Below are 144179 nucleotides of genomic sequence, written 5' to 3' on the forward strand. Positions count from 1 at the left end.
CAGTCAACAAAACTAAAAGACAACCTACAGAATGGGAGAAGATTTGCAAATGACGTATCAGATAAAGGGCTAGTTTCCAAGATCTATAAAGAACTTCTTAAACTCAACACCAAAGAGAGAAACAATCCAATCATGAAATGGGCAAAAGACATGAAGAGAAATCTCACAGAGGAAGACATAGACATGGCCAACATGCACATGAGAAAATGCTCTGCATCACTTGCCATCAGGGAAATACAAGTCTAAACCACAATGAGATACCACCTCACACCAGTGAGAATGGGGAAAATTAACAAGGCAGGAAGCCACCAATGTTGGAGAGGAAGCGGAGAAAAGGGAACCCTCTTACACTGTTGGTGGGTATGCGAACTGGTGCAGCCACTCTGGAAAATTGTGTGGAGGATCCTCAAAGAGTTAAAAATAGATCTGCCCCACGACCCAGCAATTGCACTGTTTGGGATCTACCCCAAAGATTCAGATGCAATGAAACGCCAAGACACCTGCACCCCGATGTTTCTAGCAGCAATGTCCACAATAGCCAAAGTGTGGAAGGAGCCTCGGTGTCCATCGAAAGATGAATGGATAAAGAAGATGTGGTTTATTCATACAATGGAATATTACTTAACCATTTGAAACGACAAATACCCACCATTTTCTTCAACGTTAATGGAACTGGAGGGTATTATGCTGAGTGAAGTAAGTCAATCGGAGAAGGACAAACATTGTATGTTCTCATTCATTTGGAGAATATAAATAATAGTGAAAGGGAATATAAGGGAAGGGAGAAGAAATGTGTGGGAAATATCAGAAAGGGAGATAGTACATCAAGACTCCTAACTCTGGGAAACGAACTAGGGGTGGTGAAGGGGAGGAGGTGAATGGGTGCCGGGCACTGAGGGGGCATTTGATGGGTTGAGCACTGGGTGTTATTCTGTATGTTGGTAAATTGAACACCAATAAAAATTAATTTATTATAAAAAAAGAAAAAAAATAAAACCTTCAGTTTGTAAATAAAGAATTTTTTAAAAAACAATATCTGCAAAGTGCAATAAAGGAAGTTTAATAAGAAAAAAAATAAAAAAATGTATTTCACTCAGCATAATACCCTCCAGTTCCATCCATGTCGAAGCAAATGGTGGGTATTTGTCGTTACTAATGGCTGAGTAATATTCCATTGTATACATAAACCACATCTTCTTTATCCATTCATCTTTCGATGGACATCGAGGCTCCTTCCACAGTTTGGCTATTGTGGACATTGTTGTTATAAACATAGGGGTGCAGGTGTCCCAGCGTTTCATTGCATCTGTATCTTTGGCGTAGATCCCCAACAGTGTAATTGCTGGGTCGTAGGGCCGGTGTATTTTTAACTCTTTGAGGAACCTCCACACAGTTTTCCAGAGTGGCTGCACCAGTTCACATTCCCACCAACAGTGCAGGAGGGTTCCCCTTTCTCCACATCCTCTCCAACATTTCTGGTTTCCTGCCTTGTTAATTTTCCCCATTCTCACTGGTGTGAGGTGGTATCTCATTGCGGTTTTGATTTGTATTTCCCTGATGGCAAGTGATGCAGAGAATTTTCTCATATGCATACATTATATGGTCTCATTGACTTGGGGAATATAAATAATAGTGAAAGGGAATAAAGGGGAAAGGAGAAAAAATAGGTGGGAAATTTCAGAATGGGAGACAGAACATGGAAGACTCCTAACTCTGGGAAACGGAACTAGGGTTGGTGGAAGGGGAGGAGGGCGGTGGGTGGGGTGATTGGGTGGTGGGCACTGATGTGGGCTTGATGGGATGAGCACTGGGTGTTATTCTGTATGTTGGCAAATTGAACAGCAATAAAAAATAAATTTATTATTAAAAATATAAAAAAATAAAAAATATATATTTTTTGTGATGACTTCCAGAAAAAAAATTTCCTTATTCTACCATATAAGTATATACAAACACATAGATGTGTGTGAATGATGTATGCATGTGTGTATGTATAAAGCAAATGTGAGGGATGACCTAGGTGGCTCAATCATAAGTGTCTGACTCTTGCCTGGCTCAGGTCATGATCCCAGGGTTGTGAGATAGAGCCCTGAGTCAGGCTCCACCCTAGTTGTAGAACCTGCTTAAGATTCTTTTCCCCCCTTTTCCCCTCCCTACTCTAAAATAAAGCAAACACAAGATGTTCCCTCTTTTCTACCTTGCATTTTACTTAATGGTATATCTTGTGAATATTTCCATATGTGCCTTCACATATACATATACACACACATTTTACCAGTTTGAATATCACCCTTACCTAGCGGTCCTATCTGCTCTCTATATTCCAATTTCAGTCAATACAGCAAACACTGCTGGAGGGTGTTAAGTAAGGCGGAAATATAATCACTTCTGTGATTTGGGGAAATAGTTTTGGCTGTTATTTGAAGAGCAGAATGTGCAGGGCAGGAATTAAGGCAAATAGAACAGTGAGGAGGTTATTACAGTGATCCAATTAAGAGATGAGCATGGCTCATGCTCAAGCCCATGACAGTGGAGAAATAGAGAAGTAATTAGATTCAAAAGATATTTAGGGGACACCTGGGTAGCTCAGTCAGTTAAGCATCCAACTCTCAATTTTGCCTCAGGCCATGATCTCAGGGTCATGAAATTGAGCTCTGCATTGGGCTCCATGCTGGGTGTGGAGCCTGTTGAAGATTCTGTCTCTCCCTCTAACCCTCACCCCTTTCTCTCTCTCTCTCTCATAAAAAATATGTTTAGAATATAAATATGACAGGATTTGTCAATGGAATGTGTGTGGAGAATGAGAGAGAAACGAAGAATCTTGGATGACATTCAGGTTTCTAGCTGGAGAAATAGGAGTGGGAGGGAAAATGCTATCATCTTCCTGAAGCTTAATCTGATTCCCATCTATTGAAAATGACCTCTCCTTTCTCTTAAATGATATGTTACTTTGTGTGGGCCTCCCTTCTCTCACTTACCATGTTCTTTTATACTAATGAAACACTTTATTCCTGCATTATTCAATCCTTATTTACTGCTCTCTTCTTAGTAGAGGGGGATGGATAGGATAAGGAAAGTAGAAGGAGTAAAGCAAAAGAGACTAGTATTAACTGATAGCTTATTTTGTGATAGATGCTGTACTGGTCCTTTTTTTATTGTTAATTCTTTTATTTTATTCTCCACATTTTAAATTCCAGATGGTTACATACAGTGAAATATTATTATTTTTTATAATAAATATATTTTTTATTGTACTGGTCCTTTTTATAGACATTTTTCCATTTTTTTTACAACCTGGTTTTACAGATGACAAATTGAGGCTCAGAGAATTCAAGTGACTTCCTCAAGATCATACACACTTTAGGAAGAGGCAGAAACAAAATTCAAACCAGAGTAGTCCACACCCAAAACCCATGATCAGGAAACCATATGATAATGTAAAAAATAGTAAAGTAGGAGTTGATGCCATTCATAGAGCTGTTCAAGGAAAGCAGCCAGAAAATAAGACATGTTCACTGAACATGAAGGGAAAAGAGAGGTTCACCAAGGCAGGCAGGAAGGATCTGGGATAAAGGGAATGGGCAAGTAAGTGTTGAGAGGATGCTCAGGGAAACTCTACATGAATAAGCTATGAAGAAGCTAAAGGAAATATACCTTTGGTCTGGGGACATAGATGGGTATTGAAGACCAGGAGTGTCAAGAGCCTAAGAATCAGTCTGCATATTCAAGTTAGCTGGACTGGGGCGAATTTCAAACCAAGAGTCCCTTATATTTGAGCAGTGGTTCTCAAAAAGGGGTCCTCAGTCCAGTAACATCAGCATCACCTGGCAACTTGTGGAAAATGCAGATTATCAGGCCTCATCTGATATTATTTACTGAAGTAAACACTCCTTAACAAACTCTCCAAGGAAATCTGGTGCATACTCAAGTGTGAGACCCATTGCTTTGGAGGACTGATACAGCAGCATGTAGAATTCAAGAACCAGAGCTCAAGGACCAGACAGTGCTCCCTGAGAGAGCCCAGGAGAGTTACATCTAGATCAATCCTTTCAAAGCATGATGAAGCCTGTTGGACAGAAGTGGTGGGGAGGAATATAAAGGGACGACAGTGGCTTCAGAGATGTGGTCTCTTCCTAACTCCGGGAAATGAACAAGGGATAGTGGAAGGAGAGGTGGGTGGGGGAATGAGGTGACTGGATGACAGGCACTGAGTGGGGCACTTGACGGGATGAGCACTGGGTGTTATACTATATGTTGGCAAATCGAACTCCAATAAAAAAATATACAAAAAAGAAGAGATGTGGTCTCTAGGGGAGAGCTCCTTCCTCCTTGCACCTCTCCACTTTCCCCCATAGGTCTTAAAAAGAAAGAATAAGGGCAAACTCATCAAATGACCCTGGGATAAAGCAAGCAGTCTGGCTATGCCAGGGTGCTGCCCATGGATTTTATTTTCACTAAGTACCTTATGTTGTCATTAAATTTCATTGTAAGGAAGATGGGAAGGAAAATTAAAACATCTATTGAAGGTTCCTAAGGTATTGAGCACCGTGCTCAAGGTTCATGCCAATACAAGCTTATTTAACCCTCAAAATATTTCAGTCATGGAAGTTTTATTGTTCCAATTTCATCCGCTGGATGAGAAACCAGTGGATCAGAAAGCTTAAGTAATAACATAGTTCAGAAAAAGCTGGACATGATAAAATAGTCTTTCTGACTTCAAACAATATACTTCCCACACTAGATAGTGAGGAACTCTGTGAATCTCTCATCTAGCCATCCCAGGGCCATGCCCTTGTGGTTGTCCATACACAGTTATAACCTGGAAATATTGATTAGGTGAATTAATAAAGGAATAAATTAGTGACAGAATTTGAAACAAGGAGGATTTTTGTTTTTTGTTTTTGTTGTTTTTGTGTTTTGTTGTTTTTTGTTTTTTGTTGTTGTTATTGAAGTGTAATTAACATACAGTGTTATAGGGCAGCCCTGGTGGTGCGGTGGTTTAGCGCTGCCTGCAGCTCAGGGTGTAATCCTGGAGACCTGGGATCGAGTCCCGCGTTGGGCTCCCTGCATGGAGCCTGCTTTCTCTCTCTCTCTCTCTCTCTCTCTCCCTCTCTCTCTCTTCGTGTGTGTGTTTCTCATGAATAAATAAATAAAATCTTTTTGAAAAAACATACAGTGTTATATTAGTTTCAAATATGTACTGTAATGATTCAACAATTCTATGCATTGCTCATCAAGATAAGTGTACTTTTGATCTCCTTTATCTATTTCATCCTTCCCTCCACTCACCTCCTCTCTGACAGCCACCACTTTCTTTTCTGTATTTAAGAGCCTATTTTTCTTTTAATTTTTTTTTTATTTTTGATAGTCACATAGAGAGAGAGAGAGAGAGAGGCAGAGACACAGGCAGAGGGAGAAGCAGGCTCCATGCACCGGGAGCCCGACGTGGGATTCGATCCCGGGTCTCCAGGATCGCGCCCTGGGCCAAAGGCAGGCGCTAAACCGCTGCGCCACCCAGGGATCCCAAGAACCTATTTTTAAAAATCATTTTCCTTTGTTTTGTTTCTTAAATTCCACGTAAGAAAGAAATCATGTGGTATTTATCTTTCTCTGGCTGACTTACTTTACTTAGCATTATAGTCTTTAGGTTCATCCATGTTACTGCAAATGGCAAGATTTCGTTGTCTTATGGCTGAATAATATTCCATTGTATATACATAACACATTTTTCTAACCCATTCTTCTATTGATGGACACTTAGGTTGTTTTCATATCTAGGCTATTGTAAATAATGCTGCAATAAACATAGGAATGAATATATCTTTTCAAATTAGTGTTTTCATTTTCTTTTTAAAAAGATTTTATTTATTTATTTATTCATGAGAGAGAGAGAGAGAGAGCGCCTGATGCAGGACTCGATCCTGGGACTCCAGGATCATGCCCTGGGCCAAAGGCAGGCACTAAACCGCTGAGCCACCCAAGGATCCCCAGTGTTTTCATTTTCTTTGGGTAAATACCCAGTAGTGAAATTACTGGATCATACAGTGTTTTTATTTTTATTAGGAACCTCCATACTGTTTTCCATAGTGGTTGCACCAAATTTTATTCCCACCAACAGTGCATGAAGGTTCTTTTTCCTACACATCCTCCCCAACACTTGTTTCTTGTGTTTTTTTTATCTCAACTATTCAGATAGGTGTGATGTGGTATCTCATTGTGGTTTTGATTTGCATTTTCCTGATGGTTAGTGATGTTGAGTATATTTTCATGTGTCTTTGGCCATCTATATGTCTTCTTTTAAAAAATATCTATTCAGGTGCTCTGCCTATTTTTTAATTACATTATTTGTTTGATTTTGGGTTTTGGTTTTGAGTTCTATAAATTTTTTTAAGGTTCACTTATTTATTTTACAGAGAGAGAGAGAGAGAGAAAAGAAGAAGAAGAAGAAGAAGAAGAAGAAGAAGAAGAAGAAGAAGAAGAAGACAAAGAAGAAGAAGAAAAAGAAGAAGAAGAAGGAGGAGGAGGAGGAGGAGGAGCAGGAGGAGGGGCAAAGGGAAGGGAGAAACAGAATCTCCAAGATACTCCCTGCTGAGCACAGAGCCCCATACAAGGCTCAATCTCAGAACACTGAGGTCATAACCTGAGCCAAAATCAAGAGTTGGACACCTAACTGACTGAGCCACCCAGGTACCCCATGAGTTGTATAAATTCTTTATATTTTGGATATTAACCCATTATTGAGCATATCATTTGTAAATATCTTTTCCCAGTCAGGAGGTTGCCTTTTTGTTTTGAGACTTAAAGTACTTACAAATACATTCTGGTCTTGTGTTTCTCCAAAGTGCTTTTAGAGCCATCAAAATTCTTTGCTGGTGTTCCAGGGTTAACCATATTGCCTGGGTGGGCAGCCATACAAGTGGACAGGTTCGTGGGTGCCCTTAACCCTGCACAGTTTCTCTCTCTCTCTCCTAGCCTTACCAGAAAAGCTCCACCTTCATCTTCCATAGATAGTGAGGGTTTATCATAAGATTCCTTTTGGGAAACAGTTTTGCTGCCAAAAATAATTTTGAAAAATTATAAATGTAGATCACCTTATTAATTTTACTATTGAAGTAATTGAGTCTCATAAAGGCAAAATGGCTTTCCCAATATTATCTGTGCTTACTTTAGTAATATAAGTAGAACTTAAAACCAAGATTCTGGAAATATTCTTTTTTTTAAACATGAATTATTACAACTTGTTTTCTAAGAATGAGAAAGGAGAAATTAGATTAATTTCTTTATTGAAAAATTTGAAATAATAACTTATTTTTGGAATTTTACAGTGGTAAAACTGAGGTTTAGAAGGATTTAATGATTTCTCCAAGGTCATAGACTCAGGAAGTCATAAAGTTGAAATTTGTATCCATGATGTCTGATTCTAGTTTCTCTGCTCTTGATAAGTTGCCATTTTGCCAGCATTTATATTGCAAAACAATCTACAGCAGGGGTGTTTGAACTATAGCTTGTGGGGCAAATATGTCTTGCTTCTTGTTTTTTAAATTAACTTTCATTTGTTCATAGATACACCTAATGTTCTGCAATGGCGTATTTTAATAGATATGACAGAGAGAGGCTATATGTTCCCAAATAAAATATTTACTAACTGGCTTTTTACTGAAATAGTTTACCAACTACTGTTATATAGGTATTGACTTAAACATTTCTTAGGTGACTCCTGAGGAAGGGCACCAGAAATATGTCCAGGATTTGTAGAAGAAGTAGGCATTGCATGCTCTCTTAAAATTGCTGAATTAATAATACAAGCTAAGAAACCTAGCCTCACTGGCCTCCTGAAGCCTTCATTGTGTTGACTTAAGTGACTATATGACTTGTTTCCTGTTGTCTTTTATGAGTCAGAACAGAGACCTTATCCCCTCCACTCCCTGTCATAAATGCCTTAGAGCCTGGACTTGGATCTCAGCTTAATGGATTTTATCCCCACCTACCCCCTTTAACTTCAAGGTCTACTTCTGTGCCAAGTAGGGGAAGAGGGAGATAACTCCAAGGGCTGCTGTGGCCTGATCCAGCTTCCTTTGATCACTAAGCATTTCTGAGGAAACTGTAGCTTGTGGCTCCTCCCTTCTCCCTGTTGGTTGCTTCTACTTGGCTAAGCCTGGGGTGCAGTCTGTGGGGGAAGCTCCTGTGTCTAGGCACCCTTAAGTACTTACACTGGTTTATAACCCAGACTTTGCCCCACCAGCTCAGTCTTTGAAGGTTCTCCTCTCTGGACCCTGCTCCAGACACTTTAAATCCAGGAAAGAAAAATGTATCAAGCCTGCCTAGAGAAGAGCATTCGCTTCTAGCCAAGATCTCATCACAAAGTAAGGATATTAGGTGGTGGAACCACTATCATACCTGTCTCCTTCCTATACCTGGGTCTGGTGGGTAGATGTAGTCCTTTCCAAAGAAGTATAGAGTTCTATACCTTTCCTCCAAAATTAGTCTGTACCCATTTTTTACTTATATTTTGGTATAAGTTTTGAAACCTCTTTCTCTTCTACTCTTCATGTAAAGAATATGCTGTTTCCATGGAATACCAGTTATGTAAATTTATAGATCTGAGAAGGTCAATATCTAGTTCAAGGCCCTCATTGTACAAATGGAGAAACTGAAGACAGGAAAAAAGAAGAGCCTGGGTCAAGGGCACATGGTTGGTTACTGCCAGAGCAAACCAGGGCTGGCATCTAGGTCATTTGACTCAGACTAGTCATTTTTCACTATCTTCTCTTTCAGCAGGAATAAGGAAAAACATTGGTTTTAAAAAATCCAGACTCCAGTTTTACTCAGAAATTTTAGGGCTCATTTGCCTTTTTTTCAGTTTATTTTTTAATTTAATATTTCCAATTCTTCTGGGTCTTCTTAGGTTTTAGGATACTGACCTATGTTAATCCAGGCTATCTTTTAGCTACATCTGGTCTCCTTGATGGAAAATGCTGGTAATACAGTCCTGGGTTTTCACTCTAGGAGTTGCTATAAATGGCAGAGTTAGAGTTAATGTACATTAAACAAAATCTAGCAGCGACTGGCACACAATAGGCACATAATTTTGAAGTCATTTTCCTTATCTCAAAAAGTTTCTCTATTTCTCACTATAGCACAGTATGGGAATGTGGTGGCTAAAAGTCTAGATGGATCCAGTAAAATGCCCCCTCCCCTTTACTTCCTAACAATGTGACCTTGAATAAGTTTCCTTCTGTCTCAGAGCCTGCTTTTTTTAGGTGTAAAATAAGCAGAATTAGAATAATTGTTTCACAGGATGGTCATGAGACTTAAAGAATGTATGTAAAGTTTATAGCATAGGGCCTGGTATGTAGAAAGCGTTTCATTTTTTAAAGATTTTATTTATTTATTCGAGAGAGAGAGAGAGAGAGAGAGGCAGAAACACAGGCAGAGGGAGAAGCAGGCTCCATGCAGGGAAGCCCAACATGGGACTCGATCCTGGGATCTCCAGGATCATGCCCTGTGCTGAAGGTGGCACTAAACCACTGAGCCATCCTGGCTGCCTGAAAGCTCTTCATTTTATTGCCAGTTTCATCCTTCTCTATTACCAAGAAACCATGGCCTTAGAATAACAGGAAGGACTGATAACTGTGCTTCACAGCAAAAGGAAAAAAAATTGATGGGGGTGAGGGCCCTTCCCACATCTAATAACTCTTGCAAAGGGCCCCATTTCTTAAACAGAGCTGCTGGAATCTGTCTGTGAGCTTTGGCTGATCATACTGACAGTACATTCTCCTTCCCCTTTCAGCAAAGACCAACTATCAAGCTTTGATAAGCAAAAATGTAGCCCACCCCCCTGTAATTCCTCCTGAGATCGTAACAGGGATTTGAAAAATACCTGGATATGGTAAAAGAACCATCCCAGATTTTGTACCAAACCAGGCCAAACAAGGTATTCCAATAGTTTGGTTTGGGGGAAAAAAGGCACCCAGTACCACCCTCTTCTATTCACTCCACTGCAGTAACACCAATCAGATTAGAACGTTGGGCTTTATGAGAAAGACTCTGCAACTCAGGATACTGACTGAGCAGGGTTGGCTGACTCATGCTGTGGTCTGCAGACAAGCATCACTAGGCTGCTGACATAAATAGGAAGTGTTTACTCTAGCAAAGTTAACCTTGCTTTCCAAACCCTACTTTGCTTTCATTTCTTTTTTTTTCTTTTCAAAGAAAACCTGTATATGGCTGGGCTTAGGGGAGTCCTAGGCCACTGAGAAAGTGAGTGTCAGAGAGGGTGGAGGAAGCTTGGCTGGGTGTGCAGGGAAGTTAAAGTGAACAGAACAATAGGCTCCTTTCATTCCTCTCACCAAAATGCCCAGGACCACACTGGTTTAACTGCTTCAGATACTTATGGAGTTGTGTACAGTAGTTAATTTTCTTATTGAAATAATGTGCTCATTTTCTGCCTCACAAATTGAAGAATTTATTGAGATTATGGATCTGAGGACTACATAAAAGAGAACCTCAAACACTTAGAAACAACTACTTGGCTTCATGTTTTAAGATCCAAACTGTCATAGAATAAGCCAATAAATGATAGCTGAACCAAACTATCAGCTTAGAATCTAAATTATTTTTCATGCTTAATGTCCAAATAGCAGATATATTTTAGAAAACATGGGTTCATATTCTGGCTTTGCCAGTAACTGGCTGATTGACTTTGAGCAAATCCTTTTACCTCTCTGCCTCACTTTTCTATATGTCACATCAAGGAGTTGAAAAAAGATGATTTCTAAAAGTCTTTATGGATGTATGAATCTATAACACTTTTGATCTTTACACTAAGCATCTATTGTATTCCAAGGTCTTTGCTATGGGCTCAAATCTGTCATTTTGTTTGAACTTCAAACAATCCTGTGAGATAAATATTTGCATTTTTAGATGAGAAAACTGAGGCTCACGTAGGTAAAAGTGATTTATTGAAAGATCACATAGCTATTACAGGCAAGAAGAAGGATTTAAGTCCAGGTATTCTAATCTGAAATCAGTTTGCTTTCATTGATACCACAATTGGGGTATGAGAAAATAAAGCATTCTTATTACTACAAATACCAATATATAGTGGAATCATATTGTCTCAGGAATGGTATGGTGGTGTTATGCTGAACATTATTGCCAAGCCAAGGGATCAGGAATCTTAGGTTCTAGTACTAGCTCTCAGGACCTCAGGTGAGCCCCTTCCCCTCTGGGCCTCAATTTTCTCACCTCTGGCATGCTAGGACACAGTAATAATGATTAAATAATAATATAAATTGTACTTGTACTATCTAGAACCCTTTGGGGCTTTTAACACTCTCCATTTTCCCTCCCAGAAAAGAAAGGCTTATACCTACTGAAGGTGAGAAAATCCCTATATGGAATCTATTTTCTAAAGTTTTTATTTAAATTCCAGTTCGTTAACATACATTATATTAGTTTCAGGTTTATAATATAATGATTCAACACTTCCATACAACACCTGGTGCTCATCACAAATGCACTCCTTAATCCCTATCATCCATTTAATTCATCCATCCACCCACCCCGCCTCTGGTAACCACTAGTTTGTTCTCTATAGTTAAGAGTCTATATCATGGTTTGCTATTCTCTCTCTCTCTCTCTCTCTCTCTCTCTCTTTCCTCTTTGCTTATTTTGTTTTGAGTCAGAGCATAAAATCATTAAGAAAACAGAGAACCAAAAGGTCAATCTTGATGAAGAGTTCTATTAGAAAGGCTGCCAGAATTAGATACTGGATCCCAAGATTAGCTCAGCATTCTTATGTTCAGTTGAGGGATCCTTTGTCTAGAATGAGCCTGTTTAGCCCAGTGTAGCTCAATGCAGAAAGAGAGATGGAAGGAGAGAAAAGAGCATTGTTCCATTAAAGGAACAACTTGCAAATTCTAGGGAAAACAGCAAATGCAAATTGTTATGGGTAATGGAGGCCAGGCTAAAGTGATATTTTGATGAGAGGAAGATGAGGTAAAGGAAGGAGAGGCTTGACTGGCTGCTAACTGACCTTCTTGCTAAGGTTATTTTCAAGTATAATTAAACTATGTCTTATTTCAAGTAGCCCATAAATTCATTCACCCTTTCTTTCTCCCTTTCTCATCTCCATCTCTCCCTCTCTATCTCTATCTCCTCCTCTCCTCCTTTGGGCACCTTTTCATTCTGCCTTTCTTTTCTTTTTCTTTTTTTTTTCTTTTCTTCCTTTTTTTTTACGTTCCTCTAGGACTCTTGCTTACCTTACCTACTTTGTTTATTTTATTATTTTTTATCTTTCCCATTTCAGTCTGCCTTTTAAGAATTCCTCCTATAGACTCAGCTGAAAGAAAATAGCCCTGCCCAAATGAAAAGTTTACATAAGGATTTACATCCTTTAGCTCATCAAATTTTCATAGCAAACTAATGAGAGACCCAAAGCAGAGATTACACCATTTAAGAGATCATCTCCATGTATATAGCTCAGGCTATTAGCTGATGTGCTCAATGACATGCAACTAATACATGATGATTCCAGAACTAGAACCCATTTTTTCCTATGGTCTGAAAATTTTCAGTTTACCATTAAATACCCAAGTGATCATTAAGGAATTTTATGGGCTTTCCTTTTCTTCTGTTCTTATAGTGTATTGTAAAATCAAATTAAAAATGACAATAACAACAATAATAGCAACAACAAATTCAGATTTAGGAAGAAAAAGAGGAAGTCAGTAATTAGAAACAAAGAAAACTAATATTTATCAGGGGACTATTAAATCCTCAATGCTATCTCATTAAAATACAACTGAAAACAGTGCTCAAAATCTAAGTTTATCTGACTTAAAAGTTATGATTTTTTTCATTATATCATGTTGCTTCCAAAGAGACTAAACTCAGCTATATACATGTACCTGTATGCTTAGTATGCGTTACTGTATATAGGAACTTGTGAGTGTGTACATGTGGCTATCTATAAAATGTTAAAGCTTTGTATTCCTGTCAAGTTTCATTTCTAAATCTTTTTCCCATCTGTTATAATAATAGCCACTAATACTTTTTGATCGCTCACTCGGGCACTTGGGCACTTATTTGTGTCCTATGCACTTATAGATTTATATTCATTTAATGCTCAAAACTACTCTGAAATATAGCTAATAGTATTAATTTGATTTCAAAGATGAAAACACTATGTCTAGAGAAATGAAGCAGTTTATCAAGTCACACAAGAATAGTGGGGCCAGGACTGGTTTAAGTAGTCTGATTTCAAACCCTGTGCCCTGGATGCAAAAAGGAGAAGACAATCCTTATCTCCCAAAGGTTTAAGAATTAAAAAGATGGCAGAATCATACTGTATAGTGGGAAGTACTAGGAAAATGCTAGGTAGTATTTTTTCCCAGGTTTTATTGTCTAGCTCTTCTGGTCATTACTCACTGCTTTTGAATGCTTGTTCATTGTATGCTAAAGGTCCATACTGGTTTATTTATACAATATTTTCGCATGTATTATGAGCTTCTCTAATAACGAAACTCTTACCTGGGACAGATTTTTCTCTAATTGAGTTTAAGGCACAATGGCTTTTCTGGCATCTTTCTGAAAGGGAAGCTTAAACAAGGTCTATGTTATATCCAGACTTCTATTGAATCAAGGACATCCCTTTCCTGTCGAGGGTTCCAAGGCATTTGTGTTACTTTATGTGGGACTCTATGGAGATGCATGTAAATAAATGCACCTGTGTTTCATCATTGAATGTGAATATTGACAGGTTTTGTTTCTTTCTTTTTTTTTTAAAGCTTTTTTTTTAAATTTTTATTTATTTACGATAGTCACGCAGAGAGAAAGAGAGGCAGAGACACAGGCAGAAGGAGAGGCAGAGACACAGGCAGAAGGAGAAGCAGGCTCCATGCACCGGGAGCCTGACGTGGGATTCGATCCCGGGTCTCCAGGATCGCGCCCTGGGCCAAAGGCAGGCGCTAAACCGCTGCGCCACCCAGGGATCCCAATATTGACAGGTTTTGAAACTCAAATGGATTCTTTGAGAGCCCTTTATATAAAACATTTTTTGTAGTTCTGCATTCTTGAATTTCATTATATTCTCAAACATTCATAACCCCCCAAAAGTAAGAACTCTATAGGGCAGCTCTATTATTTTATAGGTAGGGAAACTCAGGCTCACTAAAGTGAATGCCTAAAGTCACTCTTTGAATCAGTGACAAACTTGAACCAGAGTCAAATGGTGAGAAAATGTATGTTTATGTCACTTTATGGCATTCCAAGCAGTAGCTGTTTATGATATACCTACAGAGCCCATGGTGACCATTTTTGGCATTAGATACACAGAGACTGTTAAGACATACAACTTCAAAGAGTTTATAGTCCAATCTGGGAAATAAAGACAGTTCATAAGACAGCTCACAGAAAGGTAACAAAAATACAAAATCTGACTTAATGTAATTGGGTGTTATAGAAAGTGAGTAGTCTTTCAGAGGATACTGGTATGGAGGACCTACAAGGGCTTTTCTGAGGCATTTAGGATTTAAGTTAGCTCTTAGAGTAGAAATATAGAACATACAATGCGGGGAGACAGTAAAGATAAATAAACTCTAGCCAGGTAGGAGAAGGAGAAGGAAATCAACAGTTATTTTCTGTTATGTTCTAAACACTAATTGTACTGGGATCCTTTCATGTAAGTTTTCTAATTTACTTCTCCAAGATTGACATAATTATATGTATTTTATAAGTAAGAAAACAAGTTTAGAGTGGTTAAGTATTACCCAAGGCTGCACATCTGGTCAATTGGAGATCCAGGTTTGGAAAGAAAAACCCTGGAACGGGTCCTCCTCTATACCAAGGGCTTTCTACCAAATGTCATGTGGAGACAGGGGATTAGTACTTGGGCCACTGCTGTGTGTGTAGAAAGGCCTGAGACTTTGTAGGGAAGTCTATTTATTCACCAAGGTAAATATCTAGATCTAGCCAGGATAAATATCCGGGAATTTCTTATCCATATGTGAGTCTATGCATATTTTTGACTTTCTATTTTTGATTAATAGTCTCTTATCTCATGTGTTTAGGACTGGGATTTAGTGAAATAAGTTGTATAAATTACTGAACATGGTATTTGGTATATAATGATCTATCAATGAACGGTAGCTTCCATAATTATTATCACCATCATGGATAATATCAATTTGGTGTATCTCTTCCTATATAAGTATGTATGTCTGTTTCTAGAAGTGATTATAACTACATGTGATTGCATGTTTCAGAGTGTATGTGGATTTCCCAGATATAGCTATGGTTATGCATATGCATGTTCTCTGTGTATATATGTATGTGAGTGTGCAAGTTTATTTTGTGGAAGGTGGCGTAGTACTGTGATCAAGAACATAGACATTGAAGTTATACCTTCTGGGCAACAACCCAATTCTACTGATTGTTAATGTGGTCACCTTAGAAAAATTACTTTACACTTCTGTTCTGTAGTTTCTTCTTCTGTAATATAGGGATAATAATGGCTGTTTCATAGCGTGGTTATGAGGATTAAGTGATTTAATCTATATAAAACACATAGAATAGTGTCTGGCTTCCATGCACACACAGTAATATTGATTTGTCATTACAATGATGATGACTAAAGTAATAAGGCTCTGTGTGACAGTGTGTTTTTATGTGTGGATGCGGGTGTGTGCATTTCTGCTTTTAAATAAGACTACATGAACTTATGTCTGCTTTTAGATAAGACTACATGCACTTATGTATATGTGTATTTATATAATAGTCCATGTTTCTGGGTTTGACTCTAACTGTGTATGATTGACTGAATACTTCATCCCATCCCCAACAGATCTAACCTTTTGGGTGATGTACTGGAGTGAGAGGCTAGAGACTTAATTCTGACTCTGACTCAGGATTGGCCTAATAAAATGGGTTTGTGCATAGCAGAGAGCCGGCAGAGAATATTTCTTCTGAGAAGTTAATATTTCCCTCACATATTCTCACTTTTTTTGTTTCATTATTCATTTTTTGAAGCATAAAATACATAAAGAAAATTGCACAAATGCTAAGTTCATAGCCCAATACATTTCCACAAACTGAATACAACATGTAACCAGTATGTAGATCAAGAAACATAACATTACCTAAAAGCCATTATCCTCTTCTTTTCTCAGTCACTAATCCCTTCCTAAAGGGCAAACACTATCCTGGCTTCTAATAGCATAGATTAGTTTTGCCTGATTTTGTCCTCTACTCAAATGAAATCATACAGTATGTATTCTTTTGTATGTTTCTTTCTGCAATATTACATTTGTGAGAGACATATGTTTATTTGTAGTTGTACTTTGTTCATCATCATTGATATATAGCATTCCATTGTATGAATAAAATACATTTTAGTCATTCATCCTAGTGTTCATGAACATTTTGGCTATTTCCATTTTAGGTCTATGAACAGTCTGATAAATATGTTTCGGTGAGCTCTCATTTGTTTTTAATTCATAGAGCATGGAAAGTGACAACAAAGGAAAAAGAGGCACTGGAAGAGTTGGTGACTTGATTTAGGTACCGCGTGAGTCAGTGGCCTTATCAGGTTTCTGGTACCTGTTTCCTGATTCTTGGGTCAGAGTACATTCTTCCTTTAAAAGGAAAATATTTTATTTATTTATTTGAGAGAGAGAGAGAGAGAGAGAGCAATTATGAGCAGGAGCAGAGGCAGAGGCAGAAGCAGACTACCCTGATGAGCAGGGAGCTCAACCTGGGGCTTTATCCCAGGATCCTGGGATCATGATCTGAGTTGAAGGCAGACACTTAACTGACTGAGCCACCCAAGTGCTCCCAGAATACATTCTTCCTTTTACAATGCTGAAGGAACTATATCCACACTTCTAATCTGAAAGAAATGATGCATAATTATAAGTGATTTTTTAACATTGCTCTCCGAAGTCCAATGTACAGATAATTGAATGTTTCTTGAACTGAAAGGGGTCAGGTAAGAGAAAGATTCTGGGCTAATTGTTTTTTTCTTTCTCAGGCACTTGGTTTGGCTCTTGCTTCTTTAGTTTTCCAGACATATGCAAAGCCCTTTTGTTTTCTTTCTTTCATATCAGCCCCTATTCATTTCCCTGTTTCCAAGGGTAATGTGGGCCATGGAACCAGGCCATCTCTTCTGGGCTCTTTTGTTGATGCAACCTTTGTGGCCCCAATGGACAGACGGGGCCACTCGAGTCTACTACTTGGGCATCCAGGATGTGCAGTGGAACTATGCTCCCAAGGGAAGAAATGTCATCATGGACAAGCCTCTGGACAACGACACGTATGTTTAATCATTTGTAGAACTATAACCGGAGTTGGAGGGGGCACTCTTGAGGTCAGAGGGTAGCCTTTTAAAGACCTTTTTTCAGCCTGTGTTAGCAGCCAGCTCTTGATCTCCATGGCCATTTACCCAATGGCACACTTGCTGGTAAGAGGGATAGTCAACTCAGGAGACAGCAACTTTTCCTGGAGTCCACTTTTCCAACTGAGGTGCCTTAGCATCTTTAGAGTCCTAAAGGTAATTCCATATTATCTTGATTCTAAAATGTTATCTACAATGCTTTCAAAAAAGAAAGAAATGTGAAATATATACAGTATTTATAAGATGTGTGTGATGGAACCATGCTCTCATAGTTGAGTGGAACTACATTGATTTTGGATATGTGAAAATGTGAAAAAATATGGTAAGCCTCAGAATCAAGGAAGTAACAGTAATAGCCATCACTTACATAATATTATCTCCGTGACAGTCACCATATTAGAAATTTGTATATTTTGGCTTGCCTAATTCTCACAAAAGCTCTAGGAGGTGAGTATGATATCCTCATCTTATAGATGAGAAAACAGATTCAGGGAGATCAAATGACCTGCCCAAGTCCTACAGCTAGTAAATAGAAAAGCTGGAATTTAAACCTGGGTAATGTTGATAAGGGTACTGTCCTCACCATTCTGCCTTTCACAGATTCCATAAGTTCAACCTTTCTTAATCTCAGAGCCTTCCTGGTGCTCCACAAATGTCTGTTGAAAACAAAAATAATGTATTAAAGGATCTTTTGAGATCTTGAATTACTTTGGTCCCTAAAGCCTCAGAATTTTCCAAAGTTGACTATAGTATCTCAGAGCTCTCTAGGAAGAATTAGAGTAGGAAAGCAGCTATCTTTTATTGACAAATTACCTTCCTATCCATCTATTTTGGAGTAACAGAGTCTTTTTATTAAAGGTGTCCTTGAGGAATAACTTAATTATCTTCCATCTCTAATACTTTGAAATAATAGTTAACATTTTTAAGCTTTTACTATTTTCCAGGCACTGTCCTAAGCTCCTTATGTATTTTAATTTTTTTAAATCACCAGTATCAATTATCTGAACTTGGTGCCATGATTATGTCCATTTTGCAGATGGGGAAATTGTGCATAAAGAAGTTAAGTAACTTGCTTCAAGTCCCACAGATTTGGAAGTGACAATATGGGCATTTAATCAAGTCTGCCTGGCTCCAGAACTTGTGATCTCAACCACTATGCTATAAGATCTCTCATATATAGCAAGATGATGCAAGGTCAGGCTATATGGGTTGGAAGTTGATCACTTAAAAAGAGTCAGTCCATATTTGGTTTTCTCCCCGTTACTATATATTAGGTTGAACTGTGTAAAATTGTCTTTTTTGTAGGTGAAAAGTGGTCAAATATCAGCAAATTTATATGCCTTAATTTAATTCTTCTCATTTTCTAATAGCCTCTAAACTTCTGTGTTTTGATCAGTACAATTTCATTTTCCTTTGTTTTGCCCTAAACAAAAATATATATTTTTTGTCAGCTTCTAGAAAAATAGCTCTCCAAAGGTTTGAAGACTGAGAAAATTGTCAGTCTTTCTTTTCTTCCTTCCTAGAGTAGCTTCCAGCTTCCTAAAATCTGACAAGAATCGGATAGGAAGCAACTACAAGAAGACCATTTACAAGGAATACAGAGATGGCTCATACATGGATGAAATGGTCCAGCCTGCTTGGTTGGGCTTCTTGGGGCCAGTGTTGCAGGCTGAGGTGGGAGATGTCATCCTTATCCACCTGAAGAATTTTGCCACTCGTCCCTATACCATCCATCCCCATGGTGTTTTCTATGAAAAGGACTCAGAAGGTAAATCAGATCAGGCTTTTTTCTTCCTGTCCACAACAAATATTTACATTTCTTTTACTATAATTTGAGAGAGAGGAGCTGGGAATGAGAATAGTCTTTTTTTCTCCTTATTGATCTGAGGTGGCAGGGGCACTCCTAGAAAAACGGGTAACTAATGTTATCACTTCTGCTATTCATCCACTGTGACTTTGGGCAAGCCACTTCCCCCTCTCTGGGCCTCATATTCTTCAATAGGTATATGGAGATTTAATCTGCCTTTTATCACAAAGAATTACTTGAATGACATTTCCATAAAATATTTGATTGTGCTTTGGAAAGAGAAGAGTGTGCTATGAATGCAAGGAAATATTATTCTAGTGTCACAGTCTTCTGACACTCCATTTCTTTCCTTAAGAGGAAATTCAGTTTACTAATTTGTATCTCCCATCCAATGGCCTATAATAATGACACAACAGTGAGTGACAGGATTAGAAAGGGAATCCAGGTTTTGACTGGGCCACTAATTCCCTGTATAGCCCTGGAAAAGTTATTTTTTCCTCAGTTTTATCCTCCATAAAATGGATACATGGACCAATTGATCATTAAGTTGGTTTCATTTTTTTCAATTTTAATTCTAATATAGTTAACATACAATGTTATATTAGTTTCAGATATACAATATAGTGATTCAACAATTCCATACCTCACACGGTGCTCATCATAAGTGCCCTCCTTAATTTTCACCACTTATTTCACTCATCTTCCTACCCACCTGCCCTCTGGTAACCATCAGTTTGTTCTCTATAGCTAAGAGTCTGTTTCTTGTTTGTCACTTTTTCCCCCTTTGCTCATTTGTTTTATTTCTTAAATTCTATATGTGAGTGAAATTATATGGTATTTGTCTTTCTCTGACTGACTTAGTTTGCTTAGCATAGTACTCTGTAGCTCCACTCATGTCATTGCAAATGGCAAGATTTAATTCTTTTTTATGGCTGAATAATGTGTGTATATATATATATACACATACATATACATTATTATACACATTTTATATACATATGTATATATACATTATTATAAACATTATATATGTGTGTGTACATAATAATAATGTACACACACACACATATAATGGAAGCAGCCCAAGTATCCATTCATTGATGGATCACATCTCCTTATCCATTGATCAAAGAATGGACACTTGGACTGCTTCCATAATTTGGCTATTGTAAATAATGTTGCTATAACATAGGACTGTATGTATCCTTTGAATTAGTATTTTTGTATTCTTTGGCATAGATACCCAGGGATATGATTACTGAATCACAGGGTAGTTGTATTTTTACTGTTCAGAGGAACTAAGTTGGCTTTAGTTTGGAATTCTATAATTGTCTGTTTTCTGTTTTCCAAAGTTAGTGCTTGAAGGGGGGAATTCTGTTTTCTTTCTCACTTCTATGCCACTGGTTTTGTACTAGCATACTATTAGATCGGGCTATTGACGCATTTTCCATGGCCACAGCTCCTTCTCCAAAGGCTGTCACCTCTCCACCCATTATTGATGTGAGTCTGGGGTTCTTTGGCTGGATATTACCTGACTGCACTGTCTTCAGATTGTGAGGAACACTATGCCACATGTCAGCCTCCTCTTGGCTTCTCTGTCTGCCAGACTCCCTCTCACTCAGACTGAGCATGTGCAATTTCATTTTCTAGGCTCCCTATACCCAGATGGCTCCTCTGGTCAACTAAAAGCTGATGACTCTGTTCCCCCGGGAGGCAGCCACATTTACAACTGGACCATTCCAGAAGGCCATGCACCCACTGATGCTGACCCAGCATGCCTCACCTGGATCTACCATTCTCATGTAGATGCTCCACGAGACATTGCGACTGGCCTCATTGGACCCCTTATCACGTGTAAAAGAGGTACAGGCCCCATGAGTGAGCTATTGAGATGCAGGGTGGGATATCTACAGGAAAAAGTGATATAATTCAATCACCTACATATTAAGCAACAGCCTTAAGAGGTGTTCATTCAGCTCCCTTGTTTATTAGGAGGAATAAACCCTGCTAAACTTTTTTCCACTATTTTTTTATTTCATTATCTTTTAAAACTTTAATATTTTCTTATTTTAAAATCTTGAATTAATAATGATGGGAGTCAAATCACATAAAAATAAGGTATATAATTAGAGTTTAAGTGTGGTTAGGATCAAAAGTGTACCCATCAGGATTTGGGGAGAATTGGGGACTTTGTTGGAAATATGGTATGTTTAAGTATTGTCAGACCTGGAAGACCTGGGTGTTACAAGAGTGTGGTCCGATTAAAGCTCTGGGTTGATAACACAAGCAAAGATGGGGGGAGGGAATTATTCTAGATCCCGTATGTCCAATCTTCTAGTCCTAGGCTCAACTGAATTGGGTTTAGCTGGGGAAATAAACATTTGGAAATAGAAATTAGGAGCATAAGGCCTTATTTGCTTTGCTGTTGCCAACAGACTCTTAAGGAATCCTCTCTTCCTATTTATTTTTTATGAGTACACCTTGCAGGTTACTGTTGTTAAGGAGAGAAGGCTCTCAAGGGCACCTTTCTTATTTACTCTAGGAACTCTGGATGGAAATTCCCCTCCTCAGCGGAAGGATGTGGATAATGATTTCTTCCTGCTCTTCAGTGTAGTAGATGAGAACCTTAGCTGGCATATTGATGAGAACATTGCCACTTACTGCTCAGATCCTACCTCAGTAGACAAAGAAGATGAGGCCTTTCAGGAAAGCAATAGGATGCATGGTAAGCTGGGGGAGGGTGGCCACACCATGACAGTAAAGAGTGATGAAGGGTTTCCATTGGGCTTAGCATTTGGTGGGTAATTTCATGTATCTCAGAAGAACTAAGAGTAGTAGATACCTTTTCTCTGTTTTACCTATGAGGGAAGTGAGGCTTCCGGATTACATAACAGATAAACTGCACAGGCTGTGCTCTTGCCATTAGGTACTTTGCCTCCTAATGTGTAATAGTCTAGGTTATTGATTCTAAAGTCACATACTTTATGCTCAGTCTCTCAGGGTGAGGATCGCCCACTGATATATTTAGTCAACATTTCTTTGTCCTAAAAAGGATGGGAAAACTACCCACTTTGTGAGGAAACATGGTTGGCTATAAGGAAGTTGATCATCTTAATTAAATTAAAAAAAAACCTAAGAACATAAAAGCCCTGAGGCATGAGCAGATAACTGATTTCAGTAATAAAATCAAGTAGATTTTATTTTTGCTTAATTAAGAAAAGGATTTAATGCCCTTTGGTGCTAGTGATGGTCTCAAAGCCAGGCAGTTCCAAGGGAATGTGGAAACTCAGAAGGAAGATGTAGGGATGGCTTGGACAGTTAAAATTCCTCTTAGGTTTTACACCAATTACTTTTGATAACCATGGTAATTAGCTAACTTGAAAATTGTCCTGTGGAAATTTCAGAAGGAACTTGGCCTGGAAGTAAAGAATTGCTTGCAAAATAGACCCCATTCATTAGAAAGCTTCCTCAGATTACTGGGTTGGAATCTTGATTCTTCTACTTAACAGCTCTGTGGGCTTAGGAGAGAAGTAACTTCACGTTTCTGAGCCTTGGTCTTCTCATTGTTTGCTTGATATAAATGACATCTGCTTATTTTCCAGGGCTGTTTATGGCATCTTAAATAAAATAAGGTATATGATCAGCACAGTGTGCTTTTAAAAAATTCATCTAAATGTCACCTATTAATATTGCCAGATGGCAAATCTTCTCTCATCACACTTTACTTTTCTAATTCTGTTATTTTCTTTGGATTTTTTTTGCAGCAATCAATGGCTTTGTGTTTGGGAACTTACCAGATCTAAGCATGTGTGCACAGAAGCGTGTGGCCTGGCACTTGTTTGGCATGGGCAATGAAGTAGATGTCCACACAGCTTTCTTCCATGGACAGATCCTAACTATCCGGGGCCACCGCACTGATGTGGCTCACATCTTTCCAGCCACTTTTGTGACAGCTGAGATGGTGCCCCGGGAACCTGGCACCTGGTTGATTAGCTGTCAAGTGAATAGTCACTTTCGAGGTGAGATCCAATATCTTTGACCCTTGAGGTAGAGAAGGGAGATGACATTAATGATCATCAGGAGCCTGGAGCCGTAAGATATGTCTTTCAGATGAGACAGCTAGGTATAAGGTATCAAATACTAGTTTGGAATTCTGGGACCTAGCCAGATTTTTCCCAGCTGAGCTGTTAATTTTCAGGGTGACCTCAGGGACATCTCCCTGGGTTTTATCTTCCCCATCTCTAACATAAGATGTTATAGAGATGGATAAGCAGACTTTTAAGTTGTCCTTCTTTGCTCCAAATTCTAAGGAATTAAGACCTGGAGGTATTTGCAGCTTATCGAACAGGACGTAAAGGAGATATTAAAGTATAAAGCTTATTTGGGAGATCATAGAGTATTGTGGGCAAGTAGTGACACTCCAGTTGGGACCCAATAGTAACTGAGGTAGAAAGTTTGGTTTTTAGAGGGAAAATTATTGCAGTAATAGCATAGTGTATTGAGGAGCAGCAGAAGAGAGGAGGAATATATGAGGCAATGAAGAGAGTACTAGACAAGTGATTAGAAGATTTGAGTTATTGTCTCAGCTCTGTGAAAAAATAGGGCTTTGAAAAAGTCCCTTCCCATGTATAGACCTAATTTGCCACATCCATAAATTGAGGGGTTTAGTCTAAATAGTCTCTAAGGTCCTTGTCAGCTCTTAACTTTCTAGAATTATTTGATATATGATAAATTAGGTAGATATCAGGAAAGTATTATGAGTATATGAAAGTATATTTGAGTTATAGACTAATAGGATAATGAGTCTGTGGTGATAGGTTTGACCAATAGAGGCCACTTACCCATGTTCCATCATCCAGGGCTTGCCCTTGGTCCCAAAGTTACCTGAATAAGAGAGTACGAATGAATATGGATGGAAGTTATGGATGCAGCATAAGAATGAAATAAGTATGGGCATTAGGGCCAACCAGATAAGCCTGAATTCAAATTTTGGTTCTACCAATTATTTAACTTTGATAATTCATATAACTTCCCTGAAAGAATAAAACGAACATTCAAATTTATAGTTAAAAGATAGATTAAGTCTTATCTTCACCCCTGACTAGCTGTGCAATCTTGAGGAAGTTACTTAACCTCTCTGATCTTTAGTTTTTTCATGTGCAAAGGGGACATTAAAAGTCTGTTTCACATGGTGGTTATGAAGATTGAAGGATGTAACATATTTAAAGCACCTGGCACAAAGCTTGGATATAATACATATTAAAATTAATATTATTTCTCCCCCTTTTTCTTACTTCAAATTTCTAATTTACAAATTTCAAATTTCCTTGGGATGATGTGAGACTCAAATGTGATAGTATACCCGAATGACCTCTATAAGTTGTCAAGCAAATATAAAGCAGTATCATCCATTATTACTATGCCTCAGTGTAAATTCTTCCACATTTGGGGATACTATTTAGAATTTAAATTTTCCGGACATTCCCAAGTCTGAAGCTTCATCTCCACATATAGATGTTCCATTATTTTGGAAGCTTCCCACATTACACATAACTTGCTCCTCCTTTTTTTCTTACTCTTAATTTTTGTATATTTTTTATCGGAGTTTGATTTGCCAACATATAGTATAACACCCAGTGCTTACTCTTCTTATTAAAAATGTGATGCTAGATACCCCTATTCTCATTTACAAAACAGGGGTTACAGTTCAGATCTAGGAAATGACTGGCCAAAAAGCCCTACAGAAAGTGATAAGGATTAGACAGGAACTCAAGTATTCTGACTTCAAACTCTGTGATGTTGCTATAATGTAAGCCTTTTGCAGAAGCAGGAATGAGGATCTAGTAAATGATTCAGTTGCAGTTAACAGGTGAAGGTACTTGAATTCTCACATAGGATCCCTTTCTTCCAGCCAGGTTATTGAGGAGTGAGAGAAAGTGGCCTAGTGAAAGGTGGCAGGGAAAAACATTAGAAGGGAGGAAGGTGGGTCATCTGCCTACAAGACCTGTTGAGTGGAATGAAGTCAGCTATGATGTTCTTCCTCTAGATGGCATGCAAGCACTCTACAAGGTCAAGTCTTGCTCTATGACCCCTCCTATGAACCAACTCACAGGCAAAGTTCGGCAGTACTTCATTGAGGCCCATGAGATTCTATGGGACTATGGCCCGATGGGGCATGATGGAAGTACTGGGAAGAATTTGAGGGAACCAGGCAGGTAAGAGGCGGTGAGCTCCCCCCCCCCCGCAGCTTCTGGGATCAGGCTAACACCTATAACTCTCTCTTTCTCCCCCCTCCTTAGAAATCTCTCACTTCACTTGGGGGTTACGATCATTATCTAGCTAAAATTACATGACACAATTGTTAGTCAAATTCTTGTGGTCCCCTGGAGAACTCACTCTTGGGAAGCCACAAAGCTTTTTGTTGAGTTGTGTCACATACTCAGCAAAGGGTCCAAGCAGAGTTTGAGATTGCTTCTGCTATGATCCCAGTCTGTGTTCAGAAAATGAAACCCAAAAAAAACCCAGAACATTTGAAATGACATTTATCCAACTCTTCTTTATTTTACTCATTGTTTACCTCATTGTCCCTTCCTTTCTCTTCTATAGTCTGAAGGAGGCATTTGAGCAAGAGTGTAAAAAGCACTCAGAGAAATATAGAAGAGTGGGGGCAACTTACCTTGTAGCCATTCCATTCTTATCCCTTTGGAAGAATTTCTCAAAGTTCTCTTGCCTCATTCATATCTCAGATATAGGCAAAATAGAGCAGAAGGTTAGTTCCCTATTCAGATTCTAGGTCTTTAGTTATATTGACTCACTGGTCTATCATGATTCCAGGTCTTTTACAGAAGAGATACTTAGTAAATGACTAGGAGAGTTTTGAGTTCTAGGGCACCTGTCATGTTTACTCTTCTAGTAATAAATAATGGAATTAATCTGCAGAAACCATAAGAAAATAGGAATTTGAATCTCCAACTATGCTTGCTAAATTAGTGGGCTTTCATTTTGAAATGAAGTATATTTTTAAAAATATTTTATTTATTTATTTATTTATTTATTTATTTATTTAAGAGAGAGAGAGAGAGAGAGAGAGAGAGAACAAACAGGAGGAGAGACAGAGGGAGAAGGAGAATCAAACTCCCTGCTGAGTGTGGAGCCTGACATAGGGCTCAGTTCCAGGACCCTGAGATCATGACCTGAGCCAAAGTCAGTTGCTTAACTGACTGAGCCACTCAGGTTCCCCAAAATAAAGAATATTTTTGATTAAGGTTAGAATGAGTCTTAAGTACCTGAGAATGATTAGGAAAGATGTAAGTCTATGTAATGTCAGAGGGCATAACTAGTCCCATTGTCTGAAACTTACAAGAGAAGATTTTAGCCTACTATATAGAGGAACTCCAACCATTAAAACTATCCAACAGTAAGAGGAATTGTTTTCTCTTAAAGTAAGTCCCCTGACCTTTGAAAGACTCAAGCAGGCAGAAGCTGTATTTAATTTATTAGTACTGTCATCAAAGGAGATACCTTCACTGGGTGGAATTTAACCTGAATGATCTCTGAGATTCTTCCTAAATATAAGTATCCATAACTTGATGAGACCAAGGGTGAGATGGGGATCTATTTGATACACAATTAAATCATGTGACGTTTGCCTTTTTATATGCCAGTGGCTCAGATAAATTCTTCCAGAAGGGCTCCAGTCGGATTGGGGGCACTTACTGGAAAGTCCGATATGAAGCCTTCCAAGATGAGACATTCCAGGAAAAGGTGCAGCTGGAAGAAAATAAGCATCTTGGAATACTGGGTGAGGAATCCTTAACTTATGAAATTCATTGACTGGAACCTGAGAACTGGGGAGGACTTAGAAAATGGAGGCTGGGGGTGCCTCAGAGGTACTCAAAACAAGCATCTCTCAAACTGAGTCCCACTTTGGTGAAAAAGTGGTCATGAGTCTGAATGTGTTTGCAAAACACTAGGTTAAACATGGTCAAATAGTATTCTTTGCTGCAGAGCTTCTCAGAGCCTTGTATTTCTTTTTGTTTACCAAAAATGTCCAAGATGGGAATAGAGTATGTAGAATATATCATGCTTAATTACTGAACCTTTTATTAGTGAACATCTTTTGGTAGCACTGTTATATAGATCACACTTTTAGAAGTGCTTCTAAAGATGTATTTCTGAAGGGCTATATAGGGCAGTAAGACTGTCTAGGTTCTTGGTAATATGAGGCCAGGAACAGATTGATATTACACATGGACATGCTTGCTACGGTGAAGGATTCAGTACAAGGCTTAAAGCCTGATCTTGGATAAAGTATCTGGAAGCACAAATTTGTGTAAAGCACAGTATTGAAATGATATAGCAAAGTTCAGTGTGGGTTAGCCACTTGGTAGAGCCAGGAAACAAAATAGGTTAGATTTTAGGAAGAAAATTTTGGTAATGAAAGTAATGCAATTGACCATGTTCTGGGGATAAGTGTGTGAAGTTGATTCTAGGAGATCTGCATATGGGTAATAGGCCTTACATCTGCTGGACAGGAAGATATAAAGAGCAGAAACCACTTTCAGAAAGACAACACGCACTGAGTATTAAAGAAGCTATCATTAGCTGTTGTTCAGTATGAGTATCAGTCTTTTCTGTTCTTCAATATTTTTATTGGAGTAAAATACACATAACATAAAATTTGCCATCTTAATCATTTTACGTGTACACTTCAGTGGTATTAAATACATTCATAATACTCTGTAACTATCACCATCATCCACCTTCATAACTCCATCTTATAAAGCTGAAACTCTATACCCATTAAATAATAACTTATCATCCTTCCTTTATCCTAGCCCCTGACAAAAACCATTCAACTTTCTGTCTATGATTTTGACTACTCTAAGTATCTCATATAAGAGTAATCATTCAATGTTTGTCTTTCTGTGACCAGCTGATTTCACTTAGCATAATGTTTTCAAGTTTCATCATATTGCAGCCTACACAGAATTTCCTTCTTTTTTTCCTGATATCTCTCATTCCCATGCCTTTCTTTTTTATTAAGTTTAAAAATTTTAATTCCAATATAGTTAACATACAGTGTTATATTAGGTTCAGATGTACAATAGTGATTCAACATCATCCGGTACTCATCAAGGTAACTCCTTAATCCCCATCACCTATTTACCCATCCACTGAATCCTTCCCCTCTGGTAACCATCAGTTCTCTATAGGTAAGAGTCTGTTTCTCTCTCTCTATCTTCCCTTTTTCCTTTGTTCCTTTGTTTTGTTTCTTAAATTCCGCATATGAGGGAAATCATAAGGTATTTGTCTTTCTCTGATTGACTTATTTCATTTTGCATTATACCCTCTAGTTCCATCTATGTTGGTGCAAATCACAAGACTTAATTCTTTTTCATGGCTCAATAATATTCCATTTTATGTATATATTATATTTTGTTTATCCAAGAATCCATCAGTGGACACTTGGGTTGCTTCCACACTTTAGCTATGGGGAATAATGCTGCTATGAATATAGGCATGCAATATGTCTTTGACACATGCCTTGGATACTTTTCAGTATATGCACAGAAGTGGAAATTCTGGATCATAGGGTAACTCTATTTTGATTTTCTAAGGAACATCATACTGTTTACCACAGTAGCTGTCCCATTTTATATTTCCACCAAAAGTGCAGAAAAGTTCCAATTTCTCCACATACCTGCCAATTCTTGTTTTCTGTCATTCATTCATTCATTCATTCATTCTTGAGAGATACACAGAGAGAGGCAGAGACATAGGCAGAGGGAGAGGCAGGCTCCATGCAGGGAGCCCGATGTGGGACTCAGTCCCGGGACCCCAGGACCACACCCTGGGCCAAAGGCAGGCACTAAACTGCTGAGCTACCCAGGCATCCCATTGTTTTCTGTTTTGTTTTGTTTCTGTTTGATAGTAGCCATCCTAATAGGGGCGAGGGGGTATCTTATTGTATTTTTTATTTGCATTTCCTTAATAATTAGTGATGTTGAACACCCTCCCATGTACCTACTGGTCATTTGTTTATTCTTTGGAGGAATGTCTATTTAAGTCATTTGCACATCTTTAAATGTGTTGTTTAATTTTTGTTGTTGAGTTGTATGAATTCTCTATATATTTGGGATATTAATCCCTTATCAAACCTATGAATTGCAAATATTTTCTCCCATTCTGTGGGTGGTCCTTTAACTCCCTTTATAGTGTATTTTGATACACAATTAAAAATAATGAACTTCATTATGTCTATATTTTTATATTATCACCTGTGTGTCTAGAGTCATATCCAAGAAATCACTGCCAAAGCAAATGTTGGAAAGATTTTGCCATATATGTTCTTACCAGAGTTGTATAGTTTTAGGTCTTAAGTGTAGGTATTTAATATATTATTAATTTAAATTCAGTTTAATTAACATATATACTGTGTTATTAGTTTAAGAGATAGAATCTAATGATTCATAAATTGCATACAACACCCAATGCTTGTTACTTCAAGTGCCTCCCCTGATGCCTATCACCCAATTATCCCATTCTCCCACCCACCTCCCCTCCAGCAAACCTGTTTCTTTCCTAAAGTTAAGAGTCTCTTTTTTTTTAATTTATTTTTTATTGGTGTTCAATTTACTAACATACAGAATAACCCCCAGTGCCCGTCACCCATTCACTCCCACCCCCCGCCCTCCTCCCCTTCCACCACCCCTAGTTCGTTTCCCAGAGTTAGCAGTCTTTACGTTCTGTCTCCCTTTCTGATATTTCCCACACATTTCTTCCCCCTTCCCTTATGTTCCCTTTCACTATTATTTATATTCCCCAAATGAATGAGAACATATAATGTTTGTCCTTCTCCGACTGGCTTACTTCACTCAGCATAATACCCGCCAGTTCCATCCACGTTGAAGCAAATGGTGGGTATTTGTCATTTCTAATAGCTGAGTAATATTCCATTGTATACATAAACCACATCTTCTTTATCCATTCATCTTTCGTTGGACACCGAGGCTCCTTCCACAGCTTGGCTATCGTGGCCATTGCTGCTATAAACATCGGGGTGCAGGTGTCCCGGCGTTTCATTGCATTTGTATCTTTGGGGTAAATCCCCAACAGTGCAATTGCTGGGTCGTAGGGCAGGTATATTTTTAACTGTTTGAGGAACCTCCACACAGTTTTCCAGAGTGGCTGCACCAGTTCACATTCCCACCAACAGTGTATGAGGGTTGCCTTTTCTCCGCATCCTCTCCAACATTTGTTGTTTCCTGCCTTGTTAATTTTCCCCATTCTCGCTGGTGTGAGGTGGTATCTCATTGTGGTTTTGATTTGTATTTCCCTGATGGCAAGTGATGCAGAGCATTTTCTCATGTGCATGTTGGCCATGTCTATATCTTCCTCTGTGAGATTTCTATTCATGTCTTTTGCCCATTTCATGATTGGATTGTTTGTTTCTTTGGTGTTGAGTTTAAGAAGTTCTTTATAGATCTTGGAAACTAGCCCTTTATCTGATAGGTCATTTGCAAATATCTTCTCCCATTCTGTAGGTTGTCTTTGAGTTTTGTTGACTGTATCCTTTGCTGTGCAAAAGCTTCTTATCTTGATGAAGTCCCAATAGTTCATTTTTGCTTTTGTTTCTTTTGCCTTCGTGGATGTATCTTGCAAGAAGTTACTATGGCCGAGTTCAAAAAGGGTGTTGCCTGTGTTCTTCTCTAGGATTTTGATGGAATCTTGTCTCACATTTAGATCTTTCATCCATTTTGAGTTTATCTTTGTGTATGGTGAAAGAGAGTGGTCTAGTTTCATTCTTCTGCATGTGGATGTCCAATTGTCCCAGCACCATTTATTGAAGAGACTGTCTTTCTTCCAATGGATAGTCTTTCCTCCTTTATCGAATATTAGTTGCCCATAAAGTCTGTCTTTCTTCCAATGGATAGTCTTTCCTCCTTTATCGAATATTAGTTGCCCATAAAGTTCAGGGTCCACTTCTGGATTCTCTATTCTGTTCCACTGATCTATGCGTCTGTTTTTGTGCCAGTACCACACTGTCTTGATGACCACAGCTTTGTAGTACAACCTCAAATCTGGCATTGTGATGCCCCCAGATATGGTTTTCTTTTTTAAAATTCCCCTGGCTATTCGGGGTCTTTTCTGATTCCACACAAATCTTAAAATAATTTGTTCTAACTCTCTGAAGAAAGTCCATGGTATTTTGATAGGGATTGCATTAAACGTGTATATTGCCCTGGGTAACATTGACATTTTCACAATATTAATTCTGCCAATCCATGAGCATGGAATATTTTTCCATCTCTTTGTGTCTTCCTCCATTTCTTTCAGAAGTGTTCTATAGTTTTGAGGGTATACATCCTTTACCTCTTTGGTTAGGTTTATTCCTAGGTATCTTATGCTTTTGGGTGCAATTGTAAATGGGATTGACTCCTTAATTTCTCTTTCTTCAGTCTCATTGTTAGTGTATAGAAATGCCACTGACTTCTGGGCATTGATTTTGTATCCTGCCACGCTACCGAATTGCTGTATGAGTTCTAGCAATCTTGGGGTGGAGACTTTTGGGTTTTCTATGTAGAGTATCATGTCATCGGCGAAGAGGGAGAGTTTGACTTCTTCTTTGCCAATTTGAATGCCTTTAATGTCTTTTTGTTGTCTGATTGCTGAGGCTAGGACTTCCAGTACTATGTTGAACAGCAGTGGTGAGAGTGGACATCCCTGTCTTGTTCCTGATCTTAGGGGAAAGGCTCCCAGTGCTTCCCCATTGAGAATGATATTTGCTGTGGGCTTTTCATAGATGGCTTTTAAGATGTCGAGGAATGTTCCCTCTATCCCTACACTCTGAAGAGTTTTGATCAGGAATGGATGCTGTATTTTGTCAAATGCTTTCTCTGCATCCAATGAGAGGATCATATGGTTCTTGGTTTTTCTCTTGCTGATATGATGAATCACATTGATTGTTTTACGGGTGTTGAACCAGCCTTGTGTCCCAGGGATAAATCCTACTTGGTCATGGTGAATAATTTTTTTAATGTACTGTTGGATCCTATTGGCCAGTATCTTGTTGAGAATTTTTGCATCCATGTTCATCAGGGATATTGGTCTGTAATTCTCCTTTTTGGTGGGGTCTTTGTCTGGTTTTGGAATTAAGGTGATGCTGGCCTCATAGAACGAATTTGGAAGTACTCCATCTCTTTCTATCTTTCCAAACAGCTTTAGGAGAATAGGTATGGTTTCTCCTTTAAACGTTTGATAAAATTCCCCTGGGAAGCCATCTGGCCCTGGACTCTTGTGTCTTGGGAGATTTTTGATGACTGCTTCAATTTCCTCCCTGGTTATTGGCCTGTTCAGGTTTTCTATTTCTTCCTGTTCCAGTTTTGGTAGTTTGTGGCTTTCCAGGGATGCGTCCATTTCTTCTAGATTGCCTAATTTATTGGCGTATAGCTGTTCATAATATGTTTTTAAAATCGTTTGTATTTCCTTGGTGTTGGTAGTGATCTCTCCTTTCTCATTCATGATTTTATTAATTTGAGTCTTCTCTCTCTTCTTTTTAATAAGGCTGGCTAATGGTTTATCTATCTTGTTAATTCTTTCAAAGAACCAACTCCTGGTTTTGTTGATCTGTTCCACAGTTCTTCTGGTCTCGATTTCGTTGAGTTCTGCTCGAATCTTTATTAACTCCCTTCTTCTCTTGGGTGTAGGATCTATTTGCTGTTTTTTCTCTAGCTCCTTTATGTGTAAGGTTAGCTTTTGTATTTGAGTTCTTTCCAGTTTTTGAATGGATGCTTGTATTGCGATGTATTTCCCCCTTAGGACTGCTTTTGCTGCATCCCAAAGATTTTGAACGGTTGTATCTTCATTCTCATTAGTTTCCATGAATCTTTTTAATTCTTCCTTAATTTCCTGGTTGACCCTTTTATCTTTTAGCAGGATGGTCCTTAACCTCCACGTGTTTGAGGTCCTTCCAAACTTCTTGTTGTGATTTAGTTCTAATTTCAAGGCATCATGGTCTGAGAATATGCAGGGGACAATCCCAATCTTTTGGTATCGGTTCAGACCCGATTTGTGACCCAATATGTGGTCTATTCTGGAGAAAGTTCCATGTGCGCTTGAGAAGAATGTGTATTCAGTTGAGTTTGGATGTAAAGTTCTGTAGATATCTGTGAAATCCATGTGGTCCAGTGTATCATTTAAAGCTCTCGTTTCTTTGGAGATGTTGTGCTTAGAAGACCTATCGAGTATAGAAAGAGCTAGATTGAAGTCACCAAGTATAACTGTATTATTATCTAAGTATTTCTTCACTTTGGTTAATAATTGATTGATATATTTGGCAGCTCCCACATTCGGGGCATATATATTGAAGATTGTTAAGTCCTCTTGTTGAATAGATCCTTTAAGTATGATATAGTGTCCCTCTTCATCTCTCACTACAGTCTTTGGGGTAAATTTTAGTTTATCTGATATAAGGATGGCTACCCCTGCTTTCTTTTGAGGACCATTCGAATGGTGAATGGTTCTCCAGCCTTTTATTTTCAGGCTGTAGGTGTCCTTCTGTCTCAAATGAGTCTCTTGTAGACAGCAAATAGATGGGTCCTGCTTTTTTATCCAGTCTGAAACCCTGCGCCTTTTGATGGGGTCATTAAGCCCGTTCACATTCAGAGTTACTATTGAGAGATATGAGTTTAGTGTCATCATGATATCTATTCAGTCCTTGTTTTTGTGGACTGTTCCACTGAACTTCCTCTTAAAGGGGAATTTTAAGAGTCCCCCTTAAAATTTCTTGCAGAGCTGGTTTGGAGGTCACATATTCTTTTAGTTGCTGCCTGTCTTGGAAGCTCTTTATCTCTCCTTCCATTTTGAATGAGAGCCTTGCTGGATAAAGTATTCTTGGTTGCATGTTCTTTTCATTTAGGACCCTGAATATATCCTGCCAGCCCTTTCTGGCCTGCCAGGTCTCTGTGGAGAGGTCTGCTGTTACCCTAATACTCCTCCCCATAGAAGTCAGGGATTTCTTGTCTCTTGCTGCTCTAAGGATCTTCTCTTTATCTTTGGAATTTGCAAGCTTCACTATTAAATGTCGAGGTGTTGAACGGTTTTTATTGATTTTAGGGGGGGATCTCTCTATTTCCTGGATCTGAATGCCTGTTTCCCTTCCCAGATTAGGAAAGTTTTCAGCTAGAATTTGTTCAAATACATATTCTGGCCCTCTGTCCCTTTCGGCGCCCTCGGGAACCCCAATTAAACGTAGGTTTTTCTTCCTCAGGCTGTCGTTTATTTCCCTTAATCTATCCTCGTCTTTTAATTGTTTGTCTCTTTTTTCCTCAGTTTCCCTCTTTGCTATCAACTTGTCTTCTATGTCACTCTCTCGTTCTTCCACCTCGTTAACCCTCGTCGTTAGGACTTCTAGTTTGGATTGCATCTCATTCAATTGATTTTTAATTTCTGCCTGTTTAGCTCTAAATTCTGCAGTCATGAAGTCTCTTGAGTCCTTTATACTTTTTTTCTAGAGCCACCAGTAGCTGTATAATAGTGCTTCTGAATTGGCTTTCTGACATTGAATTGTAATCCAGATTTTGTAACTCTGTGGGAGAGAGGACTGTTTCTGATTCTTTCTTTTGAAGTGAGGTTTTCCTTCTAGTCATTTTGCTCAGTGCAGAGTGGCCAAAAGCAAGTTGTATTGGGAAAAAGAGAAAAAGGAGAGAAAGAAGGAAAGAAAAGAGAAAGAGAAAAAAAGGGAAGAAAAAAAACGAAAAAAAAGAGAGAAGAAAAAGAGAAAGAAAAAGAAAGGAGAAAAAAAGGGGGGTGGGGGAAGGAAACAAATCAAAAAGCCAAACAAAACAAAACAAAACAAAACAAAACAAAAACAAAAAAAAGAACCACCGGGGAGTATCTTCTGATTCTGTGTACTTTAAGTCCCTTGGCTTCTCCTGTAAGTTGTCAGTCTAGCTGGTCTTCTGGGGGAGGGGCCTGTGTGCTGATTTTCAGGTGTTAGCAGTTGGGGGAGCTGCTGTGCCCCTGCCTGGTGCAGGGCTCAGTGGGGGTTGTTTACCCCGTGAGGCCGCAGGAGGAACAGCCCCAGTGGCGGGGCAGCTCTGGAAACCTGGATTCAGCTCCGGCAGGAACTCCGTCTGCAGGGCCTGGAGGCTCCTGGGCGGGGCCGCTGATCTGCTCAGCTGGGGGCAGGAGCGTCCTTGCTGTCCTGGGCCCTCCCGGCCTCTGCCTGTCCCGGGGGAGGCCGGATCCTGGGCTGTGTCCCGGCGCCCTGTGCTCCGGAGCCTGGGCTGTTGGATTCGCGCTCCCGGGCCGCGCAACCCCCTCCGCGGAGCTGCCGCCCGAGCCCCTCCGAGCTGCTCCTGGAACCGCGCAGCCCCCTCCGCACGGAGCCTCTTCCTCTGCCCGAGCCCCTCCGAGCTGCTCCCGGGGCCGCGCAGCCCCCTCCGCACGGAGCTTCTTCCTCTGCCCGAGCCCCTCTGAGCTGCTCCCAGGGCCGTGCAGCCCCCTCCGCGGAGCCGCCCCCGAGCCCCCCCCGAGCTGCTCCGGGTCCCGCCGTGCGCGCTGCAGCCCTTAGGGAGCTCGGCGCACTCTCTTGGGGGCGCAGTTGCTCTGTTACTGTCCCGGAGAACCCGGGGGCACCCCCTCCCTCCTGGGTCCTGCTCCAACTCCCCACGAGCCCCTTTCCGCCCGGGAAGGTCGGTGCAGCTCCTGCTCCTCCGGGACGGGGCTCTCCTGTCCTGGGGACACTCGCCCCGGCCTCAGCCCGGCTCCTCGCGGGGCCCCTCCCCCTGGATGCCTTTGTTTCTTTACTTCTTTTTCCCCGTCTTCCTACCTTGATAGAAGCGCGAACTCTCCTCACTGTTGCATTCCAGCTGGTCTCTCTTTAATTCTCAGGCCGAATTCATAGATTTTCAGGATGATTGGAAGGTTTTCTAGGTAATTTGGTGGAGACAGGTGATTTGGAGACCCTACTCTTCCGCCATCTTGCTCCTCCTCCAAGTTAAGAGTCTCTTATGGTTTGCCTCCCTCTCTGCTTTCCTTTTATTTTTCCAGAAGGAAAAATTCCTTCCAAATATGAGTGAAATCATATGCTATTTGTCTTGCTCTGACTGACTTATTTCACTTAGCGTAATACCCTCTATTTCCAAACATAATGTTACAAATAGCAAGATTTCATTCCTTAGATAGATGAGCAATATTCCATTGTTTACATACCGCTTTTTCTTTATCCATTCATCCATCGATGAACATCTGGGCTTTTACATATTTTGGCTATTCTGGATATTGCTGCTATGAATATTGGGCTGCATGGTGCCCCTTCAAACTACTAGGTCTATATCCATTGGATAAATACCTAGTAGTGTAGTTGATAAATTGTAGGGTAGCTCTATTTTTAACTTCTTGAGGAATCTCCACAGTTTTCCAGAATGGCTGCACAAGTTTGAATTCAGTGTAAGAGGTTTTTTTCTCCACATCCTCACCAATAGATGTTGTTTCCTGAGTTGTTCATTTTAGGAAATCTGGCTGGTATGAGGTGGTACCTCATTGTGGTTTTGATTTATATTTCCTTGATGCCAAGTGGTATTAAACCCTTTTTCACGTGTCTGTTGGCCAGTTGTATGTCTTCTTTGGAGAAATATCTATATGTCTTCTGCCTATTTCTTGACAGGATTTTTTTAGGGTGTTGAGTTTAATAAGTTCTCTATAGATTTTTGGATGCTAACCCTTTATCTGATATGTCATTTGAAAATGTCTTCTCCTATTCCATAGGTTACCTTTTAGTTTTGTTGTTTCCTTCACTGTGAAAAAACTTTTTATCTTGATTAAGTCCCAATAGCTTATTTTAGTTTTTATTTCCCTTGTCTCAGGAAACACATCAAATAAGTTTCTATAGCTATTGTCAAAGAGGTTACTGCCTGTGTTCTCATCTAGAATTTTGATGGTTTCCTCATGCACATTTAGATCTTTCATCTATTTTGAATTTGTTTTTGTGTATGGTTTAGGAAAGTGATCCGGTTTCACTCTTTTTTATGTTGCTGTCCAGTTTTCAAACACCATTAGTTGAAGAGAGTGTCTTTTTTTTTCCATTGGATATTCTTTCTTGCTTTGTTAAAGATTAGTTGACCTTATAGTTGTGAGTCCATTTCTGGATTTTTTATTCTGTTGATCCATGTGTCTATTTTTGTGCCAGCATCATACTGTCTTGACTGCTATAGCTTTGTATTATAATGTGAAGTCCAGAACTGTGATGCCTTTAACTCTTCTTTTCTTTTTTTTAAGATTATTTATTTACTTATGAGACAGAGACAGAGACAGAGAGGCAGAGAGAGAAGCAGGCTCCATGCAAGGAGCCCGATGTGGGACTCGATCCCAGGACTCTGGGATCATGCCCTGAGCCAAAGATGGATGCTCAACCTCTGAGCCACCCAGGAGTCCCCAGCTTTGCTTTTCTTTTTCAATATTGCTTTGACTCTGTGGGGTCTGTCGTGGTTCCATGCAAATTTTAGAACTGTTTGCCCCAGATCTATGAAAAATGCTGAGTATTTTGAAAGAGATTGCATTGAATGTGTAGATTGCTTTGGGTGGCATAGATATTTTCATAGTATTTGTTCTTCCAGTCAATGGGCATGGAATATTTTTCCATTTCTTTGTGTCTTCCTCAAAATATTTCATAATTTTTCTGTAGTTTTCAGGGTACAGATCATTTACGTTTTTGGTTGGGTTTCTTGCTAGGTATCTTATGGATTTTGTTGTAATTGTAAGTGGGATCCATTCCTTAATTTTTCCTTCTTCAGCCTCATTGTTACTGTATAGAGATGCATCTGGCTTCTGTGCCCTGATTTTATATCCTGTGATTTGCTGAATTCCTGTATCAGTTCTAGAAATTTTTGGGTAGAGTTTTTTGGGTTTTCTATAGAGTATCATATTGAAGAGTGAAGAGTGAAAGTTTGACTTCTTCTTTGCCAGTCTAGATGTCTTTTACTTTTTTGTTGTCTGATTGCTAAGCCTAGGACTTCCAGTACCATGTTGAATAAGAATGGTGAGAGTGGACATCCTTGTCGTTTTCCTGACATCAGGGGAAATGTTCTCAATTTTTCCCCATTGAAAATGATATTCACTGCAGGCTTTTCATATATGGCTTTTATGTTATTGAGGTATGTTTCTTCTATCCCTGCGCTGCAGAGAGTTTTTTTTATCAAGAAAGGAAATTGTAGGGATGCCTGGGTGGCTCAGGTTTGGGCATCTGCCTTTGGCTCAGGGTGTGATCCTGAGGTCCTAGGATCGAGTACTGTATCAGGCCCCCTGTGTGGAGCTTGATTCTCCCTCTGTCTCTGCCTCTCTCTCTCTCTCTCTCATGAATAAATACATTTTTAAAAAAGAAAGGATTATGTATTTTGTCAAGTGTTTTTTCTGCATCTGTTGAAAGGATCGTGTTTCCATCCTTTCTTTTAGTAATGTAGTGAATCACAATGACTTGTGGATGTTGAACCAACCTTACAGCCCAGGAATAAATCCTTGGTCATGGTGAATAGTCCTTTTAATGTACTGTTGGATGCTATTAGCCAGTATCTTGTTGAGAATTTTTGCATCCATGTTCATAAGGGATGTGGACATAGGATATCTCATTTTTGGTGGGGATATTTGGGATCAAGTAGAATGAGTCTGGAATGAGTTCCATTCTTACTTTTTAAAAACTCTTCAGAAAAATATATATTAATTCTTCTTTAAGTGTTTGGTAGAATTCCCCTGGGAAACCATCCAACCCTGGACTTTCATTTGCTGGGAGATTTTTGATTACTAATTCAATTTAATTGCTGGTTATGGGTCTGTTCAGATTTTCTATTTCTTTCTGTTTCAGCTTTCATAGTTTATATGTTTCTAGGAATGAATCAATTTCTTCCATATTTGATTTGTTGGTACATAATAACTCATAATATTCTCCTATATTATCTGTATTTCTGCAGTGTTGGTTATGATCTCTCTTCTTTCATTCATGATTTTATTTAGGCCCTTTCTATTTTCTTTTTGATAGGCTCATTAGAGTTTTATCTATCTTATTAATTCTTTCAAAGCACCAGCTCCTAGTTTCTTTGATCTGTTCTACTTTTTAAAAAAATTATATATCTAAGATTTCTGCCTTAATCTTTATTATTTCCCTTCTCCTGCTGGGTTTAGACTTTATTTGTTGTTCTATTACCAGTTCCTTTAGGTGTAAGGTTAGGTTGTATATTTCAGACTTTTCTTGTTTCTTGAGAAAGGCCTATATTGCTATATACTTGCTTCTTAGGACTGCCTTTGCTGCATCTCAAAAGATCTGAACTACCAGATTTTCATTTTTATTTGCTTCCATGTATATTTTAAATTCTTCTTTAATTTCCTGCTTTAGTCATTCATTTTTTAGTAGGATGCTCTTTAATTTCCATATATTTGTGTTCCTTCCAATTTTTTTTTGGTGATTGACTTCAAATTTTAAAGCATTGTGTTCTGAAATTTATGCATGGTATAATCTGTTTTTTGTACTGGTTAAGACCTGATTTGTGACCCAGTATGTGATGTTTTCTGGAGAATGTTCCATGGCACTCAAGAAGAATATATATTCTGTATATTCTGTACTTTGAATATATCTGTTAAGTCCATCTGGTCCAGTGTGTCATTCAAAGCCCTTGTTTTCTTGGTTATCTTCTGTTAAGATGATCTGTCCATTGCTGTGAGTGGGGTGCTAGTGCCCCCTACTATCACTGTGTTATTAATGTGTTTCTTTAATTTTCTTATTAATTTGTTTGTATATTTGGCTGATCCCATGTTGGGGGCATAAATATTTACAACTGTTAGATGTTCTTGTTGGACAGATCCTTTTGTTATGATATAGTGTACTCTTTCATCTCTTATTACAGTCTTTGGCTTAAAATCTAGTTTTTCTGATATAAGCATTTCAAATACAGCTTTCTTTTGATGTCCATGTCCATTAGCATGATAAGTGTTTCTCTACCACATCACTTTCAATCTAGTGGTGTCTTTGGATCTAAAACGTGTCTCTTGTAGCCAGCATATTGATGGGGCTGCTGCTGCTGCTGCTTCTTTTCTTCTTCTTCTTCTTCTTCTTCTTCTTCTTCTTCTTCTTCTTCTTCTTCTTCTTCTTCTTCTTCTTCTTCCCCTCCTCCTCCTCCTCCTCCTCCTCCTCCTCTTCCTCCTCCTTCTCCTTCTCCTTCTCCTTTTTTCTTCTTCTTTTAAAATCCAGTCTGAAATTGTATGTCTTTTGATTGGACATTCAGTCCATTTACATTCAAAGTGATTATTGAAAGATATGAATGCAGTGCCATTTTATTACCTGTAAAGTCACTTTTTCTGTAGATTGTCTCTGTTCTTTGTTATTTTTGGGCTCTCTCTTTACTCAAAGGATCCCCTTTAATATTTCTTGCAGGGCTGATTTAGTGTTCAGAAATTCCTTTAGTTTAGTTATTGTTTTTGTTTTGTTTTGTCCTGGAAACTCTTTACCTCTTCTATTCTGAATTACAGCCTTGCTGGATAAAGTATTCTTGGCCATATATTTTTTCCCATTTACCATGCTGAATATATCATACTAGTCTTTCTGACCTGTCAGGTCTCCCTGGACAGATCTGCTTCAAGTCTTATGTGCCTACCCTTGTAGGTTAAGGATCTCTTGTCCCGAGCTGCTTTCAGGATTTTTTCTTTATCTCTGAAGTTTGCAAGCTTCACTATTATACGTCGAAGTGTTGACCTATATTTACTGATTTTTGAGAGAGGTTGTCTGTGCCCCCTGGATTTGAAGGCCTGTTTCTTTTCCTAGTTTAGGGAACTTTTCAGCTATATTTTGTTCAAGTAAACCTTCTGCCCTCCTGCTCATCCTCTGAGACCCCTATTAACTGGATATTCTTCACTTTATAGAATTACTGAGTTCTCTAAGTCTCTCTTTGTGATACAGTAATTGTCTTTCTCTCTTCTTCTCAGCTTCTTAATTTGTCATCATTTTATCTTCTATATCACTGACTATCTCTTCTTCCTCATTTATCCTTGCTTTTAGTGCCTCCATTTGTGACTTCATCACAGTAATAGAATTTTAAATTTCAGCTTGATTAGATTTTAGTTCTTTGATTTCTACAGTAAAGGATTCTTACTCGTGTTCTATGCATTTTCAAGCCCAGCTAGTATATTTATAATCATTTTTATAGAATTGAAAAAAATAAGACAATAGATCAAAAATAAAACTGAAAGACTAAAGATTTTTTTTAATGCTATATACTACTTTCCCAAGAATTGGTGTTTTTAGCTATGTTCTGTAAATTTGGTGCAGCCACTTGTTCCTGCTGGTCTTCTGAGGGAGGCACCTGTTGAGGTTATCCTCAGATATGCTTGCAGCTGTGGAAATGTGCCTCCAGTGCTGGGGGACTGGGGTCCCTATAAGTGGCTCTGGATTCCACCATGTGCTGCTGTTTTGCTCCCTTCTGAAGGCTTTCAGCACTGATGGGCAGGATGAAAATGGCAGCACCCCACTCTCTAGGCCTAGAGCTGAAAGTTTGTGCATCCTACTCTTCAGTCAGTACTCACAGAGAAGCATCCCAATGTCTCCCTGGCTTCCCTGAGAATTCTGTTCACATAGCCTTTTTCTTTTAAAGATTTTATTTATTCATGACACACACACACACACACACACACACACACACAGAGAGAGAGAGAGAGAGAGGCAAAGACACAGGCAGAGGGAGAAGCAGCCTCCATGTTGGGAGACTGATGTGGGATTCAATCCAGGGACTCCAGGATCACGATGTGGGACCAGATCCCGGGACCCAAGGATCACGCCCTGGGTTGAAGGCAGACACTAAACTGCTGAGCCACCCACAGATCCCCTTCACTTAGCCTAAAAACTGAGTGTTTTTATCTGAGGCATGCAACTGAGTTTCAAGTCTCCCAATTTTATGGACTCTTGCTGTGCAGGTCCCTGCTGATCCCCCCTGGGGTGGGAGGCAGGTCTCTCTGTACATCTGCCTTTTCCTGGGCCCATGCCAAGAGAGCAGTTGTTCCACCATGCAGTAATTCATAGTCTATGGCATCACTGAGCAGAAAGCCATTGCTTAGACTCCCTGTTTTTGGCCAGCTTTCCCACTCTAATGCCTGGGAACTCTGCCACACTCAGGAATAACCGTTATTCTTGTGACCTTGGGGATCCACAGACCTTGCTATCCCACCTGGGATTCCACCCCTCTTTGTCACCTGAGCACCTTTAAGGGATGTCCCAGATGTAGCAGACTTCTGAAATTCTGATTTTGCATTCTGCTGCTTATAATACTTTGGTTTATTTTTGTTAAGCCAGCTATCTCCCTGATGCTGTATCCTTCAATATATCTCTCTATATTCATGTCTCTGTACCTCCTCCCTTCCAAAAAGTGGTTGCTTTTCTATTAGTAGAATTGCAGCATTTCTTTTCTCAGATCTCTGATTGATTTTATAGGTGTTCAGAATGATTTGATAATTTTCTAGCTAAATTTCAGGAATGAGGTAGAGGTCCCCTACTCATCTGCCATCGTAACTAATCCTCTCCCCAGGTTTTTAATCTATTTTTTAATCTATTTTTTTAAATTTTATTTATTTTTTATTGGAGTTCAAATTGTCAACAGATAGCATAACACCCAGTGCTCATCCTGTCAAGTGCCCACCTCAGTGCCCATCACCCAGTCACCCCAACCCCCTGCCCACCACCCTTTCCACCAACCCTTGTTCATTTCCCAGAGTTAGGTGCCTCATGTTCTGTCACCCTCACTGATATTTACCACTCATTTTCTCTCCTTTCCCCTTTATTCCCTTTCACTATTTTTTATATTCCCCAAATGAATGAGAACATATAATTTTTGTCCTTCTCTGATTGACTTACTTAATTCAGCATAATATCCTCCAGTGCCATCCACGTTGAAGCAAATGGTGGGTATTTGTTTTTTCTAGTAGCTGAGGAATATTCCATTGTATGCATAGACCACATCTTTATCCATTCATCTTTCGATGGACACTGAAAGCTCCTTCAACAGTTTGGCTAAAGTGGACATTGCTGCTATAAACATTGGGATGCAGGTGTCCCAGCGTTTGACCGCATCTGTATCATTGGGGTAAATCCCCAGCAGTGCAATTGCTGGGTCATAGAGTAGTTATATTTTTCACTCTTTGAGGAACCTCCACACAGTTTTCCAGAGTGGCTGCACCAGTTCACATTCCCAACAACAGTGCAAGACGGTTCCCCTTTCTCCACATCCTCTCCAACATTTGTTCTTTCCTGGCTTGTTAATTTCAAACATTCTCACTGGTGTGAAGTGGTATCTCATTGTGGTTTTGACTTGTGTTTCCCTGATGGCCAGTGATGCAGAGCATTTTGTTATGTGCTTGTTGGCCATGTCTATGTCTTCCTCTGTGAGATTTCTGTTCATGTCTTTTGCCCATTTCATGATTGGATTGTTTGTTTCTTTGCTGTTGAGTTGAATAAGTTCTTTATAGATCTTGGATACTAGCTCTTTATTTCATAGTCATTTGCAAATATCTTCTCCTATTCTGTAGGCTGTCTTTTAGTTTTGTTGACTGTTTCTTTGGCTACGGAGAAGCTTTTTATCTTGATTAAGTCCCAGTAATTCATTTTTACTTTTGTTTCCCTTGCCTTCATAGAAGTATCTTGCAAGAAGTTGCTGTGGCCAACTTCACAAAGGGTGTTACCTGTGTTTTCCTCTAGAGTTTAGTTGGGCTCTTGTCTCACATTTAGATCTTTCATCCATTTTGAGTTTCTCTTTGGGTATGGTGTAAAAGAATGGTCTCGTTTCATTCTTCTGCACATGTCTGTCCAATTTTCCCAGCACCATTTATTGAAGAAACTATCCTTTTTCCAGTGGATAGTCTTTCCTACTTTGTTGTCTGTCTTCATCAGAGCTTTGTAGTACAACCTGGAATCTGGCATTGGGATGCCCCCAGCTATGGTTTTCTTTTTCAATATTTTTCTGGCTATTCGGGGTCTTTTCTGATTCCACACAAATCTTAAGTTTATTTGTTTCAACTCAGTGAAGAAACTCCATGGTATTTTGATAGGGATTACATTCGATGTGTAATTGCCCTGGGTAGCATTGACATTTTCACAATATGAATTCTGCCAATCCATGAGCATGGAATATTTTTCCATCTCTTTGTGTCTTCCTCAATTTCTTTCAGAAGTGTTCTATAGTTTTTAGGGTAGAGATCCTTTACATCTTTGGTTAGGTTTATTCCTAGGTATCTTATGCTTTTGGGTGCAATTGTAAATGGGATTGACCCCTTAATTTCTCTTTCTTCAGTCTCATTGTTAGTGTATAGAAATGCCACTGATTTCTTGGCATTGATTTTGTATCCTGCGACACTGCCAAATTGCTGTAGGAGATCTAGCAATCTTGGGGTGGAGTCTTTGGGTTTTCTATGTACAGAATCATGTCATCTGCAAAGAGGGAGAGTTTGACTTCTTTGCCAATTTGAATGCATTTTATTTCTTATTTGTTGCCTGATTGCTGAGGCTAGGACTTCTAGTACTATGTTGAATAGGAGAGGTGAGAGTGGACATCCCTGTCATATTCCTGATCTTAGGGGAAAGGCAACAAGTGTTACTCCATTGAATATGATATTTGCTGTGGGCTTTTCGTAGATGGCTTTTTAGATGCTGAGGAATGTTCTCTCTATCCTTACACTCTGAAGAGTTTTGATCAGGAATGGATGCTGTATTTTGTCAAAAGCTTTCTCTGCCCTCTACTGAGAGTATTTTATGGCTCTTGTTTTTTTCTCTTGTTGATAGGATCTATCACCTTGATTGCTTTATGTGTGTTGAACCAGCCCTGCATCCCAGGGATAAATCCCACTTGGTCATGGTGAATAACTTCTTAATGTACAGTTGGATCCTATTGGCTAGTATCTTATTGAGAAGTTTTGCATCTGTGTTCATCAGGCATAGTGGTCTATAATTCTCCTTTTTGGTTGGGTCTTTGTCTGCTTTTGGAATTAAGGTGATGCTGGCCTCATAGAACGAGTTTGGAAGTATTCCATCTCTTTCTATCTTTCCGAACAGCTTTCGTAGAATAGGTATGGTTTCTTCTTTAAACTTTTGATAGAATTCCCCTGGGAAGCCATCTGACCCTGGACTTTTGTGTCTTGGGAGGTTTTTGATGACTGCTTCCATTTCCTCCCTGGTTATTGGCCTGTTCAAGTTTTCTATTTCTTCCTGTTCCAGTTTTGGTAGTTTGTGGTTTTCCTGAAATGCGTCCTTTTCTTCTAGATTGCCGAATTTATTGGCATATAGCTGCATATAGTATGGTTTTTATTTTTTAATTTAATTTAATTTTTTTATTTTTATACATATTTTTAATTGGAGTTCAATTTCCTAACATATAGCATAACACCCAGTGCTCATCTCATCAAGTGCCCCCCCTCAGTATGGTTTTTAAATCATTTGTATTTCCTTGGTATTGGTGATGATCCTTCCTTTTTCATTTGTGATTTTATTAATTAGAGCCTTTCTCTTTTGTTTTTAATAAGGCTGGCCAATGTTTTATCTATATTGTTAATTGTTTCAAAGAACCAACTCCTGGTTTTCTTGATCTGTTCCACAGTTCTTCTGGTCTCTATTTCATTGAGTTCTGCTTGAATCTTTATTATCTCTCTTCTCCTTGATGTAGGTTTATTTGCTGTTCTTTCTCCCATTACTTTAGGGGCAAGGTTAGCTTGTGTATTTCAGTTGTTTCCAGTTTTTTGAGGGATGCTTGTATTGTGATATATATATATATATATATATATACCTCTGAGGACTGCTTTTGTTGTATCCCAAAGATTTTGAAGGGTTGTATCTTCATTCTCATTAGTTTCCATGAATCTTTTTAATTCTTCTCTAATTTCCCTTTAGGAAAAGGGTTGACCCTTTCATTTTTAGCAGGATGGCCTTTAACCTCCATGAGTTTGAATTTCTTCCATATTTCTTCTTGTAACTGAGTTCAGGTTTCAAAGCATTATGATCTGAAAATATGCAAGAGAGAATCCCAATCTTTTGGTATCAGTTAAGACCTGATTTGTGACTCAGTCTGTGGTCTAATTCTGGAGAAAGTACCATGTGCTCTTGAGAAGACTGTGTTTTCAGTTGCATTTCGATGTAAATTTCTGTAAATATCTGTGAAATCCATCTGGTCCAGTGTATCATTTAAAGCTCTTGTTTTTTGGAGATGTTTCCTTAGAAGATCTGTCATTTGCAGAAAGTGCCGTATTGAAGTCTCCTAGCATCAATGTATTATTATCTAAGTATCTCTTTACTTTGGTTATTAATTTCTTGATATACTTGGCAGCTCCCACATTAGGGACATGAATATTGATGATTGTTAGGTCCTCTTGTTGGATAGATCCTTTAAGTATGATATAATGTCCCTCTTCATCTCTTACTACAGTCTTTGGGATAAACTAATTTTTCTGATCTGAGGATTGCTACCCCTCCTTTCTTTTTAGGACCATTTGAATGGTAAATGGTTCTCCAACCTTTCACTTTCAAGCTATATGTGTCCTTAGGTCTAAAAGGAATCTCTTGTAGACAGCAAATAGGTGGCTCTTGCTTTTTTATCCAGCCTGAAACCCTGCATCTTTTGATGGGATCGTTAAACCCATTCACGTTCAGAGTTATTATTGAAAGATATGAATTTAGTGTCATCATAATACCTATTCAGGTCCCTGTTTTGTAGATTATTTCTTTGTACTTCCTCTGTATTTTAGAGTTCTCCTTAATATTTCTTTTTTAAAGATTTATTTTTTTATTTATTCAGGATAGACATAGAGAGAGAGAGATAGGCAGAGACACAGGAGGAGGGAGAAGCAGGCTCCACACCGGTAGCCCCACGGGGAACTCGATCCCAGGACTCCAGGATCGCGCCCAGGCCAAAGGCAGGTGCTAAACCGCTGAGCCACCCAGAGATCCCCCCCCTTAATATTTCTTGCAGAACTGTTTTGGTGGTCACATATTCTTTCAGTTTCTGCCTATCTTGGAAGCTCTTTATATCTCCTTCTATTATGAATGAGACCCTTGCTGGATAAAGTATTCTTGGCTTCATGTCCTTCTCATTTAGACCCTGACTATATCCTGACAGCCCTTTCTAGCCTGCCAGGTCTCTTTGGAGAGGTCTGCTGTTAGTCATATTTCTCCCCATATAAGTTAGGGATCTCTTGTCTCTTGCTGCTTTAAGGATTTTCTTTTTATATTTGGAATTTGAAAGTTTCACTATTAAATGTCGAGGTGTTGAATGGTTTTTTATTGATTTTAGTGGGGAATATCTCTATCCCCTGGATGTGAATGCCTGTTTTCCTGCCCAAGTTAGGGAAATTCTCAGCTATGTTTTGTTCAGGTATGCTTTCTGGTCCTCTGTCCCTTTTGGCGCCCTCTGCAACCACAGTTAAATGTAGATTTTTCCTTCTGAGGCTGTCATTTATTTCCCTTAACCTTTCCTCATGGTCTTTAATTTGTTTTTCTCTTTTTTCCTCACCTTCATTCTTTGCCATCAACTTGTCTTCTATTCACTCACCCTTTCTTTTACCTCATAAACCCTTGTCGTTAGGACCTCAGTTTGGATTGCATCTCATTGAATTGATTTTTAATTTTAGCCTGATCAGATCTAAATTCTGCAGTCATGAAGTCTCTTGATTCCTTTATGCTTTTTTCCAGAGCCACAAGTAGCTTTATAATTGTTCTTCTGAATTGGATTTCTGACATCAAATTGTAATCCAAATTCTGTAACTGTAATTGTACTGTTTCTGATTCTTTCTTTTATGGTGAGTTCTTTCTAGTCAGGTCTTAATATTTTTTAAGTTAAATTTTTATGTGGTATTAAATTAGAGTCCAGCTTTATTTATTTATTTTTTTGCATGTAGTAGCCCAGTTTTCCCTGCACCATTTGCTTAAAGGACTGTCCCCGTTTAAAAAGACCATCTCTTCAGCAAATGGTATTAGCAAAGCTGGTCAGCTACATGCAAAAGAATGGAACCAGACAAGTTTCTAACACCATATACAAAAATAAATTCAAAGTGGATTAAAGACCTAAATGTGAGACCTAGATCCATAAAAATCCTAGAAGCACACAGGAAGTAACCTTTTTGACATTTCCAGTAGCAACTTCTTTCTACATATGTTTCCTCAGGCAAGGGAGAAAAAAGCAAAATAAACAATTGGGACTACATCAAAATAAAAAGGTTCTGCACAATGAAGCAAACAGTCAAGAAAACTGAAAGGAAACTCATAGAATGATAGAAGATATTTGCAAATGATTTATCCAATAAAGGATTAGTATCCAAAATATATAAAGAACTTATACAACTCAAAACTCAAAAAACAAAGATGCCAATTAAAAATGGGCATAATAGGGGTACCTGGATTGGTCAGTTAAGCATCTGCTTTCAGTTCAGGTCATGATCCTGGAGTTCCAGGATTGAGTGCCACATTGTGCTCCCTGCATGGAGCCTGCTTCTCCCTCTGGCTATGTCTGCCTCTGTCTCTGTGTCTCTCATGAATAAATAAATAAAATCTTTTAAAAAACTACAGTGATATAATGAACACTAGGAATTATATGAAAGACTGATGAATCATTGAACTGTACATCTGAAACTAATAATACATTATATGTTAATTGAATTTAAATTTATTTATGAATTTAAATTTAAAACTAAAAAATTAAAGTAAAAAGGCAAAACAGTAACAAAAAGAACTACAATATGGTAGCAACTCATACCTGTCAGAATGGCTGAAATTTACAGCACAAGAAACAAGTGTTGGCGAGGATTTGGAGAGAAGGTACCCCTTTTTCACTGTTGGTGGAAATGCAAAGTGGTGCAGATACTGTGGAAGATACTATTGAGTTTCCTCAAAAAGTTGAAAATAGAACTACCCCACAATCCAGTAAACACACTACGCAGTATCTATCCCCAAAATACAAGACTGATTCAAAGGACTACACACACTTCTAAGTTTATAGAAGCATTATTATAGCCAAATTAAAGAAGAAGCCCAGGTGTCCATCAAGGGAAGAAGAGGTGGTATATATACACAATGGAATGTTACTCATCCAGAAAAAAGAATGAAATCTTGCCATTTGCACCAACATGGTTGGAGCTAGAGAAAATAATACTAAATGAAAAATGTTCAGTCAGAGAAAGATAAATACCATATTATTTCCCTCATCTGGAATTTAAGAAATAAAACAAAGGAGCAAAGGAAAAGTAAAAGAGAAAGAGAAAGGCAAACCACAAGACAGACTCTTTACTGTAGACAACAAACTGATGCTTACCATAGGGGAGGTTGGGGGGGAATGGGTGAAATAAGTGATGGGATTAAGGAGGACACTTATTGTGATAAGTTCTAGATGTAGGAAAGTGTTGAATCATTATATTGTACCCCTGAAACTATTATAACTCTGTATGTTACCTACACTGTTATGAAGTAAATATTAAAATAAAGAAAAAATCTCCTTGCTAGTTATAATTTGATTCAGATTTTCTGTTTCTTTATTCTTTAGTCTTGGTAGGTTTTCTACTCTGGGACTCTGTTCATCTAGGTTATCCAATTTGTTGGTGTATAATTTTTCAAACTATCTTATTTTTTATTCCTGTAGAATTGGTAGTACTGTCCTCCTTTTCATTTCTGATTTCAGTAATATGAATCTTCTCTCTTTTCTCATAGTCCATCTCACTGAGAGTTCATCAATTTTGTTGATCTTTTCAGAGAACCGACTTTTGGTTTTATTGATTTTCTTTATTGTTTTTCTATTCTGTATTTTATTTATCTCTGTGCTAGTCTTTATTATTTCCTTCCATCTACAGGTTTACTTTGTATTTCTTTTCCTAATTCCTCAAGTACTAAAGTTAGGTTATTGATTGAGATCTTTTTTAATGTGAATATTAATAGCTATAAATTTCACCCTTAACACATTTTCTATGACATCTCATGTTTTGCTATGCAATGTTTTCTTTTTCATTTGCTTTTTGGATCAGAGGTGAAGCATTAGGTATGGAAATTGAGTAGAAAACAAGCCAAAAAAACTGAAGTAGGATTTGGGCCAGCATAAATGCTCAGGGTATTGTATTGTCTTAATATTTCTGGTTAATTTCAAAGGTGACCCAAAATAGGTCAGAAGTGCTGAGTTGTGGAACAAAGATAACTCCAGGAATCATGGCTCAACTACCGAGTTCAGGTAGTTATTATAGACATAATAACTTTATGTGTTCAGAATTGATTTAAGATTGAGGCAAGATCAGATATTTAGGTGGATCCTATCAGAAAATGTAGCTATGGGGAGAGGAGAAATAAATGTAGGGGAAATAGGATTGAACCTGAGAGTGAGGTGGGAGAAAGCCCTGTATTTATGTCCTGATTCTGTTCCCAACCAGCTATTTGAATTTGGAAAAATCAGTTCCACTTCTCTGAGCTGCAGTTTCCTTATTTGTAAAATGAAAATATCTCCTGCCCTGTGTATGATGTTTGAAGATCAAAACGAGATGATGGATTTTAAGGTGCTTTTTATAAACATAAATTGTAATACACTTGGAAGGGATTATTATGATTGCAAAGAGAGGGTTTCTTTATCTTTTTATCTTCCCCTTTCTTCCCCTCCTTCCTATTTTGTTTCCATCCTCCCTGGTGATCCCTGTTTTTATTTCCATTGTCTCTCCTTCCTATCTTGCAGGGCCAGTGATCCGGGCTGAGGTGGGTGACACCATCCAGGTGATCTTTTACAACCGCGCTTCCCAACCATTCAGCATACAGCCTCATGGAGTCTTCTATGAAAAAGACTACGAGGGAACTGTGTACAATGATGGTGAGCAAGCAGGGTTTCCAACTAATATGAGCTGCAGGTAATAACAGGTAGCTCTAGAGGAAAAATATATAAGGGAGGAATGAGAGAGGAAACAGAATTGATTGTCCTGCATGGATGTTATTAAATGAATGCATGATATAATGAAGCAGAACTGTGCTCAATAAGAGACACATTCTTTAAATATATTTAAATATATGATGATTGACATTTTATGTTATTTTTTTAAGTTGTACCATTTAAAAAATTTTATTTATTTATTTGAAAGAAAGAGATATCATGAGTGGGGGAGGAGCAGAGGGACAAGAAGACTCCCCACTGAGCAAGGAGCCTGGCATGGGGCTCAATCCCAAGACCCTGAGATCATGCCCTGAGCCAAAGTCAGATGTTTAGCCAGCTGAGCCACCCAGGTGCAGTCCTGATTGACTTTTAATGATATTTGTTCTTCCAATCTATGAGCATGGAATGTCTTTCCATTTTTTTTTGTGTCATCTTCAATTTCTTTCATTTGTGTTTTATAGTTTTTGGAGAACAGTTTTTTCACCTCTTTGGTTAGGTTTATTTCTAGGTTCTTATTATTTTTGGTGCAATTATGAATGGGATTATTTTCTTAATTTCTGTTTCTGCTGCTTCATTATTAGTGTATAAAGATGCATTAGAATTCTTCACATTGATTTTGCATCCTATGATTACTGAATTAATTGATCAGTTCCTGTAGATTTTGGTGTTATATGTATTGCAATATAAATATAAATATAAATATAAATATAAATATTGCTATAGTATGTCATCTGCAATAGAAAAAGTTTTACTTCTTCTTTACCAACTTGCATACTTTTTATTTCCTTTTGCAGTCTAGTTGCTGTGACTAGAACTTCCAGTACTATGTTAAATAAAAGTACTGAGAATGGATATGTTTATCTTGTTTCTGACTTTGTGTGTAAAGCTTTCAGTTTTTCCCCATGGAGTATGATGTTCACTGTGGGGTTTTTTCATATATAGCCTTTAGGGTTAGTATCCCAAATATATACAGTTTACATAACTCAACACCAAAAAAATAAATAATCCAGTTAAGAAATGGGCAATAAACACGAACAGATATTTCTCCAAATAAGACATCTGGACAGCCAACAGAGACATGAAAAGATGCTCATCATCACTCTTCATCAGAGAAATACAAATCAAACTACAATGAGATATCATTGCATACCTGTCAGAATGGCTAAAATTAGCAACCAAGAAACAACAGGTGTTGGCAAGAATATGGAGAATGTGGAATGCTCTTTCCCTCTAGTGTGAATGAAAACTGCTGTAGGCACTATGGAAAATAGTATGAGGTTCCTCAAAAAGTGAAAGAAGGAATTACCTTATGACCCAGAAATCTTACGACTAGGTTTAAATTTTTTAAATATAATTTCTATGCATCTCTTGACCATAGCTTGTGTCCATTTAAGGAATTTCAAACTTAGTGCTTGTGTTTTTCTTTTTTTTAAGAGGGAGAGAGGCAGAGACACAGGCAGAGGGAGAAGCAGGCTCCATGCAGGGATCCTGACGTGGGACTTGATCCCAGGTCTGCAGGATCAGGCCCTGGGCTGAAGGCAGTGCTAAAATGCTGAGCCACCTGATTGCCCCTTCTGTACATTTTAAACAGTAATCAGGAATATGTTTTCAAGTGAGAAGTAATACAAATAAGTTTTTTTTAATAATAAATTTATTTTTTATTGGTGTTCAATTTGCCAACATACAGAATAACACCCAGTGCCCGCCACCCAGTCACCCACACCCCCCGCCCGCCTCCCGTTCCACCACCCTTAGGTCGTTTCCCAGAGTTAGCAGTCTTCCATGTTCTGTCTCCCTTTCTGATATTTCCTACCCAAGTCTTCTCCCTTTCCTTCTATTCCCTTTAACCAACATTTATATTTGCCAAATGAATGAGACCATATAATGTTTGTCCTTCTCCAATTGACTTATTTCACTCAGCATAATACCCTCCAGTTCCATCCACGTTGAAGAAAATGGTGGGTATTTGTCATTTCTAATGGCTGAGTAATATTCCATTGTATACATAAACCACATCTTCTTTATCCATTCATCTTTCGATGGACACCGAGGCTCCTTCCACAGTTTAGCTATTGTGGACATTGCTGCTAGAAACATCGGGGTGCAGGTGTCCCGGCGTTTCATTGCATCTTTATCTTTGGGGTAAATCCCCAGCAGTGCAATTGCTGAGTCGTAGGGCAGGTCTCCATTTAACTCTTTGAGAGACCTCCACACAGTATTCTCAGAGTAGCTGCACCAGTTCACATTCCCACCAACAGTGTATGAGGGTTCCCTTTTTTCCACATCCTCTGGTTTCCTGCCTTGTGGTTTCCTGCCTTGTTAATTTTCCCCATTCTCACTGGTGTGAGGTGGTATCTCATTGTGGTTTTGATTTGTATTTCCCTGATGGCAAGTGATGCAGAGCATTTTCTCATGTGTGTGTTAGCCATGTCTATGTCATCCTCTGTGAGATTACTGTTCATGTCTTTTGCCCATTTCATGATTGGATTGTTTGTTTCTTTGGTGTTGAGTTTAATAAGTTCTTTATACATCTTGGATACTAGCCCTTTATCTGATATGTCATTTGGAAATATCTTCTCCCATTCTGTAGGTTGTCTTTTAGTTTTGTTGACTGTACCCTTTGCTGTGCAAAAGCTTCTTATCTTGATGAAGTCCCAATAGTTCATTTTTGCTTTTGTTTCTTTTGCCTTCGTGGATGTATCTTGCAAGAAGTTACTGTGGCTGAGTTCAAAAAGGGTGTTGCCTGTGTTCTCCTCTAGGACTTTGATGGTATCTTGTCTCACATTTAGATCTTTCATCCATTTTGAGTTTATCCTTGTGTATGGTGAAAGAGAGTGGTCTAGTTTCATTCTTCTGCATGTGGATGTCCAATTTTCCCAGCACCATTTATTGAAGAGACTGTTTCTTCCAGTGGATAGTCTTTCCTCTTTTATCGAATATTAGTTGACCATAAAGTTGAGGGTCCACTTCTGGATTCTCTATTCTGTTCCACTGATCTAGGTGTCTGTTTTGTGCCAGTACCATGCTGTCTTGATGACCACAGCTTTGTAGTACAACCTGAAATCTGGCATTGTGATGCCCCCAGGTATGGTTTTCTTTTTAAAATTCCTCTGGCTATTCAGGGTCTTTTCTGATTCCACACAAATCTTAAAATAATTTGTTGCAACGCTCTGAAGAAAGTCCATTGTATTTTGATAGAGATTACATTAAACGTGTAAATTGCCCTGGGTAACATTGACATTTTCACAACATTAATTCTGCCAATCCATGAGCATGGAATATTTTTCCATCTCTTTCTGTCTTCCTCAATTTCTTTCAGAAGTGTTCTATAGTTTTGAGGGTATAGATCCTTTACCTCTTTGGTTAGGTTTATTCCTAGGTATCTTATGCTTTTGGGTGCAATTGTAAATGTAAATTCTCTTTCTTCAGTCTCATTGTTAGTGTAGAGAAATGCCACTGCCTTCTGGGCATTGATTTTGTATCCTGCCACACTGCCAAATTGCTGTATGAGTTCTAGCAATCTTGGGGTGGAGTCTTTTGGGTTTTCTATGTAGAGTATCATGTCATCGGCGAAGAGGGAGAGTTTGACTTCTTTAGGAATTTGAATGCCTTTAATTTTTTTTGTGGTCTGATTGCTGAGGCTAGGACTTCTAGTACTCTGTTGAGTACTAGAGCTGGTTTGGAGGTCACATATTCTTTCATCAGTGGTGAGTGTGGACATCCCTGTCTTGTTCCTGATCTTAGGGGAAAGGCTCCCAGTGCTTCCCCATTGAGAATGATATTTCCTATGGGCTTTTCGTAGATGACTTTTAAGATGTTGAGGAATGTTACCTCTATCCCTACACTCTGAAGAGTTTTGATCAGGAATGGATGCTGTATTTTGTCAAATGCTTTCTCTGCATCTATTGAGAGGTTCATATGGTTCTTGGTTTTTCTCCCGCTGATATAATTAATCACATTTATTGTTTTTACGAGTGTTGAACCAGACTTGTGTCCCAGGAATAAATCCTACTTGGTCATGGTGAATAATTTTCTTAATGTATTGTTGGATCCTATTGGCTAGTATCTTGTTGAGAATTTTTCAACCATGTTCATCAGGGACTGGTCTATAAGTCTTTTTGGTGGGGTCTTTCTCTGGTTTTGGAATTAAGGTGATGCTGGCCTCATAGAACGAATTTGGAAGTACTCCATCTCTTTCTATCTTTCCAAACAGCTTTAGTAGAATAGGTATGGTTTCTTCTTTAAACGTTTGATACAATTCCCCTGGGAAGCCATCTGGCCCTGGACTTTTGTGTCTTGGAAGGTTTTTGATGACTGCTTCAATTTCCTCCCTGGTTATTGGCCTGTTCAGGTTCTCTATTTCTTCCTGTTCCAGTTTTGGTAGTTTGTGGCTTTCCAGAACTGCGTCCATTTCTTATAGATTGCCTAACTTATTGGCATATAGCTGTTCATAATATGTTTTTAAAATCGTTTGTATTTCCTTGCTGTTGGTAGTGATCTCTCCTTTCTCATTCATGATTTTATTAATTTGAGTCTTGTCTCTCTTCTTTTTAATAAGGCTGGCTAATGGTTGATCTATCTTATTAATTCTTTCAAAGAACCAACTCCTGTTTTTTTTTTTATCTGTTCCACAGTTCTTCTGGCCTCTTTTTCATTGAGTTCTGATCGAATCTTTATTAACTCTCTTCTTCTGTTGGGTGTAGGATCTATTTGCTGTTTATTGTCTAGCTCCTTTAGGTATAAGTTTAGCTTTTATATTTGAGTTCTTTCCAGTTTTTGGATGGATGCTTGTATTACGATGTGTTTCTCTCAGGACTGCTTTTGCTGTATCCCAAAGTTTTTTTTTTTTTTTTTTTGACGAATCTCAAGCTTTTTTTTAATAGTAGGTTGAATATTGTACATAGTCATATCTTAATTTAGAATCACCAATCTAAACAAATTATTGAATCACACATTTTAAATTAGAGATACAGGCCATCATTCTTTTTTTTTATTGGTGTTCAATTTATTAACATACAGAATAACCCCCAGTGCCCGTCACCCATTCACTCCCACCCCCTGCCCTCCTCCCCTTCCAACACCCCTAGTTCGTTTCCCAGAGTTAGCAGTCTTTACGTTCTGCCTTTCTGATATTTCCCACACATTTCTTCCCCCTTCCCTTATATTCCCTTTCACTATTATTTATATTCCCCAAATTAATGAGAACATATAATGTTTGTCCTTCTCCGACTGGCTTACTTCACTCAGCATAATACCCTCCAGTTCCATCCACGGTGAAGCAAATGGTGGGTATTTGTCATTTCTAATAGCTGAGTAATATTCCATTGTATACATAAACCACATCTTCTTTATCCATTCATCTTTCATTGGACACCGAGGCTCCTTCCACAGTTTGGCTATCGTGGCCATTGCTGCTAGAAACATCGGGGTGCAGGTGTCCCGGCGTTTCACTGCATCTGTATCTTTGGGGTAAATCCCCAGCAGTGCAATTGCTGGGTCGTAGGGCAGGTCTATTTTTAACTGTTTGAGGAACCTCCACACAGTTTTCCAGAGTGGCTGCACCAGTTCACATTCCCACCAACAGTGTATGAGGGTTCCCTTTTCTCCACATCCTCTCCAACATTTGTTGTTTCCTGCCTTGTTAATTTTCCCCATTCTCACTGGTGTGAGGTGGTATCTCATTGTGGCTTTGATTTGTATTTCCCTGATGGCAAGTGATGCAGAGCATTTTCTCATGTGCATGTTGGCCATGTCTATGTCTTCCTCTCTGAGATTTCTGTTCATGTCTTTTGCCCATTTCATGATTGGATTGTTTGTTTCTTGGGTGTTGAGTTTAATAAGTTCTTTATAGATCTTGGAAACTAGCCCTTTATCTGATATGTCATTTGCAAATATCTTCTCCCATTCTGTAGGTTGTCTTTGAGTTTTGTTGACTGTATCCTTTGCTGTGCAAAAGCTTCTTATCTTGATGAAGTCCCAATAGTTCATTTTTGCTTTTGTTTCTTTTGCCTTCGTGGATGTATCTTGCAAGAAGTTACTATGGCCGAGTTCAAAAAGGGTGTTGCCTGTGTTCTTCTCTAGGATTTTGATGGAATCTTGTCTCACATTTAGATCTTTCATCCATTTTGAGTTTATCCTTGTGTATGGTGAAAGAGAGTGGTCTAGTTTCATTCTTCTGCATGTGGATGTCCAATTTTCCCAGCACCATTTATTGAAGAGACTGTCTTTCTTCCAATGGATAGTCTTTCCTCCTTTATCGAATATTAGTTGCCCATAAAGTTCAGGGTCCACTTCTGGATTCTCTATTCTGTTCCACTGATCTATGCGTCTGTTTTTGTGCCAGTACCACACTGTCTTGATGACCACAGCTTTGTAGTACAACCTCAAATCTGGCATTGTGATGCCCCCAGATATGGTTTTCTTTTTTAAAATTCCCCTGGCTATTCGGGGTCTTTTCTGATTCCACACAAATCTTAAAATAATTTGTTCTAACTCTCTGAAGAAAGTCCATGGTATTTTGATAGGGATTGCATTAAACGTGTATATTGCCCTGGGTAACATTGACATTTTCACAATATTAATTCTGCCAATCCATGAGCATGGAATATTTTTCCATCTCTTTGTGTCTTCCTCCATTTCTTTCAGAAGTGTTCTATAGTTTTGAGGGTATACATCCTTTACCTCTTTGGTTAGGTTTATTCCTAGGTATCTTATGCTTTTGGGTGCAATTGTAAATGGGATTGACTCCTTAATTTCTCTTTCTTCAGTCTCATTGTTAGTGTATAGAAATGCCACTGACTTCTGGGCATTGATTTTGTATCCTGCCACGCTACCGAATTGCTGTATGAGTTCTAGCAATCTTGGGGTGGAGACTTTTGGGTTTTCTATGTAGAGTATCATGTCATCGGCGAAGAGGGAGAGTTTGACTTCTTCTTTGCCAATTTGAATGCCTTTAATGTCTTTTTGTTGTCTGATTGCTGAGGCTAGGACTTCCAGTACTATGTTGAACAGCAGTGGTGAGAGTGGACATCCCTGTCATATTCCTGATCTTAGGGGAAAGGCTCCCAGTGCTTCCCCAATGAGAATGATATTTGCTGTGGGCTTTTCATAGATGGCTTTTAAGATGTCGAGGAATGTTCCCTCTATCCCTACACTCTGAAGAGTTTTGATCAGGAATGGATGCTGTATTTTGTCAAATGCTTTCTCTGCATCCAATGAGAGGATCATATGGTTCTTGGTTTTTCTCTTGCTTCTATGATGAATCACATTGATTGTTTTACAGGTGTTGAACCAGCCTTGTGTCCCAGGGATAAATCCTACTTGGTCATGGTGAATAATTTTTTTAATGTACTGTTGGATCCTATTGGCCAGTATCTTGTTGAGAATTTTTGCATCCATGTTCATCAGGGATATTGGTCTGTAATTCTCCTTTTTGGTGGGGTCCTTGTCTGGTTTTGGAATTAAGGTGATGCTGGCCTCACAGAACGAATTTGGAAGTACTCCATCTCTTTCTATCTTTCCAAACAGCTTTAGGAGAATAGGTATGGTTTCTTCTTTAAACGTTTGATAAAATTCCCCTGGGAAGCCATCTGGCCCTGGACTCTTGTGTCTTGGGAGGTTTTTGATGACTGCTTCAATTTCCTCCCTGGTTATTGGCCTGTTCAGGTTTTCTATTTCTTCCTGTTCCAGTTTTGGTAGTTTGTGGCTTTCCAGGGATGCGTCCATTTCTTCTAGATTGCCTAATTTATTGGCGTATAGCTGTTCATAATATGTTTTTAAAATCGTTTGTATTTCCTTGGTATTGGTAGTGATTCTCCTTTCTCATTCATGATTTTATTAATTTGAGTCTTGTCTCTCTTCTTTTTAATAAGGCTGGCTAATGGTTTATCTATCTTGTTAATTCTTTCAAAGAACCAACTCCTGGTTTTGTTGATCTGTTCCACAGTTCTTCTGGTCTCGATTTCGTTGAGTTCTGCTCGAATCTTTATTAACTCCCTTCTTCTCTTGGGTGTAGGATCTATTTGCTGTTTTTTCTCTAGCTCCTTTATGTGTAAGGTTAGCTTTTGTACTTGAGTTCTTTCCAGTTTTTGAATGGATGCTTGTATTGCGATGTATTTCCCCCTTAGGACTGCTTTTGCTGCATCCCAAAGATTTTGAACGGTTGTATCTTCATTCTCATTAGTTTCCATGAATCTTTTTAATTCTTCCTTAATTTCCTGGTTGACCCTTTCATCTTTTAGCAGGATGGTCCTTAACCTCCACATGTTTGAGGTCCTTCCAAACTTCTTGTTGTGATTTAGTTCTAATTTCAAGGCATTATGGTCTGAGAATACTCAGGGGACGATCCCAATCTTTTGGTATCGGTTGAGACCTGATTTTTGACCCCGTGTGTGGTCTATTCTGGAGAAAGTTCCATGTGCACTTGAGAACAATGTATATTCAGTGAGTTTGGATGTAAAGTTCTGTAGATATCTGTGAAATCCATCTGGTCCACTGTATCATTTAAAGCTTTCGTTTCTTTGGAGATGTTGTGATTATAAGACCTATCGAGTGTACAAAGCGCTAGATTGAAGTCAACAAGTATAAGTGTATTATTATCTAAGTATTTCTTAACTTTGGTTATTAATTTATTGATATATTTGGCAGCTCCCGCATTCGGGGCATATATATTGAGGATTGTTAAGTCTTCTTGTTGGATAGATCCTTTAAGTATGATATAGTGTCCCTCTTCATCTCTCACTACAGTCTTCGGGGTAAATTTTAGTTTATCTGATATAAGGATGGCTACCCCTGCTTTCTTTTGAGGACCATTTGAATGGTAAATGGTTCTCCAACCTTTTATTTTCATGCTGGAGGTGTCCTTCTGTCTAAGATGAGTCTCTTGTAGATATCAAATAGATGGGTCCTGCTTTTTTATCCAGTCTGACACCCTGTGCTTTTTGATGGGTCATTAAGCCCATTCATGTTCAGTGTTACTATTGAAAGATATGAGTTTAGTGTCATCACGATATCTATTCAGTCCGTGTTTTTGTGGATTGTCCCATTGGAGTTCTTCTTAAAGGGGATTTTAAGAGTTCCCCTCAAAATTTCTTGCAGAGCTGGTTTGGAGGTCACATATTCTTTCAGTTCCCACGTGTTTGGAAGCCCTTTATCTCTCCTTCCATTCTGAATGAGAGCCTTGCTGGTTAAAGTATTCTTGGTTGTATGTTTTTCTCATTTAGGACCCTGAATATATCCTGCCAGCCCTTTGTGGCCTGCCAGGTCTCTGTGGAGAGTCTGCTGTTAATCTGTTATTTCTCCCCATATAAGTTAGCGATCTCTTGTCTCTTGCTGCTTTAAGGATCTTCTCTTTATCTTTGGAATTTGCAAGTTTCACTATTAAATGTCGAGGTGTTGAACGGTTTTTATTGATTTTAGCGGGGGAAATCTCTCTATTTCCTGGATCTGAATGCCTGTTTCCCTTCCCAGATTAGGAAAGTTTTCAGCTTTGATTTGTTCAAATACATATTCTGGACCTCTGTCTCATTCGGCACCCTCAGGAACCCTGATTAAACGTAGGTTTTTCTTCCTCAGTCTGTCACTTATTTCCCTTAATCTATCCTCATGATCTTTTGTCTTTTTTCCTCAGTTTCCCTCTTTGCCATCAACTAGTCTTCTATGTCACTCACTCGTTCTTCCACCTCATTAACCCTCGTTCTTAGGACTTCTAGTTTGGATTGCATTTCATTCAATTGATTTTTAATTTCTGCCTGATTAACTCTAAATTCTGCAGTCATGAAGTCTCTTGAGTCCTTTTGCTTTTTTTCTAGAGCCACCATTAGCTTTATAATAGTACTTCTGACTTGGTTTAATGACATTGAATTTTAATCCAGATTTTGTAACTCTGTGGGAGAGAGAACTGTTTCTTATTCTTTCTTTTGAGGTGAGTTTTCCTTCTAGTCATTTTGCTCAGTGCAGAGTGGCCAAAAACAAGTTGTATTGGGAAAAGATGAAAAAGAGAGAAGAGAAAGAAGGAAAGGAAAAGTAAAAAGATAAAAGGAAAAAAGGAAGAATAAAGAGAAAAAGAGAAAAAAAAGAAGAAAAAGAGAAAAAAGAAAAAGAAAAAAAGGGGGGGGAAGCAAACAGAAATGAAAAAGAAAAAAAAAAAAAACAAGGTGGAGTATCCTCTGATTCTGTATACTGTAAGTTCCTTGACTTCCCCTGGAACTTTCCAGTGTTGGTTGGTCAATAATTTGTTTTTCCCCTGTCCGTTTAGCTGGTCTTCTGGGAGAGCTGCCTGTTGTGCTGATTTTCAGGTGTTAGCACTTGGGGGAGCTGCTCAGCCCCCTGCCTAGTGCAGGGCTCAGTGAGTGATGTTTAAGCTGCTTATCTGGTGAGGCCACTGTGAGGCTCAGTGGGCTTACCGTGAGGCCCCAGGAGGAACAACCACAGTGGAGGCGGTCAGCCCTGGAGCCCTGGATTCAGCTCCTGCAGCAACTAGGGAGCTCTCAGTCTGCAGGGGCCTGGATGCTCCGGGGGTGGGTCCGCTGATCTGCTCACCTGGGGCAGGAATGTCCTTGCTGTTCTGTGCCCTCTTGGCTTCTGCCTGTCCCGGGGGAAGACCGGATCCAGGGCTGTGTCCCTGGCGTCCTGTGCTCCCGGCGTGTGCTGTTGGATTCATACTCCCAGCAGTGCAGCCCCCTCTCTGCCGAGCTGCCGCCTGAGCCCCACCAAGCTGCTACGGTGGCCGCGCGGCCCCCTCCGCACTGAGCCTCCGCCTGAGCCCCTTCCGAGCTGCTCCCGGGGTCGCAAAGCCCCTCCCGCGTGGAGCCGCTGCCCGAGCCCCTCTGAGCTGCTCCCGGGTCCAGCCGTGCAGGTGCTGCTGCCCTTTAGGGAGCTCGGGGCACTCTCCCTGGGGCGGGCAGGTGTCTGTTAGTGTCCCAGGGAGCCTGAAGGCATCCCCGCCCTCCTGGGGTCCTGCTCTAACTCCCTGCGGGCGCCTTTCCACCTGGGAAGGTTGGTGCAGCTCCTGCTTCTCCGGGACGGGGCTCTCCTGTCCTGGGGACACTCGCCCCGGCCTCAGCCCGGCTCCTCACGGGGCCCCTCCCCCTTGGATGCCTTTTGTTTATTTCTTTTTCCCCCCGTCTTCCTACCTTGATAGAAGCATGAACTCTTGTCACTGTAGCATTCCAGCTGTTCTCTCTTTAAATCTCAGGCTGAATTCGTAGATTTTCAGGATGATTTGAAGGTTATCTAGGTACTTTGGTGGGGACAATTGACTTGGGGACCCTACTCTTCCGCCATCTTGCCCCCCCTCTACAAATAAGTTTTAAAGGCCCTTTTAATCCTTAGGTGCTATGAGCTTAGAAAACTGAAACCTGGGAAGTTTACGTTTTTAAAGACTTTATTTATTTGTTCATGAGAGACGCATAGAGACAGGCAGAGTTGTAGGAAAAGTTGGAGAAGCAGGCTTCCCGTGTGGAGCCCAATGGAGGCCTTGATCTCAGGACCCCGGAATCACAACCAAGTCAAAGGCAGATGCTCAACCCCTGAACCACCTAGATGTCTTCACTCCTATTCTGGGATACTTTTTAATATTCTGTATTGCATACTGCTGCTGCTCCAAATGCCTTGTAGTTTAACAATGTACCTCACAGTTAGGAACTGATGATTCTCATTCTAGCTAATGTGACGAGTCCTATTTTTTCCCCCTGCAGGCTCATCCTACACTGGCTTGGTGGCTAGGCCCTTTGAGAAAGTAACATACCGCTGGACAGTCCCCTCCCATGCTGGCCCTGCTGCTCAGGATCCAGCGTGTCTCACCTGGATGTACTTCTCTGCTGCAGATCCCATAAGAGATACAAATTCGGGTCTGGTGGGCCCCCTGTTGGTGTGCAGGGCGGGTGCCTTGGATGCAGATGGCAAACAGGTTATTACAAAGGTTTTTAGCTGGAAAGCCTGCTGGGAGGAAGAGAAGGCTATGTTACTAAATAGGAGTTGAAAATGGAACTAGGTTCAAGAGATGTGGGAACAGAAAAAAATAACCAAGGTATTTAATCAGAAATTAACAGTTGGTGATCTCATGCTATTTTGCATACTATTCTTTCACTCATAAATATCTTAGTCTCCATTCCTTTCTATTTTGTATCTTCTCATCATCTCTTAAAAAAAACCCTCAATGCCCCCTAACACTTGAGATTATATTCTTAAATCTCTTTTAATATTGGTCTGTATTCTTTCATGTACAGCTCACCATTTCTAGCTGTATAACCCTGGGCAAGTTGCTTAAGCTCTCTTTGCCTCAGTTTCTTCGTCTGTAGTAAAGGGTTAACAATGAAAGAAGTATCTTGGGTTTCTATGATGATTAATTAAAATAATCCATATGAAGTGTTTATCATAGTGTCTAGATTGCATAGTAAACACTCAGTAAAAGTTAGAAGTAATAATAATAATGAAAATAATAAATAATAATAAAATAATATATTAATAGCAATTACATAATATATCAGTAGCAATTACACATCCTTTCTTTTATTTTCTAATCCCCTCCATATAGAGTCCTTTCCTGATCTGCTAGCCACATTTCCCCACTCCTTTCCCCAGCTAACTCTAAGGTCTCTTCTATCACTCTCTGTACTTCTCCATAATCCCCACCTTGTGCTTCTTCTCTGTCCCCTTTCATGCATTCCTCCTCTCTCATCTTGTCACATAGTTCTGACCTCTTTCACCTACCTTCAATTTGAAATCAGCTGAGGAAAAACTGCCTAGCAACAACTACAACTCTAGGAAGGAGGTATGGGCTTGTTTCTGTGTCTGGAAAAATAAATAGGAAAGAATCAGAGCTCATTGGGTCTGGATTTGCACAGCCCACAACTGCTGAAACCATTGTCATTCTTTCCTATGTTCTCTTCCATGGATCTACAGAAAGGAGTGGATAAGGAATTTTTTCTCCTTTTTACTGTGTTGGATGAGAACAAGAGCTGGTACAGCAATGCCAATCAAGCAGCTGCTATGTTGGATTCTCGACTGCTCTCAGAGGATGTCAAGGGTTTCCAAGATTCCAATCAGATGCATGGTATGGGAAGGCTTTTGCCCCCAGCTGCAGTTGGGAGGTTACATGTAAAAATCTAACCTAACATTAATCATGTTCCATCCTTGAAAGAACTGATCCAATTGGTCAGCTCTACCCAAGACATGAGCTAGATTGAAGAATTAAATCTAAGGCAACAGATCTTATATTTAACACCTGGTTGTGCTGTGTCCTGTGTTACACAGAATGGGGGACACTGGAAAAATGTGCTGCGAAATGATTGCAGACAAGGAATCCACTAGAAAGTGAGGAGAGAAAGCTGGAATGATACCTTTCCTGTCTTATCTCCTTCTTCCTTATTGACTACTACCCTTGCTCCTCAACTCCATACTCCATCCAAATGGGGCTATTTTTCTCTTATATAGATATATCTTGTACTTTTCTGACTTCATGCCTTTACAATGTTTTGCCCTTTAGTTGAAATGCCTCTCCTCATGTGATGTGATGAGCACTGGGTGTTATACTATATTTTGGCAACTTGAATTAAAATAATATTTTTAAAATTTAAAAAACATAAGTAAATAAAATAAAAAGAAAGGCCTCTCCTTACATTTTCGCCCTTAGCCTGTTGAAATTCTTTTCATTCTCTAACATCCTACTCAAAAGCTACTTCATCCATGTAACCATTCTTTGTCACCCAACCCCAGGATGATGACACCCTCATCTGAACCACTGTTGCAATTTATCAGACTATTTTAATTGTATGTTCTATATATTTATTTGTTGCATGGTTTTTTACTTCTGCTAGAGTGTAGTCTCCTTAAAGGTGAGTACTGTTTATTGCTTATTTCTGTATTGTCTACACTTTCTAATACATAGCAAATGTTTATTGAACAAGTGAACTAACAAATTAATGAGTAGACATGTAGGTGGATGGGTGAGTGAGTGAATGGGAAGACATGGTCCCCAGTTTGCAAAGAGCTCCCAGCATTTTGCCATGAAATGAGACTATTAACACACATGAAATAATTATAGAACAATCCAAGATCAACTATAATTAAATGCTTAATTGTGTGAAACAGCTTTCAAGTGATATGGAGTTCATAGGAGGAGAACATTAATGAGGAACAATCGAATTAAAGGATTCCTGGAAGAGAGAGCTTGAGCTAGGGTTCAAAGGCTAAATAGGTTTGCAATTAAACATTACAGGCAAAGGAAGCAGAATCAGATTAGCAATGTTCTCATAAGCATTTTGGGGAATTACCAAACAGGGCTACTTATTAAAGATAGTTCTAGTGGGTGTGGGGACATTGAAAAGGGGTCAGCTTTAATCAGTTCTCCCTGTATTTTCAAGAGGAGTGTGGAGGATGGGAGGGAGTCATGAATGTGTTGTCTTATGACTCCATCTCTTGGTTCTCATCACCAGTAAGTTATATCAGCTGGGAAACCAATCCTGCGAACCAAGTTCATTTCAGTTTTGAACTTAATGGAGCACCTGAGTAGTACAAGCATACATGCCAGGTGATTTGGCAGTCATACTGATACATAAAAAAATATAATGTCCTTCCTGCTAGGGCAATCTAGTGTGGGAGATGGACTTTTAAGTAAATCATTTGACTCTGTGGTAAGTGATATGGAAGAATTTTGTGTATGTGTGGGGGATGTTTCATGGAAATGAGAGAGAGAGAAAGAGAAAGAGAGGGAGGAGAGGGAGGAGAGAAAGGGGGAGAGAGAGAGAGAGAGAAAGAGAGATAACGGCACATGGGAGGTGACATTTGAGCTGGAGCATGATGGATGAGTAGTAGTTTTCTGTATAAAGACTGGAGGAAAAATGTATTCTAGGCAGAAAGAACAGCATGTGAAAACTCAACATATGTTTTATAAACATCTAGCATGTTTAAGGCTATGGGGATACAGAAACAAATAGAACTCACAACAATGTTGTGTACCTGTGTGTGAGGAGGCATGGGAGGATAGACTGCAAGCAGGGGTGCCAGAGTGAGGGTTTTTGCAGAAGTTCAGACCAGAAATGGTGAGGGCCAGAACCTAGGCAGTAACAGTGAAGTGAAGAAAAAGAGACAGATTGAAAGATGAATATGGAAATTTGGGGGGACCCCAGTAATTTATGGAGGAATGGAGAAAAAGAACAAGATGAAGGAGGAACAATCAGAGAGAATGTAAGAGAACCAAGAAAGTGTGGTGCTATAGAAGCTAAGGGAGGAGAGTTTCAGGAGAGTGGAATTAGTAGAGGCTGATATCCTTGTGTATGTGTATATGTGAAGGAGTTGTGGTAGTGGAAAGTACTTCAGTTTTACAAGAATTTGAAGTGTGGTAGAGGAGGGGCAGGAGGGGAGGTCAGAAAGACAAGTTGGACCATCATTCCAAAGAGGCATATCTTCATAAGGACAACTAAATTGGCTTAGAGAAGAAGGCATAAGAGTTTAATGTAACCCAGAAATTTCAAGTTGTTGGAAACCATCATCTCTATGATGCTATGCTTCTGGTCAGTGCCTGAGTAGTCTGATCTCATCTTCCTGTTCTGTCTTGTGTTTTTGTTTTCCAGCCATTAATGGGTTTCTGTTCTCTAACCTGCCCAGCCTGGACATGTGCAAGGGTGATACAGTGGCCTGGCATTTGCTTGGTTTGGGCACAGAGACTGACGTGCATGGAGTCATATTCCAGGGCAACACAGTGAAGCTTCAGGGCATGAGGAAGAGTGCAGCCATGCTCTTTCCTCATACCTTTGTCATGGCCATCATGCAGCCTGACAATGCTGGTAAGTGCCTTAATGGCTGGCCCTAGGCTTAGAGCTCTATTGGGCATGGCACTGGGTGCGGGGGGCTAGTGAAAAGAAAAGAAGACATATTGAGGGTACATGGAAGTTTTCAAAACACTCTTCTCTCTCCTCAATGTGTACTCCTATGTTCTGGTTATTTGGGTTTTTTTTTTTTAGCTGCAGATATAAAGTTAAGATCTGGAGAAGATCTTTTCTGGAGCAACAGGAAAGAAGCAAGGATGCTGCCCAGCGTCAGGGCAATTCTTATATAGGTAGAGGGTGGACTTGGATGTGTAGTCCCATGGCTATGTAGAGATTTTATAGATATAGTCCTTACATTGGAGGGAGGTTCATAAGATACACCTATAAGTGCTTTCAACTCTAATATTTTGTGAGGATTTCTGCAAACTGCTGGTGGGAATAGTGTGGGGGTGTACTGTGATAGTTTCAGCCCAGGAATCGAGCATAAAAGCTTTTAGTTTAAGTTCTTTCATTAATTTGCTATTTAATTTTGGTCTAACCAACCCCAACTCTATGGCTAGATTTCTTCCTTCTTTTATTTCTCTGTCCCACCCCCCACCCCCCTCCCTCTCCTTCCTTTCCTATCTTTCCCCTTTCTTCCCTCCTTCCTTTCCTTTCTCTCCCTCTGTCTCTCCTTTCCTTTCTCTCCCTCTGTCTCTCTCTCTCTCTCCCTCTACTCCCACCCCGTCCCCTCATCCCTTTCTGTCTCCCTTCCTCTAATTTCCCTATTTTTATTTCATGAAAAAAATTGACTAGAACATTTCTTTAGATTCCATTAATGTCTGACATTTTATCACTTAGCAGTATTTTTTTTTTTTGCAATCGCTAGGATGCATTATTATTTCAGGCAGTAGGTGGCAATAGTATTTGTCAGAAAAATCTGGCAGTTCCATGCAGTCTCCACTAAGCTTTTATTTTAGTTCTTTAAATTCCATTCATATTTAGAAATAAATCTGTAAACCAAACAAGTCTCTTTGACAACTTAATAATTACATCTTGGCACTAGATTTGAAAAATATTTGACATAAAGTTGGTCTCAATAGACTTCTTGGGACTTCATTTCTGTCCATCTACTTGGGATACTTTCTTGGTTAGACAGAGTTATTGTTAGCAAATTAGGAACAGCAGTTTATGGAGATTAAAATAACAACAGACACAAGCGGGATCCCTGTGTGGCGCAGCGGTTTGGCGCCCGCCTTTGGCCCAGGGCGTGATTCTGGAGACCCGGGATCGAATCCCACATCGGGCTCCCGGTGCATGGAGCCTGCTTCTCCCTCTGCCTGTGTCTCTGCCTCTCTCTCTCTCTCTCTGTGACTATCATAAATAAATAAAAATTTAAATAAAATAAAAAAAAAAAACAACAGACACAAGCTCTTGGGCATAAGGTAGGGAACTTCTAGATGAGAAAGTCTTGAAATAAAGAAAGGAAAAAGAAGAAAGAAAGAAGGAAAGAAGAAGAAAGAAAGAAAGAAAGAAAGAAAGAAAGAAAGCAAGCAGAGGATGGTGGTAAGGGAGGGAGGGATGGAGAGAAGGAGAAAGAGGAGGAGGAGAAGGGGTAGGGGAAGAGGAGGAAGTAAGAGGAAGAAAAAAAGACACTCTTCTCTAGCCTTGGTCACAAAAATACCCCTAGGTTTACTCTTCTTCCTGCAAAATTAGTCAGCCTCCTCAGTCAAGTTTATATGCCTCCACATACTCACTCTTACTCTGGATAAATGAAATTATTTTTGTGCCACTCAAAAGGAGGCCCAAGGAGGGTTGCTGTAGATGGCTTAAAAACATTCTGATTGGTGATATGGGGAAAGCGGGAGTGATGGGTTTATTAGAGTAAAGATTTGAAAGGTTACTCTTGGTCAAGATTGATGAAGTTTTGGAATATAAGTGAGGTTTGGTGGGGTGAGGTCCGGAGCCAACAACCAAGAAAGAATTCTTGAGATGTCTTTGATGCAAGATGGTGATTTTATTAAAGCAGAAAGAGCTGCTGCCCTGGGCCTGTGAGCAGTGGCTGATTATACACATGGGATTTAGGGGAGGGGTTGAGGATAGTGTAGTCTCTAAGGAATTTTGGAAGCAAGGTTTCCAGGACCTTGAGGGGGCTAGCTATTGTTGGGAAAAGGTCACTTATTACCGTCTAATAAAACCTGAGTAATGAGACCCTTCAGATGTATGGTGGGCTATGTGCTTGGAGAATGATTGCCAACGCATATCTTTGGGGTTTAGAGATAAAGGAAATTTCTAAAGGAATTTTTGTGTATTAAAGTAGACTTACAGGATCCTGGGGGTTGGGATAAAATTGCCTTTTGCCCTTAGCAAAGTATTACGATCAAAGCAGTTGAGTCTGTAGAGGAATGTCCCTCTGCCTGTTTCAAGGACTTGTGAATGTACTTTGCTGGGATCCTGCTTTGTCCTCAACTAATCCTCTGTTCCCCCAACACTTCCCCTCTGAACAATTTTTTCAAATATTTTATTTATTTATTCATGAGAGACCCACAGAGAGAGAGGCAGAGACACAGGCAGAGGGAGAAGCAGGCTCCTCGCAGGGAGCCTGATGTGGGACTCGATCCCAGAACCCCAGGATCATGCCCTGAGCCAAAGACAGACGCTCAACCGCTGAGCCGCACAGGCATTCCCTCCCCCTCAACAATTTTGACCCTTAAATCTTTAAGGTTGTTGAAGGTGGAAGGTGTCATCTTCTGTAACTTCCTCCTGCTGAGTAGGGGCGTAGAGATGTCCATACCAATGGGTCAATGTTGGTCAGTTGGGGAACATATTGGGGAATTATAAAAAGGAGAAGGCAGCTGAATCCAATGAGGACAACACATGAACCTTCTTGAGTAGACAGGATCATCTTTCAGCTGAAAATTATGGCAATGAAGTGTCTCAGTAGGCAGGGAGACACCAGAAATGAGAAAATTAAGGTTAACATTATAATGAGAAAGTGAAGACCTTTGATAGCTGAACTTTGGTAATTTTCTTTTAGTCCAGGAGTTCAAAGCAATCGCTAGAGAGAGGTCCTTTAAAGCACCAATTTGAGTATTTATGTTAGATAGAAACCCAGAAATATTTTTGTGGTCATCTGGAATGTATATACAGCATTTTTAAATGATAACATACGTTTTATCTTGTGTAACAGTTAAAACATCTAATGTCATTCCGTTTTGTAAAAATGCTTCAACACATTTGTGTTGCTTTAGTATTTAATAGAGACATTCTACATTGAGTGTCATTTAGGGCTTTGACCATGTACTTATTAAGAAGTTCCATGTTCCAAACAACATCATCTGGTCTCAAAGAGGGAAGAAAAGTGGATGCTAGGCAATCATAACAATGAAACATAAAACATGTCCACTGTTTTAAATGTGGAAGGTTGGCTGGGTTGGTAATGGTAATGATATATATGTGCATCCAGGCAAAGCCCAGATTACAGTGACTTATCCAGCCATGGCCTATCAAAGCCGTGACCATGAATCAGAGTGGCATAGCCATTGGGATCACATTAGGAGACAGTCATACAATGTTGGGCATCCCTAAATGTATCATCCAATCCAATCATAAAGTGTGGTCATCTCCGTTAAGTCCATATTTAACCCCATGTGGTAGGGTATGCTCTGGCTCTAAAGGAGCAATTTTGGGGGATCCGTGGGTGGCTTAGTGGTTTAGCGCCTGCCTTCAGCTCAGGGCATCATCCTGGAGTCCCAGGATCGAGTCCCACATTGGGCTCCCTGCATGAAGCCTGCTTCTCCCTCTGCCTGTGTCTCTGCCTCTCTCTGTATCTCTCATGAATAAATAAATAAAATATCTTTCTTTAAAAAGGGGAACAATTTTGACATCCCAGCCATACAGAATTTTCAAAGTGCTAGTTGTATATGCAATTGCTGGGGAATTCCATTCTTTGGTTGTTTAAATAATCATATACTTATGGGCTCTTGTTATCCCCACAGAATAACAAGAAGATTGTCTATACATGAGCTATTGTGGCAATTTCTCTGAGGGTTACCTCAAGTTGTCTAGCTTAGGCAAGCAATATTATTTTAAAGATGATCAGAGGGATGCCTGGGTGGCTCAGCAGTTTGAGTATGTGTCTTTGGCTCAGGGCATGATCCCAGAGTCCCAGGATCAAGTATCAAATCGGGCTTCCTGTATGGAGCCTGCTTCTCCCTCTGCCTGTGTCTTTGCCTCTCTGTTTCTCTCTCTCTCTCTCTCTCTCTCTCTCTGTGTGTGTGTGTGTGTGTGTGTGTGTCTCATGAATGAATAAAATATTGGAAAAAAATAAAGTAGACTGACAGGATCCTGGGGTTGGGCTAAGATTGCCTTTTGCCCTTAGCAAAGTATTACCATCGAGGCTGTTGAGTCTGTAGAGGAATGTCCTGCCTGTTTCAAGGACTTGTCAATGTGCTGCCCTGGGATTGTGCTTTGTCCTCAGCTAGTCTTCTGTTCCCCCATTAAAGATTCCTGGGGATCCCTGGGTGGCTCAGCGGTTTGGCACCTGCCTTTGGCCCAGGGAGTGATCCTGGAGGCCCGGGATCGAGTCCTACGTGGGGCTCCCTGCGTGGAGCCTGCTTCTCCCTCTGCCTGTGTCTCTGCCTCCCTCTCTGTCTATCATGAATAAATAAATCTTAAATGTTAAGAATGTTTGAGTCCTATGGGTTTATTGGTTATTTGTTTTAATATTCTTTTCCTTTGTTTTAGATTTTAATAAGTTTATTTCACACTTAATAGAAATAAACAATTGTATTTAAAAATATTATCTTACATACCTCAGTTCTTCCAGTAGAACTAATGATTCTAGAGCTTTAATGGATAGGAAAAGCGACAGAAAAAAACTAGGGCTTGTAATGTGTTATTTTCCATGAAACTCATGTTAGAGTTCTCAACAAGCAAAGAGAGCATTTATTATTTATTATTTCCCTAGTCTCTCAGGGTTTCTTTCTTTTTTTTCACTATTGGAGCTTTCTTTATTCATTATTCCCCTCTCCCCACACCTTTTAATCTTATTTTCTTTCCACCACTCCTTTTTCCTGTCCTCTCTCATTTTTCTTCTTCCTTTTCTTCTTATCTCCTTTAATCTCTCATTTATTCTTTATTCATTCATTCTTTCCTTCTTTTACTTCCATCTATTTTTTCTCCATCTTATTTTTGTCCTTTCTTCTTTTTAATTTTCTTCTTTCATTCTTTTATCTCTCTTCTTTTTATCTTCCTTCTTTTCTCTTTCTCCTTTTCCTTCTCTCCCCTCTCTTTTCTCCTTTTTTTCCTTTTATTTCTTCCTTTAATTTTTCCCTCTTCTTTGGTTTCCCTTTTCCCCATTTCTTCCATCACTTCTTTAATTTTCTTTCTTTGTATTCCTTTCTCTTTTCAGAATTTTTTTCCTTTTCCCTACCTCTTGTTTTCTTTTACTTTTTCCTTCAATCTGTATCTTTTCTTTTTTTTTTTTTTTTGGCTTCCCAGGGGAAATTTATTTTTTATTTTTTTATTTTTTTAATTTATTTTTTATTGGTGTTCAATTTACTAACATACAGAATAACCCCCAGTGCCTGTCACCCATTCACTCCCACCCCCCGCCCTCCTCCCCTTCTACCACCCTTAGTTCGTTTCCCAGAGTTAGCAGTCTTTACGTTCTGTCTCCCTTTCTGATATTTCCCACACATTTCTTCCCCCTTTCCTTATATTCCCTTTCACTATTATTTATATTCCCCAAATGAATGAGAACATATAATGATTGTCCTTCTCCGACTGGCTTACTTCACTCAGCATAATACCCTCCAGTTCCATCCACGTTGAAGCAAATGGTGGGTATTTGTCATTTCTAATAGCTGAGTAATATTCCATTGTATACATAAACCACATCTTCTTTATCCATTCATCTTTCGTTGGACACCGAGGCTCCTTCCACAGTTTGGCTATCGTGGCCATTGCTGCTATAAACATCGGGGTGCAGGTGTCCCGGCGTTTCATTGCATTTGTATCTTTGGGGTAAATCCCCAACAGTGCAATTGCTGGGTCGTAGGGCAGGTCTATTTTTAACTGTTTGAGGAACCTCCACACAGTTTTCCAGAGTGGCTGCACCAGTTCACATTCCCACCAACAGTGTATGAGGGTTCCCTTTTCTCCACATCCTCTCCAACATTTGTTGTTTCCTGCCTTGTTAATTTTCCCCATTCTCACTGGTGTGAGGTGGTATCTCATTGTAGCTTTGATTTGTATTTCCCTGATGGCAAGTGATGCAGAGCATTTTCTCATGTGCATGTTGGCCATGTCTATGTCTTCCTCTCTGAGATTTCTGTTCATGTCTTTTGCCCATTTCATGATTGGATTGTTTGTTTCTTTGGTGTTGAGTTTAAGAAGTTCTTTATAGATCTTGGAAACTAGCCCTTTATCTGATATGTCATTTGCAAATATCTTCTCCCATTCTGTAGGTTGTCTTTGAGTTTTGTTGACTGTATCCTTTGCTATGCAAAAGCTTCTTATCTTGATGAAGTCCCAATAGTTCATTTTTGCTTTTGTTTCTTTTGCCTTCGTGGATGTATCTTGCAAGAAGTTACTATGGCCGAGTTCAAAAAGGGTGTTGCCTGTGTTCTTCTCTAGGATTTTGATGGAATCTTGTCTCACATTTAGATCTTTCATCCATTTTGAGTTTATCTTTGTGTATGGTGAAAGAGAGTGGTCTAGTTTCATTCTTCTGCATGTGGATGTCCAATTGTCCCAGCACCATTTGTTGAAGAGACTGTCTTTCTTCCAATGGATAGTCTTTCCTCCTTTATCGAATATTAGTTGCCCATAAAGTTCAGGGTCCACTTCTGGATTCTCTATTCTGTTCCACTGATTTATGTGTCTGTTTTTGTGCCAGTACCACACTGTCTTGATGACCACAGCTTTGTAGTACAACCTCAAATCTGGCATTGTGATGCCCCCAGCTATGGTTTTCTTTTTTAAAATTCCCCTGGCTATTCGGGGTCTTTTCTGATTCCACACAAATCTTAAAATAATTTGTTCTAACTCTCTGAAGAAAGTCCATGGTATTTTGATAGGGATTGCATTAAACGTGTATATTGCCCTGGGTAACATTGACATTTTCACAATATTAATTCTGCCAATCCATGAGCATGGAATATTTTTCCATCTCTTTGTGTCTTCCTCAATTTCTTTCAGAAGTGTTCTATAGTTTTGAGGGTATAGATCCTTTACCTCTTTGGTTAGGTTTATTCCTAGGTATCTTATGCTTTTGGGTGCAATTGTAAATGGGATTGACTCCTTAATTTCTCTTTCTTCAGTCTCATTGTTAGTGTATAGAAATGGAGTACTTCCAAATTCGTTCTATGAGGCCAGCATCACCTTAATTCCAAAACCAGACAAAGACCCCACCAAAAAGGAGAATTACAGACCAATATCCCTGATGAACATGGATGCAAAAATTCTCAACAAGATACTGGCCAATAGGATCCAACAGTACATTAAAAAAATTATTCACCATGACCAAGTAGGATTTATCCCTGGGACACAAGGCTGGTTCAACACCCGTAAAACAATCAATGTGATTCATCATATCAGCAAGAGAAAAACCAAGAACCATATGATCCTGTCATTGGATGCAGAGAAAGCATTTGACAAAATACAGCATCCATTCCTGATCAAAACTCTTCAGAGTGTAGGGATAGAGGGAACATTCCTCGACATCTTAAAAGCCATCTATGAAAAGCCCACAGCAAATATCATTCTCAATGGGGAAGCACTGGGAGCCTTTCCCCTAAGATCAGGAACAAGACAGGGATGTCCACTCTCACCACTGCTGTTCAACATAGTACTGGAAGTCCTAGCCTCAGCAATCAGACAACAATCTGTATCTTTTCTTTCCTCTTTTGACTTTCTCTCTGGTTTTCCTTCTCTTTTATTCCTCACTTCTTTTTATTTTCCCTTAATTTTACAATAACATTTTCACAGAACAGTAAATCTCTGTTTTCTTCCACTAAGCGGTCTAGATACTGAGGATACGAGGATGAATTAGGCAGCTCACAGTTAGTATGAAGGAGAGATGATGGTACCGTCTTGCCAAGAGCTAAACTAACACACAGAAAACTAACAATTTCTGCCTGACTTGTGTAGTAAAGCTCTTATAGGGAAGCAGGCATTCAAAATGAACATTTGAAGAAGAGTAAACTGTCACCAGGCACAGAAATGGAATGGGTGGTGAAGAGATCATTATTATAGGCAATAGGACACTTATGGGTAGTGACTTGAAAGCAGCATCTGGGGGTTCCTGGGTGGCCCCATCAGTAAAGTGTCTGCCTTCAGCTCAGGTCATGATTCCATGATTCCAATGTGGGATTGAGCCCCACATTGGGCTTTCTGCTCAGTGGGGAGCCTGCTTCTCCCTCTTCCTCTACCTTCCACTCTACCTGATTGTGCTCTCTCTCTCCATTAAATAAATAAATAAATAAATAAATAAATAAATAAATAAAATATTTTTTTAAAAAAGCAGAATTTGCCTGAAGAAGTTAACACAAACTGATTTTATTCAGTGACCCTCAACTGAAGGTGGTATGCTAAAAGGTGTTTGGAACTGTGTGGAGGTACTTTTACTTGTCACAATGACTGGTGATATAGAGGAGGTGATACTATTATTTAGATGGTGGGAGTTAGATATGATAAAACTTTCAGCAATATGTAGGGCAGTCTTAAACAATGAAGAATAGTCCCACACAAAATGCTAATAGCATCTCTGTGAAGGAATAATGAGAAGTAAGGCTTAAGAGGAGGCAAAGTAGGAGGCTATTGCAAGAGGCAATAAGAGCCTGCCAATGAATGGAAGCAATAGGGATAGAGAGAAGGGGTAGCAATGAGGGCTATTTGAGAGAGAAATTACAGAACTTTTCTGAGGGGCTGAGCAAGAAGAAAATATTCCTGAAGTTTCCAGTTTCTGTAATATATATAGAAATATATATATATATATATTCATATTTAACCATATTTAACCAAATTAGCAAGTATAGAAACAAGGACAGGGTAGTAAGATTTGGGTAGAAAGTACTCATTTTAGAGTATGTCAATTTTTAAGCTTCTGGTGAAATTCAGGTGGTATGAATTTCACAGTAGGTAGCTAGGTAGAAATGTAAAGATGGGAGAAGTAGTCCAGGCTAGCAAGTTTGAGTGTTCTCATAGTTCAAGTCCATAAGCTGTAAAGTGATAGGAAAGAAAACGTAAAGCATAAATCAACATTTAAGAGGTACAAGGAAGAAAAGAAGTCAAAATAAGGAAACAGAAAAGAATTGGTCAAAGAGTTAGGAGGATACTAAGATTCCAAAAACAGTATTGTAAGAGTGGCTTGGATATGCATTATGCTAAGCAATGTATTAAAGAGCATTGAGAGAGTGGCTTGGATAATAATGTCCATATGAGAAAATTTAGATGATGTACTAGTCCAAAGGCACATGACTTCCCAGAATGTCTTCTTTTTATTATCTATCCTCTTCAGTAACCATCAGACTTTATTATCCACACCAACCCCTGAGCTATGAGTTTTGAGCAGCATATGGAGCCATTCATTTGCACACATATTCATTCACTCAAAATATATTTATTGTACATCTTCAATGTGCTAAGACTGGAGAAAAGTGAAAAGAAAGAATGATTCTTATTCTCTGCAAAGATCCACAGTAGACACATCAAAACACACCAAAACACATTCATAAAACAGTAAGATAATTTTTATTGTGATATATATCATGAAGGAAATAAAATATAGTGATGTGATAAAATGAAAAGGGCATTAATTTTGAGCGGATATTCGGGAAAGGCCAATCCAAGAATGTGATATTTATATTGAGACCTAAATAATGAGGATGAATGAGCCATATAAAGATTTCTAAGTAGAACATTTCAAACAGAGGGTCCAATAAGTGCAAATGTCCAAAAATGGGAACAAGCATGGTTTTTCAAGAGTCAGAGTAAAAAGTCAGTAGGGTTGGACTGTAGTAAGCAAAGAAAAAGAGTGACATGAAATGAGGTTGGCAAGATTTATATTATGTGAGGCCTTATAAATCATAGTTATAAGCTTGGATTGCATTCTGAGTATGAATGAAGCATTTAAGGCAAGGGAGCAATGTGCTCTGGATCATATTTGTTAAAGAGGGCCTTGAATCCTGTGTGACAAATGGTTGAAGATGGAAGGAGAAGAAGCAGAGAAGACAGTCAGGATCCTGTTAAAGTTTTCCATTTTAGTGATGATGGTGGTTTTGACTAGGGAAGAAGAGTGAAAATGAAGGATAATTTTGAAGGAAGAGCTGATAGGATTTACTGATGGAACAGATGTAGAAGGGTAGGGGAAATAGAAGAGTTGGGAAACTTTTCTGGAAAGAAAAGAAAAGATTCCTTCAAGAAGTCTATAAACTAGTGGGAAAGACTGTTTTGTAAAGAGAGGAGCACTTACTCTTTAATCATGCGATTTAGATGTAGTGTGTTAAGAGTAGATAGGCAAGAATGTAGAGGTCAGTATGAGCCAGAATAGTCATAGAGAAGTTTCTGGAAGATATTAAATCTGAATTTGGTCTTGGAGAATGAGTGAACTCTTGTAGATATTTGTGGGAGGGATGGGCAAGTACATTCCAAAAGGGAGTAATAACATGAATGAAAATTCCAAGATAGAAATGAGCTATGTGATAAGGAAAGCAAGGGACAAATTTAGTTGGATCACTGGTTGAATTTGGGACTGAGTCATGGTTTGGAGCCAGCTCATAGAGGCCTTTAAAAGCCAATAAAATGTTTGTAGTGATGGGATAGGCAGTAGGCATCAAGTGAAAGAATGATGAAAATAAATGTCCTAGGAAAGTCAGCTTCTCCTGATCAACATTCCAAATGTCTTAATGTCCTTGACAGAATCCTGTAGCTTTATGTCAGTTCCAGGCAGCTAGCTCCACAACTCTGATATTTAAGACTGATATCCAAAAAATTTATTGTAAAAACTGAGGGAAAGCCATCTCAAAGCCTTCTGATATTAGCATCCTGATAGTCAAGAAGGTTTTCTTTAATCTATTTAAGCCTTTATTTATTTGGCACTTGGTAGAAATAAGAGACAACTGGTCAATGCATTTTTTGGAATAATAATTATTACAGCTTGATTTACTTATTTATAACTTTACTTATTACAATTCGCTATGCATTATGCTAAGCAATGTGTACATCTTATTGTGTTTAATTTTAAAGCAACCCAGTGAAATAAGTAAAATGATCCACATTGTACCATGAAGGAACTGAAACATACAAAGGCTTAAAAATTACTTCAAGATCATATAGCTAACAAGTGTCATATGGTGACCAACTATCCCAGTTTGCTCAGAACTGAGCAGTTTCCACAGGGATATGGGATTTTCAGTGCTAAAACTAGGAAAGTCCTAGGTTAATAGGGAAGGGTTGGCCATCCTAGTGGCAAGAGTCTAGTTTTAAACCCAAACAATGTAGGTTTGGAGCCAGAGCTGTTAACTTCTGTGCTCACTGCTCTCAATAAACTTGTAATCATTTTTTATCCAATGCATAAAAGATCTTTATCTGAAATTATCCACTCTATGCAGTATGCTGAGAAAGATACAGGAAATCCTCCAGATGCTACACAGGGATATTCAGATTCAGTTTTTTCTCTCTATTCCTTCCTCAGGGATGTTTGAGATTTACTGCCAGGCAGGCAGCCATAGAGAATCAGGGATGAAGGCAGTCTATAATGTCTCCCAGTGTCCTGGCAACCAAGCCAACCATCACCAACGATACCAGGCTGCAAGAATCTACTACATCATGGCAGAAGAGGTAGAGTGGGACTATTGCCCTGACAGGAGCTGGGAACTGGAATGGCACAACCAGTCTGAGAAGGACAGGTAAGGCTTAAAGAAAATTCAGAGACTCTGGACCATTTCATGGATAAGGAAGATACTGAAATACTGAGAAAAGGAAACACTTATCTAAAGTAACCTAATAAGATACCAGCAAATCTGAAACAGGTGCTGGAATGCAGAAAAGCTGGAACTCGGTGATTCTTCTATATTGTTGTACTGTGGGTCTGAAGTAAAAGACCTTACCCACATCTTCATGGTCTTTATCTTTGCCTCTTTTCCTCTGGCTGCCAATAGCACCTACAGCAGAACTTAAATTTTACAGAGGTCTTACTCAAAGGCCTAAACACCCAAGCTTACCTGTCACTTGAAAAATGTCACCAATGTATAGGCTAATCTGTATAGCAGAAAAAAATAGAGTAGCTTGAGTGAGTTAGAATTTTATTTCTTGCTCAAATAATAGTATATATATGAGCAGCCCAGGGATAGTAGGTACACTAATCACTCATAATACTTTTTTCCATCTCTGAAACTAAGATGCCTATTCTAGTCATTCCCAGCAATTACAAAAGAGAAAATCAGTCCAGGGCAAGCAGCAGTATCTGTAAAGTCATAACCTAAAAAAACCACTTTCTTTCATAACCCATTATCCTAAACTTATTAATGTGTCCATGCCTAGCTGCAAGAAAGCCTGAGACTTGGAGGGGGTTGAGGGTTAGGCAAAATGAATGAAGGGTAGTAGGATATACAAGCTTCCAGCTATGCAATAAATAAGTCATGGAATAAAAGGCACAGCATAAGGAATAAAGTCAATGATTTTGTAATAGAGATGTATTGGGGAAGATGGTAGCTATACTTGTGGTGAACATAGCACAAATGTATACATTTATCAAATCACTATGTTTTACACATGAAGCTAATGTAACATTGTATGTCTACTCTAAGAAAAAATAAAGCCTGGAAAATATAATCTACAATCCACAGTTAAGTGGCCATGCACTCAGCTAAAATCTACATGATTATATTACTACCAAGAGAGAAGGAGAATGGAAACTTAAGAACAGTTTAGCAACTTCCACTACAATTTATTTTTGGTGTTCTTACAACTCTTTAGCAATTCTTGTCTTTTATGTTGGTTGTTGATGTTGAAGTCTTCTTGCGAACTTGTTCTGAAACCTAGAGAAAGTGAATTTTCTTCCCTGGGACTTAGTTTATTTATCTTTAAAGTGATGTTGTACACTTGAAATAACTTGATTAGAAGGAAATAAGGAAAAAGCAGCAGAGTTGCATCCAAGTGCTAGTTCCCTTTCTAGCTGACAGTATCAATGAAGATAAGTTGTCACTTCTGGGCCACTGATTCTCCCTCTACCTAACTAATTAGCCTGTTGGAGATGTCAAATAATAAAATAAATAATAAGGGTTTTTGTAAACAAGAAATCATCTCCAAGGAAGAATTTGTAAAATTCCATTTCCTCCTTACCTCTTCCCATTCCTTACTCTCCATCAGCAGCAGCAGTTAGTGCTCTCCTTTTACCCTATACCATGTCCTTTTGTCAAACTAATTCCATCTGAGACATCACTAAGACTAGAGTTAAAGATCAGGGCTTCTGATTCTTATTCCAGTGTTCTGGTCATATTAATTACATAAGTAGATATTTAAATCTGGCATCTTTATTGTGGTTATATAGCTAATATGGTGGGAAATCTGACATTAGAAGGAATATGTCTTCTTTTTCTTCTGTCTGTGATATGATGTTTGGTCTGACTTAGCTTTCTCATACCTGAAAATGAGGGGTCAAGGATCAGATGCTGATACCACTATTTGGATTCCTCTAGTTATGGTCACATTTTCCTGAGCAACCAGAATGGGCTCCTTGGTTCCAGATACAAGAAAGCTGTATTCAGAGAATACACTGATGGTACATTCAAGATCCCTCGGCCAAGAACTGGACCCGAGGAACACCTGGGAATATTAGGTAAGTGAGTTCCTCCTGGAATCTAGAGATTTATGTTGTTCTTAGAAAGGCAATGTAATATCAAGAAGGCATTTTTATTTCTATTAGTTTTTCCTTATATAATAGAACTATAGTAATCTAAAAAAAATCAGTCATAAAATAAGCAAAGTGGGGGAGGATTTATAAATTCTGCTGCAATGTGAACCATATTTTTTCCAGGATCTCTCTAGGGATCTCTGACAGTGATAGATTTTTTAAAAGTACTGAAGTTAGGGGAACTCAGGAACATGAAAGAGTAAGAAATAAACTACAAGGAATCATTATTACCTTTGTACCCCAGTTTAATTATTGATGCAGTTTCTTCATTTTGTAGGGGCCAATGAGTTTCTTCACTCTTTTCTCACACAGAAGAAACCTATTGGCCCTTGCAGAGAGCCCGTTTTTATTTTTTTTAACTCTGTGTGAAACTCTCAGTCCTTACTGACAGTGATTCCACAGATTCCTGAGATATCCTTGTGATATTAGATAAATGATAGATAGGTAGGTAGATATATAAACAATAGATTTGGTGTGAAAAAATAATGATAATTAGAAGCACAATCTTCTTGTTGAAGTACCCTCATCCTGTAGGTACCAGTATCAGTTTAAGAGCCTCTGAATTTAAAAAAGGGAGCTCCTATGAATGTCCTTTTCTTTAATGCCATTAGTATCCTTCTCCCACTACCCCACAAAAGACTTTCCTCTTTTTTTTGCGTATATTAGGTCCACTTCTCAGAGGAGAGATTGGTGATATCCTAACTGTGGTGTTCAAGAATAATGCCAGCCGCCCCTATTCTGTGCATGCCCATGGAGTGCTAGAATCTAGCACTGGTTGGCCACTAGCCGCTGCACCTGGTGAGTGAAAACACTTAGCTGAAGGGACAAAGGATATGTAGTACCTCTGCTTCAGCCCTCTGGCTTGTCTCTCTTTTTTTTTTCATTGCTCTTAGAGAGCTTAAACAAGAATATTAATCACAGCCTGAGTCTATTTATTTAATTGTTATTATTTTTTAACAGTCTGAGTTTATCTCTATGAAATACTCATTTTCAATCTCAGAATAGGGTACATAACTTAGGTCTTTACTTTTACCAGACATCGTTATACTGGTCACACATGGAACCTTATCCTGGACTTAAACCTGGATACAGATTGATCTTCTAATCTAGATATGAAGTTAACCTTGGCTATAGTCTGAGCATCTAATCATGGCTAGAGAGTGACCTGTCCCAGACCACAAATTGATCCTTAACCTCAGCTATTGATAAGGATATTGTCCTCTTATTACAGACTAAATTTTAACTCCAGTCATATACTGAGTTCGTAATACTGAAACGTAGGATGGACAGAATCTGGATCACATTGATTTCCATCCATTTATTTATTGGATAAATGCTTACTGGCAGCCTAGTTGGTGAAGAGACAATTTTACAAGTTATGGATGTAGTGAGAAATAATACATGTTCCTACTTTTAAAAAGATAGGCTATTGGGATGCCTGTGTGGCTCGGTGGTTGAATGTCTGCTTTCTACTCAGGGCATGATCCTGGGGTTCTGGGATTGAGTCCCACATCAGGCTCCCCATGGGGATCCTGCCTTTCCCTCTAACTATGTCTCTGCCTCTCTCTGTGTGTCTCTCATGAACAAATGGATGCTATTTTTTTTTAAAAAAAAGGCTATTATGATCGAGATACAAGTAAACTTATTTTTGTAATGCAGTGTCTTACGTGTTAGTAGCAGTTTTTAATGTGTGCTGGAAAGGTATTTAAAAAGGGTACCTAGAAAGGACATCTAAAATTGTAGCATAGTAGGTGGACCCAGGACTCCTCTTGTCCACTGAACAAAAATAGATAACATTTGGATCATTCTGAATACTTAAGAGATCAGCCTATGAATGGACAAAACACATTCCACAAATAGAGGAAGAGAAGAGCCACACTGAGGAAGTCAAGAAATATAGAGACATAGTTTAGGGGAGAAATGGATTGTGTGTGCCGCAGAGGGGAGGGAGCCCTGGTCACAAGAAAAGACACATGAAAGTGGAGCACAGAGGGTAATGAAAGGGAGAACATGTCTTCAAAGCCATGAGCTGGAAAAATGATAAGAGCTGATTTTCATGAGTTTTTGTAACAAGCAGGGCTTAAAGACTGGAGTTTTAAAGGTCAACAGGCAACTAAGGCATTCAGGGGGGAGATTGCTCTTCTTGGAGCACATCTGTAAGAGATGGTGTTCATAGAGATGCCTCTTTGGTGATAAAAGAGCCAGCAGGTGCCATATTCCTCCCCTGCCCCTTCATATAGGCACAGAGCCACCTGCCAAGGGCAATTTGGCCCAACACATGCTGCCTAGCATGCTTGCTCCAAGTCCCATGCCCCTGTGTTCTGGTGCAACTGCCTGTCTTGAGTAAATCTGCATTAGTTCCAGCACAAGAAGACCCTTCCAAGAAGACCAGTGTAGGTCTTCCTGCCCCCATATCACATTCTTAAAGTTTGTAGTTTTAAATGTCGGCAGGCATGGATGGAATAGAGCCTGGAAGGCACTGAGATGCTCCTAGAGAGAAGTCAGGAAAAAACCTAGAGACGGACAACATGAAGACAACAATCTGAAAAACACCTGGAATGCACAGGAGGAAATTATTTTCTCCTCTGGAAGTGATTTCCTGAAAGCAACAAGCAAATAAACACCTCTGCTGGGACAAAGGAACTGGCTGTTGCCATTGCCCTACCTCAGCATAAGCACAGAACCACTGCAGTAGTGTCTACACAGAGCACAGAACTGACACTGGCTGCCTAACCTGCTTACACCAAGTCTCATACCCATGCATTCTGCCAGTACTGCCCTTCTTGGTCAAGCTTGAGTAACTCCCAGTGAGTAGGACCCTTACCCAGAAGACCAGCAGAAACCCCCAACCACACCATATCTCCCAAATGGAGATATATGCAAGACTTCAGTGCTAGAAGAAGTATTAGGTATCATTTAACACGCAGATCTGTGCACACCTAGATAAACCTCACTGCATTCTGTCTAATGTCCAAACTCTGCCATAAGCAGGCAAGGAAAGTCTCTGCAGAGGACTGTCCTGAAGAATAGAGCAACCAAAACACATCAGCAGAGTGAACGCAGTACACAAAAGAGACACTCTGAAGTTCCAGGCCATGGACACTATATGGCCTCTTCTTCATAAAGCCATTATTCTCAGAAATAAGAAACAAACCAGGATTTTATAGCACAGAGAAGACAGTAACTTAAACAAAAATACCAAGATGAGAGAATTTATCCCAAATGAAACAAGATAGGATCATGGCCAGAGATCTAATCAAAACAGATATAACTAACATGCTTGGAACTGAGTAGGAAAATTAGAGAGGGAGACAAACCATGAGAGACTCCTAACTCTGGGAAACAAAGGGTTGCAGAATGGAAGGTGGGTGGGGGAATGGAGTAGCTGGGTGATGGGCATTGAGGAGGGCACTTGATGGGATGAGCACTGGGTGTTATACAATATGTTGGCAAATTGAATTTAAATTAAAAAAGTAAAATTAATTAATTAAAAAACTAACATGCCTGATGGAGAATTTAAAGCAACCACAAGGATACTCTCTGGAATTGAGAAAAAATGGAAAACTTAAGGGAAGCCCATAAGGCAGAGATAAAAGAGTTAACAAAGAATAAGCCAGAAATGAAAAAAAAAACACAATAATTGAGATTTGAAACAGACTGGATGTAATGAACACAATGATAGAAGAAGCAGAGGGACAAATATATGATATAGAAGATAGAATATTGGAAAATAATGAAGCTGAACAAAAGAGAGAAAGAATAATTATGGAACATGAGAATAGATTACAGAAATCAGTGATGCCATCAACCATAAAAGAATTTATATCATAAGAAGGAAAAGGAGAAGAGAAAGAAAAAGAGGATGAAAAATTTATTTGAGGAAATTATAGCTGAATACTTCCCCAAACTAGGGAAAGAGACAGACATTCAAATCCAAGAAGCACAGAAAACACCCATTAAAATAAACAAAAGTAGACCAATATCAACATACATTGTAATTAAATTTGAAAAAATATAGTAATACAGAAAAAACTCCTAAAGGCAGAAAGACAAAAGAAATCTGTAACGTAAAAAGGAAGACTCATCTAAGCTACAGATCTCTCCGCAGAAATTTGGCAAGCCAGAGAGTATGATATATTCAAAGTGTTGAATGAAAAAAAAAAATCTGCAGCCAAGAATGCTCTATACAGCAATGTTATCATTCAGAATAGAAGGAGAGATAAATAGTTCTCAAACAACAACTAAAGGAGACTATGACCACTAAACCAACCCTGCAAGAAATATTAAAGGGGACACTTTGAGTGTGAAGAAAAGACCAAAAGTGAAAAGAAAGTAAATAATCAGAGAAAATCTCCAGAGAAATGGCAATAACACATATCTATCAATAATAATTCTGAGGGGATCCCTGGGTGGCGCAGCGGTTTGGCGCCTGCCTTTGGCCCAGGGCACAATCCTGGAGACCTGGGATCAAATCCCACGTCGGGCTCCCGGTGCATGGAGCCTGCTTCTCCCTCTGCCTGTGTCTCTGCCTCTCTCTCTCTCTCTCTCTCTCTCTCTCTCCCTGTGTGACTATCATAAATAAATAAAAATTAAAAAAAATAATAACTCTGAGTGTAAATGGACTAAACCTTCAATCAAAAGACATAGGGTGTGAGAATGGGAAAAAAAAACTATATATATATATATATATATATATATATATATATATATTCTGCCTACACTCATTTTAGGCCTAAAGTCACCTGCAGATTGAAAGAGGGGATGGAGAAACATTTATCATGCAAATGGATATCAAAAGAAAACTAGAGGAGCAATACTTGTATCAGACATCTAGACTTTAAAACAAAGACTGTAACAAGAGATGAAGAAGAGCACTATATCACAATAAAGGGGACTATCCAACAAGAAGATCTAAAAACTAAATATTTATGCCTCCAACTTGGGTGCATCCAAATATATTAAACAGTAACAAATATAAAGGAACTTACTGATAATAACGCAATAATAATAGGGTACTTTAATACCCCACCTACAGCAATGAACAGATCATCTAAGAAGAAAATCAACAGGGAAACAATGGCTTTGAATGACACACTGGACCAAATGGACTTCACAGATATATTCAGAACATTTCATCATAAAGCTGCAGAATACAAATTCTTTCCAAATGCACATGGTATATTCTCCAGAATAGACCACATACTAGATCACAAATAAGGCTTCAAATTGTAGAAAAAAATGAGACAATACCATACATATTTTTTATCATGGTTCTATGAAACTTGAAGTCAACCACAAGAAAAAATTTGGAAAGGCCACAAATACATGGAAGTTAAACAACATGCTACTAAAGAATGAGTGGATCATCAGGATATCAAAGAAGAAATTTTTAAAAAGCACAGGGAAACAAATAAAAATGAAACCACAACGCTCCAAAAACTTTGTGGTGCAGCAAAAGTACTCATAAAGGGGAAGTATATAGCAGTAGAGGCCTGTCTCAAAAACAAAACAAAACAAAACAAAGAATCTCAAATAAACAACCTAACATTACATATAAGGAAAAAGAAATTAAACCTAAAGCCAACAGAAGAAATGAAATAATAAATATTAGAGCAAAAATAAATTGTATAGAAGATAACAACAACGAAAGACCAAACCAAACCAAACAAACCTGAAAAAAACAATAGGATGGATCAATGAAACCAGGAACTGATTCTTTAAACTAATTAATAAAATTGATAAAAGTCTATCCAGACTTATCAAAAAGAAAGGAGAAAGGACCCAAATAAATAAAATCACAAAAAGAGAGGAGAAATAACAACCAACACCACAGAAATACAATTATAAGAGAATATGATGGAAAATTATATGCAAATTGACAACCTGAAAGAAATAAATAAATTGCTAGAAACATATAAACTACCAAAACTGAAACAGGAAGAAACAGAAAATTCAAACACTAGATCAAAGAAATTGAATCAGTAATCAAAAATCTCACAACAAACAGCACCTGTGTGGCATAGTTAGCATCTGACTCTTGGTTTTGTCTCAGGTCATGATCTCTCAGTTGTGAGATCCATGCTCAATTGCAAGATCCTAGGGTAGTTCTGTTTTTAACGTCATTAATTAATTTGGGAGAGAGGGAGGGACAGAGGGAGGGATAGAGAATCTTCAGCTGGCTCCATGCCAAACTCAGAGACCAACATGAGGCATGATCTCACAACCCTGAGATCATGACCTAAGCCAAAAGAAAGATTCTGATGCTTTACCAAATGAACCACCCAAGTGCCCCTTATTTTTAACTTTTGAAGAACCTCCATACTGTTTTCCAGATTGGCTGCACCAGTTTGCTTTCCTGCCAATAGTTTAAGAGGGTTCCTCATTCTTCACATCCTTGCTGACATTTGTTGTTGTGTTGTTGAATTTAGCCTATCCGAATGGTATGAAATGATATCTCATTGTAGTCTTGATTTGCATTTCTCTCATAATAGGTGACAATAAGCATCTTCTCATGTATCTGTTGGTCATCTCGATGTTTTCTTTGGAAAAATGCCTATTCATGTCTTCTGCCCATTTTTAGTTGGATTTTTTTTGAGTGTTGTGTTTTATAAGTTCTCTATATATTTTAGAAACTAGCCCTTTATCAGTTGTTATTTGCAAATATTTTACCCCATTCAGCAGGTTGCCTTTTAGTTTTGTTGATTATTTGCTTTGCTGTGCAGGAGCTTTTTATTTTGATGATGTTCTAATAGTCTATTTTTCCTTTTGCTTTCCTTGTCTGAAGAAATATATCTGGAAAGAAGTTGCTACAGCCAATATAGATTTGCTCTGGATTCAAGGATTTTTATGGTTTTAGATCTCACATTAAGGTCTTTAATTCATTTTGAATTTATTTTTGTGTATGGTTTAAGAAAGTGGCCAAGTTTCATTTTTGACATGTTACTATCCATTTTCCCGACACCATTTTTGGAAGAGACATTCTTTATGTCATTGTATATTCTTTTCTACTTTGTTGAAGATTAACTGCCCATATAGTTGTGGGCTCATTTTTGGGCTTTCTAGTTTAATCTATTGAACTGTGTGTCTATTTCTGTACCAGTACCATACTGTTTGAATTACAGCAGCTTTGTAATATAACTTGATGTCAGGAATAGTGATGCCTCCAGCCCTGCTTTTCTTTTTCAAGGTTGCTTTGGCTATTTGGGGTCTGTCGTGGTTTCATACAAATTTTAGGATTAATTTTTCTAGCTCTGTGAAAAAATGCTCATGGAATTTTGATAGGAATTGCATATAATATTTAGATTGCTTTGGGTAGTAGAGACTCTTTAACAATATTTATTCTTCCAATACATGAGCATAGAATGTATTTACATTTCTTTGTGTCATCTTCAATTTCTCTATAGTTTTAAGAGTAAAGTACTTCACCACTTTGGTTAGATTTATTCTAAATATTTTATTGTTTTTGTGTAATTGTAAATGGTATTAATTCCTTAATTTCTCTTTATACTGTTTCATTATTGGCATATAGAAATGCAACAGGGGATCCCTGGGTGGCTCAGCGGTTCAGCACCTGCCTTTGGCCCAGGGCGTGACCCTGGAGTCCTGGGATCGAGTCCCGCATCAGGCTCCGGGCATGGAGCCTGCTTCTCCCTCTGCCTGTGTCTCTGCCTCTCTCTCTCTCTCTCTCTCTCATCATGAATAAATAAATAACATTTAAAAAAAAAAAAGAAATGCAACAGATTTCTGTACCTTGATTTTGAATCCTATGAGTTCACCAAATTTGTTTATCAGTTCCAGAAGTTTTTTGGTGGAAACTTTTGGGTTTTTAATGTGTAGTATCATGAAATCTGCAAGTAGTGGAAGTTTTACTGCTTCATTACTGATTTGGATGCTTTTTTATTGCTCTTTGTTGTCTGATTGCTGAGGCTAGGTCTTCCAGTAGTATGTTAAATAACAGCAGTGAGAGTGGACATCCCTATCTTGTTCCTGACTGTAGAGGAAAAATTCTGTTTTTCCACAATGAGGATATTAGCTGTGGATTTTTCACATATGCTGTTTATTATTTTGAGGTATGTTCTCTCAAACTCAACTTTGCTGAGGGTCTTTATTGTGAATGGATGGTGTACTTTGTCAAATGCTTTTTCTTCATTTAATGAAATGATCATGTGGCTCTTATCATTTATTTCATTAATGTGATGTATCACGCTGATTGCTTTGTGAATATTTAACCACCCTTGCAACCCAGGAATAAATCCCAATTGCTTGTGGTGAATGATTTTTTTTAATGTATTACTGGATTTAGTTTGCTAGCATTTTATTGAGAATTTATGCATTTGTGTTCATCATGGATACTGGCCTGTAGTTTTCTTTCTAAGCGGTGTCTTTATCTGGCTTGGTATTAGGGTAATAATGGCCTTATAGAATAAATGGAGAAGTTCCTTCCTTTCCTAGTTTCTGGAATAGTTTCAGAAGAGTAGATATTTTTTTAAAGATTTTATTTATTTATTTATTAGAGAGAGAGAGAGAGAGAAAGAGAGAGAGGCAGAGACACAGGCAGAGGGAGAAGCAGGCTCCATGCAGGGAGCCCAATGTGGGACTCGATCCCGGGTCTCCAGGATCAGGCCCTGGGCTGAAGGCGGCGCTAAACTGCTGGGCCACCCGGGCTGCCCCAGAAGAGTAGATATAGACTCTTCTTTACATGTTTGGTAGAATTTGCCTTTGCCTATGAGGCAATTTGGTCCTCAGATTTTATTTTTTGGGAGTTTTTTCTTTCTTTCAAGGTTTTATTTTTAAGTAATCTCTACACCCAACGTGCTGCTCTAACTTTCAACCCTGAGATCTAGAGTTGCATGCTTTCCCAACTGAGCCATCCGGGAGCACTCTGTTAGATGTCTTTTGATTACTGATACAATTTCTTTTGTTATCAGTCTGTTTAAATTTTCTATTTCTTCCTTTTACAGTTTTTATAATTTATATGTTTCTAGAAATGTATCTAGCTCTTCCAGGTTGTCCAATTTGTTGGCATATAGTTTTTCATAATATTTTCCTATATTTATTTGTATTTCTGTGGTGTTGTTATTTTTTCTCTCTCCTTTGTGATTTTTAAATACTTGGTTCTTTTGTCTTTTATTTCTGATATGTCTGAATAGAGATTTATCACTTTTGCTAATTTTTCAAAGAACCATCCCCTGGTTTCATTCATCTGTTCAACTGTTTGTTATTGTTCTTTTTGTTGTTTTGTCTCTATATCATTTATTTCCACTCTAAACATTATTATATCCTTCCTTCTACTGGCTTTAGGCTTTGTTTTTTGTTCTTTTTCTAATTCTTTTAGGTGCAAAGTTAGGTTGTTTATTTGAGATTTTGGTTGTTTTTTGTGGTAGGCCTGTATTGTTATAGACCCTCTTAGGATCTCTTAGGTACCTCCTAGGACCACTTTTGCTGCATCCCAAAGCTGTCAGATTATCATGTTTTTAATTTTCATTTGTTACCATGTATTTTTAAAAATTTATCCTTTGATTTCCTGGTTAACCTATTCATTGTTTATTAGCATATTGATTAGCCTCCATGTATTTGTGGTCTTTCCAGATTTTTTCTTATGGTTGACTTCTAGTTTCATAGCATTGTGGTCCGAAAAATTGCATGGTAAAAGACTTCAGTCTTTCTGTATTTGTTGAGGCCTTATTTGCAATCTAATATGTGATATATCCCAGAGAATGTTCTATGTGTACTTGAAAATAATGTGTATTCTGCTGTTTAATGATGGAATGTTTTGAATATATCTGTTATGGCCATCTGGTCTAGTGTGTCCTTCAGATCCATTGCTTCCTTGTTCATTTTTCTGTTTAGATGATCTCTCCATTGGTTTAAGTGGGTGTTAATTCCCTATTATTACTGTATTTTTGTCAATTAGTTCCTTATTTTTGTTATTGTTTTATACATTTGGATGCTTCTGTGTTGGGTGCTTAATATTTAAAGTTGTTACATATATTTTTTGGATTCCCCCCTTTATTATGATATACTGCCCTTCTTCGTTTCTTGTTATAGTCTTTGTTTTGAAGTCTAGTTTGTCCAATAGAAGTATTTCTACCCCTGGTTCCTTTTGGTATTAAATTTTATGATAAATGTTTCTCCATCCCCTCCCTTTCAATCTATAGATGTCTTTATATCTAAAATGAATCTCTTATAGGCAGCATATAGATGGGTCTTGGGTTTTTTTTAATCCATTCTGGCACCCTATAGCTTTAGATTGGAGTCTTTAGTCCACTGACATCCAAAGTAATTATTGATAGATATGTGTTTATTGTCATTATATTATTTCTTTTGTTGTTTCTGGAGATGTTCTCTGATCCTTTTTTGTCTTTATCTTTTTCATGTTTTGCTGCTTCTATTTAGTTATATTTTTGGATTTTTTTCTCTTGATTCTTTGCAAGTTTATTAATGGTTTCTGATATGTTGTTACCATTATGTTGTATATAACCTTTTCTGGAAATAGCAGTCTATGTTAAGGTAATGGTCATTCAAGTTTGAACCCATTAATTTCTTCTCTCCTCCAAACATTTCAGGTAAGTGTTATTATATTTTATATCATTTCTGTGTGTGTCAGTTCCTTCAATGATTTTTTACAGAAATATTCATTTTTACTGTTTTTGTGTTTCCTGCCTTTACACTGTCATTTTTGGTTTCTCCTTTGCATTCAGAGTGTCCCCTTTAATATTTCTTACAGGGTTAGTTTAGTGGTCATGAACTCCTTTAATTTTTGTCTGGGAAGCTCTTTATCTCTCATTTTATTTTTTAAAAGTTTTTTTGCATTTAATTTTTTATTTTAATTTAAATGTAATTTAAGTAACATACTGTATTATTAGTCTCAGAGGTGGAATTTGGTGATTTACTAGTTGCTTGTAACACCCAGTACCCATTACTTCAAGTGCCCTCCCTAATTCCCATTACCCTATTACCCCATCACCTAATTACCCCATCCCTCCAGCCACCTCCCTTCCACCAACCCTTAGTTTGTTTCCTATAGTTAAGAGTCGCTCATGGTTTCCCTCCCTCTCTGTTTTCATCTTATTTTATTTTTTCCTTTCCTTCCCCTGTGTTCATATCTTTTTCTTTTTAAATCCCACATATGAGTGAAATCATACGGTATTTGTCTTTCTCTGACTGACTTATTTCACTTAGCATAATACCTTCTAGTTCCATCTATGTCACTGAAAAAGGCAAGGTTTCATTCTTTTTGATTGCCGAATAATACAGAATACCGTAAAGTAGAATTATTTATCCATTCATCTGTCGATGAACATCTAGGCTCTTTCCATAACTTGGTTATTATAGATAATGCTGCTATAAACATCGGGGTGCATGTTTCCCTTTAATTAGTGTTTTTCCATCCGTTGAGTAAATACCTAGTAGTGTAATCACTGGATCATAGGGTAGTTTTACTTTTAACTTTTTGAGGAACTTCTGTACTGTTTTCCAGAGTGGCTGCACCAATTTGCATTCCTACCAACAATGTAAAAGGGTTCCCCTTTCTCTGCATTCTAGCCAATATCTGTTGTTTCCTGAGTTGTTAATTTTAGCAATTCTGACTGGTGTGAGGTGATTATCTCATTTTGATTTGTATTTCCCTGATGCTGAATAGTATTGAGCATTTCAGAACAGACAGTTCTCTAAAGAAGACATACATATATCCTTCTATTCTGAATGATAACCTTCTTGGATAAAATATTCTTGGCTGCAGATTTTCCCCATTCATCCCTTTGAATATATTATACCACATCCTCTGGCTTGCCAGGATTCTGTTGAAAAATCTCTAGCTAGCCATATGGGTTTGCCTTAGTAAGTAAAAACTTCTTTTGTCCTGCTGCTTTTACATTTTTATTTATCATTATATTTTGTCAACTTAATTACAATATGTCTTGGTGTTGTCCTGTTTTAGTTGATTTTGATGGTAATTCTCAGGATATCTGTTTCTTTCCCCTAGATAAGGAAAGTTTTCATCTATTATTTCTTCAAATAATTTTTCTGCGCCCTTTTTTTGTCTTCTTTTGGGACTCCTATAATAGGAATGTTATTACAGTTGATGGAGTCATTGAGTTCCCTCAGTTCATTCTCGTGTTCATAATTATTCTTTTTCTTATTTTGTTCAGCTTCATTACTTCCCATTACTTTGTTTCCTCGGTCACAAATCCATTCTTCTGCTTCTTCTAGCCTGCTGTTCATGCATCAAACATGAAACATTGTTTATTGCAGTCTTCATCTCTGATTGTTTCTTTGTTAACTCTTATCTCGGTGGTAAGGGTCTCACTGATGTCTTCTATTTTTTTTCTCAAGCCAAGTGAGTACCCTTATAATCATTATTTTAAATTCTTCATCCAGCATGTTACTTAGATCTATGGCTGTGGCCTATCTTTTGCTTTCATTTGGGATAAATTCCTCTTCATATTTTGTCTGTTTGCCTTCTTCTGTGTTTTGGAAAAACCAGTTATGTCTCCTGCCTCTAAAAGTAATGTCCTTATGAAGATGTTATGTATTTCCTGGGGCCTGGTGCTTCAGGGAGTTTCTCTGGTGTGTGCTGCATACACTCTGCTGTTGTGTTTTGGCAGTTCTTTCCTTCGGGCCAGTCTATAGAGGTTCTCCTTGCCTGTTGTGGGCAGTGATTGGTTCTGGCCTGAATGTGGTGAGTTTTAATTGGGTGCAGTCTTCTGCTTGTGAAATGAACCTTGTCATCACCTTTGCAGGAAGTGAGGCCCTGCAAACTTTCTGATCCAGAGACATGGTATGTGCAGGTGTTTGTTCCACTCTTCTTGGGCAAGTGCACACCACACTGGGACTGAGGCACATGTGAGTGTGAAGGAGGGAAGTTTCACTAGAGCGCAGGTGATAGGCCTTGGTGTAAGCATGTAGAGAACCAGTAATGGTACTATGCTGCTTCCCACAGGTGGCTCTGGGTTTATACTGAGAGGTAGGAGAGGAACATGGTGTTGGCCAGTGCCTGTGTTCCTAGAGAGGTGTCTCCCTGAACATTGACTCTCAGCAACACACTCTGAGAAGAGCAAATTATCTCCCTACTATGTGCCTCAGGCATTATTCAGATATCTGTTTCCATGATGGCTGCCCCAGAAATGTTTTCCTTTCTTTTTTACTTTTTTGCATATTTATTTTATTGAAGTTCAATTTGTCAACATATAGCATAACACCTAGTACTCATCCTGCCAAGTGTTCCCCTCAGTGCCCATCAGCCAGTCACCCCAACCCCCCGCCCACCTCCACTTCAACTACCCAGAGTTGTACATTTCCCAGAGTTAGGTGTCTCTCATGTTTGGTCACACTCACTGATATTTTCACTCATTATCTCTCCTTTCCCTTTATTCCCTTTCACTAATTTTTATATTCCCCAAATGAATTAGACCATATAATGTTTGCCCTTTTCGATTTACTTATTTCACTCAGCATAATACCCTCCAGGTCCATCCACGTTGAAGCAAATGGTGGGTATTTGTTATTTCTAATGGCTGAGGAATATTCCATTGTATACATACACCACATCTTCTTTATCCATTCATCTTTTGATGGACACCAAGGCTCCTTCCACAGGTTGGCTATTGTGAACATTGCTGCTATAAACATCAGGGAGCAGGTGTCCCAGAGTTTCACTGCATCTGTATCTATGAGGTAAATCTCCAATAGTGCAATTGGTGAGTTATAAGACAGATCTATTTTTAACTCTTTGAGGAACCTCCAAACAGTTTTCCAGAGTGGCTGTACCAGTTCACATTCCCAAAAACAGTGCAAGAGGGTTACCCTTTCTCCACATCCTCTCCAACATTTGTTGTTCTTGTCTTGTGAATTTTCACCATTCTCACTGGTGTGAGGTGGTATCTCATTGTGGTTTTGATTTGTATTTCCCTGATGACCAGGGATGTGGATCATTTTCTCATGTGCTTGTTGGCCATGTCCATGCCTTCCTCTGTGAAATTTCTGTTCATGTCTATTGCCCATTTCAGGATTGGATTGTTTGTCTCTTTGCTGTTGATTTGAATAAGTTTTTAGAGATCTTGGATACCAGCCCTTTATCTGATAGGTCATTTGCAAATATCTTCTCCCATTCTATAGGTTGTCATTTACTTTTGTTGACTGTTTCTTTTGCTGTGCAAAAGCATTTTATCTTGATGAAGTCCCCAAAATTTTTGCTTTTCTTTCTCTTGCCTTCATGGATGTATCTTGCAAGAAGTTGCTCTGGCCAAGTTCAAAAAGGGTGTTTCCTGTGTTTTCCTCTAGGATTTTGATGGATTTTTGCCTCACATTTAGATCTTTCATCCATTTTGAGTTTATCTTTGTGTATGGTGTAAGAGAATGGTCTAGTTTCATTCTTCTGCATGTGGATGTCCAATTTTCCCAGCACCATTTATTGAAGAGACTGTCTTTTTTCCAGTGGATAGTCTTTCCTCCTTTGTCGAATATTAGTTGACTGTAAAGTTGAGGGTCCACTTCTGGAATCTGTATTCTGTTCCATTGATCTATGTGTCTGATTTTGTGCCAGTACCACACTGTCGTGATGACCACAGCTTTGTAGTACAAACTGAAATCTGGCATTGTGATGACTCCGGCTCTGATTTTCATTTTTAATATTCCCTTGGTATTAGGGGTCTTTTCTGAATCCACACAAATCTTAAGATGATTTGTTCCAACTCTCTGAAGAATGTCCATGGTATTTTGATAGGGATCGCAATGAATGTGTAAATTTCCCTGGGTAGCATGGGCATATTCACAATATTAATTCTTCCAATCCATGAGCATGAAATATTTTTCCATCTCTTTGTGTCTTCTTCAATTTCTTTCAGAAGTGTTCTATAGTTTTTAGGGTATAGATCCTTTACCTCTTTGGTGAGATTTATTCCTAGGTATCTTATGCTTTTGGGCGCAATTGTCAATGGGATTGACTCCTTAATTTCTCTTTCTTCAGTCTCATTGTTAGTGTAGAGAAATGCCACTGACTTCTGGGCATTGATTTTGTATCCTGCCACACTGCCAAATTGCCGTATGAGTTCTAGCAATCTTGGGGTGGAGGCTTTGGGTTTTCTATGTACAGAATCACGTCATCTGCAAAGAGGAAGAGTTTGATTTCTTCTTTGCCAATTTGAATGCTTTTTATTTCTTTTAGTTCCTTATTGCTGAGGCTAAGACTTCTAGTAGTATGTTGAATAGCAGTGGTGAGAGTGGACATCCCTGTTGTGTTCCTGAACTTAGGGGAAAGGCTCCCACTGTTTCCCCATGGAGAATGATATTTGCTGTGGGCTTTTTGTAGATGGCTTTTAAGATGCTGAGGAATGTTCCCTCTATCCCTACACTCTGAAGAGTTTTGATCAGGAATGAATGCTGTGTTTTGTCAAATGCTTTCTCTGCATCTATTGAGAGGATCATATGGTTCTTGTTTTTTCTCTGGTGATAAGATCAATCACATTGATTGCTTTAGAAGTGTTGAACCAGCCTTGCATCCTGGGGATAAATCCAACTGGGTCATTGTGAATAATGTTCTTAATGTATTGTAGGATCCTATTGGCTAGTATCTTGTTGAGAATTTTTGCATCTGTGCTCATCATGGGTTTTGGTCTATAATTCTCCTTTTTGGTGGGGTCTTTGTCTGGTTTTGGAATTAAGGTGATGCTGGCCTCATATAACGAGTTTGAAGTACTCCATCTCTTCCTATCTTTCCGAACAGCTTTACTAGAATAGGTATGGTTTCTTCTTTAAACGTTTGAATTCCCCTGGGAAGCCATCTGGCCCTGGACTTTTGTGTCTTTAGAGGCTTATGATGAATGCTTCAATTTCCTCCCTGGTAATCAGCCTGTTCAGATTTTCTATTTCTTCCTGTTCCGTGTTGGTAGTTTGTGATTTTCCAGAAATGCGTCCATTTCTTCTAGATTGCCTAATTTATTGGCGTATAGCTGCTCATAATAAATTTTTAAAATAGTTTGTATTTCCTTGGTGTTGGTGGTGATCTCTCCTTTCTAATCCATGATTTTATTAATTTGAGTCTTTTTTTCTTCTTTTTAATATGGCTGGCTAATGGTTTATCTCTTGTTACTTCTTTCAAAGAACCAACTCTTGGTTTTGTTGATCTGTTCCACGGTTCTTCTGGCCTCTGTTTCATTGAGTTCTGCTCGAATCTTTATTAATTCTCTTCTTCTGTTGGGTGTAGGATCTATTTGCTGTTTTTTCTCTAGCTCCTTTAGGTTCAAGGTTAGCTTTTGTATTTGAGTTCTTTCTAGTTTTTCGTTGGATGCTTGTATTGCGATGTATTTCCCCCTCAGGACTGCTTTTGCTGGTTCCCAAGATTTTGAACGGTTGTATCTTCATTCTCATTATTTTCCAGGAATCTTTTTAATTCATGGATCTTTTTAATTCTTCTTTAATTTCCTGGTTGACCCTTTCATCTTTTAGCAGGATGGTCCTTAACCTTCATGTTTTTGAAATCCTTCCAAACTTCTTCTTGTGATTTAGTTCTCGTTTTCAAAGCATTAAGGTCTGAAAATTTGCAGGGGACAATCCCATTCTTTTGGTATCAGTTAAGACCTGATTTGTGACCCAATATGTGGTCTATTCTGGAGAACATTCCATGTACGCTTGAGAAGAATGTGTATTCATTTGCATTTGGATATAAAGTTCTGTAAATATCTGTGAAATCCATCTGGTCCAGTGTATCGTTTAAAGCTCTTGTGTCTTTGGAGATGTTGTGCTTAGAAGAACTGTCGATTGTAAAAAGCTCTGTTCAAGTCACCAAGTATAAGTGCATTATTATCTAAGTATCTCTTAACTTTGGTTTGATTTCCTTCTGGGAAGATTCGTAAAGTCCCTGCATCTCTGGGACTGGGCTTTCCTGTCCTGGGGACTCTCACTGCCCGTTTAGCCCGTTTCCTTGTGGAGGCCCCTCCCTTTTGGATGCTTCTTTATTTCTTTATTTTTTTCTGTCTTCCTACCTTGATAGAAGTGTGGACTCTTCTCCCTGTAGCATTCCAGCTGTTCTCTCTTTAAATCTCAGGCCAAATTCGTAAGTTTTCAGGATGATTTGAAAGTTATCTAGATAAGTTGGTGGGGACAGGTGACTTGGGGACCCTACTCTTCCGCCATCTTGCCCCGCCTCCGCTATTTTCCTTTCTTTACAGGATCAGTGCAGTGCCCTCCAGGCTCTACCCCCACCAAGCCCACTGACCTTTGAAGCACAAGGCTGTATGCCTGGGTGATTGCTGAAACTTACAAAATTCAACCCTTCTTGGGGCACCTGGGTGGCTCAGTGGTTGAACGTCTGCCTTTGGCTCTGGTCGTGATCGTGGGGTCCTGGGATCGGTTCCCGCCTCAGGCTCTGTTGTGCCCAAGATTGCAAATCTGAGAAACCACCAAGGAGCTGACACTGATGCAAGAACACAAGGGTTTATTAACAAGCTCAAGCTTGGGTCCAAGTATACCCATCACAGCAGAGCAGGGACTTGGACCCTGAGGTGGGTTACAACTGGGTTTTTATGGGCTGGTCTAGGGGTAAGGTGGGGTTTTTAAGTAAGGGAGGGGGTGTGAGAATTTCCAGTAAAGAGGTTTCACAAGCTCTTGCTTCCTTATTCTGATAAGGGCATGCTTTGTGATTTTGCCTGTAACTGGAGTAGCGTGGAGTTCAGTTCCTGGTCACAGTGACCTGAGATAGCTGCCGAAACTAAAATGGCTATACTCGTGACAATGTTAAACTCCTAGTGGAGTTGCTCCAATTTTTTTAGCCTCCATATTTCCCCCTCTCAGAGGAACCTAAGGAAGGACCCAATCATGGGTCCAGGTTGGTTTCAGTATCAAGGTCCAGTGGTAAGTATTCCTAAGTATCATTAGCTGATCTGTACTGATTCTGTCTTTGACCAATGTTATTAACTTGTTGATAATGCAGATCCTGAAAGTGAGGAGAAGGAGGAGGACTATGAGGGGCCTGGCTAGGGTGGACAACAAGGTAGTGAGCCAGGGGGAATGATTGAACCAGGATTCGAACCAACCTTGTTGTTGTTGTTGTTCTCGTTTTTGCTTAGCCAAACCTTCCCTGACCTTTGCCATAGATTCTCGGACTATCCCTGAGTGATCAGTGTAGAAACAGCGTTCTTCATTTAAAGCAGCATATAACCCTCCCTGTTTTGGAAAACTAAGTCTAATCCCTTCTGTTTTGTTTTTAATAGTCTTTCCTTCTCCTATCAGAAGCCCTTTCTCTCTGTAAAGGGCTCTGTGGTTATGAGCAGTGGTGAAAGCGTACCTGCCGTCTGTGTAAATGTTTCTTTGTTTACCTTCTCCCATGATTAGCACTTTGGCCAGTGTGATCATTTCTGCCTGTTGGGCTAATGTTCTGGCTGCCAATGGCTCTGCCCAGATGGTCTCCGTTTCCATGGTTATGGCTGCCCCCGCCTATCTGATTCCTTCTCAGACAAAACTCCTGCCGTCTGTATACCACGTGGCATCTACATTCGGCAGTGGCCGGTCCTGGAGATCAGCTCTGATTCCGTGTACCTGTGTCAAAATTTCTTGACAGTCATGCAGAGGGGTATCCCATTCTGGGTTAGGGAGTAGCGTTGCCAGATTTAGGGTTGTCAGCGGTTTGAATAAAATTCTGGTGGGGTTTAACAGTAGGTTCTGATAATGGGTCAGACAGGCATTGCTGATCCAGCAGTCTAGGGGCTGTTTGAGTACCCCTTCAATAGCATGTGGGGTGGTAACATGCCCCATGGCCAGCTTGTCTGCATCCTTGAATGTAGTGGCCACCGCAGCAATAATTTTTAAGCATGGGGGCCATCCAACAGCCACTGTGACCACCTTTTTGGAGAGATAGGCTATGGGTCTCTTCCAAGGACCTATGTACTGACAAGGACCCTTTTTTCCACCCCATCTTTCCTGCCCACATACAGGTAGAAGGGCTTGGTTAGGTTGGGCAACCTGAGAGCCGGGGCAGACAGCAATGCCTGTTTAAGGTCATTAAAGGCTTTGTTCATGGCCTCTGTCTATTCAAAATTTTGCTGATGCCTGGTGGCCTCATAGAGGGGTCTGGCCATCTTGGAAAAACCCAGAATCCATAATTGACAGAACCCTGCTGACCCCAGGAATTCACATACCTGGTGAACAGTTTGCAGCTCTGGGATCCTCAGGACGGTTTCCTTCCGTGCATCCATCAACCATCTTTGTCCATCCTTTAATTTGTATCCTAGGTAGCTCACCTCTGTTCTGCAGATCTGGGCTTTTTTAGCTAAGGCCTGGTATCCTAGAGCTGCTATGTTCTGGAGCAAGTCCTTGGTGCCTCATAGGCATGTGTCCTGGTCCTCCACCACCAACAGGATATCATCTACATATTGCAATAAGGTCAAATGAGGGTGCTCAGAACGGAACTCACCCAAGTCTTCATGTAAGGCCTCATCGAAGATGGTTGTTGAATTTTTGAATCCTTGTGGCAGTCGAGTCCAGGTGAGCTGTCCAGGTGATTGTCCGTCCATTCAAAGGTGAAAAGGTCTTGGCTCTTGGGTGCTAAAGGCAAGCTGTCCCTGAAGCTAGCTTCTTGAGGTGCCTTTGTTTTTCCTGTGGGTCATCCATGATTGTGGCCAGCAGGATCTTGGCCAGGTTTCAGGTCTGCTAGTTGCTTAGTTTAGTTTGTTGCTCCTCAGGACTTTCTCTATTATTAGAAACTTTTTCTGCTACTATTATTAAGTCCTGCAAGTTCTTTTCTCCTAGTCTCTCTACTCTTTGCAATTTTCTTTTGATGTCTGGTGTGGCCTGGATAACAAAAGCCATGATAATTGTGGCCTTTGTTTCTGGGGCTTCTGGGTTCATAGGGATGTACTGCCTAAAAGCCTCTATGATTCTCTCTTAGAAAGCTGCTGAACTCTCATTCTTACCTTGTCTTACATCATATACCTTGGCCAGATTTGTAGGCTTGCATGTGGCAGCCTTGAGACCTGCCATTAGAGTCTGGTGGTAGACCCGGAGTCTCTCCTTACCTTCAGTCAAGTTGTAGTCCCAGGTAGGGCGGAATAAGGGGAAGGCAGCATTTATGAGATCCGGGTTTTGAGTTGGCTCTCTGTCCTCTCCCAGGACAGACTTCGAGCTTCCAACTGAATTTGTTCTCTCTCTTCGGTGGTGAAGATAATCTGCAAGAGCTGTTGGCAGTCATCCCAAGTAGGCTGGTGGGTAAAGAGAACAGGATCTAAAAGCCCGATTAGATCTTTTGAATTATCAGAGAACTTTGCATTCTGGGTTTTCCAATTATATAAATCACTGGTGGACAATGGCCAATATAACAATGGCTGTCTTCCAGTCTCACTGGGGGGGTCCCATGGCACAGAGGGGAAGGGCGGTGGAGTCCGCCACCCCGCATTAGGGGGTGGGGCTTCCCAGTGGGTCCGTCTGCGAGTCCCTGCTGCTGGCTGTACACAGGAACTCCCTCGTCAGGGAGGGGTGGCCCCCTTTCTGCAGCCCCCAGTGCCTCTGATGGGAGGGCGGTGGAAGGGCGAGAGGGCATTGGGTAGGGTGGTGGGAGAATCAGGTCCTTCAGGGAGGAATCTTGCAAGACCGGATAAAGGGGCTTTTTGGTCTTAGAGTCAGTCTCCTTCTCGGCCTTTCACAGGGCTAGAATCTTGGTAGGTCCTGATTTAGGGGGTAAAAATAGTTTTAGCCAAGAAGGGGGATTCTCCATCATGTCCTGCCAAGCCAGGATGTAGGGCACCTGGTCAGGGTGGCCCTCCGGTTTATCCCTGAAGATCACGGCCTTAACCTGTAAGATAATAGGTAGGTAGAAATTTCCTTCTTGGGGCCATCCTGCGTCAAAGGTTGGCCATTCTGATATGCAGTAAGTCTGAAATTTCCCTCTCCTTATGTCTATGCTCAGATTATGAGCTCTTTCCCTAACGTCCGAGGAGTGGAAGAGCATAAGAGACGGGGGTGGTTTGTGTCTGCCCCATTATGTCCCCAGTCCACACCAAGGCACAGACAGTTATGACAGTTAACAAAGACACAGTAACACAAACATTCCAGTTGGCCGCAGAGACAAAATAGAATGTAAACCAGAGGGCTGGCAGTCAGCCCTCCTTACAGATGAGGTCTTCAGTCCTCCTTACAGATGAGGACTCTGTCCTCCTGGCGGGGGCAAGGGACGTTTCCTCAAGACCCCCGGTCGATGGCCTGCCAGCACATCTGCCTAAGCCAATGTTGACCTAATACAGATTGGAATCCCTACAGGTGAAAATACAATATAGAGCTCTCAGAAAATATGTGCACAAAAGGTGGAAAAAGTTGAGGGCACTCACCATGTGTGGGACCCTCCGGATGGGGCCCTGGGGGTCTCTTGGATCCCAGACAAGCCCCCAAATGTTGTGTCCAAGATTGCAAACCTGAGAAATCACCAAGGAGCTGACACTGATGCAAGCACACAAGGGCTTATTAACAAGCTCAAGCTTGGGTCCAAGTATACCCATCACAGCAGAGCAGGGACTTGGACCCTGAGGTGGGTTACAACTGGGTTTTTTATGGGCTGGTCTAGGGGTAAGGTGGGGTTTTTAAGTAAGGGAGGGGGTGTGAGAATTTCCAGTAAAGAGGTTTCACAAGCTCTTGCTCCCTTTGTGATTTTGCCTGTAACTGGAGTAGCTTGGAGTTCAGAACCTGGCCACAGTGACTTGAGATGGCTGCTGAAATTAAAATGGCTGTGCTCATGCCAATGTTAAACTCATAGTGGAGTGGCTCCAATTTGTTTTCGGCCTCCACAGCTCCCCACAGGGAGCCTGCTTCTCCTTCTGCCTGTGTCTCTGCCTCTCTCTATGTCTCTCATGAATGAATGAATGAATGAATGAATGAATAAATTCAACCCTTTTAATTTTCCAAGTCAATGGCTTTGGGGAAATACTCTCCTTTTATTTTTTTTATTTTTTAAATATCATTTTTTTAAATTTTTATTTATTTATGATAGTCACAGAGAGAGAGAGAGAGAGGTAGAGACATAGGCAGAGGGAGAAGCAGACTCCATGCACTGGGAGCCCGATGTGGGATTCAATCCCGGGTCTCCAGGATCGTGCCCTGGGCCAAAGGCAGGCGCCAAACTGCTGCGCCACCCAGGGATCCCAATATTCTTTTAATTCCCTATGTGCTCCTCTCTGTCTTATCCTTCTCCCACCTCCACAGCAGTGGTGATCCAGTTTTCATCTTAACCACGTTTCCACACTTCCTACCTTCTTTGATGTGGCCTCTTCTCTCCTTTTAGTTGTGGATTCTATTCTGTCAGACTTCAGGTCATTGTCTGGGCTATTTATGTTGATTTGATAGTTATCTCATTGTGTTCATAGGCTGATTCTCCTACTCCACCACCACCTTCCTGCTCCTTAGAGTTCAAAGGAGTCAAGTTTCTTTTCAAAAACGTTCCCATTTTTTAATTAGGTTGTTTGTTCTCTTCTTTTTCTGTTTAAAGATTTTTTTACTTATTTATTCATAGAGACACAGAGAGAGAAAGAAGAGGCAGAGATGAAGGCAGAGGCAGAAGCAGGCTCCATGCAGGGAGCCCGATATGGGACTCGATCCCGGGTCTCCAGGATCATACCCCAGGCTGCCCAGGTTCTTTGTTTTCATATTGTTGACTTGAGTGTTCTTTATGTATTCTGGTTACAAAGGTGAAAGCTTGGCTACTATGGTCAGAAAAGGCCCTTCTGAAGAAGTGATGTTTGGACTAATACTTGAATGATACATGGAAATGAGACATATTAAGAAAAGTTCAGAACGGCTTCAACCACTTGTAAAAATAGCTTGATATAGGAATAATTTCAGTATGTTTGAGGAGTAAGAAGGAGGAAGTATAGTTGTAGAATACTGAGTAATATGGATAAAAGTAGGAGATGAGTTTGGAGAGATCAACGAAAATATTAAATAAAGCATTACAATCCATAGTAATCAAGAGATTTTATTTCATTGTTGATTATAATGGAAAGCTTTTACAGGGTGTGTCATTGTCCACTTTATATTTTAAAAGATTACATTTGTTTTTATGTGGAGCATCTGTTATGAGAGGAACCATTTAGATATCTACTATGATTATTTAGGTGATTGAAGATATTGGTCTAGATTAGGATAGTAGCAATGGAGACAAATAGAAATGGATGGATAAGGGATATATTTCTTAGGTAGATCTTTCAGAACTTGATGATGGATATGGAAGAAAATAATAAAAGATAGATCCTGACTTCTGGCTTCAACAACTGGTTTCATTATTCACTGAGATAAGAGGAGGACATTTGAGAGACAAGTCAAAGATATACTTTTTTATGAGTTTGAGATGAAAATTAGACAAATTTAAGTGTCAGGTAGACAGTTGAATGAAGTAGTCTAAAACCCAATGGAGAGATTGGAGGATGATTTAGGTAAAGAGAATAACACGATCAAAGTACAGAGCTGTGAAAGTATGGGATATGCTCAAAGGTAAATAATTAGTAAAGTTTGGCCAGTGTCTGTTTTGTAGAAGTAGGAAAGGTAAGAAATAAGGCTAAAAGATAAGCCAGGGCTGAGTTAGAAAGGGCCTGGCTGCTTGGATAAAGTGTTTGTACTTCATTCTTTAGGTTTAAGGGACCCATTAAAATTTTGAACAGAATAATTACATGAACAAAGAGAGGTTTGGGAAAGATTGATATCATACAGCAAAACAACCTTCGAAAAGAGTAACAAGGTTGGAGAACTTACACGTACCAATTTCAAAACTTAATTTTAAGCTACAATAATCAAGACTGTGTGGTAATGGCACAAAGATACATAAATTAATGAAATAAAATTGAGAGTACAGAAATAGGCCCTTGTATTTATGGTCAATTTTTTTTCACTTTTTATTTATATATTTTTTGTAATAAATTTATTTTTTATTGATGTTCAATTTGCCAACATACAGAATAACACCCAGTGCTCATCCCATCAAGTGCCCCCCTCAGTGCCTGTCACCCATTCACCCCCACCCCCTGCCTCCTCCCTTTCCACCACCCCTAGTTTGTTTCCCAGAGTTAGGAGTCTTTATGTTCTGTATCCCTTTCTGATATTTCCCACACACTTCTTCTCCCTTCCCTTATATTCCCTTTCACGATTATTTATATTCCCCAAATGAATGAGAACATATAATGTTTGTCCTTCTCCGATTGACTTATTTCACTCAGCATAATACCCTCCAGTTCCATCCATGTTGAAGCAAATGGTGGGTATTTGTCATTTCTAATGGCTGAGTAATATTCCATTGTATACATAAACCACATCTTCTTTATCCATTCATCTTTCGTTGGACACCGAGGCTCCTTCCACAGTTTGGCTATTTTTTTAAATAATAAATTTATTTTTATTGGTGTTAAATTTGCCAACATACAGAATAACACCCAGTGCTCATCCCATCAAGTGCCCACCTCAGTGCTCGCTACCCAGTCACCCCCACCACCCGCCCACCTCCCCTCCACCACCCCTAGTTCATTTCCCAGAGTTAGGAGTCTTCCATGTTCTGTCTCCCTTTCTGATATTTCCCACTTATTTTTCCTCCTTTCCCCTGTATTCCCTTTCACTATTATTTATGGTCAATTTTTAACAAGGGTTCCAAGACTTTTTAATGGAGAAATAATAGTCTTTTCAAAAAATGGTGCTGAGACATAGATATCTACATGGTAAACAATGGAGTTGGACCCCCAACCTCTCACCATGTAAAAACACTAACTCAAAATGGATCAAACATCTAAATGTAAGAGCCAAAGCTACAAAAATTTTAAAAGAAAACATGAAAATTTGTGACCTTGAATTAGAAAATGGTTTCTTAGATACAACACTAAAAGCACAAGTGACTAAATAATAAATAAATTGGACTTCCTCAAAATTGGAAAAAAAAATTGTGCTTCACAGTACACCATTAAGAAAGTGAAAAGTGGCAACTACTTCTAGATGGAGTGAAGCAGCAATGGTTCTTTCTGAGTAAGGTAGCCGTAGCAGAGCTGGCTACTTTGGGGGGCTCAGAAATAGCAGCTCCTTTTGTAGAGGATCAGTGCAGTAGTGGCTCCTACTTTGGGAGAACACAGAGATAGTATCTCATTGTGGGGAGACAGGTCATAAGTGGATCCTTCTTAGGTGTTTTGAGGATTTTAGTAGCTCCTTCTGGGAGAACAGTGCCTATGGCTCTTAAGGTGGGGAGTTAAAGCAGTTTCTTCTTGGTGGGGTTTGTGGAGCACTAGAAGCTCCTTCTAGGGTAAGACAGAAACAACAGCTCCGTCTCCCGGAAAATGTAAAACTGATGGTTCTTCCTCCGATGGGTAAACCAGAAGAGCAGCATTTTTTTTTCTGGGTGTGAGTCCTAGAGTGGTAGCAGCTTCTTCTTGGAGGTATGCAATGCTGGTGTCTCCTAGGGGAGTATAGCAGTAGCAGCTCCTTCTCTGAGGAAACACAGCAACAATTACTCCTTGTGGAATTGGAAGCAAATAGCCTGTGACTCCTTGTGAGTAAGGAAGATTGGCAGTGGCTCCTTAAGGGTAGGGCAATGGAGGCTCCTTCTTGGGAGACAAGATGATTGCAGCTCCTCTGGTGGGACAGATAAGCTACAACCTCTTGGGTTGGGGTAGAGTGGTAATGATTCTTTCTTGTAGAAATGGCAGAATGGCATGGACTCCAGGTAACTCAGTTGGCTGGGGTCAGTGCCAAGAAAGACTCCCTGGTGGTGAGGGCTGTTGGGGTCCACCTTTTCTTTTCCACCATGGGTGTTCCCCCTTGGTGCCATCTGTGCCAGACTGGGATGATATAGGTAAGATACTTCCTACACTTTTTAAATACGGCCATGTTCAGGTTTTTGCCCTGTTGGATTGCTAAAATTTCTTCATTATATTCTGAAGCTCTCTTAGAGCTATTTTGTGGGCATATAGTTGTTTATTCCTTATTTTTGTTGTTATTGTGGGAGCAAATGAGCATTGAGACCTCCTTAGTCTACCAACTTGCTGACATCCTATAATTGAATTTGTATAAAATACTAAAAATGGGTGAATCTATAGAGACATAAAGTAGATTAGGGTTGTCCAAAGATTGGGTGAGTGGGTGATTAGAGAATGATGGCTAAAGAGTGAAGAGATTTTATTTTTTAGTGGCAATGATCTTTCAAAAATTGATTGTGGTGATTTAAAAAATCCTGTGAATATACTAAAACTCATTGAATTATACACTTTTAATGTGTAAGCTGCGTGGTATGAAAAGTATATCTTAAAACTGTTATAAAAATTAATATGGCATCAGTTAGAAGACAATTAGGAAAGGACAAAATTTGGAGGCAGAGAAACATGTTAGGAGGTTTTGTAATAGTCCCTTTGAGAAAATAAGGGTATATACTAGAGTAGTATTATTGGGAATTGGAAAGAGGAGAGCATGGCAATACAATATATTGTAGAGATATAATCAGTGGAATTTATTATTTAGTTGCATTTGGAGTGTGCAAACCTGGGAAGACAAAGAAGACTAAAGTTTTGAGTCTGGATAAGTAGGAAGGTATTGATGTCATTACTAGATACTGGGAGCACAGATTAAGTAAACAGGTTCTTTTTTCAAAGGAGGGAGGTGAATTCAGAAAAAATTCAGTTTTTGATATGTTGTCAGAACAATCTTCAAAAGATGCCCAGTATCTAATTAAAAATTTCAGATTGGAGCTTAATGGCAAGGGAGGTCTGCTTAAGTATTTAAGAGTCATCAATGTATAAATCGTAACACCAGAAGGTAATTAAAAATTTCCATGGGGAGAGTATGAAAAGATAAGTAGGGGACTAAACACAGAGCCTTGGGGAAACAGCTGAATGTAGGAGGCAGCAAGAGGAAAAAGATAATGAAACAGAGCCAGAAAAAAGAAAGGAGGCAGGACATTATAAGCAGAGAGAAGAGGTTTAGAACCGCTTTACCAAAGGATTGGATCTGGGCTTTTTACAGATATGGATGGTAGAAGAGAGGCTGAGAGTGTCTCAGGAGGAAGAAAAGCAAAGTCACAAAATAAAATGGAGACTTGGCATGAAAATAATGGAAAAAGATCTTTAAGATCCTGAGGCTTACCCACCATAGGCCCTTGGGGGGCCTGAAAGTTGGGAAAAAATTTGATGTGGCCCAACTGGAGATCCCTATTACCCTTCCTAGGTGAGGTTCTCACATACCAATGGAACATCCCAGAAAGATCTGGCCCAGGGCCCAATGATTCTGCTTGTGTTTCCTGGATCTATTATTCTGCAGTGGATCCCATCAAGGTAAAGACAATATTGGTTTCCTGGAGGTGAGTCTCATAAATGGCAGAGCCCAGTCCTGAAATACTGGATCCCAGAGTTTGGGGAAAATTTCTCAAATATGGGGCTTATTTTAATAGAGGGAGGGATGAAGGGAATAGGTAACACCACATATTTGTCTTAAAGGTTTCCTCTTAGTTTCTTTTTCTTGGATCTTGTAAGTCAGTACACTCTCATTTAAAAAGTCTAAGATTGGTTGTCAAGAGATTGAAGTTTTAGCCCCAAATTTGGTTCACTTTTGCCTTTGTAGTGACTTTAGATGAGTCATTATCTCCCTGTTTACTCATCTGAAAAATGAATTTATTTACCTAGCCAACTCTTCACAGCCAGTTGTCAGCAATCATTTATTGAAAGACTACTATATTTTAGACATTTTACCTGGTGTTTTAGATGATAAAGATAATATATATTCAAAGAGTATGTATATATATATATATATATATATATATATATATATATATATATAGAGAGAGAGAGAGAGAGAGAGCTATATAATAGAAAGTGCTATGGGAGATCTATGAGAGAGTGATTACTTCTCCTTGGAGGAGATGATAAAAGGGTACCTGGGGAAGGCACCACAATGGAATTGCATGTACTTTATATAGTGGAGATCCTTAAAAATGTAAGACGTTATGAAAAATTACTGAGCACAGTAGACTTGGATGCCAGCCTGGCACCCTATAAAGCACTGCTACTCAGGAGTAACTCCATGTTGTTTACTATATCCTCCTTTCTCCCATTTTCAGGACATGTATAGTGGCTTGGTTGGACCCTTGACCATCTGCCGAAAGGGCACCCTGGAGCCCTATGGAGGACGGAATGACATGGACCGAGAATTTGCTTTGTTATTCTTAATCTTTGATGAGAACCAGTCTTGGTATCTGGAAGAGAATGTAGCAACCCATGGGCCCCAGGAGCCAGACCATGTTAACCTACAGGATGATACTTTTCTGGAGAGCAATAAAATGCATGGTCTGTAGAAAAGAACCTATCCCTCTTCCAAAGAACTCCCCATAGGTTGCATGGGGGTATATGATAGGCCTATCACTACCTAAGGCAGCATAATTCTTGAAAGGATGGAAGGAAGGTAGTAAGGTGATAAGTGACAAATTAAAAGAAGTGTCTCCTATTATTGTGCATTTATATACAAAAATCAGATAAGTAGTCCACATTGGATCAGATTGCCCATAAAGTAAGAGGCTAACTCTGTAAAGTTATTGTGGTGATACTAGCATATCTTAACACACTAGAAAAGGAAGATGGACATTTATGACCTTCAATGTACCTTGTGAGTTGGCTGCTAATGACTCCTTTGCTTTAAAATCCTGAGTTTAATCTCTCAATATCATGGTATTTCTTTACCACTCTGGATCTGGGATCTACTTTCTCAATAGATTGCAATATAGATAGATGAAGGACAACTTGTCTTTTAGTTGATATTAAAAACAAAGTTTCAATTTACAAATGGAAGCATTGGAGGAGACAGCCTCATAGAATAGAATGCTGGATTTATACTACATACAATGAAGAGCTTTTTGTTGCATGGATGGGTTTGGGAAGGAAATTTTACATCCATGCCTTCCTTTGTTTCAGAAATCTGTGTATCATTTCACAAACAAGAGAAAATCTCAAATAAGAGTGAGAACTTAAATATATTGAAATGTATAAAGTGATTTCTCACCATCCTTTCTAGTGCAATATTTCTTTGACCTCAACTGAGAATAAGGTGCAGCTTTGATAGTGACTCCAAAGGAACTCAAAATTAGTATCTCATTGTCACATAGATTTTAGCTATTTCCCCTTGATGGAGTTGTAAGTGATTCACATCGGAATAGAAGATTCACAAATGACAATGTGAACTTTTTAGCTCCTGTCAATTCAGAGAAATAAGTTTCTCAGGAGTAAAAGGGAATTAGAGCACAATTAGACCTTACACATAACCATTTATTTGGCTAATGCCAATTTTTATCTGTTTATGTGTTCATTCATCCAAACTCTTCAGGTATCAGTCCATCTACTTACTTATCAGGTATTTGTTTAACACTTTCTGAATGCTGGTACTGGAGACAGAAAGACAATATTGGGGTCTGAGGGAAAATAAATAATATATCCTTCCCTTCTCTTCCAAATTCCTAGAGCAATTAATTTTTTTAAAAGATAGATATTCTGAAATCAAATATGAGGTTACTAAGAAGGTTAATTAGAAAACTGAATTATTTCTGAAACTAAATGGACTTGCTAATACTGCCCCTGCAGTGGATAGATTTTCTATCCTGACATTGACATAAATAACACCTGCCCTCCCCTTTGCAGGGGTAGAATCTTCTCTATAATGGAGTAGTAAATTCATTTGTATTCTTTTATGTGGTCAGACTGATTTAAGAGACAAAATATTTGGAGGGGGTGGAGTTGAACAATTTTAGTTCCTTTTTATCAAATTCATAATTTGGTTGGGGTAAACACAGAGACAGGCTACAAATGTTCCTTTAACTATTTCCCCTCTTGGAGTGTAGAATAAAAATTACTTTCCCTCCATGAAAACATGAGGGGAATAAGAATGTGTCCTGGACATAGTCCTGATAATGTGAATTAACATGTCTATGGGTAATTCATTGTCTTTAGAGCATCGGATGTGGCCCAGGAAGAAACAGATAATGCATTAATATCATTATTAATTCCAAGAACATGACAAATCCTTTTTTAGTTAGGATGTATTATAGGCTAAGATGTCTGCTGGGTGCTATGAAGAATATAAGGAAACTATATTAGTATAGTACATACATTCACTTTTTGCTTACTATGAATCAATAGTCTAGTTGGGGATATGAGCTTCCACAAGTTGAAAGATAAGTAAGTGTAGAAAGGAGTTTCTGATGAGTTCCAAATAGTAGCGCAAACAATATTGGAGGGGTTCTGTAGTAGGTGATGCAGGGAATGAAAGGTACTAAAAAGATGAAGGAAGTATTCTTGTATAAGGTGACTGGGCTTTGAAAGGATGAATGAAAGAAGGCAGTATTTCTAGGGGGAAAGATCAGAAGCATGAGGAAGGACACAAAGAACATGCATATGGGGACATATGGAGGATGGTGAATAAAACACTTTAATTTGAATAAATGTGTTAGATAATGGAAGATGAGTATGGGAAAGTGGCTTGGGATTATATTTGCAAAGACCTTATTGGCTGAAGTAAGGAGCCATGGTCTTGATCTTTTAAGCAGGAGGGAACTATTATAGTGTTTTAAGCAGTAGAAAGACCTGGTCAGATTAGTTATTTAGAAAGACCACTCTGATAACCCCAATGTGTAAGATAGACTCTAGGGAGACAAATGGAATAGAGATTAGAAAAGTTAAGAAGTTATTGCTATCATCAGGCATGATTAGGGACTTCCTAGTGGAAATGGGGTGTAAAAATGAGAGATATAAGACTTTTTTTTTTTTACAGCCATTAATGGAAAGCTCTACAGCAACCTCAGGGGGCTCACCATGTACCAAGGAGAACGAGTGGCCTGGTATATGCTGGCCATGGGCCAAGATATTGACCTACACACTGTCCACTTCCATGCAGAGAGCTTCCTATATCGGGTGAGCTAGAAAATGGCTGAGTACCTCAAGGGTGATTAGAGGAATGCTTTGAATATCATTAAGGAAGATGGTAACAGCTTCTTAAGGAACAAGATATTAGTTAAAAGAAGAAAGGTCTTGTACATGGAGAATTGTGCTGGGAATTCTAGTTTGGTCGTGTATTCCAGGGTCAGTTATTTCCCTCTAGTCCTTAACTTTCCCTTCTAGTATAGAAAAAAATGAGTAGCTCATTTATGGTATAAGTAGGTTGAAGAAATCTTTATGTAATTGGATCTCAGACAAGGACTGAAGAGATAGTGAACAATGCTCCTAAGGGCAAGAAAGTTCAGAGTGATGTCTCAGAATCTATGAAATTTCTTAATCCATTATAAGAAGAACTTCAATTCAGGAGCTACATGGAACAACATGTAGGTTTTGAAAAAGATTTAGTTTTAGGGGAAGAGGACAGAGTTGAAGGCACTGATATAGAATTAAAGATATAGAAGTATGATAAAGGTAATAGCATGGAGGGGAATCTAAATTGAGTTCAATTTCTAAAGGAAATATTTGATTCCTTCCTAGGAGTCAAGGCTTAAGCCAAATTCCCCAGATTTCAGCCTGCTGAAAAGTATGAGATACTAATTTTAGCTCCCAGAGGAAACTGGAATGTTTTTACTTTGAAACACTTTAAGGAAAAGTAGGAAGAGGGTCTCTTTTGTTGATCCAGTTTGTGTGGATGGGTTTATAGGGATGGTGAATAAAGTCAGCTCTTTAAGCTGCTCTAGAGAGCAGTAATGTAATCTATGAATCTATGAATCTTGGAGTCCCATGTCCCTGATTGTGATGTCCCTGATTGTGATATTTAAGCTTTTTAGCTTCTATAAACCCTGAGATTATCTCTTTACCCTTCATTTCTTCTCTTTCACCCCCAATCTTTTGGCAGAATGGAGAGAGCTACCGGGCAGATGTGGTGGATCTGTTCCCAGGGACCTTTGAGGTTGTGGAGATGGTAGCCAGCAACCCCGGGACATGGCTGATGCACTGCCATGTTTCTGATCATGTCCATGCTGGCATGGAAACCCTCTTTACTGTCTTGTCCGAAAAAGGTAAGGTCTAACCTCCCAAGACTGGATAACTTCAAGCACTTTATGTAGCCTACAATTAATCCCCAGAAACCAATTGCACCTTTCTTTCAGATCCCAGAAGAACCAGGATATAAGACAGAGGATACCTCACCCAGGTGTTCTCCCAACTAACATTTCTCGTTTTCCATTGCTCCCTTGCTCCTGCCTCCTCCTAATTATTTTGACACCTATTGATTTTACATGGGTTAACCCAACCTGATGGGTCTACATGGGTAGACCCATCACTAGGGTCTATGCATTGATTATTAGCATAGATATGCTCCCTTTGAAATATATTTCATTTGACTATAAATTTGTTATTGTAAGATTCATTAGAAATACTGTTTCAAGAAATCTGACAAATGAGTCCTTTCTTTAAAAAAAGAATAAATATAATTCTATTAGTCATCTCTTAATTGATTTGTTTTGTGGGGCTTATAAAAAGGTTCTTTCTGTCTTAGAACAACTTGGTCTAATGCTACGTGGATATACTGGCCTTCAATTACATCTCATCCCAGAAAGAGTTGCTACCAAGGGTGAAAAAACATTTTTGCCTTATATTTTTATATGGAGAGTGAATGGCTGGAGTAATTTATTTACCAACCAATTTTGTTCACCAAGAACATAGAAGGTTAGGCTGCCATGGACTTTGTGTCTTTGGGTCATTAATTGTTTAAGAGCCTCTTGACCTGAGTCTAGGATTTCTAGTCATTGGAACTCTATGAGCAGAAATAGAAAGTTTGAAAATGTCTTTGGGCATTCAAACAAGCTTATCAAACCAGTGTAGAGAATACAACTCTGCTATTTACCCTCAGAGAAGGAGAAATTGTCCATTATGATACCCTGTATCTTAGAAAAATTTTGTTCTCTAGTAACCCATAGTGCTAAAATGTGGCTTCAACTTATTACTCTAGTACTATTCCTTACTACACAGACAGGTTCACAGAATTCTTTGTTGTGTTTTGTCAGTCCTTAAAACCAAAGTCAAGTGATTAATTGATGTGTTGTCGAGATGCTATAGATTCAGGACAACAGGTTTTTATCTATGTATAATAACGAGCCATCCAAAATCTAGATGATTTAATAGATAATAGACTCACAATACATATCATCAGAGAATCTTCATGGAAAAGGACAGCTCATATCTCTGACAATGAGCCAACCCATAAAGCTCAGCTATTTGTGTTTTTGTTTGTTTATACCTCACAATAGTCTAATTCAATATTGCTCCAACTACATATGTACTAACTGGCCAACCAGAGGGAATAGTTGAAAATGGATAGGGAAGAAAGGACTAATTATTGAAACAAAGTTCCTGATGAGGAAACAGGGAGTGAAAGCTGGAGCTAAAATGAAAAAGTTAGACTGGAGTAAGTTTTACATTTGTTTGTTTATTCAAAGGGGAGAAAAGACAGAAAAGAAAATGATCAATATTTAAATTAGGGCGAGGCACTTGTCAGAAAGAATATTTCAGTTTTATGGTCTCTGCTTCCTTTGTAAGAGAGGAGACAGAGTCATCTGCTGAAAGTGAAGGATAGTTGGTAGGATTAGGAACTTGAAGATAGTGGGCTAAGGTTTGAAATAACCATTCTGGGAGATAGGAAAACAAAGTTTACTCTGAGTGATGAAAAATAAATTAATTATTGGCAGGCAGCATTGAGGGCTTAAAGTTGGACACAAAGAATACTGATACTTACAATTACATGATTTTTCTCCACCAATATTCAGTAAATCAGAAAACACAGGGAAAGCACAGTTGCTGTGGTTTTGGTAGATGATTCTAACATTCTTGGTAAGTTAGTAGTTGAAGTGATAGACCACAGAGTCTAGCCAGACCAGGAATGGGGGAAAAAAGACAAAATGAAGCTAATAGTTTGGGAAAAAATAGAAGGATCCAGGAGCTAGACATCTTTAAGACGTGAGTATAACTGGTTAAATGGAATAAATAGCAGTAAAGCATTGAAGGAATAGGAGGCTGTTACTAGATTTTATATTTCTGAGATGGAACAGTTCTGAATAATAAGTCCAACTACCATGTTGCCATGGTAGTCTTTGATAGAATAAGAATAGATACAAAAGTTATTGGGAGTTAAAAGATCCTGAAACTATGAAGCTTAAGTGGTGAATGGTGGGAATTGAGGAAGAGGAAGACTGAGCCAGGTACCAAAGACTTCCATGAATGAAAAGAACTACTAGGTAACAGTGACAAAAAATGGTTCTGGGTTTTCTAGCCAAATAACATAAGCCTCAAAAGAGACATATATATTTACTAAAAAAGGGAGGAACAATGATCTCAAAGCAGTATTGAGAGGATATAAAAGAAACATAGTCCTCAGAGAAGTGCTCAGCCTCATTAAAGCCAGAACAGAAGAGGAAGAAGTGTTCTGAGAAGAGGTTTAATATGTAGGGATGTAGTTTTGCCAAGGAGCTTTCCTGAATGGAGGGTGGGAATGGATGACAAAGAAATAAGAATGTGGATAGGAAGTATCACGAAATATTTACATAATGGCAGAGGGATGACTTACGGACTTGTAAGCCTATGTTTTTGCTTATATTTTTGTCACTACTCAAAATCAAATCCATATACCAATGTTGACTTTGACCATAAGGTAGTTAATTCCAGGTACCTTCATTTTTCTTAGGATACCTCAGAAAATTATTCTAACCAATGCCAATGCCCACAGCAAATCTGTGGATTGGTAGGAAGAATAACAAACTAATTAGCTTATTTTTTTTTCCAGAACATGTAAGCACTATCACCACCACCACCAAAGAGATTGGAAAAGGTAAGAAGAATAATGCATAAACTGGGTAGTTATATGTAGTATGTACTTGAGGGGAGAGATAGTACCTCTAGAAGATGAGATTTACTAACCAAAAGGTGGACTACAGTACTAGCAAGAAGCATTCTGAGATTTCTAAAAGAAATCTTACAGGCTAAGAACTCAAAGTTCAGCTTCCCTAAGCAGGTTTATTGTCTCTGGCCCCTAAAACCAGCCTCATGTCCAGTTAAAGGTTTGCTATCTTAGTTTCCCATGTAATGTGTGAAGGGGAAGAAAATTAAGTGTTTCACTGGGTTGGACATGAAGGAGCTATAAACAGACATAAATTACAGAGACAGTATGAAACTAGTACACATACCAGTATGCATCAGATATTTTTATTCTTGCATCTATAGAATACCAAATAATTGACACTTTGGAGCCAATCATTTCTACTGTTCAAAAAAGTAAAAATTCTTGTCCTACCTAAACTAGGTCCAAACAGTGCTTTCACTCTCCCTCATACCATTTGTACCTGGACTGAGAAAGACACAGAAAATTATGAGAGCTAGAAGAGATGTTAGAGATCATCATTTTAGTCTGGAGATTTTTTCAGTTACGTTTGCAAAAGTACTAATAATCTCCCAAAGTATCCTATAAATTGTCAACCAGAGGACTAGGGTATGTTTTGGAGGGATTGGGAAAAAGTAAATTAAACCTGAAAAAGTGGAATGCTGAACATACATATGAGTGTATTTGTATATATACACACATATTTTGGTGTGTATATGCATATTTTGTGTGTATATTTGGATATACATAATACATATCTCTGTGTACATACATACTCATAAACTTTTACTTGTTAGAAAGGTTCTGCAATGGGATAAAACAAATTTCAAAAACTGTTGGTCTAATAAAACCCAGTAATTTTCTACATGAGAAACAGAGATGGAAGGTAATTTGTCCAAGGTCACAAGAAGAGTAACTGGAAGAATGCAGACTCAGAGCTAGGCTGTTTTTCCAGCTTCCATTTGAACTCATTATATTTCATCTTTTCTCAGTTCTTTAAGATGTTCACTCATCCATTTATATATTTATCAAACATGTGCTGAGTTCCAGGGACACCAAAACAAGTAAGACACACTCATTACTCTCCAGGAGATTTGTGTCTAGAAATGTAATGAGACACAAAAACAATACACTGCTGGTGTACATTGTAAAAGGGGGCAAAAATAAACAGCTATCAGTTATTGCACATTTGGTATCTTCCAGGTGCTATGCTAAATGTCCTATAAATATATTCACTTAAATCTCACAATAAAACTCTTAGATAACTATGGCCTTTCACCATTTATAAAACAAGAGACAAGTCCAGAAGTGAGGGGGTCACTTGGCCCAGGCAGGTAAATCATGGCAATACAAACTAGAAATACTTTGAGAACACAGAAGAAAGGACCAATAATTGACCAGCTAAATTGAAGAAAGGTTTGCAGAGAACTGCATAACATTTAAGATGGGGACAAAAAGATGAAGAGGGTGAAAGGGTGTTCAGAAAGTCTTGGAAAGAGAGTCACTTATTCTGGGAAACAAAGAATGAGTTCCTGTGGCTAGTTAGAAAAGAAAACTAAAAAGGTAAGTTAGAGCCTGACTGTGAGAGTTGGAATGTCTACATTGTTTCTGAGCTTTACTTTGTAGGTTAATTGGAAATCAGCAAAAGTCTGTATGCCAGGAACTAAGACAATCGGATCATTTCACCTAGGAAGATCAATGTGACATCAGTGTTTTTATCATGACCCAAAGAAGTGAGACCAGCACAATGAGAAGCAGTTGTTATGGTCTAATAGTCAAATTGAGCATTGATAAGCTAGATGATTGAATCAAACTGCCTCTCTGGAGACTACTCATTACTCCTGATTCTATCCCCTGGAAACACGCATGTCAAATCCAATTCCTTTTACTATTATTATTTTTACATTACAAGCTTTTATATAATTGAAGAAATACATCAAGGTTCTTTCTACTCTGTTTTAGTTCTTTCCTTGCGGGCGGGGGGGAGGTTGTGTATCCAGACCTCAGTGATTCCTAAGGGCTTTCTCAGCTATGACATCCTGCCAGACTAATTCTCTGTAACCTATAAATCCATCTTTATCAGCTGGTCTTTTTAGGGATAGGAGCAGTTCCTCTGTTCAGTTTTGATGGAGTTACTTCTTCTTTCCCAGGAGTTGGTTGCAAATGGCATCCCATTATAATACTCTTCAGCTCAGGTTTCCCATTTTTCTCTTATTCCATTTCAGCAACAATCCTCAGAGACATTGGAGAAGGCAATGTCAGGATGCTGGGCATGCATATTCCCATAAAGAATATTGATATGTTGGCTTCTGTTTTAATTTCTATGAGTGCCATTCTCCTGCTCATTGCTCTGGCTCTTGGTGGTGTGGTCTGGTATCAGCATCGGCAAAGAAAGCTACGACGCAACAGGAGGTCCATCCTGGATGACAGCTTCAAGCTTCTGTCCCTCAAGCAGTAACAGCTACATCCTGCGACTTCACATCTTGAATTCAGTCCCAGAAGGCCATGCTCTGGCAACTGACCCCACTGTTAAAGGGGCATGGGTAGTAGAGATGCAAAGGAGGGAATCAAACTCATCTGGGCGTTTCTTCACTTATTTATTTACATGGAAATTATATACTTTCTCGTTCTCTTTTTTTTTCTTCACTTGGGCAGCTGGGGCAAGGGAGTCCCCTCAAATCCTATATCACAAGTTTCAACAGCTGGATTATATCAACCACTGACACTAGTAAGATCTAGAAATTACTAATAACTGATTCTTCTCACAAAGTATATACCAAGGATAAAAATCATTGATTAGATTTCTATTGCTTTTCAGGACCTAGGCAAGTTCACTTTGATCCAAGGCTAAGTGAGCTGTGAAGATATTCCACATCTATACTAAGGACTAAGAAAATGAGCATGATGGAGAATGGGTGGGCTGGGATTTGAAGATCAAAATTTTATTTTGATTTTCCTTGAGAATAAACTATTTTGGAGAAGTGGGTAGATGTAATATTGTTGCTATGAGTACCTGCAACCACTGGAGCCAGAAGCTCCTCAGGAAGTCAGTCCCCCAAATTTCTGGGACAGATGTACTAAAGGGAATGTTGGGTATCCTTTCTATATTTTAGGCAAGGAATCCTGTACATTCAAGTATTTGGTAGAAGAGTGAACATGGTGATTTTAATGATCCCTGTGTCCTCTGGGAGTTTGTGACCATGATAGGAACAAATAACACTCACTGGGGGAGTATAATATGGGTCTGCCTATCCTGTTTGTGGAGCCTACACGTTTGTGTTTTGGAATGAAAAAGCTGTCTTAGAGTGGCGGGTATCACCTTTTAACCCACAGGTGCCAAAAGACATTTGTATTCTAAGAAAATTTTCCAGAGGGAAATAGAGGACTGAGACAAGGCTTAAACCTGTCCACTGGGCAAGGAGAGGTGGTCACAGATCTTGTGGACTCCTTGGCAATTAGGAGTATTAGAAGTCTACTTGCAATTTTGGAATATTTTTAATAGGAAAGAATCCTTCTTTCTGGTACCTTAAAGCAGTATTCCTTTGTCAACTCTAAGTTCAAGCCTCTCTGAAACTTTAGTCAGAGACCACAGACAGACAATATATAAAGCAGAGATGAGATAAGATTACCCATCCTCACTATAGTATCTATAATACCATTTTACATAGCAGCTGGAGAACAGAAGACATAAGAGGCAGAATAAAGATAACTGAAATAAGTAGTGCTTTACACTTTACAAAGCATCCAATACCTGATTGCATTTGACTTACCTTAGGTCTATCAGGGTGATACTTTGTTTTATACTTGAATAAACAAAGAATCAGATAGAGTAATTTTACCCAAGGCCGTTCAGCTAGAAGTTGAACAAGGATTCACGTCTTAATTTATCTGACTGTAGATACCTGTTTCATCCTGATATATCACAGAAACTTACATTCACTGCAGTTTTTGTCTTCCCAGGCAACTTGTCTGCCCAGTTAAGTATTCTTTGCAGATCAAATGTAGAATCCCACAGAGCATGTATTCAGTTGCCATATAGTGTTGAAGATTGGAGGAGAAAATGCAATCCAGAGCCTATTGTTCATCTTGGTTGACTGTGGTCTTTGGCTTCCTGAAGACCCTTAATGGAAATCACAGACATATAACAGGGGAAGGAGATGAAGGAAAGTTTAAATTGCTAGTTATAAAATCAGATGATAGAGCTTTTAAGCCATTACATAATCAATACACTTAACAGCAAAACTTTGTGGTCTATTGTTAATGTGGAGGATATTAAAAACCCAGTGCATGCTGGGGATTCCATATTCAGTTAATAGCTATGATTTGCATACAACTTGGAGGTTGTTAGCTTGGTCAGGGCCGATCATGAATCTGAGACAAGGAGAGGTAGGTGGAATGGGGGTACATTTCTTCTGAGTGTGTAACCCTGCTCCAGATAGGGAAATGTAAATTTAAGCCCATGTATTTTTTTTAATTTTTATTTATTTATGATAGTCTCAGAGAGAGAGAAAGAGAGAGAGAGGCAGAGACATAGGCAGATGGAGAAGCAGGCTCCATGCACCAGGAGCCCAATGTGGGATTCGATCCAGGGTCTCCAGGATCGCGCCCTGGGCCAAAGGCAGGCGCTAAACTGCTGCACCACCCAGGGATCCCAAGCCCATGTATTTTTTAAAAAATGTATTTTTGTGGGGGTTTCTCCTAGTGGGTATGTAGAACATATTTTTGACAATTAAGTGACACTTGTATTCATTTAGTTGGTCAAGCCAAGAATCCCCAAAGTCAACATATTGGTAAGTCTTGTCTATTTTGTCTCCTAAATTGCTGTAACTGATTCATTTGTTTCTATCTTTATTGCTACCACCCCAGCATTAAAAAAAATCAGCAGTTCTTTTCCTGGACAAGAATGGTAGCCTCCTGATCACTCTCCTTGCATCTACTCTAGCCCTTTACACTTGATTCTTCATGAAGAAAAGTAATGCTTTAAAAATATAAATTAGACTTACAGTTCAGATGAAATGTGACAAACTCATCTCTCTTTAGAGATAAACACTGTAAATAATAAAAAAGATAATAGAAGGACTAAAAAAGATAGAAAGGAGAAGGCAATCTGGAAAAGAACAGAGCAACAAAGCAACTGGGCATCTTCACAACACCCAGCCTAGCAGACCACAGCCCAAGATCAAAGAGGAGCCCTAGTGACAAACCCAGATAGGCCTAGAGGCAAAAAGAGTAATTGGGCCCTGCTGATATCAAGTGCCCAGAGAAGCTGGTCATCATCTATTTTGGTCAGAGACTCCCTTGTCCTTCATTAGACACTGGAAAGGACCTGCAAGAGGAATCTTAGCATACCAAGCTGCCCAACCCAGGAAACACTGTTTTGCTGCATGCTGGAGAATCCTTTTCACCTACCAGAGAAAATAAATGGCTCTGTCAGGGATCAACAGAAGCACTAATGACACCAGAGAAACCAAGAAAAACAAAATACCACAGTAAAGTCTCTGAAAATTACATTATAGTTGGAAAACAAAATTATGCCAGGATCTGTGTGCTAAATATAAACAGGGTAGGTACCTCCTAAGCCAGATTGTTTAAATAGGCTTCAAAATCCCATCATATCAAGAACCATAAAAACTACAATGTGAATGAGGAGATGATCACAAGACACAAAAACTGAAATGAATCAGCTGTTCAAATTATCTGAAAAAGGATTTTAAAACAGCTGTTATACAATTATTTCGAGAAACAATTACAAATATTCCTGAGACTGCACCAGTTCACATTCCCACCAACAGTGTATGAGGGTTCCCTTTTCTCCGCATCCTCTCCAACATTTGTTGTTTCCTGCCTTGTTAATTTTCCCCATTCTCACTGGTGTGAGGTGGTATCTCATTGTGGTCCTGAGACAAATAAAAAAATAAAAAATTCAGCAAAGCAATAAGTTTTTATGCACACGCAAAAAAAGGAAAGTAAAAAATAACTGAAATAAAAACTTCACTGGATAGGCTCGATAGTAGAGTTAGGGATGACAGAAGATAGAATTAGTGTATTTGAGGGAAAATCAGTATAAGTTACTCAATGCAAATGAGAAAATGGACTGAGTTGATAAGACCCAGGAACTTATACAACAAAAGCAGCAGATCCAGCATTTATTATCATAGGATTTCTAGAGGAAAAGAAAGATGATAGGATTGAAAGACTATTCAAAGAAATAATGTTGGAAAACTTTCCAAATCTGGAAAAGATATGTCTACAGGCTCAAAAAACTGAGTGAACCTAAAATAGGTAAACACAAAGAAATATATGCCATGGCATAGCATATCTAACTTTTAAAAAGTGAAATGAAAGAAAAAAGATTTAAAATGTCCAAAGAGAAACAGTATATATTTTAAAAATATACATTTTTTACTTATTTATTCATGACACACACACACACACACACACACACACACACGGGGGGGGGCAGAGACACAGGCAGAGGGAGAAGCAGGCTTCATGCAGGGAGCCCGACATGGGACTTGATTCCAGGACTCCAGGACCACACCCTGGGCCAAAGGCAGTGCTAAACTGCTAAGCCATCCAGGCTGTCCCAAGAAACAATATATTACTTAGAGGGGAACATCAATTTGAATGACAATGGGTTTCTATCTGAAGCCCTAGAGGTCATAAGGAAGTAGCATTACATTTTCAAGTGCTGAAAAAGAGAACTGTAAGTCACAAATTATATAACCAGGGAAACTATCCTTCAGGACTAAAGAGAAAATAAAGACATTCTCAGACAAAGAAAACTAACAGAATTTGTTGCTAGCAGACCCACCCTTAAAATATGCTAAAAGAAAGTTGTTCAAACAGAAAAGACAACTGATGACAGAGACAATCTTAGAACATCAGAAAGGGAGAAAGAAAAATAGAAAATGCAAAAATAAAGGTAAAGGAGGATATAAAAGATCTGAATAAAAAAAAATAAAAAAAATAAAAGATCTGAATAATACAGTCAGAAGTATCTGACATATATATAACACTTCACCAAGAAAAGCAGGGACGCCTAGGTGGCTCAGGGGTTGAGCATCTGCCTTCAGCTCAGGTCGTGATCTTGGGGTCCTAGGATCAAGTCCCACATCAGGTTAACCACAGAGGCCTGATTCTCCCTCTGCCTATGTCTCTGCCTCTCTATGTCTCTCATGAATAAACAAATAAAATCTTTAAAAATTTTGTAAAAAAGCAGAATACATTTATCCACATCATCATAGAACATTCATCAAGATAGACCACATAGTGGACAATTAAGCAAACATCAACAAGTCTAAAATGATTGAAATCATACACTGTGTTTGCTCTGAACACAATGGAACCATATTAGAAATTAATAACAGAAAAACAACAGGAACATCTCTAAACACACAGGAATCAAGCAATACATTTCTAAATAATTAATGAAACCAAGAAGACATCTCAAAATACAATTAAAATATGGACTTGATTAAACGTAAAGACAAAATAAATCAAAATGTTTGGGATACATTTATAACAGTGCTGAGAGGGAAACTTATAGAAATAAAGTGCATTAGAAAAGATAAAAGAGGTACCTGTGTGGCTCAGTCAGTTATGCATCTGACTCTTGGTTTCAGCTGAGGTCATGATCCCAGAGCCATTAGATCAAGCCTGGCATTGGCTCCATTCTTAGCGGGGAGTCTGCTTCTTTCCCTCTCCCTCCATCTCCTTCTATCCCTCCCTCACTCACGTTGTCTAAATAAATAATTTTTTTTAGGAGGAAAAGTCTTAATTTGATAAAAATAAGTTCATACATAAAGAAACTATAAATAGAAGAGAAAGTAAATTTGAAGCAAACAAAATGAAGGAAAACATACAGCTTAGAGAAATAAACTAAAAACTGAGGGGGGCACTTTATGGGATCAGCACTGGGTGTTATTCTGTATGTTGGCAAATTGAACACCAATAAAAAATAAATTTATTATTAAAAAGCAGAAAAATAATAGAGAAAATAAATGAAACAAAAATTGGTCCTTTAAAAAAGGCAATAAAATATAAAATTGAAAACTAACAAGACTGATAAAGATAAAAGTAATAGAAAATATACAAACCACCATTATTAGAATTGAAATGAGTTATCATTGCAAACTGTATTCACAGCTGGTGACATCACCAAGATGGCAACAAAGGTCATTCCAATTTAAGTCTTCCTCACAAGAAGACCAACTAGAAACTATCCATAAAGAAAATGCCACTGGAAAATCCCAGAACCTAGAGGTGAGGCAGAAGTACCACACTAGATCAGAGAGATGGAGAATAACTGTATTAGTAGGGTAAAAGAGAGGGTGCCTGGCTAGCTCAGTTGGAAGAGCATGAGACTCTTGATCACAGGGTTGTGATTTTGAGACACACATTGGCCTAAAGCCTATTTAAAAAAGAAGAAAAGGAAGGAAGGAAGGAAGGAAGGAAGGAAGGAAGGAAGGAAGGAAGGAAGGAAGGAAGGGGAAGAGTTTCATTTTGCTCATATCACAATTCCCCCAGTCTTGCACAGTGTCCCATGGAGAGGACCTCTCTGGGTCTATGGTTTAGCAGTGAGAGAAGAGAGTCCAAGGTGAACATCTGGTTATTCCAGAGTTGTAATGTTTCCTGGGAGGCCCACTCAGGTCTCACCTCATGAGGATCATTGTGAAATCTTCAGGGCTGAAACACCGGGGATCAGATACAGACATAGAATGGGGATTGGATTTGTAGTAACCAAACTTAAATTTTGGTGGACTGTATTCCTATTTGCATCAGTACTCAAGTCTATCCAATAGCTCTTTTCATTTACAGAGCCAAGAGGTGACCCTGTCTGTCCAATGAGCTTAATTGGCAGTTCTGCCTGAATTGGGTGTTTAGCATATTGACCCATGGAACTTATTCTATTGCTCCACCTGAGTAGGAAAGCAAACTTACAACCCTACCTAACTGCTGAGCATAGCCTCCAATTCATGCTTGGCCAGAGAACCTAGGAAGCTGAGGAGTCTCTTCTAACACCCCACTCAGGCAGGAAAACAAGACAGCTCCCTGATCATTTGGTTTTTATTTTTATTTATTTAATTTTATTTAATTCTATATAGTTAACATGGTTTTATATTAGTTTAAAGTGTACAAGAATTATTCAACAGTTCATCACATCACCCAGTGCTCATCATGACAAGTGCACTCCTTAATCCCCATCCCCAATTTCACTTATCCCACCCAATTCACCTCTGGTAACCATCAGTTTGCTCTCAATAGGGAAGAGTCTGTTTCTACATTTGTCTCTCTTCTCTCTTTTCTTTTTGCTCCTTTATTTTGTTTCTTACATTCAATAAATGAGTGACACCATATGACATTTTTCTTTCTTACACTGTCATAGTTCAATTAACATTTTATTTTCTAGTTCTATCCATGTTATTACAAATGTCAAGATTTTATTCTTTTTATGACTGAATAATATTCTTGTGTATATACACTAAATCTTCTTTATCCATTCATGTATCCATGGACACATGACCTGCTTCCATAATTTAGCCATTGTAAATAATGCTGCTATTACCATAGGGGTGCATGTGTCCCTTTGAATTGGTGTTTTTACATTTTCGGGGGGGAGTAAATAACCAATATGACTAATGGTCATAGAGAAGTTCTCTTTTTAGATTGCGAGGAACTCCATACCGTTTTGCGCAGTGACTGTACCAGTTTGCATTCTCACTATGAGTGTATGAGGGTCCATTTTTCTGCACATCCTTGCTAACACCAGTAGTTTCTTGTGTTGTTGATTTTAGCCACTTGTATAGGTGTGAGGTGATATCAAATTGTAGTTTTTATTTGCATTTCCCTAATGATGAGTAATGTTGGGCATCTTTTAATGTGTCTGTTGGCCATCTAGATCTTTTCCTTGGAGAAATGTGCAATCACGTCTTCTGCCCCTTTTTAAATTGGATTGTTTTTTGGATATTGATTTGAATAATTTATTTATATGTCTTGGATACTAACCTTTTATCAGATATATCATTTGCAAATTTCTTCTTCCATTCAGGAGGTTGCCTTTTAGATTTTTTCAATTGTTTTCTTCATTGAGCAGAAACATTTTATTTTGAAATGGGCCCAACAGTTTATTTTTGTTTTTGTTTCCCTTGCCTCAGGAGACATATCTAGAAAGAATTTGTTACAGCTGGTGTCAGAGACATTCCTACTTATGCTCTCTTCTCAGATTCTTATGGTTTCAGTCTCATACTTGGGTCTTTAATACATTTTGAATGTATTTTTGTGTATGGTATAAGAAACTGGTCCAGTTTCTTTCTTTTGCATGTAGCTGATAAGTTTTCCCAACGCCACTTGTTGTAGAGAGTGTCTTATCTCTCATTGGATATATTTCCTGCTTTGCCAAAAGTTATATGGCCATACAAGAGTGGGTTTATTTCTGTATTTTCCATTCTATTCCATTGATTTATATGTCTATTTTTGTGCCAGTGCCACACTGTTTTGATTACTACATCTTTGTAGTATAATTTGACATCTGGAATTGGAGAAAACAAATAATGCAAGGGTACAAGTAGAAAAGTGACCACTTTTTGGAAGGTAGAAGGTGTGGAAACTTGAATCTGTGTAATATAGCTGTGGATACAGCAGAGGGGAGGAAGCCTGCTTAAGGAGGCTAACACAAAGTATTATAAGGAGCATAGTGCAAAGTTGGAGCTCTTAGAAGTTTGCTACAGTAGGGGATGTGTCTGGCTTAAAGGCACACAGGTGGCAAAGAGGGCAGAATCCCAGGTATGACACAATGGTTTGAAGATCGCCTGGGTCACAAGAACAGGTGGGATCTAAGTTTTTCACTGTTATTCGGCATAGGGGTGTGGAAACAAGTTGAAAACAGTAAGTCTAGGTGCCAGCTTTCTGTTCTCTATGGCCATAAACTGCAAACAACTGTGTGGTCATGCGACCACTTTCCTGGATGGGTCCAGCAAAAGGCAAAAGTCTGGAAAGACCTTAGGAGGAACAGTGTGGGTCCGTGCCACAGGAATCCCTAAAAGTTGGAGTTGTGAAACTCAGTCATGGGCCTGAGATAGAAAACAAAACAAAACTTCAGACACAGGCAGGATGAATACAGGGTTCTGACAGAAACTGGAGAGATGAGAGTTATTGATTGCTCTTCTGTAAGGGTTCGCTGAAGAGCTAGGGGCATGAATTTTCAGGTCCAGACCTAGAAAGCTGGGCACCATAACATTCATTCCACCTATCAGTGCTGATATCAATGCAGATATGAGTAAGATGTCTTAAATAGAATTTAAAACAATGATTATAAAAATACTAGCTAGGGTTGAAAAAAGCATAGAAGAGAGTGGAAAAATCTTTTACTGTAGAGATAAAGGAACTAAAGTCCAGTCAAGCCAAAATTTTAAATACTGTAACTCAGAGGCAGTCTCAAGTGGTGGCCATAAAAACAAGGATAGAAAATCAGAAGAGCAAATAAGTGATAACAGAAGCTAAAATTATGGAAAATAATAAAGCTGAAAAGAAGAGGGAACAAAACTTTTATATCACAAAGGTAGGCCTCGGTAACTCAGCAATTCCATAAGGCAAAATAATATCCATATCATAGGAGTCCCAGAAGAAAAACAGGAAAAAGGGGCAGAAGGCTTGTTTGAACAAATTCTAGCTGAGAACTTCCCTAATCTGGGGAAAGAGTCCAAGAGGCACAGAAAACTCTTCTCAAAATCAACAAAAACATGCCAATTCCACAACATATCATAGAAAAACTCGCAAAATACAAATATAAAGAGAGAATTGGGATAAGTCATTATCATATAGGACACATAAAGCTGGCAGCAGACCTGTCAACAGAGACCTGGCAGGCCAGAAAGGAGAGGCATGATATATTTAATGTGCTAAATGGGGGGAAAAAAACATGCAGCCAAGAATACTTTACCCAGCAAGGCTGTCATTCAGAACAGGATAGATAAAGAGTTTTTAAGACAAAAAATAAAGGAATTTGTGAAGACTAAACCAGCCTTAAAGAAATAAGTGGGACCCTTGGTGTGGAAAAAGAGACCTAAAGTAACAAACTCTAGAAATGAACAGAGACAAGCTACAGGAGAAGAGACCTTACAGGTGATACAATGGCACTAAATTTATATCCTTTAATAATTACTTTGAGTGTAAATGAAATGAATGCTCCAGTTGAAAAACATAGAGTATCAGAATGGAAAAAAATTGATCAATATGCTGCTTAAAAGACATTCATTTTAGACCCTGGGATACCTCCAGATTGAAAGTGAGGGGGTGGAATAACATTTATTATGCTAATTAACATCAAAAGCAAGATGGAGTAGCCATACTTTTATTAGACATACTAGATTTTAAACCAAAGACCATAGATTTTAAACCATAAGAAATGAAGGACACTATATCATAATAAAGGTGTCTCTCCAACCAGAAGATCTAACAACTGTAAATATTTATGGTCCTAATTTGGGAGCAACCAAATATTTAAATCAATTGATAACAAACTTAAAGAAACTTATTAATAGGGATCCCTGGGTGGCGTAGCGGTTTGGCGCCTGCCTTTGGCCCAGGGCGCGATCCTGGAGACCCGGGATCAAATCCCACATCAGGCTCCTGGTGCATGGAGCCTGCTTCTCCCTCTGCCTGTCTCTCTCTCTCTCTCTCTCTCTCTCTCTCTCTCTGTGACTATCATAAATAAAAAAAAAATTAAGAAACTTATTAATAATAATACAATAATAGTAGAGGACTTTAACATTGCACTCACAGCAATAGACATTTCACCTTAGCAGAAGATCTACAAGGAAACAAGGGATTTGAATGACAAACTGGACTAGATGAACTTAACAGATATATACAGAACATTTCATCCTAAAGCAGGAGGTACACATTCTTTTAGAGTTCACATGGAACATTCTCTAGAATAGATCATGTACTGGGTCACAAATAAGGCCTCAAATGGTATAAAAAGTTGGAGATCGGGTAGCCAGGGTGGCTTAGTGGTTTAGCGTCTTCTGCCTTTGGCCCAGGGCATGATCCTGGAGACCCGGGATTGAGTCCCATGTCAGGCTTCCTGCATGGAGCCTGCTTCTCCCTCTGCCTGTGTCTCTGCCTCCCCCACTCTGTGTCTCTTGTGAATAAGTAAATAAAATCTTTAAAAAAAACAGTATTTGTTTTTGAAAAATGTTGGAGATCATACCATGCAGATTTTCAGACCACAATGCTATGAAACTTGAACTCAATTATAAGAAGAAATTTGTAAGGGCCACAAATACATGGAGATTAAAGAACATCCTACTAAAGAATGATGGTTCAACTAGGAAATTTAAAATAATTTTAAAAAATACATGGAAGGAAATGAAAATCAAAACACAACAGTTCAGAGCCTTTGAGATGCAGTGAAGGTGATCCAAAGAGGGAAGTATATAGCAATATGGGCCTTCCTTAAGAAGCTAGAAAAGTCTCAAAAACACAACCCAACTTTACACCTAAGGGGCTGGAAAAAGAAAATCAAATAAAGTCTAACTCCAGCAGGAGAAGAGAATTAATAAAGATTACATCAGAAATCCATGATATACTTCACCCACGTTGAAGCAAATGGTGGGTATTTGTCATTTCTAATAGCTGAGTAATATTCCATTGTATACATAAACCACATCTTCTTTATCCATTCATCTTTCGTTGGACACTGAGGCTCCTTCCACAGTTTGGCTATCGTGGCCATTGCTGCTATAAACATCGGGGTGCAGGTGTCCCGGCGTTTCATTGCATTTGTATCTTTGGGGTAAATCCCCAACAGTGCAATTGCTGGGTCGTAGGGCAGGTCTATTTTTAACTGTTTGAGGAACCTCCACACAGTTTTCCAGAGTGGCTGCACCAGTTCACATTCCCACCAACAGTGTATGAGGGTTCCCTTTTCTCCACATCCTCTCCAACATTTGTTGTTTCCTGCCTTGTTAATTTTCCCCATTCTCACTGGTGTGAGGTGGCATCTCATTGTGGTTTTGATTTGTATTTCCCTGATGGCAAGTGATGCAGAGCATTTTCTCATATGCATGTTGGCCATGTCTATGTCTTCCTCTGTGAGATTTCTCTTCATGTCTTTTGCCCATTTCATGATTGGATTGTTTGTTTCTTTGGTGTTGAGTTTAAGAAGTTCTTTATAGATCTTGGAAACTAGCCCTTTATCTGATATGTCATTTGCAAATATCTTCTCCCATTCTGTAGGTTGTCTTTGAGTTTTGTTGACTGTATCCTTTGCTGTGCAAAAGCTTCTTATCTTGATGAAGTCCCAATAGTTCATTTTTGCTTTTGTTTCTTTTGCCTTCGTGGATGTATCTTGCAAGAAGTTACTGTGGCCGAGTTCAAAAAGGGTGTTGCCTGTGTTCTTCTCTAGGATTTTGATGGAATCTTCAGTCGGAGAAGGACAAACATTATATGTTCTCATTCATTTGGGGAATATAAATAATAGTGAAAGGGAATATAAGGGAAGGGAGAAGAAATGTGTGGGAAATATCAGAAAGGGAGACAGAACGTAAAGACTGCTAACTCTGGGAAACGAACTAGGGGTGGTAGAAGGGGAGGAGGGCAGGGGGTGGGAGTGAATGGGTGATGGGCACTGGGGGTTATTCTGTATGTTAGTAAATTGAACACCAATAAAAAATAAATTAAAAAAAAAGAAATCCATGATATAGAAATTGAAGAAAAAAACAGTAAAACAGATCAACAAAACTAGGAGCTGGTTCTTTGAAAGAATTAACAAGATGGTAAACACTTAGACTTATCAAAAAGAAGAGAGAGGATCAGAATAAATAAAATTGTGAATTAAAGAGATCATTGCAAACACTGCAGAAATACAAACATTTATAAGAGAATATTATGAGCCATTACATGCCAACAAATTAGGCAATCTGGAAGAAATGGATGCATTCCTAAAAACATATTAAGTACTAAAACTGAAACAAGAAGAAATAAAAAAAAATCTGAACATATCCATAACCTGCAAAGAAATTGAATCAGTACTCAAAAATCTCCCAATAAACAAGAGTCCAGGGCCAATGGATTCCAAGGGGAATTATAGCAAACATTTAAAGAATTGTTATGTGTTCTTCTGAAACTGTTCCAAAAAATAGAAATGGTAGAAAAAGTTCCAAACTCATCCTATGAGGCCAACACTACCTGATCCCCAAACCAGAAAAGACCCCACTAAAAAGAAGAATCACAGATCAATATCCCTGAGGAACATGGATGCAAAAATTATCAACAAGATATGAGTTAATTGGATACAATAGTACATTAAAAGGATTATTCACCAGGACCAAGTGGGATTTATTCCTAGGCTGCAGGGGTCATTCAACATCTACCAATCAATCATAATCAACGTGCTACAACACATTATTTAAGAAAGGGTAAGAACCATATGGTCCTCTCAATAGATGCAGAAGTATTTGACAAAATAAAGCATCCTTTCTTGATAAAAACCCTCCACAAAACAGGGATAGAGTGAACACACTTCAACCTTATAAAGGCCATATGCAAAAGACTCACAACTAATGTCATCCTCAATGGGGAAAAACTGAGAGCTTTTCCCCTAAGGTCAGGAACATGACAGGGATATCCTTTCTCACTGCTGTTGTTTGACATAGTACTGGAAGTCCTAGTCTCAGCAATCAGACAGCAAAAAGGAATAAAAGGTATCCAAATTGGCAAGGAAGATGTCAAACCTTCACTATTTTCAGATGACATGATACTCTATGTAGAAAACCCGAAGGACTACACAAAATTTTTTTAAAAATTGCTAGAACTCATACATGACTTCAGAAAAGTTGTAGGATATAAGATCAATGTGCAGAAATTTGTTGCATTTCTACACACCAATAATGTAGCAGAAAGAGAAATCAAGGAATTGATCCCATTTACAATTGTGCAGAAAAAAAGACACCTCAGAATAAAATTAACCAAAGAGGTAAAAGATCTATATTCTGAAAAGTATAGTAAGCATGTGAAAGAAATTGAGGGAGACACCAAGAAATAGAAAAACACTCCATGTTAATGGATTGGAAGAACAAATATTGCTAAAATATCTACACTACCCAAAGCAATCTACACATTTAATGCAATTTTTTCAAAATAACACAAACATTTTTCACAGAGCTGGAACAAATAGTTCTGAAATTTTTATAGAACTAGAAAAGATCCAGAATAGCCAAAGTAAAGTTGAAAAAGAAAACCAAAGCTGGAGGCATCACAATGCCAGACTTCAAGCTGTACTACAAAGCTGTAATAATCAAGGCAGCATGATACTGTGACAAAAACAGACATATAGATCAATGGAACAGAATAAATAACCTAGAAATGGACCCTTCACTCTATGGTCATCTAATAGTTGATAAAGCAGGAAAGAACGTCCAATGGGGGAATAAAAAGTCTCTTCAGGAAATGGTGTTGGGGAAAATTGTACAGCTAAATTCAGAAGAATGAAACTGGACCACTTTCTCAACCATACACAAAAATAGACTCATAATGGATTAAAGACCTAAATGTGAGACAGGAATCCATCAAAATCCTAGAGGATAACTCACTCAGCAACACCCCCCCTTTTTTTTTTACCTCAACTGCAGCAACTTTTTACTAGACAGATGTTCAAAGGCAAGAGAAACAAAAGCAAAAAAGAACTTCTAGCACTTTATCAGGATAAAAGTCTTTTGCACAGCAAAGGAAGCAATCAATAGAACCACACGTCAACCTACAGAATGGACAGGAGATATTTGCAGATGACTTAGCAGATAAAAGGCTAATGTACAAAATCTGGAAGGAACTTATCAAGCTTAACACCCAAAAAACAAAAAATCCAGTTGAGAAATGGGCAGAAGACATGAATAGACATTTATTCAAAGAATACATACAAATGGCTACAGGCAGATGAAAAAAATATTCAAAATCATTCATCATCAGAGAAATATAAATCAAAACCACAATGAGATACCACCTCACAATTTTCAGAATGGCTATAATGAACAAATCAGGAGAAAATAGATGTTGGTGAGTATGTGGAGAAAGGGGAACCCTCTTACACTATTGCTGGGAATCAAACTGGTTCAGCCACTCCAGAAATCAGTATGGAGTTTCCTCAAAACTTAAATTTAGAACTTCTGTATGACTCAGCTATTGCACTACTAGGTATTTATCCAAAGGATACAGAAGTAGTGTTTTTATAGAGCACAAGCACCTGTGTTTATAGCAGCAATGTCCACAATTGCCAAAATATATAGAAAGTCCAGATGTCCATTAATGGATGAGTGCATAAAGAAGTGGTACACATACACACACACACACACACACACGCACACACACACACACACACACTGGAATATTACTCAGCCATCAAAAAAGAATGAAACCTTTCCATTTGCAAGGACATAGTTGGAACTAGAGTATATTATGCTAGTCAAAATAAGTCACTCATAGAAAGACAAATACTATATGATTTCACTCATGTGGAATTTAAGAAACAAAATAGATAAACATAAAAGAAGGCAAGGAAAAATAAAATAAGATAAAAACAGAGAGAGCCAAACCATAGGAGACTCTAACTAGGAAACAGAGGGTTGCTAGAGTGGTGGTGGATGGGGGATGAGGTAATTGAGTGATGAGAATTAAGGAAGGCACTTGATGTTATGAGTACTGGGTGTTATAAGCAACTGCGAATCACTAAATTCTACCCTGAGCCTAATAATACACTATTCATTAGTAACTTTAAATGAAAAAGAAGAAATTACAAATGTAAATATTTATGCACCCAATATCAGAGCACATAATATATGAAGCAAATACAAATAAAACCAAATGGAGAAATAAACAAATACAATAATAGGTCGTAACTGTAATACTTTACTCTCAACAATGGATAGACCATCCAGACAGAAAACCAATAAGAAACAGTGGATTTCAACAACATTATAGGTCAAATGGATCCAGTTTCACATACAGGACATTCCATAAAGCAGCACCAGAATACACATTAGTTTCAAATGTGTACTGACATATTTTTTAAATATTTTATTTATTTATTTCAGAAAGAGACTGAGTGAAGGGAGGGGCAGAAGGAGAGAGAGAGAATCTCAAGCAGACTCCATATAGTGAGTACAGAGCCCAATACAGGACTTAATTCCTCGACCCTAAGATCATGACCTGAGCCAAAACCAAGAGTCATATACTTAACTGACTGAGCCACTGATAATTTTTAAGGTAAAATGGATATCAGCCATAAAACAAGTCCAAAATTTCAAGAAGTTAGAAATTATATCAGATATATTTTTTGATCACTATTGTATGGAAGTAGATATCAATAACAGGAAGAAAACTGGAAAATACAAAAATACATGGAAATCAAAGTATACACTCCTGAACAACCAAGTATCATACACACACACAAATATCAAAAGTGAGACTAAGGGAAGATAAAAGAATAGGAGTATTCTGAGCTCACCTTGTCCCACAGATACACTTGAGGTAACAACTACGTTTATGTGACTAACTGTGAAAATGATCTGAAGACTAGCAGAACAAGCTTTCCACAGCGAATTGTAGAAAGAAAGCCGTATCAATAGGGTAAAAACGATAGAGAGGTGATTCAGAGCCAAACCTCCAGTGCAACTAACCACAGACAGGAGAGATATAACAAGCAAAAAAGCAAGAAGATCAGACCCCACAGCAGGCACCCCTGACACTAGGGAACTGTACTGAGAAGACAAAGTTCTCATAACATCTGGCTTTGAAAAAATAGTGGTGCTTAAATTTGCAGAGCTTTAAAATCAGTTGGCTTAACTCCAGGAGAGCCAGAAAGCATTAGGAATCTGAGTCCACACCCTTAGAGATAGATTATCAAATAACTCAGCCTGAGGGGATCCCTGGGTGGCTCAGTGGTTCAGCGCCTGCCTTTGGCCCAGGGCGTGATCCTGGAGTCCCGGGATGGAGTCCCACATCAGGATCCCGGCATGGAGCCTGCTTCTCCCTCCTCCTGTGTCTCTGCCTCTCTCTCTCTATGTCTATCATGAATAAATAAATAAATAAAATCTTTAAAAAAAATAACTCAGCCTGAAACACAGCACAGAACCAGCAATTGGAAAAAATATTATGGTATAATACACAAGATTTACTGACTAATCTTAGAACATCTCTAGAGGGTCAGGGATCTGCAGGAGAATTCACTAGGAACAAAAGCACTGCCGGTTGCCAAGAGCTGGTGTTTGCCATTTCTATTCCCCTCCCCCAACCTAGATTTTTGGAGGTTCTGGAAAATAACACTACATACTATGGACCAGCATTCCTCTGTGTATCTGCCTCCTCCATCTCACCTGACTGAGCAAGCATCCCTCCAAAGCAGTCTCTGACTCACCACACCTAACAGGCAGACTCCTGAAATTTAGTTCACCTACACCTGTGGCAGAGAAGAGAATTTCAGACACCTAAGCTTACTGTCAACCGTGCCTACCATTGAAACTGTGGTGGCTGCAATATCAACAGCCCTGAGAACAAATTTGGCCCAGAGTCCCCACAATAGGCAAAACAGGTTATTGCATCCAGCTGAGATGAAGGCAATTATGCCTGACACAAATGGATGGCACATACAGCTCACACAAAGGACACCCATGGAATACCTGGTTCTAGAGACCAAAGAGAATTGTTTTATAGGGCACCATATAACAACAGTTTCATCTACACAAGGCCCCTAGTTTCAAGACCAGGAAACATAGCTGAACTAAGTAAGACATAGAAACAAGGAAAGAGAAATAGAAAAAAAAGTCTTCATATGTCCCAAATGAAAGAACAAGGGAAAAATCACAGTAACACAACTAAATAAAATGGAAATAAACAATATGCCTGACAAGAATACAGAGTAATGGTCATAAATATACTCACAGAACTTGAGAAGTAAGTGGAAGAACTCAGTGAGAATTTCAACAAAAATATTGGAAATATAAAAAACAACCAGTCAGACAGGAAATATTTAGTAACTGAAAATTTAAAAATCTACAAAAAGTAATCAACACTATATTAGAAAATATGGAACTAGGGGATCCCTGGTGGCTTAGTGGTTTAGTGCCTGTGTTCACCCAGGCAGTATCCTGGAGTCCCAGGATGGAGTTCCACATCAGGCTCCCTGTATGGAGCCTTCTCCCTCTGGCTGTGTCTCTGCCTCTCTCTCTCTCTCTTTTTAATTTTTTTTCTCTCTCTTTCTTTCATGAATAAATGAATAAACTCTTACAAATCTTAAAAAAGAAAATATGGAACCAATAAATGATTAGGAAGACAAGGTACTGGAAAGCAATCAAGTCAGACAGTAAAATGAAAAAAAAATGAGAATAGGTTGAAACTCTGGACACCATTACGATTAACAACATTCACATTATAGGGATCCTGGAAGAAGAAGAGAGAGAAAGAAAATTTATTTGAAGAAATAATAGCTGAAAACTTCACAAATCTGTAGAAGAAAACAGAATTCAAATTCAGGAGGCACAGAGAGTTCCCAAAAACTCAACTAAAGAAGGTCAATATCAACACATACTAATAAAAATGCAGGGGGAAAAGTAGCAATAAAAACAGAAATAATAACAATTGTAACAATATTATGAAAACCTAATTCCAAAAAAAAATTGGAAAATTTAGAAGAAATAGATATTTCCTAAAATCATATAACCTGTCATAACAGGAAGAAATAGAAAATTTGAACAGACCAATTACCATCAATGATATTGAATCAGTAACCAAAAATTCCAAACAAGCCAGGAGAATACAGCTTTACAGGAAAATTCGACCAAATGTTTAAAGATGAGTTAATGCCTATACTTCTCAAAATTTCTCAAAAAATAGAAGAGGAAGGAAAATGTCCAAAGTCATTCTCATGAGGCTGATATCACTCTGATGACAAAATCAAAGACACCACAAAAAAAAGAGAACTACAGGCCAATATCTCTTATGAATATAGATGTAAAAATCCTCAACAAAATGTTAACAAACTGAATTCAACCATACATTAAAAAAATACTTCACCACAATCTATTGGGATTTATTCCTGGGTTACAAGGGTTGTTCAACATTCACAAATCAATCAATGTGATACATGACTCAATAAGAGAAAGGATAAGGACCACATGATCATTTAAATAGATGCAGAAAAACCATTTGACAAAATACAACATCAATTCATAATAAAAACTCTCAATAAAGTAGGTTTAGAGGGAACATGCCTCAATATAATAAAGGCCATATATGAAAAATCCACAACCAACATCACCCTTAATAGGGAAAAACTGAGAGCTTTTCCTCTAAGTTTGAAAAAAATATAAGGATTTTCACTGTCACCACTTTGTTTTATTTTCATTAGGATTGATTTTATTTATTTGAGAGATAAAGAGATTGTGATTGAGCATGAGCAAGGGGAGGAGCAAAAGGAGAGGGAGAGAATCTTAAGCAGACTCTGCACTGAGCATGGAGCCTGTCGTGAGACTCGACCTCACAACCCTGAGATCATGACCTGAGCTAAAATTAAGAGTGGGAAACTTAACTGACTGAGACACCCCAGGTGGCCCTAGCACCAGTTTTATTCAGCATAGTATGGGAAATCCTAACTACAGGAATCAGACATAAAATATTAGAAATAAAAAATATCAAAATCAGTAAGGAGGAATTAAAACTTTCACTACTTGCAGATGACATGATCCTGTATATAGACAACGTGAATGACACTACAAGAAAACTTCTAGAACTGATAAATTCAGTAAAGTCACAGGATACAAAATCAATGTACAGAAATGTGTTGCATTTCTATATACCAATAATGGAAGCAGCAGAAGGAGAAATTAAGAAAAACAACTCCATATATAATTGCACCAAAAATAATAAGATACCTAGAAATAAACCTAGCCAGAAAGATGAAAGAACTGTAAAACACTAATGAAAGAAAGTGAAGATGACATTAAGAAAAGACATTCTATGTTCGTGGATTGGAAGAACAATATTGCTATAATAGCTATACTGCTCAAATAAATTTGCACATTTAATGCAAGTCCTATCAAAACACCACCAGCATTTTCCAAGAACAAGAACAAACCTATACTTTGTTCAGAATCACAAAGACCCAAAATAGACAAAGCAATTTTGTAAGAAGAAAAATAAAATTGGAGGCTTCATAATTCTGGTCTTCAAATTATACTAAAAAGCTGTAGCCATCAAAACAGTATGATACTGGCCCAAAATAGACACATAGGTCATTAGAACAAAATAGAAATAAACCCCTGCAAAATGGTCAGTTAACTTATGAAAAAAGAGCCAAGAATATAGAATGAGGTAAGGACAGTCACTTCAATAAATGATGTTGCAAAAATTTGATAGTCACATGAAAAAAAAAACATTTTACCATAATCTTACATCATATACAAAATCATATAAAACCCATAAAAATGGAGGTATAGTCTTGAATGTAAGACCTGAAACCACAAAACTTCTAGAAAAAAAATGTAAGTTCTTAGACATTGATCTTGGCAATGACTTTTTGGATTTGACACTAAAGGCAAAGAAAATTAAAAAGAAGTAGAACAATAACAATGTGCCTGTCCCACCCAAGTGAGCTAATCTATTTTCAGTCTTGGTATTAATAAACTTCTGCCTCATTATATTTTTGCAAATAACATTCGTCATCATCTATCATTTTATTTGTTTTTGTCAGGGCTTGTGGTTCCAAGAATCAGAAACATTCTGTTGAGAAGCTGACAAGATGGAGGAGAAGTAGGGGTACTCAACACACATGGCTGCACCAAACTACTTAGATTACTTTCAAACCATCCTAAAAAAACTACAAATTCGACCTGAGATTTAAAGAAAGAAGAGCTGGAACACTACAGAGAGAAGGGTTTTCTCTTCTAACAAGAACATCTAGGGTGAAATTGACCTAGGTCATGGTTGATATTCTTGATTCAGCATGCTCATACAGCCACTCTGCACTGAGAAAAATGAGTAGAAAGAAGAACTCACTACAAAAGAAAGAATCAGAAACAGTACTCTTTCCCACAGAGTTACAGAATTTGGATTACAATTCAATGTCAGAAGGCCAATTCAGAAGCACAATATTAAAGCTACTGGTGGCTCTAGAAAAAACCATGAAGGAATCAAGAGAATTAATGACTGCAGAATTTGGATCTAATCAGGCCAAAATTAAAAATCAATTAAATGAGATGCAATCCAAACTGCAGGTCCTAACAATGAGAGTTAATGAGGTAGAAGAGAGTGAGGGACATAGAAGACAAGTTCAAAGGCAAGGAAGGAAGCTGAGGAATAAAAGAGAAAAATAATTAAAATTCCATGAAGAAAGGTTAAAGGAAATAAATTATAGACTCAGAAGGAAAAATCTATATATAATTGGGGTTCCAGAGGGCGCTGAGAGGGACAGAGAAACAGAAAGAATATTTTATTTTATTTTTTTTTTTTAATTTTTATTTATTTATGATAGTCACAGAGAGAGAGAGAGAGGCAGAGACACAGGCAGAGGGAGAAGCAGGCTCCATGCACCGGGAGCCCGACGTGGGATTCGATCCTGGGTCTCCAGGATCGCGCCCTGGGCCAAAGGCAGGCGCCAAACCGCTGCGCCACCCAGGGATCCCAGAAAGAATATTTTAAAACCTCATAGCTGAGAACTTCCCTAATTTGGGAGGGAAACAGGCATTCAGATCCAGGAGATAGAGAGGCCCCCCCTAAAATCAATCAAAAACCATTCAACACCTGGACATTTAATAGTGAAACTTGCAAATTCCAAAGAAAAAGAGAAAATCCTTAAAACATCAACAGACAAGAAATCCCTAACTTATATGGGGAGAAATATTAGATTAACAACAGACCTCTATACAGAGACCTGGCAGGCCAGAAAGGGCTGGCAGGATATAGTCAGGGTCCTAAATGAGAAAAAAACATGCAGCCAAGAACACTTTATCCAGCAAATCTCTCACTCACAATAGAAGGAGAAATAAAGAGCTTCCAAAAGAGGCAGAAACTGAAAGAATATGTAACTACCGAAACAGCTATGCAAGAAATATTAAGGGGGACCCTGTAAAAGAAAGAGGAAGCCCAAATAAATAACCCACAAAACAGGGACTGAATATGTATTATGATGACACTAAATTCATATCTTTCAAAACTAACTGTGAACATGAATGGGATAAATGATCTTATCAAAAGATGCAGGGTTTCAGACTGGATAAAAAAGCAAGAGCCACCTATTTGCTGTCTACAAGAGAGTCATTTTAGAACTAAGGACACCTACAGCCTGAAAATGAAAGGTTGGAGAGCCATTTACTATTCAAATGGTCCTCAAAGAAATCTGGAGTAGCAATCCTCATATCAGATAAATTAAAGTTTACCCCAAAGACTGTAGTAAGAGATGAAGAGGGACATTATATCATACTAAAAGGGTTTATCTAACAAGAAGACCTAACAATCATGAATATTTATGCCCTGAATGTGGGAGATTCCAAGTACATCAATCAATTAAAAATGAAAGTAAATACATAATTAGATAATAATACCTAATAGAAGTAGATTTCAACGTGGCATTTTCTGCAAATCACAGATCTTCTAAGCACAACATCTTCAAAGAAACAGGAGCTGTACCTGATACACTGATTCAAATGGATTTCACAGATGTATACAGAATTTAACATGCAAACGCAACCAAATACACATTCTTCTCAAGTGCACATGGAACTTTCTCCAGAATAGACCACATACTGGGTCACAAATCAGGTCTCAATCAACACCAAAAGATGGGGATTGTCCTCTGCATATTTTCAGACCATAAGGCTTTGAAACTTGAACTCAATCACAAGAAGAAATCTGGAAGAAACTCAACCACGTGGAGGTTAAAAGCATTCTGCTAAAAGATGAATGGGTTCAACAGGAAATAAGAGAAGAATCAAAAAGATTCATCGAAACTAATGAAAATGAGGATAAAACTGTTCAAAATCTTTGGGATACAGCAAAAACAGTCCTAAGAGGGAAATACATCGCAATACATGCATCCCTCAAAAAATTGGAAAAAATGCAAATACACAAGTTAACCTGGCACATAAAGGAACTGGAGAAAGAACAGCAAATACAACCTACACCCAGCAGAAGAGAGTTAATAAAGTTTCGAGCAGAACTCAATGAAATAGAGACCAGAAGAACTGTGGAACAGATCAACAAAACCAGGAGTTGGTTCTTTGAAAGAAATAGCAAAATAGAAGGCAGCCTGGTTGGTTGGCTCAGTGGTTTAGCACTGCCTTCAGCCCAGAGCATGATCCTGGAGACCCAGGATCGAGTCCCACATCGAGTTCCTTGCATGGAGCCTGCTTCTCCCTCTGCATGTGTCTCTGCCTCTCTCTCTCTCTTCTCTGTATATTCTCATGAATAAATAAATAAAATCTTAAAAAAAACAATAATAAAATAGATAAACCATTAGCCAGCCTTATTAAAAACAAAAGAGAAATGTTTCAAATTAATAAAATCACGAATTAAAAAGGAGAGATCCCAACCAATAAAAGGAAATACAAACAATTTTAAAAACATACTATGAATAACTATGAGTACGCCAATAAATTATGCAACCTAGAAGAAATGGACGCATTTCTGGAAAACCACAAACTACCAAGTCTGGAACAGGAAGAAATAGAAAACCTTAACAGGCTGATTACCAGGGAGGAAATTGAGGTAGTCATCAGAAACCTCCCAAGACACAAAAATCCAGTACCAGATGGCTTCCCAGGGGAATTCTACCAAGTGTTTAAAGAAGAAACAATACGTATTCTACTAAAGCTTTCCCAAAAGATAGAAAGGGATGGAATACTGCCAGATTAGTTTAATGAGGCAAGCATCACCTTAATTCTAAAACCACACAAAGATCCCACCAAAAAGGAGAATATCCAATATCCCTGATGAACACAGATGCAACAATTCCTGACAAGATACTAGCCAATAGGTTCCAAGAGTACATTAAGAAGATTATTCACCATGACCAAGTGGGATTTATTCCCAGGATTGACTGGTTCAACACTCATGAAGCAATCAACGTGATAAATCATATCAACAAGAGAAAAAACAAGAATTCTATGATCCTCTCAATAGATGCAGAGAAAGCATTTGACAAAATACAGCATTCCTTCCTGATCAAAACTCTTCAGAGTGTTGGGGTAGAGGGAACATTCCTCAGAGTCTTAAAAGCCATCTACAAAAAACCCAGAGCAAAGATCATTCTCAATGGGGAAACACTGGGAGTCTTTCCCCTAAGATCAGGAACAATACAGGGATGTCCACTCTCACCACTGCTATTCAACATAGTACGAGATGTCCTAGCTTCAGCAATCAGGCAACTGAAAGAAATAAAAGGCATTCACGTTGACCAAGAAGACGTCAAAATCTCCCTCTTCACAAATGACATGATACTTTCCATAGAAAACCCAAAAATCTCCACCCCAAGATTGCTAGAATTCATATAGAAATCTGGCAGTGTGGCAGGATACAAAATACAGAATAGGGAGCTCAGAAATAAATCCGTGTATATATGGTAAGCTAATATTTGACAAAATTTTCAAGATCACACAATGGGGAAAGGATACAATAAACAAGCAAGCAAATGCCCAATCAAAAAATGGGCAAAGGACCTGAATAGAAATTTCTCCAAAGAAAACATACAAATGACCAACAGGTACATTAATAGGTGCTCAACAAAAGTAATCAGGAAAATTGAAATAAAATTCACAAATATATCATTTCACATCTGTTAAGGTGGCTATTCTCAAAAACACAAGAAATAACAATTGCTGGTGAGGATGTGGAGAAAAGTAAACTCTTAAGTGTTGATGGTGGGAAAATGAATTGGATTAGCAATTATGGAAAAGAATAATATCATTTCTTAAAAATGAGAAATAGACATACCATATGTACTAGCAATCCCACTCTCGGTATATAGCCAATGAAAGTGAAATTAGTATCTCAGAGAAATATCTGCGCCTCCATGTTCATTTCATCATTACTCATAATAGCAAAGACGTGGAAAAAAAACTGACCATTGATAGATAAATAAAGAAAATGTTATACACACACATACATAATTAATCCATTTAAAATAAGGAAATCTTGCCATTTGCAACAACATGTGTAAACCTGGAGGTCATTATGCTAAGTGGAATAGGCGAAGCAGAAAAAGAAAAATACTGTGTAGTATCACTTCTATGTGAAATCTGAGAGAAAAAGAAAAAAATCTCTTTTATATATACAGAGTGGGATGGTGGTGTTTTTCTGAGGCTGAAAGATGTGGGAATTGTGGGAAGGCCCTGAGTATATAATATCTAGCATGATGATTTAGTTAATTATACAGTATTTATACTGGAAATTTGTTGAGAGCAAATTATAAGCGTTCTCACCACAAAGAGAAGAATTAACTTTGTGAGGAAATGAATGTTTTAATGAATTTGATCACAGTAGTCATTTAAAAATATGTATGTATATCAAATCATCATGTTGTGCATGTTAAATATATACAAGTTTGTGTGTTAATTACTCCTTAATAAAGCTAGAAAAAAAGATTTTCCATTTTGAAAGCCTAAAGCTTGGTGTCATGATGATATAACATAAAGAAATGAAACGTTAAAAATTACAAGCAAGTACACCAAAAATGTGGTTATTTCCTACATTTTCTATTTATTTATTTTTGTTTGTTTACTTATTTTTATTGGAGTTTGATTTCCCAACATAAAGCATAACACCCAGTGCTCATCCAGTCAAGTGCCCCTCTCAGCGCCTGTCAAACAGTCACCCCATTCCCCCAGCCCACCTCACTATCGACTACCCGTTTTTTCCTTTCCCAAAGTTAGGAGTCTCATGTTCTGTAATCCTCTCTGATGATTCCCACACATTTTCTCTCCTTTCCCCTTTATCCCTTTAGCTATGTTTTATATTCCCTAAATGAATGAAACCATATAATGCTTATCCTTCTCCAAATGACTTACTTCACTTAGCATGATACCCTCCAGTTCTATCCACGTTGAAGCAAATGGTACGTATTTGTCATTTCCAATGGCTGAGTAATATTCCATTATATACATATACCACATCTTCCTTATCCATGCATCTTTCAATGGACACCAAGGCTCCTTCCACAGTTTGGCTATTGTGGACATTGCTGCTATAAACATTGGGGGGCAGGTGTCCTGCCTTTTCACTGCATCTCTATCTTTGGGGTAAAACCCCAGCAGTGCAATTTTTGCTGGGTCGTAGGGTACTTCTATTTTTAACTCTCTGAGGAACCTTCACACAGTTTTCCAGAGTGGCTTTACCAGTTCACATTCCCACCAAAAGTGAAGAGGGTTCCCCTTTCTCCACATCCTCTCCAATATTTGTTGTTTCCTGTCTTGTGAATTTTTCCCATTCTCACTGGTGTGAGGTGGTATCTCATTGTGGTTTTCATTTGTGTTTCCCTGAGGACAGGCGATTCAGATCATTTTCTCATGTGCTTGTTGGCCATGTCTATGTCTAATTTGGGGAAGTTTCT

General features: G+C 38.7%; 1 protein-coding gene across 5 annotated transcripts; it reads left to right on the plus strand.

Annotated features, from left to right (window-relative positions):
- The first annotated feature begins 8016 nt into the window (after window positions 1–8016).
- HEPH (hephaestin) lies at window positions 8017–118569 on the plus strand. 5 transcript variants are annotated; one of them, XR_007409374.1, is made up of 22 exons: window positions 16710–16987; window positions 17132–17311; window positions 18916–19160; window positions 20850–21062; window positions 21742–21924; window positions 22964–23218; window positions 25246–25414; window positions 26864–27000; window positions 50915–51046; window positions 62800–63011; window positions 64007–64157; window positions 66676–66888; window positions 78548–78761; window positions 80553–80692; window positions 81434–81565; window positions 107927–108033; window positions 108816–109041; window positions 111512–111651; window positions 112574–112736; window positions 115496–115540; window positions 117814–118316; window positions 118407–118569. XR_007409374.1 is itself a non-coding variant. In XM_035712355.2 (21 exons), exons 2-21 carry the CDS (start codon window positions 17136–17138, stop codon window positions 118044–118046), a joined length of 3486 nt encoding a protein of 1161 aa, XP_035568248.1. In that variant the 5' UTR covers window positions 8017–8363; window positions 17106–17135; the 3' UTR covers window positions 118047–118569. The 5 variants fall into 5 exon arrangements, 4 of the variants coding, with proteins under 4 accessions (XP_035568248.1, XP_025321848.1, XP_035568247.1 ...); XM_035712355.2 differs by lacking the exon at window positions 16710–16987 and adding an exon at window positions 8017–8363 and having other exon boundaries at window positions 17106–17311; window positions 117814–118569; XM_025466063.3 differs by lacking the exon at window positions 16710–16987 and adding an exon at window positions 8018–8363 and having other exon boundaries at window positions 117814–118569.
- Window positions 118570–144179: the final 25610 nt, after the last annotated feature.

The sequence above is a fragment of the Canis lupus genome, chromosome X, assembly GCF_003254725.2.
Source record: "Canis lupus dingo isolate Sandy chromosome X, ASM325472v2, whole genome shotgun sequence".
Taxonomy (NCBI): domain Eukaryota; kingdom Metazoa; phylum Chordata; class Mammalia; order Carnivora; family Canidae; genus Canis; species Canis lupus.

Bases quoted from the DNA above. Each gene is read 5' to 3' on its own strand.
- HEPH (XM_035712354.2), top strand. From the start codon at position 16,962: ATGTTTCTTGAACTGAAAGGGGTCAG. The intron at 81,566-107,926 runs GTGAGTGAAAAC...TACCCTTCCTAG, and splicing joins GCCACTAGCCGCTGCACCTG to GTGAGGTTCTCACATACCAA. The intron at 111,652-112,573 runs GTGAGCTAGAAA...ATCTTTTGGCAG, and splicing joins CAGAGAGCTTCCTATATCGG to AATGGAGAGAGCTACCGGGC.